The 133,310-nt window shown below is 39.8% G+C and overlaps 1 protein-coding gene across 2 annotated transcripts; it reads right to left on the bottom strand.

The window, feature by feature from the left end:
* Positions 1 to 13,981: 13,981 nt before the first annotated feature.
* Positions 13,982 to 132,023, bottom strand: TNFAIP8 (TNF alpha induced protein 8). 2 transcript variants are annotated; one of them, XM_081309029.1, is made up of 2 exons: positions 131,879 to 132,023; positions 13,982 to 15,705 (listed from the first exon to the last, which is right to left on the bottom strand). In XM_081309029.1, coding segments are annotated over exons 1-2 (567 nt in total). In that variant the 5' UTR covers positions 131,880 to 132,023; the 3' UTR covers positions 13,982 to 15,139. The 2 variants fall into 2 exon arrangements, with proteins under 2 accessions (XP_081165155.1, XP_081165154.1); XM_081309028.1 differs by lacking the exon at positions 131,879 to 132,023 and adding an exon at positions 60,562 to 60,765 and having other exon boundaries at positions 13,983 to 15,705.
* Positions 132,024 to 133,310: the final 1,287 nt, after the last annotated feature.

Raw genomic sequence — 133,310 nt, 5'->3', positions numbered from 1 at the left:
GATGGCACCAAAACTCACCTTTTTCCATTTCTTGGCTTTGCATTCCAGATTCATTGCTTTCTCTGGCTGGTTCTGTCCTCACGGAAGCACATGGCTGCCAGGCCTGTAGCTGCAGAGTTTCAAGTCTAGTGGAAGAGAGAACAGTTCTTGTCCTGAAGCTCAAGCAAAAGGACTAGAATGATCTACTGTCATTTTTTGCCCCTCGGATTCAACTCAAGGCCTCAAGCATGCTGGGCAAGCACGCTGCCACTGACTAAGCTTCATTGCATGACTGTACCATGTATTCATTCCTAAATCAATTGTTATAGGGAAGGGGATGTAATGCTCTGATGGGCCAGAGCTGGGTCATATGCCTGTTATCACATGGAGGGAGAGAGAGCTGGGAACAGGTGATACTTCTAAAGAAAAACTAGGTAACAGTTAACAATAGAACAAGAAATGGGTTTTTAACAACAAATGTCAACTATCACAAATATAAGTGACTATCACAAACATAAGGTCCTAATACCTTAGAAATCTAGGGACTCAATTACATATTGAAATTACATATTGAAAACATGCCTAGAGTTTAGTTAAGATATAACATTAGAAATCAGAACAAACCCCTCCAATCCAGGCCATATTACCACTGTCAAAGAGGAGAGGTCCTATGTGCCAGGAAAGAATGGATTTAATTAGTTAACATAAAGCATCTCTCACTCAACAGTTGGTAAGTCAGGGTCACTACCTGTGAATATCCGGAGTAAAGTAGTAAGTGTAAACCATTCCTCCTCCCCCACACTCACTTGGTCATGACCTTGGAAATTCCAGGATTTGAAACAGAGGAATTGTCATAGAAACCAAAGGAAGCAGAGGCAAGCAAACTAAGAAGTTTCAGCTTATCCTAAAGAGCTAACACAGGAGAAAGACTCTTCTCAGCTGGTGCCCATATGGATTACATATTGTGTACACGAATGTCTGTCAACTCTACGGCCAAGGGCAAAGGTGAGGCAAAGGGAACTGACCAATCACCTCTTTAGAGCAAGAATGCAGGGAGTACCTGATCTTAGTGAAGCACTGGGGAATGAGAGGGGTCATTGTTGGAGGGAGACCGCAAACTGTTAAGTTGGAATTTGGTTTTGGTTGGATGAAGATATTAGCACAGACCTGCTACTCTTGGTTGAACACGTCTCTATATTCTAAAAGTAAAAATAAAGAGATGTAAAATGATACCTAGTGAATATTTTCAAAATGGAGATTAACATTTCACTTTAACGCTGAATCTTTCTTAAGTATAAACCACTGCTTATTGAAATTTTGGATTCTGGAGCATTCAGATTTTGTATTTTCAAATTAGGCATGTTCAACCAGTAAAGTGTATGAAAATATTCCCAAATCCCCCAAAAACAAAACGATAAAACTCCAAAATTTAAAACATATCTGGTCTCAAGCCATTTTGGATAAGGGATACTCAACCTGTAATTTAAAATGCTCCAAGGGTTAAATAAGTTCCCTAAATATATTTTCTTTGCATCAGATTCCTTCTTCATAAAACAGCCTAGATCTATGGTAAGTGCCTTCAAACTGAAAATTCAACAACTAGAATTTTCTTAAGAAAGGCAGCTGCCAACTGCAGAGGTATCTCACCACAGAGATCTGGTTCACCATATTCACCTGCACACAGTCACCATCACTAAGTGGCTTCCTCATCCATGCTTAGCAGTCATCTGATTTGTGGACATAATAAATGGGATCAAAATTTTCTCACGTTGAGCAATGAGCTAGTTGTTAAGTATAATAATTTTCAGTATTCTAATTTGGATTTTCAAGAGCACATCTCATGTAGGTAAACCCATAACTAAGGGGATGGAAATAACTGTCTGGCAGCAACTTTTTTTTTTTCACCCATAGAACATTCTGCAATTGAACATCTGGAGCCAGCAAAAGAGAGTACTAAGTTTTCACCTCAGCCATCTGCCATTCTGGGAGTACCAGGTTGCTGCACAGAGAACAGCTCTCTCAGTGTTGGTCCCGGGGTTCAAGCCCTGGCTCTGTCCCTTGGCAACTGCATTACTGAGAAAAATGTGTTATCTTCTCAGAGCCAGAGACTCTTCTATGAAAGGGAAAGAGACCGCATAACTCGTGATGAGAGAAGATGATATAAAACATCTAGCAACTCATGTTGCACTCAATAAAGTGCAACATGATGATAGCATCATAGTCAGGGTGGGGAAGTCCGAATCCCAAGATAATCAATAGAAGATGTCTGCGAAAGAAACAGCATTTACAAAAAAAAAAAAAAAAAAAAAAAAACAGGAAAGGATCAAATTCAGAGATACTCATTTTATCTCTGTAAGAACTAATCTTGACTACCCCAAATGTGCCACTTCCTCTTTTCTGGAACAAAGAGTAATGTTATGATCTGTGAGAACACACACCAAAGTTTCCCTTGATCCACTCCCACATGTGCACAAGAGCCTCGAGATCATGACCAGTGGCAGCCCTTCTATAGGCAAGGAAAAGGGAAGGGAAGCCCAACAGACGGGTCAGGCAATTCGCCTCTACTCTGACCCAAATCATCTCTTTTCTGTCACTTCCTGAGGTACCAAAAAGCTGATGGTGGTGGTTCATCAAACCCCAGGAAATATCATGTAGCCATCCCTGCTCCAACTCACTAGCCTTCTTGGTAATTTGTTTCTTTAACATCAAAGCTATCCCTAAAAACAGATGTTACTTCCTTGAAAAGATGAACCAAGGGGAAGGTTGAAAAGGTAGGGGGTTGGCTCAGTAGTTTACATTTCAGAATATATTCAGGTTACTCCATCATCATCATAACCCCACAGTATTATTTGGCTGTTTGTGTTTATTAGGCCTCAGAACTAGTGTTGGTTTTATTCCTGACATTTGGCCCAAATGAGCATAAAGCCTAGAGTAGTTTTTACTCTTCTATTTAACTCCACAACATATCTTGGAGAAAATCCTCATGCCATTTGCTGTATTAAATTAGCAGTCAGACACTCTTAGAGGTAGTTCAAAAATATTTGATGCATCTCATAATTAAAAGAAACTAGATTTTTTTTTAAAGAGAGAGTAAGGAGAGAGAGAGAGAGAGAGAGAGAGAGAGAGAGAGAGAGAGAGAGAGAGAGAGAGAATTTTTAATATTTATTTTTTAGTTCTCAGCGGACACAACATCTTTGTTGGTATGTGGTGCTGAGGATCAAACCCGGGCCGCACGCATGCCAGGCAAAAAGCGTGCTACCACTTGAGCCACATCCCCAGCCCGAAACTAGATTTTTTTAAAAAGTATATACTGAGGGTTGGGGATGTGGCTCAAGCGGTAGCATGCTCGCCTGACATGCGCCGGGTGCTGGGTTCGATCCTCAGCACCACATAAAAATAAAATAAAGATTTTGTGTCCACTTAAAACTAAAAAATAAATATTAAAAAATTCTCTCTTTAAAAAAAATTTAAAAATAGTATATACAGAATGATTTCATTTATAGCAAATGCAAAAACAGAAAAAAAAATAATCTCTAGCGCTGCTAGATGTCAAAAAAGTGGTAATAGTGAGTGAGGGAATTTGGGGTAGCAGAAATGCTCAGCTGCTTAATGGGAGAGCTGGTAAATAGGTGTATTAACTTTGGGGAAAATTCTAGAATTGTGTGTTTATGCTTTTCTATATGTATGTTATACTTCAGTAAGTTTACTGAGAGGAGGAAGAAGATAAAGAGGAAAAAGAAGAAAAATATGAAGGAGAAGGAGGAAAATAAATAAAATAAAGAATGAAAACAAAATAAAAGAAAATGCATGAGAATTAAATGAATGAATGAATGAATGAATGAATAAAGCAAGCAGCTAGGTGGTGGTACACACCTGTAATCCCAGCAGCTTGGGAGGCTGAGGAAGGAGGATCCCAAATTCAAGGCCAGTCTGTGAAACTCATCTCAAAATAAAATAGAAAGAGCTTCAGAAGTAGTTTGGTGACTCTGTGTTCATCATTAGTGCTGGGGGGAAAAGGCAAAATAAAAACCACTTGGAAGGCTGTTTGACATTATAAAAAAAATCACAACAAAGTAACACTACAAATCTATTAAAGGAATAAATTACTGATATATGCAGCAACCTGGCTATATTTAAAGGGTATTATGATGAGTAAAAAATAGTATCAAAAGGTTTTATACTATATGATTCCAGAACAGTGAAACTAGTTAAGGTTTGTAGTCTAGTACCAACATACGAGTGTACACTAATTTCCAGTTTTGATATTATACTATATCTATACAACAGGCCATCATTGCAGAAAACTGAATGAAGGACTATTTTACAATCTTAATTTCCTTATGAGTACATGATAAAAATATGAAATGTTTAAAGAAAACAAAAGAGAAGAATTTTTTGATCCCAACCAATTTCAGTTAGCTACATACATGCTTGCAAATGGTGCTCCCCTCAGGAGAGGTGGTAACCCCAAAACTTCTCTATTTGCAGCTACAGAAAATACTTGCAAATGGTAAGGAAAAGGAGCAAACAAACTATACTTCTTAGACTCATAACTTCATCTCTCTTGTCCCCTGGGTTTATAATGATTTGCATAAAGGGTATCACATCAAATTACAAACTAAGCACTTTTCCTAAAACTGGAATCTCCATATATGTGTAGGAAGATTTTCTTGGACATTATGAAAACTAAACAGAGGGACTAAAGTTAAGCTATTTATGGGAAGCGTCTGTATTGAAATTAGCATGGGGGGGGGGGAGATTGAAAAGCTTAGTTTGTCTTAAATTCCAAACTCAATTCTTTCTTACAGCAACCAGGAAGTCAGAGCCACTTACTAAGATGGCAGCTTTCCCTTTCCTTAAGCCATAAGGAGTAGGGAGCCAATGTCCTGTCATTGAAATAGTTTCTTTAAAAGTCTTGGAAGGCAGAGTTGTGTCTCCTTCAGGCCAGATTAGAGAGGACATCTTTTTTCTCAGCTTGTTAATGAAAACCAAATTGATTCAGGACACAGGGTATGTTTTTAAGCAATCAACCACGTTTATATTATCATTCTTGGTTAAAATTTCATGGTTAAGAGATTTTTTAAAATATATGTATATTGAACTAAAATTTCACTGCCAAAAGTCCATCTTTTTTTAATCTGGAGAAATAAAAACTTTCATGAGTTAGAAAGTATCAGAAAGTGTTATTGTTATGACCTAGGAACTCCATCTCTCCAAAAGTAACCCAGTGAAAAGGGAAAGAACCCCATCTTGTCTAGAGCCACAAAGAAAGTCACTGGGAATGAATCACAGTCAGGGGTCTACAACCCACATGTGGGTTTTGTCCTGGGGGCTGTATTCCTGATCTCCAGGACTTTACCACCAAGAACACAGACATATTCAAGTTTTCCTCCAGGATATAGCGAGCCGAATATTCCAAGCAAGCAAATATAACCACATCAGTACTTGCTGAAACCTGGGTCAATGCATGGCTGGCCACAAATGCCAAAAAAGGAAGGACCATCCTCTCTGGACCAATTCAGCCATGTATTTCCAGGTCCTGGCCTGAGGGCTCAGGGGACACACATACGTCACTGAGCACAAGGATATGAAGCTAGAGTTTATCCAGCATCACAAACTGGAGAACAATCTAATTTCTAGATAAATTATTTTTTTAAAAAAAAAAGTTCTTTTGCTACTACTCAGATATTCTCAACTATTAAAATATTAATTAAATGTTGATTAAAACATTGTTTACCTTGTTTTTCACTAAGGAGATTTTTAAAAAATATTTATTTAGTTGTAGATGAACACACAGTATCTTTATTTATTTTTATGTGGTGCTGAGGATGGAACCCAGTGCCTCACACATACTAGGCAAGCACTTTACCACTGAGCTACAGCCTCAGCCCTACTCAGGAGATTTTATAAACTACATTTTTGTCACTGGCTTATTTACAACCATTTTTGTTTTCAATGAAAAGAATGCCCCATAAAATCATTTCTTTTACCTTTGCTGTCCTTCATATAACACACACACACACACGTAGACATAATTGCTATTGATTTTGAAAAGGAAATCTGCCACCAACTTTGACCTTACTGCTTTTAAGACATGAATTTAAAACTCAAAACACTGGTTGAAAATTTTCTTTTTTGTGGGGGGTACTGGGGATTGAATTCAGGGGTACTTGACCACTAAGCCACATTCCCAGGTCTATTTTGTATTTTATTTAGAGACAGGGTCTTACTGAGTTGCTTAGCACCTCGCTTTTGCTGAGGCTGCTTTGAACTCTCCATCCTCCTGCCTCAGCCTTCTGAGCTGCTGAGATTATAGGTGTGGGCCATTGTGCCCAGCTGGTTGACAATTTTAGCATCAGAAAGCTTATGTTAGGCTACCAAAGACTATCATGGACTCTCCAGCATCCTGAGAAGCCCAGTGTGGCAATAAATTACCTGTGCATTGTTAGTATCCATATCAGTCAGTAAACTCTTCAGAATAGGAAGTTGGTGCCACTGTAGAGTACCCAGGTCTACACTGGTTTGGGGCACATAGTAGGTGTTCAATCATCATTCTTGAATTGCATAGATTCACTTGTCAGGCATAGCTGGGACTCACATGTTCAAATAGACAAGTATGCAGTTATTAACAGGTTAGTTCAAACATTATTTTAGATATTTGTTTCCAGTTAAAAATAAGCAATTCCATGAAGAACTCCAGGTCCCCTAAGTACTCTGTTGTCTTTGCTAGAATCATGAGGGAAAATTAATGACTTGCCATCTAGTCTCAAAAGCTAGCATCAAACAGCAAAGTATCCCAGAATTTCTTTTGTAGTTTCTCCAGATTGGGCCTGTGTGAAATAAAGGGTTAAGTCCCCAAGCTCTGGATGTTCAAACCTTGCACATTCCAAAGATCATGGAAGGTAATTTGTAAGCCCTTGGAATATCCTGCTTTATAAGAGTGTCTTTGTATACCAAGGAGCATGAGCTATGCCAGATCATTTATGTTAACAATGTGATTTATGGTAAGGAATAATTTTTATTCACCTGGGATCCAGGGACATTTTGCATTAATTTGACCTCTACAAGGCCTGGAAACCAAGTAACTAAGGTCAGTCACATGCGTGTTCCCTGCCTCAGTAAAAATCCTGCACACCACGGGTCAGATGAGTTTTGACTCAAAATATTTTGTACATGTTGTAACACACTGTTGTTAAGAAAAATTAAGTGCTGTCTCTGAAATTCTACCTAAAGCAGACAACTGAAAACTTGCATTTGGTCTTTCCTGGACTCACATTTTTCCTTTGCTTACTGTATCCTTTCACTTTAATAAACTGTAACTGAGTATAATCATTTTTATGGAGCTCTGTGAATTCTTCTAAAGAATCATCAAAACTGAGAGTGCTTTTGAGGACTCCCAAGAGCTTTGACCAACGGAATGAGGCAGAAATTATGCTAGACCTGTTATAAGCATGAGCCTTAATAACACATGGAAATTTAGGCTTTTGCATTTGTGGATACCCTTCGTAAACTGGAGGCAGAAACTATGGAAAGAGGAGAGAACCAGTAATCCCAGAATCCCAGTCAATCTTTGGAAGATACCATTCCCAGCCTTATTTGACTGCAAGTGAGAGACCCCAATAAAAAGAACTGCTCAAGAGGATGGGAGCATAGCTCCATGATGGAGCATGTGCTTAGCATTCACAAAATCCTGGGTTCAGTCCCCAACACACACACACACACACACACACACACACACACACACACACACACTTGTTTTAAAAGAAAGCAATTGCCCCATTGAGCCCATTCAACCCACAGAATCATAAGAGAATAAAATGATGGTTGTTTCAAATCACTAAGATTTGGAGTGGTTTGTTATACATCAACAGATAACTAAAGCCAGAAGGAATGATCAAATAATGGAAGAGATTAGGGATTTAATTGTTTAAGAGAGCGTACATAAGTAACTGCCAGAAATCATAACTTTGATTAACTCAACTCCCCCACCCCGCCCAAATTTCCTAAATTGAAAGCAAAAGCCATTTTTTTAAGGGACCTGAGATTTGATAAAATTCTCTGTGTCTGCTGAAGTCTGTTGTTTAATTTCTTTAGGCTCAGGTTTATTTGTACTGCTTATTTGGAAAGAGCAAAGGTCACCAGTACTTCACACAGAAATAGCCATCAGGAAGCTTCAAAGCCCTCCAAATATTCTTTAATTTTATTCTTAAAATGAGAAAATGAAGTCGTTGATCTTATGTAATTTTTAGGGAGACTCCCTGTGAGGGAAGGAGTTGGACACAGGTTTTCTGACTGCTTCAGCACATGCCCCCTGAACTCTCCTAGGTTCTACCTGGTCACCCTCCACTGAGTTCCCGGGAGGAAGAGATGCCAAATTTCTGACACGCCGTGTTTGAAAACACCATGGAATGTTTCCACTCGTGGATTTCATTGCATGTTCTTCAGTAAATTTTTAGCAAGCTAAACATGTGACTCCTCAGTCAAGAGAACACAAAGTCCATATAATTAAGGAACAGTAATAATACTGGAACTTCTAATTGTCAGCAAGTCCTCTTCCAGGACATTAAATATCTTCTAAATTGTAAAGTATAACTTGCTAAGCAAGTATTTATTCTTTTGATAGCAAGTGGTCTCAAAGGAGAACAACAAATTGTGTAGAATGGATAAGTGATCATTCCTTTTGGGCTAATAAAAGTCAATTTCTGGGGAAATGGAACCTGGGCTTCTTATAGAAAATCATCCCAGATGATGGTGACAGGATAAGTTTTTACTTCTATGCCTTGTGTTTATACTCCACATTAGGCAGTTTTAAATGACTTAGCCCATCTGTAAGGTTTTAAATGGAAAAACCAAAGTACAAAGAAGCATATGGTCTTAGATCATTCTATGAATCAAAACACATACTTTTGAAAAGCAAGCTTTGTTTCCTTGTGTTAAGTGTTAAGAATAAACCCCCAAGTGCCTGATCAGTCACTTTATTTCTATGAGGCAGGAATGCAGTTAATACAGCTAGTGGGGAAGACACAATTTTCTCAGCCACCCAGGAAGAAAGATAAGGGGGCCAACTCATCAGAGCTGCCTGACCTTACAAAAGTCTCAGGGATATTCGGTGGACACCGAGCCCAGTTCTCTACACTTGAAGAATATTTTCCAAGCACAGATGTTTTTTAACTGTGAACGCTGGCTGACTTGTCTATATTCTTTTTCAGTGCTCCGAAAAGTACATTTTTAGAATGGCTTGTCTCTCTATAACTTGGGTCTGATACTCATTACTATGTGGAAAAGACACCTTTGGTTTGACAGAAATAAATCAATATTATGCAGAAATGTTTCCATTTTGGGAATTTTTTCCCCGAGAGAAAAATGTCTTCCTGGCTCTGGGCCATACGGAAGTGTCCATGAGGATACCTGACTGAAAGACACAACAAATTTGTGTTCAAGGTGATATGTGATTGTACGCACTTACAGATTTTCCTGTTGTATAGTTTTGGAAACAAACAGTTGGCTTATTTTTCTGGCTAGTTAGTGCTTCAGTATTTTCATTAGGGGGTTTCTCTAGTCTTTATCTGAATCACGGAAAATAAATTTATTTCAAAGCTAGGATAAAACTTGATCAATCACAAGCCTATCAATCAATCACATAAAACTTGATCAATAATTGAGTACTAAAACCTGGTCTGAGTTTAGAAGCTTCATGCCTGATATTAATGTATCAAGTAAAACACTGCAGTTTGGCTCATTTTGCAAGTGTCAAAAGGCAAAATTGGCAAAAAAATTTAAATATTATAATTCCTATGAACAGAATAATTGTTTATTTTATTAGAATATTTTCCTAGCACTTGAATACCATTTAACTTTTTACTACAAATATTTTAACATTATGAATAAACACATTTGTTTTTCATTTATTATTTGTTAGAGTTGGTAGGTTACATTATAATTTAGCTACATATTCTCATCAAATATTCCAAGGATAAATTAAAATTCTCAGTAAAAAAAAAATCCAAGCAATTTGATATGTACAAACTACAAAAAAGTACTCTTTTAAGCCTGGGTGGATAGCAGGAATCCATCAGAAAGTTTACGCTTTGTAAATTAAAAAAAAAAAAAAAGAGTATTTACATAGTGGGAGAGAAAGAGTTTTTTGGACAAGTGTGAATGAGATATTGTAATATAAGACCAAAAAAAAAAAAGAGCAATATTTCTGTACTATAAAGTTTCTAATACATGCTTTGATTTTTTTTTAGCGTAAAAATCCACTTTGGTTTATTTAAAAATCTATATCATTATGTATATGACATTTTGCATTGAATTCTTTGTATAAAGCAAATGTAAATATATTGTAATACATGCTTTTCTTTTTGACTAATTTTGAGTTGCTATGAAAGGTCTAATAATCAGAAAAATACAAGGCTATTTTTTAGCTTATCGATCAAATGTTTTCAGCTTCCAAACCTGAAAAATAATGTGGAAGCTTTGAATTGATGTCATACCTGCCCTGCAGAACACAATGGAGAGCTGTCTTGGAGAGAGCACAGAGGTCTTGGGCCTCTGCTAAAGGCTGCTGTGGAGGAGGGGGCATGCTGTACCTCAGGAGTCATGTTCAAAATCAACCTTAATTGTTAGCACCTTGAATTGAAGTTCCACAAGAGACAGAAATCTGAGCCACAAGACGCCTTCAAAATCAGAGCCATGTAGAAAACTTTGAAAAATGTCTTTGTATAAAATCAGACCCAGATCTTTAGAAAACAGGTTAAACCTGTAGGAATTTAAATTCTGCCTAAAATGTCACTATTTGAAAAGCCATTTCAGAAGTATAACGCATACCCTTCTTTGAGCCCAATGATGTTTGTGGAGTTGCCTTTAATCATACTATATTTGAATAAAAATAAGGTTTTATTGATATTCTGGCTGTCACTCTTATGTGACCTGATGCAAACTCCTTAATTTCTCTGGCCTCAGTCTCCTCATCTGTGAATTGATGAAGGTGGTGGCAGGGAGTAAACGAGTGAATGTACCTGGCACAAAATAACCAATTTGTGTTAGTTGTCAGTGTTTGTGTCATCATCTACTTGCCATACTACCTCCTAATATTTGCAGAAAAGACAACAGCATAAAATTAATAAAATTCAATTTCAACACAACTCCTTCTTTTCCCAAAGCTAAAAAGACATCATCTAAAAACTTTCCTAAGACACACAAATTACTATTACATTCTGAATTACCTACTGCAAGCCCATTCAAATCCTTTCTAGTTCTCTACCCTGCCCACTTTCACAGCTACTCTAATTTCATGGAAGTCCAATTGTATGAGAAATTAACCTGCCAATCCTGACTTTGTAACTGGCCTTTCTAAGTCATCCTTTCCAGACACAAGACTGATAATGGGTCCCCTCAAAAAGAAATGGTAGCAGCTGGGCAGGTATGGTGGCACAGGACTGCAATCCCAGCAACTTGGGAGGTTGAGGCAGGAGGATTCCAAGTTTCAGGTCATCCTCAGTAACTAAGAGAGACCCTAAGCAACTCAGTGAGATCCTGTCTCTAATATATATATATATATATATAATTAAGGGCTTGGGATATGGCTCAGTGGTTAAGCACACCTGGGTTCAATCCCTGGTACCAAAAAAAAAGAAAAAAAAAAGACTAGAGATGTTGGCCCAATGATTAAACATCTCTTGAGTTCAATCAACCAGTACCAAAAAGTTCAAAAAAAAATTTTAAAAATTAAAAAAAGAAATGGTAGCAAGTAGGATCCCTTCCTTCAGTAGTATACAGTTGGCCCTCCACATAGATTTAACCATGGATTAAAAATATATTTTAAACGTGTGCTCTGAACACATATAGTTCATGTACTTTTCTCTCCCTTTTTTCCTTCCTTCCTTTCTTTATGTCTACTAGGGAATGAACCCAGGGGCGCTTTACCACTGAGCTACATTCCCAGCCCTTGTTGGTTTTTTTTTTTAAGAGAGAGAGAGAGAGAGAGAGAGAGAGAGAGAGAGAGAGAGAGAGAGAATTTTTTAATATTTATTTTTTAGTTTTCAGTGGACACAACATCTTTTTATTTTATTTTTATGTGGTGCTGAGGATCGAACCCAGCGCCCCGCGCATGCCAGGCAAGTGCGCTACTGCTTGAGCTATATCCCCATCCCCCCTTGTTGGTTTTTAAATTGAGACAGGGTCTACTAAGTTGCCAAAGGCCTCCCTAAATTGCTGAGGCTGCCGTGGAACTTGTGATCCTCCTGCCTCTGAGTCACTGGGATTACAGGTGTGCATGGCTGTGTGCAGCAGATGTACTTTTTCTTGTCATTATTCCCTAAACAATATAGTGTAACAATTGTTTACATAGCACTTACATTGTGTTCTGTAAGTAATCTAGAGATGATTTAAATAATGTAAGAGGTTATGGTTATCACCTGATAAATAATGGCTATTATTTTGATTCATTAAAATAATCAGAATAAAGCTATTTCATAGTGTGGTAGGGAGGGGGAGCATGGGAGGAACAGACAAACTCTAGATAGGGCAAAGGGGTGGGAGGGGAAGAGAGGGGGCATGAGGTTAGAAAAGAAGGTAGAATGTGATGAACGTCATTATTCAGAGTACACATATGAAGACATGAATGGTGTAAATATACTTTGTATACAACCAGAGATATGAAAAATTGTTCTCTATATATGTAATATGAATTGTAATACATTCCATTGTCATATATAACAAATCAGAATAAAACAATAAAATAAATTTAAAATTTTTTTTAAAAAGAGGTTATAGTTAAGGCTATACGCAAATATTACATCATTTTATACAAGAGACTTACTTGAGCATCCATAGATTTTGGTGTCTGCAGGGATCCTGGGACCAATCCCCTATAGACACAGAGGGATGACTGTACTCCTCACTGCCTTTCCTCTGTGTGAGATCAAGGGTTGCTCCTGCTACTTCCATGCATATTTGATTGCTATCCTGCAGGGTCAACAATATGATCCAAATGTGCCCAGACATATCTAACTATGCCCCCCCCCCGCCCACCACCCAAGATCTTTTCTCTCTAGGTCTTGTCCCCAGCTAGAAATGAGCAAGAAGCTCATTCACCATCTCTCCAGGCACTCCATCATCCATAGTCCTACTATGAGGTCTGATAGAGAACAGAAGGCAACAAATCGGTAGCTCACACTCAGCTTTCCCATGTAAGAAAGAGAGAGCTGATTGAGTAATGCTGTTGAACTCCATTCCTGAGCCATTTAGCAGGTTATGAAGCTCAAGGACCAATTCTGTAGTCATCATGCTATTGTTATAACATCTAGTGATCACCTACTGGGTCCAGGAAGTGAGAATGTTACTTTCAGTTCAAACCTCAGTCTCAGGATTTAATATCAAGCAGGAAGATACTCTGCCTTTGCTACTTGTCTTACTTAGCCAAGCAAAAGATGGTCCCGGAGAAACTGACCATTCCCCTCTAGGTGGTGATGGGTTAAAACAGATCTCAACTTCTGAAATTTTCATCTGTGGGACCCTTCCTAGTGAACTGTTATTTTAATGTCATTATTCTGGGAGGAAGGCAAAGTCAAGGCCAAAGAGTACACTAAATCACAGACAGAATGGCAATGCAAATAAATATTTAGTGCTGGTGGTTGAGCCTGTTATTTCCCAGATGATACAGTCAGCTAGCAGGTTTCCATTTCTTTTTTTTTTAATATTTATTTTTTAGTTATTGGCAGACACAACATCTTTGTTTGTATGTGGTGCTGAGGATCGAACCCGGGCCGCACACATGCCAGGCGAGCGTGCTACCGCTTGAGCCACATCCCCAGCCCCTCCATTTCTTTTTTTAAAATACTCTCATTTGCTATACTACTTTATCATTCACATACTTAAAATTATATAGAAATGGGGCTGGGGTTTTGGCTCGTGGTAGAGCACTTGCCTAGCATATGTGAGGCACTGGGTTCAATCCTCAGCACCACATAAAAATAAATAAAGGTATTGTGTCCATCTACAACTTAAAAAAGTATTTTTAAAAAATTACATAGAAACCAAGACAAACTGCTTAGAATGCAAATATTCTTTAGTTTACTCATTTTTAAAATAGCCAGTAACAAAATACCAAAACCTCATAGGTAAATAAAAAAAAAGTGACATTGTTTATTTATCAAACCTTCTTAAACAACAAAACTCATTCATCTTTCTGCTCATGTTCTTTAGCAACATCCTTTCTTCCCTTTCTTCCCTTTTGTCCCACATGCTCCTAAACTATTTTGTTGGGTTCATCTCTAAAATGAATATTTTTTTACTTTATTAAAGTTATCCATTTTTTATTGCCTCAATATCAAAACCAATTGATAGATATATTTTCTCTTGGTCTCTAACACATGAAATGGAAGTTAATAATGGAGATTTTTATCAGCACACTTTCAAAGACAACATCAAACAGAAACTTGAAGCAAGCATTTCAAAGCAATAACATGCCATTACATTCTTGAGAATTTGAGTGTCATTGTTGGAACAAAAGAAGAAGTACTTTTTTTTCAGAAGCATATTCCATACATTGGACATAATTCATAATGTCTAATTAATTCACTACCACATTACTGATTTAATATATGGAGTTTTTTTGTTTTTCTGAGGGTTTAACATGACTGCCTCAGAATTAATTCTAGAATGTCAATTACATAATCTATTACACAAGAATCAAGAGTAGGCCTGAAAATAGAACTGATTCAAAAGGAGCAATGACAGCAAGAAAAAGTTCTTGGCTTCATAAAAGAGCATATACATAGTAAGGAATAAAAGTGAAACAAAATATGTAAATTTGTACATATCAGAAATATCCAATGTGCCACCAATAACTGCCCTAAAAACATCTTAAAGTTCGGAGCCGTACTTGTTTCTCTTTTATATAACTCTACATGTGCATTACCAGCCATACATTTTTCTCATGATCTCTCACCCATTAACAAGCTTTTAGCCAGAACTTTTGGCAAAGTTTTCTTCAAATAAAACCTCATGAAAGCACTACCATTAATGTCTGACAGTTGAATTGGGCAAAGTCTTTCTGAAATATGTATAACCTTTTAAAAAAATTATTTTGTTCCTTCATGAATCAGCAGTGCTCCAACTTCAAATAAATCACAATCAGTCACAATCTTAACTCACATACTCATATGTTCTCTTCATCCAACATTTTGTTGATTCCATCACAAAGTTTTTGTAAGTGAGGTTTAAAATTTCCAAAGGGATTATATAAGGCAGCCAAAAATTCACAATTTGAAAAATGATCAAAGACATTATTAACCCGTCCGTGTGATTTGGCAGTGAGGTGGCGCTGGATGATCTGGTGGAGCAGGTCTCTGCACTCGTTCAGCAGCCTGGATAACACGTTCCGGTCAAAGGTGTAATCCACCTGATGGAAACTGACCACCGTCATAGCAAGCTGGTGGACTTTCTTCTTGAACTTCTCCATCAGTGCCAGCTCGTCTTGATTAAACTGATTATTCCTGTAAAGGATGGCCAACTTGATAACTGTCTTGATGAGGTTTTTGATGATTTTCTCAGCCTCCTTCTTGTTCTGGGTGTATTCCTTGGTCACTCTGTAGAGCTCGTCCAGCACCTCGCTGCTTGTGTCATCGATCAATGTGGTGGCGATGGATTTGGACACCATTTTACCCAAGATCTTCTTTTGTGCCTGAACGGCCAGGTTTTTGGAGTTAAAGACATCTGTGGCCACTAAAGAAGAGAGAGGGAGAATAAAAGATCAGGAAATGTCAACAAAAGAATCAAATCAAAAACCAAATATTAGGGAGTATTTTTCCCTCATTTTCTGTAGATTTTATCAGTAGATGTACTTTGCCTCCCATCTACTGATAAAATCTCTGTCAAGAAAATCAGTTTAATTTTTTTCTACATTTCTGGCCATTAGATTCTCTTTTATGGAATTAACAGCATGGTGTGTAACTCAAATATTTTGTAACTTCTGCTATGTAGTCAATACTTTCTTTTATAAAGTTGGTGGCTTTCTTGAAAATAACTTTCTGATTTCAAAACAGTACATCTCATGAGGTAGTAAGTTTTTATGTAGTTTTTACCTGATTTAAAATATAAAGTCAACTCTACTTCTGTCCTCTGGGCAACAGCAACCCAGAGCAATTTAAAGAAATTAATTTAAATGAAAGGAGGATAAATGGCAAAGCCTTGAGATTGGGTAAAATGGGAAATTCTTAGAAGCAGATGAAAGGGAGGGCCCTGTTTTATAATACATTTGCAAAAAAGCCTACTTTCATAAGACACTGGCTGGCCATCTCTAGCTCAGCCATCCTGACCACCTTGAATTTCAACTCCCAGAAGTCAGGCTTTGGAAGGAAATACTCCTCAGAGAGCCCAATGTAATTTGCCATTTCTGATAAATGACTCATTGTTTCTTTTCCATATTTTTACATTTTGAAATAGCCATATTTCATGAGCTACCAGAACGTGCTACATGAAAAACATACTTTGAAAAAGGTGATGCTTAGAGTTTACTTGAAATGATCATAATTTTTAATTTGACGAATGTTTAAGGTACACAAAATAACAGTTGTATGTATAATGCTTCTAGCTTAGAGCAGGTCAGTTAAAATGCTCAAAAAATGTTTATTCCCCAAATCAAGATTTATTTTCCTTTACCACAATTTCCCTTGCTCTGTCCATGTTGCAATCTGAAAGCCACTTCTCTGTAACTATGCTTTATCCCTCGTCTCCTAAGGCTTCAGAACTTTTGTTCTAAGGGTGTATCCCCCATCTTTGGGTCCAGAGGTAGCTGCTCTCACTGCACATGCCAGTGTATGAACTTAGGCCAGCTGCTGGAAAGTTTGGTGATAAAAGATAAAAACCTTAAAAATACAGGCAGATAGGAATGAGTCAGGGCATCGATGATATAAAATTATTTCTCGTTTGCACAGGCTAGCATTATTAGGAAGCAAGAAGGCAACGCCTTCCAACCCAAGCCGGGAAGACTCAGAAGAAGGGTGACTCCCTCAATCTGGAACTGTCATGTTAGGTGTGAAATTGGGACAAAGAAGAGTCACATTCTATTGGCAACTTGGCCTCATGGTAGGTATACAGTACTATACAGGAAACTACAAAGTGGTTCCTAATGATCATTCATTAATACACAATCTTGTATATTTATAAAAAGAATCTCATGATTGAACTAGAAGTGCCGCCCTCACAAATGCTGATATTTAAACTTCTGAAACATGAACTGAAACTGCAGAAGAAGAACTAAAATTTATTTTGAGAAAGAAAAGGAAAGTGAAAAAGAATGAGAAACAGTAAATTTTATGGCGGTTTCCAAGCTTTTAAATGTTGTCAGTTAAGCAGTAGTCTATTTCTATTCCTATTTCTTCAGTGATTTACAAAAGAATGTTAATTCACAGTAAAGAATTTATATCAGAATGGCACCCACATAGTTAATATTACTATGTGAAGACCAAGGACCATCTCTTACCTTAAAACTCTCGATATGGACCTCAACAAATAAATAAATCTGACTTATGCAGGAATAGATACCCAAACATTTTCAGATACACAGCAAATAATTCTAGGATTTCAACAATGTATTCTGCCTAAAGTTGAAAAGTTATTCTGTTTTTAATCTTTTAGAACTTGGCACTATCCCATTTGGGGTTTTCTGCAATGTCTCTCAGATGGACACACTTTATGTGTTGTACCAGAGAGAGAGATATTCAAAAGATTCCTTTGTGCTACTCTTCATCCTAGGCTGGACTTGCAAGTTTGCATCTCTTCTCAGCTGCTTTTCTTATTGAATCTTAATGTTCCATTTATTTTCAAACACAAAAAGAAACAAAACCTTTGGGGCAGTACTTCAACCTCCTGCACAAGGATGTAAAGGCAAATCTAGTGCCTGCTAAGCAAGATTATTCCCCAGTTTACTGGCAACCAAGTCAGAACCAGAACAAGGAAGCTGATCTCTGAGGCTTTCATATTCATTCCAGAGGAACTTCAAACCCTGTTTGGAAACATAGCAACTACATCACGCTTTCATTTTATTCTTTGGCTTGTTCCAGCATAGTTGCCTTTTAAAATGAAGATGGAGCACTTTCTCCCCATCTACCAGGAAGACACGCATGCAGTGAATTTATTTTCCAGCATTAGAAGAGCTTTTTCTGAGCCAACTAGGTTTTGTGGCTGAGAGCTTCTGGCCAGCAATGTGTGGTCTGTGATCATAAAACATGACTTTTTTCTTCCTTGTAAATTAACTGCCACTAGCCACTCCTGCTCAGGCTCATTTGTCAGTTCCACATGCTCTCCCAGATCCCTTCCAGGCCTGGTGTATCTCACAGCTAGTCCTGGACCAAGTTTTTCTCCTTCAGTCTCTTCTCACCCCCGTGTGATCTCATCCACTCCCATGGCTTCAGATACCACCCATGTGCCATGACTCCCACAACTATAACTCAGCCTTGACCTCTTTTCCAGACTTGCTTTGCTAAAGTATTTACGATTTTTCTTTTCCTTTGTGATTTTGTAGGCATCACAAAACAAATACTAGACTGAATCTTTGATTCTTTCCTGTCCCCTAAAGAAGTCCTCCTCCATTTTTTAAAATTCCAATTTGTTATATATGACAGCAGAATGCACTTCAATTCGTATTACACATATAGAACACAATTTTTCATTTCTCTGGTTGTATACAAAGTGGAGTTACCATTCATGTCTTCATACATGATAAGATGTCCATCTCATTCCACCATCTTTCTTACCACCATCCCCCCTCCCTTCCCTCCATCCCCTTTGTCCTATCTCAAGTTCCTCCATTCCTCCCATGCCCCACCCCTAACCCCATTATAGATCATCATCCTCATATCAGAGAGAACATTCAGCATTTGGTTTTTTGGGATTGGCTTATTTCACTTAGCATAATATTCTCCAACTCTATCCATTTACCTGCACTCCTCCATTCTTTACTATCTCAATGAATAGTTTCTCTTCCAGCCATTTGCTTAAGTCAAAACCTGGGAAACTGTCCACCATATCATCCTCACCTTTACTCAGCCCATTACCAGGTTCTTTCCACTTTATCTTCTTCTCACCTCTCTAAATTCTATATATTTCCCTCCAACTTCATAGATACCATCCAGTAAAAGCCCCTTTTCAATCTCTTCACACAGCAACCAGATATTTTTAAAATGTAAATTAGAAAATGACACTCCATTTAAGTTCTTTTCAAACCACCACACCTCTTTGTTGCTGAAATCATCATTTGCCTAAATTTTTGTTGTCTGACTCTCCCTACTGCTATCCAAGTTGTCTAAGGACAGAGGCTCTATTACTGTACTTAAATACTTCCCAATGAAAATGTGCTGGCCTCCAACATGGGAGTTTTAAACACACAGGTGTTTTTGTTTTACAAGTTAGAGAAAGTTATTTAGTTTACATTTAGAATATGCATTTAGAAATGCACTTTAGAGTATGGCTGCTTTTCCCATCATCAATCAGCTTTTTGAAACAGAAAGCTTTGTTGTACACAAAGAGAAAACATCCCAAGACAACAACACAAATGTTTTGAGTAAGAGCACAGTGCAAGGCAGTAGAAGATCAAGCACAGTCTCCTCTAGCTTCTGGCTGGATTATGTTTAGACATTTGATGGAGGGACCAAAGGGTGTTTTGGGAAGAAACTAGGATGTACAGAGATGTTCCCCATGGGGCAAGTGGTGAAAGCACTGGTTCAATCTTTTACCTATTAAGATGAATCCACTTGCCTTTGGAAGTAGAGGTATAAATTGTTGACTAATGAAAACGAGGCCATATATAAAAAAAATACAAAGAATAATACTGTGTTAAAGCTGTTTAAGATCATTTTATAGGGCTGTGGTTTGGCTCAGTGGTAGAACGCTCGCCTAGTAAGTGTGAAGCCCTGGGTTTGATCCTCAGTACCACATAAAAATAAATAAATAAAATAAAGGTATTGTGTCAACTACAACTAAATAAATAAATAAGTAAACAAAATTTTAAAAAGATCGTTTTATAGACACCTGGTTACCTTACTGCCCTCTTTCTCTGACTTAATCAAATCGTCCATTTCAGCACTAACTCCCAAAAGAAAACTACTATTGGAAGTCCTGGTTTTAGTAGCAACGATTATCAAGTTAGAGATCAGTATTGATGATAAAAATGTACTGACCCATGGATACAAGAAAAAAATGTGCAAGGAAGGGAACAAAGGGGGGAAAGCCTTGTAATAATATTAACAAATGAAAAACTAGAGTTTTCTGAAAATCAACAAAATGTTTCATAACTATCCCCACTAAGCATCTGCCAATATTGTATGGTGAAGTATTCTAAGTAACTTTCTTTACAACTTCACCAGCAAGAACATATTTTTTTCACCCAACAGATTTGTTATACTTGGAACTTTTAGGTAACCACAGATGCACATGTCTTTGCAAATCCTTGCCTACTTAAAATTTGATTCAGCATGGCCAGTATTTGGAAGAATGGAAAAGAAAACAATTTGGAGAACGTGGCTGAATTAAGATTCTTTAAATAAATATGCAAAATCATAGTTCTCTTTATATCTGAATAACTCCAAACTTAAAAGGGACTTAGTAAAAAGGCAGCTTTGGTGATAAGTAAGTGGTGAAACTGAAGATAAGCACCTTCACAAGAACTCAGCAGGCTAAGAAGCAAACCTCCCTACACTGGGGTTAAAAGCAAGGAGCACTGGGAATGGCTGGCAATGCATCTGTGTTGGCAGCCTCCCTGCTGAAAAGCCTAAAGTAGGAAATCCAACAGGATGGAGAAGAACCAAACAAACAGGCAGGAAGGAAGAAGGGAGAAGGAAAAGAGAAGACAGAGGTGGGTAAGGGCCACAGCTAGTAGAGCAACAGAGATAGGAACTTTAAAGAGGGTTGGCTCTGGAAGGGTCAAAGCAACAACCATAGTTACAAGTAGGAAGCAATATTATCCTTCAGGGAAGATAAGTGGCAACCATCTTAATCCAAAAATTGTACTTAGGTCACACAGATGGTCATTGTCACACTAGAGGGTGGTCCTGGGAGAATCACTATATCATGGATTTTAAACCTGACACTGAATAAATCCCCAGCCCCTCCCCCTTTTCAGTAATGGAGATTGAACCCAGAGGTACCAGTGAGCTACATCTCCAGCCCTTTAATTTTGTATTTTGAGACTGGGTTTCTTTAAGTTCCCAAGTGTTGAGAGCCACAGCCAAAGGGGCCCCAGCAAACTTCCAGCTGCCAGCAAACTTCCAGCTGCCGGCTGATGATTGGCTCACAGCAGCCCCAGCAACATCTAGCTGATTGGCTCCTCTGCGGTGATGTTCATTGGGCTGTTTCCCTGCCCTTCAGACTGCCAGCTGATGATTGGCTCACAGAGGCCCCAGCAACATCTAGCTGATTGGCTCCTCCACGGAGCTGCTCATTGGGGGACTTCTTTGGCTCCGCCCACGCAACCCAGCCAATCGCCCTCAAGAACAGGAGGATTGTGGGAGGTGGTGAGGGTTGTGTGGGGGTGAGAGCCTTGTGGGAAGCCGGTGGTGGCAGTTGGGCTCTGAGGTTTTTTTTCCTGAGGAGCTGTTTTGTTTGGCATTTGTAGTTCTAAAAATAAAGTTAGTTTCTTTTGACAAGTGGCTCCTGAATTGTGCCCAGCCAGACTGCGGCACCCAAGGCTGGCCTTTAACTTGTGATCCTCTTTCTTCTTTCTCCCATGGCTGGGATTACAGGTGTGTGCCACCACACCTGGCTGAATGAACATTTTGATGTATATGCATTTTCCTGACCTCAATAAGGACTAGTATCAAGTATAGTGACAAGCTAAGTCATTTACTCCATGTCTCAGACCCACTCCAGAAAAATACACGCTGGTTTAAAAAGACAACATAGTAAAGAAGATACATCTCAGAGAAAATGGTGGCTTTGAAATGTCCCCTCTCACTGGGTCTTTTCTGTAAAGTATGAGGAATTGTCTAACAAACCCTTCCAGAATTCTCTTATTGTTTTTCCTTCAGCCATTTTATAATTCTCTGCATTGCAAAAAGCTGGTAGTATTACAAGTGGCTCTTTTCTGTAGAGATACAAATAAAATTTGTCTATTTAGCTGCAATCAACTCCTGATTTTCTTTGCCTATGCATTGCTCTTAAGATTCTTTTTTGAACCAACTGGAAGAGCTTACTATTTCCCTTACTAATGGACTTAAGAAAAATCTTTGATACAATTAATTTGTATGTATATGAGAGTCATGAGTTTTATCTTCTTAAAAAACATTCCCTTCACATATTGGAATTTTTTCCATCAAAAATATTTAAAGTAAGAGGAGTGAAGTATGAATCTTTAGTGTACTGGTATTCTTTTCCTATAGCAACTTATTCTCCCAGTGTTCTAGAAAAGTGGAGTGTCCTTATATAAGTCCAAATTCTCTGTAACTAATGGTTCTATGAACTACCATACTGCTCAGGGATATTATGGAGACTCGGTTTCCTCATCTATAATCTGAGAATAGTGATCCCCCTCTCTTGGAGTCGTTCCAAAGACCAATGAACAGGAGCCACATAAAAGTCTCAAATAATGCCTGTCCCAGAACAGCCTTCTCCACGGGTTTGTTTAAAAAACACAACAAATTAAACTTCAAATACATTCTGATGCTCCTTAGTACTGAATCACATTTGGTCAAATTAATTAACTCCTCCGGAAGTATTATGGAACCGAGATATGCAAAATACCAGATGGCTGTGTGAAAAGAGACCTCATGTACTTTAGCTAATAAGAAGTCATATTTCCTTTTCCACAGTGACATTTAAAAATATAATATATTAAAGTTCTTTAGAAGAAAAATTCTCTTTTTTTAAAGGTGTTGAATCTCTTGCTAGCAACAGATTTGACTGCAAAGGATTCTGCCAGGTAGCATAAAGATATTTTGCCTAGAGAAAATTGACCCATTGAGAACGGAATTAAAGCCTACCACAAAAAGATAAGAGGAAAAACAGTTTCCACATCCTTGCAAATCTGTGGGACAAGGGCAAGATGAAAACAAAATGGACCAAAAATAAAGCCAGAGTGAAAACCCACAGTTAAAGCCACAGCAGCTGACAAGCTCACTCAGGTAGCATTCTTATGTGGGGCTTCCAAAGTCTCCCAGAGATCAGAGACTCAGAAGGAAGCCAAGGAAGAACAGCATGGATGGGGGAAAATTGTGCCAAGTCACGAGTCCTGACTTATAAACTTGGGTGCAATTTTATTTCTTCAAAACTCAGTTTTCTCATCTGTTAAGTGGGAGTCATTTCAAGTTGGTGTGGCTTAAATGAGGTTGAATGAGTTACAAATGTGATAATGCCCAACAAGTGTGCTAGGCTCAAAGGAACTCTGAGAGGTGCTACCTGATTTAATATTACTTGACACAGAGGAGCAGAGATTAAAAATGTCATTTTTTCAAGGCCATATAGTCAGTTAAACGGTAGAGATGAACTTGAACTCAAGAGATATCTAGCTCCAAGCAATTCTCTGAACAACTATATTATAATGCACGAGCTTTAGAGAAGAGGCTTCCTCTTGAAGACACGGGAAGACCTAAGAAGGCCTGGGTGAGGGAAGTGAAATAAAATAAAAGAAAAAAGACTGGGTCTCCCTCAATGAGGAAATAAATCATAATTGCTCAACCCAGCTGGGCTTTAAGTGGTCTGTGTTTTCAGAGAACCTCAGGAGTTTTAAGACATGTTAGAATTTAATCTGGAAACACACACACACACACACACACACACACACACACACACACACACAAATTACTTAAACTGTTCCAAAGCCAGAACACAAAAGTCTCCTCAGCTTTGACACTCACTGCACAGCTCTGACCCAACCCTTGATTCCAAGAGGCAACAACTGTTTAGATTTTTGGCATCCTTTCAAGAGTCCCATAGCCCCCTGAATAGATAAGCAAATACATCAATAGATACTGAACAGTGCAAAGAAGACTTGGAAGCTTGCAATTCTTAAGTCCTGCAACTTTTTAAAAAATATTTTTTAGTTGTAATGGACACGATACCTTTATTTTATTTACTTATTTTTTTTATGTGGTGCTGAGGATTGAACCCAGTGCCTCATGTGTGCTAGGTGAGTGCACTTACACAGAGCCACAACCCCAGCCCAAGACCTGCAACTTTTGAGTGATGAGAGAATATATATAATATGTAGGTTTCCAAAATCCCATGCATAACTGACATAAAAAGGCAAGGTGCTGGAGGAATGCAGGATATTCACCTGTTACTACCCACACCATAGCAGTAAGACTCCTTCAGCGAATAGTGAGAAGGTAACAAGTATGTGATGTGGATCTTTTATTTCATGGGGGTGGGAGACTGTGGCAAGTAAGTACTGCGATTACAGTGATCATACAGTTTATTATCCAAATGGGAGGCTTTTTAAAAGGTGCTGTCATTATTTACTGTAAATACTGAAAGATCTGTGACTCTCTCAGGTAAATATGAGTAGTCACCCTATATTAATTAAGAAGGGATCAAAAGTAGGGATTTACCCAAATATTTATGATCTGAGAAATTTCTTGGGAATTCCACAAGGGCATTAGCCAGATTTTCTTCCAAACTATGTTAAACAGTAAACAAAAGGGCTGGGGCTGTAGCTCAGTGGTAGAGCGCTTGCCTCACATGGGTTTGCTCCTCAGCATCACATAAAAATAAACGAATACATAAAGATAGTGTGTCCCTGCACAACTAAAAAAATTTAAAAAGAAGGAAAAAAAAGAAGTTCTTAAAGTTAAGAGGAATCTCATGGGGTAATTTTTCTTTTAGTTCAGCATGTTTGAGAAAGAGCAATATACCAAGATCCCCTTTGGAGATGTACAAAAGACCTTTATATTAAATGTCTTTTTTTTTTTTTTTTTTGTATTAGGGATTGAACCCAAGTGCATTTAACCACTGAGCTACATCCCTAGCTCATTTTTGTATTTTATTTAGAGATAGGGTCTCACTGAGTTGCTAAGGGCCTTGCAAAATTGCTGAGGCTGGCCTCAAAATTGCTGAGGCTGGCCTCTCAAACTGCTGGGGTTACAGGCATGCACCACTGCTGGGCAAGGTCTTGATTTTTGCAATAAAGAAACATTGTAACTTTGCTTATCTAAAATTTCCAAACTGATTTCACATAGGAACCAGTAATGAATTTGTGGGATAAGGTCAGTGAAAATAAGTGGTTAACAGATTGACTAGGGGTCTTGCTATTTCTCTGGAATGGATTCATAATGATCTTGGGCAAATAGGGGAGTGCAAGACAGGCAGTGGGGCAATGCCAGGCAAAGTCAGGCAATGTGGTGATTATGAACACAGCTCTAGAGTCGGACTGTCTGGGTCAGCAGCTGGACTCAGCCACAGAGTGCCAGAGTCCCTGGTCCAAATTACCCACCCTCTCTACACCTCAGTTTTCTTATTGGTAAAAGGGGTTTAAGTAAAAATAATCCACTTAGAACAGCACTAGTTATGTAAACAACTATTATTGTCATTATTACTGCTGTTCTTATCATTAAGAAAGATAGTGTTAATCAAAATGCATTCTGCTGTCATATATACCTAATTAAAATAAATTAACTAATTAAATAGAAAGAAAAAAAATAGTGTTGAAGTTCTGCTGGGATGGGATGCCTGTGGAGTGAGGGGAAAACAGAGAACATCAGCATGTTTAAGAAAAAGTTCTGTAGAGTGTTTATAAAGTATCAGACACTGTGGTTTCAAAGATAAATAACAGGATCCCTTCCTTCCTGGCATGCAGATTCACACAGGAGGGAGGGAGCAGATGAGCCCAGCTAGGCAGAACACACCATGGCAAATTCTACAGTAGAAATGTGACAATGCACATAATATACAGGTAGCCAAGACGGGGAACATTAATATTCCTGGACAGGGAGATGGAGCAAGGCTAGGCATGAGGGAGGTTTCACAAAAGGAGATAAACCTCAAAAGAAAAGAAGCTTCTACTCTACTTAGACATAAATGTGTCTTTATTCCAGAGCTGACCTATAGATTTCCTATGGCTAGATAGGGATTAAAAATTCTGTTCATCAATTCATATTTCAAAAACAAAAGGATGTAGGGCTGGAGTTGTGGCTCAGCAGTAGAGCGCTCGTCTAGCACATACGAGGCCCTGGGTTCAATCCTCAAGCACCACATAAAAATAAAATAAAGGTATTGTGCCTAACTACAACTTAAAAAAAAAAGGTTGTGTGTGTCCTACAGATTTTTTTAAAAGTTTAAACAAGGGCTGGAGTTGTGGCTCAGTGGTAGAGTGCTTGCCTAGCAGGCACGAGGCACTGGGTTCAATCCTCAGCACCACATAAATGTAAAATAAAGATATTGTGTCCACCTAAAACTAAAAAACAAATATTTTTTTTTAAAAAAGCTTAAACAGTAACTATGTATAACTTATTGTCAAGGCCCTGGAAATGCTCACTACAAAGGTGCTCAGTTTGGGGCAGGGTTTTGGCAGGGAGAGAAAATGTATAGCAGGTGTCCAAGGCCTAATTCTGTGTCATTGGCCAACAGCATCAGAATGCCTTGAAGAGTCTAAGTAATTATTATACCTGCTTTTCAGAACCTCCAGGGGTAAAAAAGAAAAGAGAAAAAAAAAACTTCCAGCGGTATAGTCTAACAGTCTCCACTTATAAGAAACACCCCACATGATTCTGATTATGTAAAGCTGGGGACCCATGCTCTAAGATGTACTCCTAGAACACTGTACTTAAAATTTCAAATAGACATGCTATAGTCACAGGAGCATGGTGAAAGAAGACTTTGAGCAGATTTAATTCTATCTCAAAAATTTTTCATAAAATAGAGATGTCAGCTTGAACAAGGAATTCAGAGAAAATGTTTTCAGAATAGAGCTTCAAAACCTCAAGGAATTTTGATAACATACTCAGGAGAATAGAAAAGTTAGCCTCTTTTAGATGATACTTCAAACCAGAATTTGAACAGGGCCTAACTCTATCTCTAGGCTGCAGATGGTTTGAAATTGAATGAAAATATCCCACAATCTTTTATACAAAACTAACTTTAGGGAACTTTTTCTTTTCAAATTAAATGAATCCTTCTTTATTTACTATGTTGAATTAGGACACGCTAGTTTTTCTTAAAGATATTCCAATTAGGCTGGACTTATTTATATATTTTCTTAAGGATATAAAATCTTTCTACTGTTAATATGATCAATCTTTCAACCAGAAATGTGGAGAAAAATCCTTTAAACAGCTCCACGATTTTCTACACTTTTCCAACTCATGTTCTCCCACCCTGCCAGAGGCCCTGACTCCTAATATTTATATTCATTCACTCAGAAAACTAGTAACAGATCTTAGAATCTATCACACTAGAGTGAAGTTTAGTTACTGAACCAGCCCTCGAACTATCATCAATAGTCACAGAGCTTTCTGGTCTGATCAGATTACACATGACAAAGATAAGCAAATAACAAAATTACAGCTGACATGTGTGTAACATTCCATAGTTTGCAAAGTATTTTCATCATAACATTTTCATATGCATTTCTAGTTTGGTCCTGTAATTACTTAATCCTAAGGGGGAGCCAGATAAAAGAATCAAGGGTCAAAAGTCAAGGGATTTATCAGGGGTGCATAGTTATTGTTAGTGGAAAACTGAGACATATTACTTCCTACCATACCATACATGCTCTACAAGAAAAGCAAAATTAAATAATGTCCATTGCTTATGAATTTTCTATCAAATGCCACATGTTGCTGAGCTAGCTGCAGAATCCTACTTCTTAGAGCTTGTCTGTTCCCCAGGTCAGTGACTCCTTGAATCAAAAGTAAGAAGCACAGGTGTTACACATCAGAGACTAGAAAATAAGGAAAAGCTGTATGTCTATCCTTTGCCCTCTTCCTCTATCCCTGCCTGAAAAGTGCTTCTGGTCCTGTCAGCCTCAGTTTAAACACCATTTCTTCCAAGAAGTTTTTCCAAGTGTGATGGCCAGAATAAATTACTCCATCTAACCTGCTCTTCTACCTGGTGGGAGAGTTAAACTCCTATCTAACCTTAACCACTTATGATCCTTGACAAGTAAGGTACCACAACTATTCAATTCTGTACTCCTCCAAGTACTTAACACATGCCCTCCAGCTAGCAATGCTTTGATCTGCCTCCATGGAGCCCATCAATACCTTCTATTGCAATTCATGAAGTTAAGTCAGGAAATCAATTCAATTCAATTCCTTTTATCCAGAGCTTAACAAATGAATTTACTTGCACTGTCTGGCTAAAAACATATGGGATGTAAATGTGTGTGTGTGTGTGTGTGTGTGTGTGTGTGTGTGTGAAAGAGAGAGAGAGAGAGAGAGAGAGAGAGAGAGAGAGAGATGCTAACAGTCTCATGCATGCTGTGTATTTTCTTTTTTTAATCTGCTTTTCTTCCCTGCCCTTGACCAAAACATACTGAATAACTAGCTACTTTGTTTGGAGAACTGACCATATTTAGTTAATTCAATCCTTACAGCAAACGGTCTGAAATCTTCCATGCAAATGCCTCACACCCATTTGGGTATTTTAGGAGCAGCAACCTCTTGGCCTCGGCTTGGGCATCTCTCAAATATGCATCTTGGCACAACCTCTCAACATTCTTGACACAGTCTTTCCAGTAACTGTACTAAAATTTTAAGTTAGTCAAGCATTTTACAGCCATGCCTGTGCCTGATGGCTAAATTCCACTAAAGGTACATATATGATAAGATGGGATCTGCTGGGCCTAAAAGTAGACTATTTCATTTCAAATATCAAGACTACTAAGCTCTGAAATTCTAGGATAAAATCCTGAAAAAACCCAGAGGTTTACAGAAACAGTGTTGTTCACCATTGGGTACTTCCAGGGAAGCATGAGAGTTCTCTATGAAATGGCTTTTACCCTTCTTTCTTTTTCTCTCTCCTCTTAACACTCAGACATTCCCCTTTTTTGGGGGGGGCGGGGTGAGGGTCAGGATGAAGTGCAGAGGTTGTAACCTGTATACACCATTATTTGGACTGTACAGTGCTGTAGCGCTCTTAGGATTAGTGGTCCATGTTAAAAAATTGGGGAAATTAATCTCAAAATCTGTGTTTCTGATTTTATTTGAACATCATAAGATCTGACAAAAATGGATCCACATTCCCACATGAGAAAAATGGTCTTGAGTTAAACTGTGGCTGCCTCCTTCAGGAGACTCAACCTTCCAGTTTACCCCATGTCTTCCTGGCTCTCCACACCATTTTGGTTCACTTCCTGGGTGCTGTAGGCATCAGCATGGGTGACCTCTGGCTTACAGGCAGAAATATGATGGATTTCAGAGCCAATCTGTGGAACTCCTACTGGGGAATCATAAATGAAGCAGTCTGCCCAGCAGTGTACTTGTATATCAGAAACCAGAGCACACCTGCAGGTTCACACAATTGAGAAATAATTTCACCCAAAATTATGTGTAGTCAGTGAGTTCCTAAGGAGGATCTGCAGGGTGAAGTGGTGGGGAGATTAGGAGAGATAATGATTTGTTTTTATAACACTTGTTATTTAGTGGCAGACTTCAGGAAGCTACATTTGTTTTTTTTTTTTTATTGATTATTTATCGCATTACATAGTTCATGATATATCATCTTTCATACATTAGACTCAAATTGTGCTTTGAACTCCCATTTTCACCCCAAATACAGATTGCAGAATCACATCTGTTACATATTCGCATTTTTACATAATGCCATATTAGTGACTGTTGTATTCTGCTACCTTTCCTATCCCCTACTATCCCCCCTCCCCTCCCCTCCCCTCCCATCTTCCCTCTCTACCTCCCCTGCTGTTGTTCAATTCTCTCCCTTTTTTTTTTCCCTCCCCCTTGCCCCTCATAACCTCTTATAATTTTATGTATCCTTGAAGGTCTCCTACCATTTCCATATGCTTTCCCTTCTCTCTCCGTTTCTCTCCCCCCATTCGTCTTTGTTTACTGTAGTCTTTTCCTCATGCTCTTTCTTCCTGTTCTGTTCTTAGTTTTTCTCTTTATATCAAAGCAGACATTTGGCATTTGTTTTTTAGGGCTTGGCTAGCTTCGCTTAGCATAATCTGCTCTAATGCCATCCATTTCCCTGCAAATTCTATGATTTTGTCATTTCTTAGTGCTGCATAATACTCCATTGTGTATAGATGCCACATTTTTTTTATCCATTCATCAATTGAAGGGCATCTAGGTTGGTTCCACAGTCTAGCTATTGTGAATTGTGCCGCTATAATCATTGATGCAGCCGTATCCCTATAGTGCGCTCTTTTAAGGTCCTCAGGGAATAGTCCGAGAAGTGCGATAGCTGGGTCAAATGGTGGTTCCATTCCCAGCTTTCCCAGGAATCTCCATACTGCTTTCCAAATTGGCCTCACCATTTTGCAGTCCCACCAGCAGTGTACAAGTGTACCCTTTTCCCCACATCCCCGCCAACACTTGTTGTTGTTTGACTTCATAATGGCTGCCAATCTTACTGGAGTGAGATGGTATCTTAGGGTGGTTTTGATTTGCATTTCTCTGATTGCTAGAGATGGTGAGCATTTTTTCATGTACTTGTTGATTGATTGTATGTCCTCCTCTGAGAAGTGTCTGTTGAGGTCCTTGGCCCATTTGTTAATTGGGTTATTTGTTATCTTATTGTTTAATTTTTTGAGTTCTTTGTACATTCTGGATATTAGGGCTCTATCGGAGGTGTGGGGGGTAAAGATTTGTTCCCAGGATGTAGGCTCTCTATTTACCTCTTTTATTGTTTCTCTTGCTGAGAAAAAACTTTTTAGTTTAATTAAGTCCCATTTGTTTATTCTTGTTGTTAACTCTTGGGCTATGGGTGTCCTATTGAGGAATTTGGAGCCTGACCCCACAATTTGTAGATCGTAGCCAACTTTTTCTTCTATCAGACGCAGTGTCTCTGATTTGATACCTAGCTCCCTGATCCATTTTGAGTTAATTTTTGTGGATGGCGAGAGAAAGGGATTCAATTTCATTTTGTTGCATATGGATTTCCAATTTTCCCAGCACCATTTGTTGAAAATGCTATCCTTCCTCCATTGCATGCTTTTAGCCCCTTTATCAAATATAAGATAGTTGTAACTTTGTGGATTAGTCTCTGTGTCTTCTATTCTGTACCATTGGTCTACCCACCTGTTTTGGTACCAGTACCATGCTGTTTTTGTTACTATTGCTTTGTAGTACAGTTTGACCTCTGGTATCGCTATGCCTCCAGATTCACACTTCCTGCTTAGAATTGCTTTTGCTATTCTGGGTCTTTTGTTTTTCCATATGAATTTCATGATTGCTTTGTCTATTTCTACAAGAAATGCCATTGGGATTTTGATTGGCATCGCATTAAATCTGTAGAGAAGTTTGGGTAATATTGCCATTTTGACGATGTTATTTCTGCCTATCCATGAACAGGGTACATTTTTCCATCTTCTGAGATCTTCTTCTATCTCTCTCTTTATGGTTCTGTAGTTTTCATTGTATAAATCTTTCACCTCTTTTGTTAGGTTGATTCCCAAGTATCTTATTTTCTTTGAGGATATTGTGAATGGAGTGGTTTTCCTTATTTCCATTTCCGAGGTTTTGTTGCTGATATACAGGAATGCCTTTGATTTATGCGTGTTGATTTTATACCCTGCCACTTTGCTGAATTCATTTATTAACTCTAGCAGCTTCTTTGTAGACTCTTTTGGGTCTGTTAAGTATATTATCATGTCATCCGCAAATAGCGATAGTTTAATTTCTTCTTTTCCTATTTTTATGCCTTTAATTTCTTTTGTCTGTCTAATTGCTCTGGCTAGTACTTCGAGAACTAAATTGAATAGAAGTGGTGATAGAGGGCATCCCTGTCTTGTTCCAGATTTTAGAGGAAATGCCTTCAGTTTTTCTCCGTTTAGGATGATGCTAGCCTGAGGTTTAGCATATACAGCTTTTACAATGTTGAGGTAAGTTCCTGTTATCCCTAGTTTTTCTAGTGTTTTGAACATAAAGGGATGCTGTACTTTGTCAAATGCTTTTTCTGCATCCATCGAGATGATCATGTGGTTCTTGTCTTTAAGTCTATTGATGTGGTGAATAGCATTTATTGATTTCCGTATATTGAACCATCCTTGCATCCCAGGAATGAATCCTACTTGATCACGGTGCACAAGTTTTCTGATATGTTTTTGTATTCGATTCGCCAGAATTTTATTGAGAATTTTTGCATCCAAGTTCATTAGAGATATTGGTCTGTAGTTTTCTTTCTTTGAAGTATCTTTGTCTGGTTTTGGGATCAAAGTGATGTTGGCCTCATAGAACGAATTTGGAAGAGCTCCTTCTTTTTCTATTTCTTGAAATAGCTTGAAAAGTATTGGTATTAATTCTTCTTTGAAGGTTTTGTAGAACTCCGCTGTATAGCCATCTGGTCCAGGGCTTTTCTTAGTTGGTAGTCTTTTGATGGCTTCTTCTATTTCTTCTATTGTTATTGGTCTGTTTAAATTGTGTGTGTCTTCCTGTCTCAATCTGGGCAATTCATATGCCTTAAGAAATTTATCGATATCTTCACTATCTTCTATTTTATTGGAATATAGGGTTTCAAAATACTTTCTAATTATCTTCTGTATTTCTGTAGTGTCTGTTGTGATATTGCCTTTTTCATCCCGTATGTTAGTAATTTGAGTTCTCTCTCTTCTTCTTTTCGTTAGCATGGCTAAGGGCTTGTCTATCTTATTTATTTTTTCAAAGAACCAACTTTTAGTTTTATCTATCTTTTCAATGGTTTCTTTTGTTTCAATTTCGTTGATTTCTGCTCTAATTTTAATTATTTCTTGTCTTCTACTATATTTGCTGTTGTTTTGCTCTTCCTTTTCTAGGTTTTTGAGGTGTTGTGTGAGTTCATTTATCTGTTGGTTTTTTCTTTTTTTGAGGTAAGAACTCCAAGAAATGAATTTCCCTCTTAAAACTGCTTTCATTGTGTCCCATAGATTCTGGTATGTTGTGTCTGTGTTGTCATTTGACTCTAAGAATTTTTTCATCTCCTCCTTTATGTCTTCTACAACCCATTGATCCTTCAATAATATATTGTTCATTTTCCATGTGATGTAGGATTTTTCCTTCCTTCTTTTATCATTGATTTCCAATTTCATTCCATTATGGTCAGATATGGTGCATGGTATTATCTCCACACCCTTATAATTACTAAGAGTTGCCTTATGGCATAATATATGGTCTATCTTTGAGTAGGATCCATGTGCTGCTGAGAAGAACGTGTATCCACTTGATGATGGTTGATATATTCTATATATGTCGGTTAAGTCTAGGTTATTGATTGTGCTGTTGAGTTCTATAGTTTCTTTATTCAGCTTTTGTCTAGCGGATCTGTCTAATGGCGAGAGCGGTGTGTTGAAGTCACCCATAATTATTGTGTTGTGGTCTATTTGACTCTTGAACTTGAGGAGAGTTTGTTTTATGAACGTTGCAGCTCCATTGTTTGGTGCATACAAATTGATGATTGTTATGTCTTGTTGGTGGATGGTTCCTTTTAACAGTATATAGTGACCTTCTTTATCCTTCTTGATTAACTTAGGTTTGAAGTTGATTTTATTCGATATGAGTATGGCCACTCCTGCTTGCTTCCGAGGGCCATATGAGTGGTATGATTTTTCCCAACCTTTTACCTTCAGCCTGTGTATATCTTTTCCTATCATATGAGTCTCCTGAAGGCAGCATATTGTTGGATTTGTTTTTTTGATCCAGGTTACTAGCCTATGTCTCTTGATTGGTGAATTTAGGCCATTAACATTTAAGGTTACAATTGAGATATGATTTGTATTTCCAGTCATGCTTCTTTATTTATTTATTTTAGTTTGGCTAGTTTTGCTTTTTGGTTGTTTTCCTCCCCCTTTACTGAGATACCTCCTGCTGTTAGTTTTGGGCACTATTTATCCAATCCTCTTCTTGTAGTGTTTTGTTCAAAATGCTTTGCAGAGCTGGTTTTCTTGCTGCAAATTCTTTTAGCTTTTGTTTATCATGAAAGATTTTAATTTCATTGTCAAATTTGAAGCTCAATTTTGCTGGATATAGTATTCTTGGTTGGAATCCATTATTTTTCAGCGTTTGAAATACATTATTCCAGGATCTTCTCGCTTTCAAAGTTTGTGATGAGAAATCGGTCGTTAACCTAATTGGTTTACCCCTGAAAGTAATCTGCCTCTTTTCTCTCGTAGCTTTTAATATTCTCTCCTTGTTCTGTACGTTGGCTATCTTCATAATTATATGTCTTGGGGTTGGTCTATTATGGTTTTGAATGTTTGGGGTCCTGTAGGCTTCCAGGATTTGGCAATCCATTCCATCTTTCATCTCTGGGAAGTTTTCTAGAATTATTTCATTTAATATGTTGTCCATTCCTTTGGTTTGAAACTCTGTGCCTTCTTCTATCCCTATGACTCTCAGATTTGGTTTTTTTATGACATCCCATAACTCTTGAATAGATTGTTCGTGGGATTTAAGCATCTTTTCTGTGTTGACTATATTCTTTTCAAGTTGATAAACCTTGTCTTCATTATCTGATGTTCTGACTTCTACTTGATCAAGTCTATTTGTAATATTCTCGTTTGAGTTTTTAATTTGGCTTATAGTTTCCTGCAATTCTAGGATTATTGTTTGATTTTTTTTTAAGATCTCTATCTCCTGGTAGATCTCGTTCTTTGCCATTTGAATTTGTTTGTTTAATTCATTTTCAAAATAAACTTTTATTTCTTGGACTTGCTGTCTCATGTCTTCTCTAATATTCCTTTCCATTCGAGTTAGGTATCCCCTGAGTTCTTTCCATATCCCTGTTTCTGAAGTTTCTATGTCCTCTTGTAGAATTGAGTTGTCTTGCATTGTTTGAAATCCTTTTTTCCCTTGTTTTCTCATGTTGTCCACGTTACTTTCCAGTTCTTTCTGATTGTCGTGTTTCTGCTCTCTTCTATAGATTTGTTTTGTTTCTGTATTACTCTGATGTCTCTCCTTTGTGTTGTTGAACTATGCCTGTTAACGTGGATTCTGCTGGGAAGGAATTCCGACGTCCGAGCTCCAGTGACGACACTACTCTGCTATGCCGTGCCCCAGTCTCCTTGCCGGGGTGCCCTAATGGGGGGGTGTGAGTGGACTGTCTCTGTTTGGTTTCAGCACCCGGTCATGGCAGGCAGGCAGACTCCTGCCGCCCAGTATCTCAGGCCGTGGGCAGGTGATCCATCGCCAGCGGGAGGGCGTTCTCCTACCGCCCAGTTACCCTGGCAGTGGATGAACTGTCGCCGGCGGGCCTGCAGTTTACAGCTGCCCAGTCACGAGAGCCTTGCCTCTAGTCTCCTGTTCTCTCCTGCTAGGCTTGGGTTCTCCTGCTAGACCAGATTTCCCCTCAGTGATGGTTCTCGGCAGTTCAAGCTATACTCTGGGCCTGTTTTGTTGCAATCTGTGGGAGAGTGGCATTGGATACTTCAGCTCTCTAAGATGGTGGCCGCTGTTTGCCTTTGTTTTGTCCGCTGATGAGAGGGGGGGTTGAGGGTCAGGTGCCTCTAGCTCCCCTTTAGTCTTTATGCAGGCTCACTCTGATACTGCCTCCCCCTGAAAGTCTAGGAGAGATTTTATGCGAAATCCCCCTAAGTTTGGGGGCTGGGCTGGGTCACACACACCTGTTTTGTTGCTGCAATCTGTCGGAGAGTGGCGGTGGGTACTTCAGCCCTCTAAGATGGTGGCCGCTGTTTGCCTTAGCGGAGTGTCCCCTGTGGGGGGCCGGGCCTTACCGGCTTCCTTCCCCGACTGCAATCCCGAACTCAGCCCGGGGGTCAGTGCGGGCTTGGGCTTGGCTGGTGGGATACCACCGTGTCGCAGCCACTTAATTCCCTGCTGACTTGTTAACCCCTTCTCTGCGGCGCCACGCCTTCTGTAGCCTCGGGGCAGGCCGCGCGTATCAGACAGCCTGGATCTCCGGGGTCACACCGTTGGCTTTTGGGATCCCCGGCACTCTATGGTTTTGATTTTTTCTGCTTGCCCCTCCCCCAGCGCTGGCTAGGCAGCTTTTGTTTTGTCCACTGATGGGAGGGGGGGTTGAGCGTCAGGTGCCTCTAGCTCCCCTTTAGTCTTTATGCAGGCTCACTCTGATACTGCCTCCCCCTGAAAGTCTAGGAGAGATTTTATGCGAAATCCCCCTAAGTTTGGGGGCTGGGCTGGGTCACACACACCTGTTTTGTTGCTGCAATCTGTCGGAGAGTGGCGGTGGGTACTTCAGCCCTCTAAGATGGTGGCCACCAGGAAGCTACATTTGGGCAAGAAAATCTCCCCCTTATTTCTAAAGAATGTGTCAATGGGGTCACAGAGAGGTGACAAATTTGCCAAATCTATAAAAATCCTAGAGAAAAAAGGTCTCCATTCACTTATCAAATTCTTATAGAGCAATTATTGTATGCCAGGCAAAGCACCTGTCCTCAGGAAGCTCAGATTCTAGAAGGAGACCTGTAATACAGACAGACAAGCACATATATAAATGTCAAGACGCCAGAGAGGCTACAGGAAGAAGAAGGTTGTGGCAGGGAGGTCAGAGGAGGCCTTTCAGAAAATTTGACATTTGCACAGAGATGGGAAGGCAGCTCAGGCAACTGCCTTCAGTGGTGAAATCCCTGAGGTTCTCCCCAAATATCACTTCTTCCATGAAGACTTTGTCTACTCCAGTCAGAAATTCTCTATTCTGTCTTTAGCTTTGACTAGAAACTGCTTTATGTTATGTTTATTTGCTGTCATTGTCCCTAACAGTAAAGTCTTTGTGATTGGTTCCAATTTTTTACTTATTCCTTCCTACAACAAATGCACAGTTAATTTTTAATATGTATTTACTAGATTAAACAAATTCCCAGGTTGTTTGAGGGGAGTGGGCAGAAGGACAGAGGAGGTATAGAAGTGAATACTGTTTTTATAAAACACAACCTAAATAAGGCTGTAAATAAATCCTATTACTATTAATTATATGCCATATTTCAAATACTCTTACATAAGAAACTAGTATTTCAATGTAAACTTTGGGGGAAAGTTTATTGTAAATGAATAATTATATAATTAAAGATAAGCATTCAAAAATCGTCTACCGATAACATTTGCAACTGGTAGGACATACTAAATAATTCATACTCTACATAGATAATTCTGTTTTTAATTTAAATGTGTAGCCTTTTTAGGAATAATTCAGAAGAAACTGAAAATCTAAAAGGGCACAAACTCTACCTTTCTTTCTTTTTATTTTTGTTTTCTTAAGGAAGAAAAAGTCAAAGATTCTTCAGATAAAATTTTTTATTTCTATTGACACTGTTTAACTTAAAATTACTTAGAATTTAAAATAACAAAGTCCACAAAAGCTTGAAAGAAAAATAGTTTTGCTAAAATAATTATAATCCTCTTATGCCAATGACACATACTTGGTACATTAAAATCATTTTTCAGTTAAAGAAAATAACTAAGAGGACTATTATAACCATTCTCTTTTAAGAATTGAAAAACATTTTCCTAAATATATTAACTTGCTGTCTTGAAGATGGATTACTTCCCTAACAGCAGGTATCTGGGTAGAATAAACTTTGGCAAATATAACCAACCAATTTTATGACTAGTTGCCAAATAACAACAAAATAAATATCTTTTCTAAAATACCTTGGAGGTACCCACCTTTTGTAGTTTCATCTTTCACCCACCATTCACTGCTCTGGAAGCCAGCCCACTGTCCCACCTCTCACCATCTTAATCACCAACCCTGTTTCTAGAAACGGAAGAGGCCATGGAGACCAAAAGAGAAACAACAGAGGCCCAGAGGTCTACCCAGGGTCATAGTGTGACCCCCATTAACTCCTGAAAACTCCCTGCCTATGGAAAGTTACTTTATGTCAAAAGTAGCAAATAGTCAAGTGTAATCCCACACACAGCTCAGGAGCTGAGACAGGAGGATCACAAGTTCAAGGCCAGCCAGCCTGGGGATCATAGCAAGATGCTGCTTAGGGAAAAAAAAAAAAGGACTTTGCAATTCCTTCGTTTTAAACAAAGCTTAGCTGGGTATAATGCCAGATACCTGTAATCCCACCAATTGAGGATACTGACATATTAGTATTGCAAATTCAAGGCCAGCCTCAATCACTTAGGGAGACCCTGTCTCGATAAAATAAAGGGCAGAGGTTGGGATGTGGCTCAGGGGTACAGCACCCCTGGGTTCAGTCCCCAGCACCATAAAATCAAACAACAAAAAGCTTACAGACTTTTAACTGGCACTGTTTGATTGGGCCCATAGTTTTTCTTTGAGATAAAATTCATACAACATGAGGCTGGGATTGTGGCTCAGCAGTAGATTGCTCGCCTAACACCGGTGGGACCCAGGTTCGATCCTCAGTACCACATAAAAATAAAGGCATTGTATTGTGTCCATCTACACATAAAAAAATAAATATTTTTTAAAAATTCATACAACATAAAATTCACCATTATAACCTTTTAAAGTCAACAATTAGGGCTGGGGATATATCTCAGAGTATTTGTCTCACATGCACAAGGCCTTGGGTTCAATCCCCAGCCATCACACAAACACACACACACACAAAGTCAACAATTCAGTGATTTTAAATCACATTCACAATATTGTACAACCATTATCTCTATTTAATTCTAGAATGTTCATATCATCCCCAAAATGGGCCCCCGTAATGTTTTAATTTTTTTGTTAGGAGGAAAAAACATGCAAGAATTTGGAGCTTTCCTGTAAAAATTCACATTTCTGACTTCTCAGGAAATATCTGATCTTTTGGCAACACTGAGAGAAGAGGTTGGGCAACACAGGTCCTCTCTAATTTCTTATCTGGTCACTTGGGCAGTTGGGTAATTTCCTGGCCCCTACAGGCATATGAGTAGCCACCCCTGATTGAATGACCAAGGGCTCAAACCATTCTGAATCACTTTATGGACAGCCTTGGGAATGAGACTCTTGGTGACTCAAGAGCTGACATCCCTGGGCTCCTGGGGCTGGCAATCAAGCTGAGTGAGGTTTTATCGCTCTGACTCTCCTAAGAGATCCCAAGGTTTCTGCCAACTTCCTTACTCATCTCTTCTCAAATGTTATGCATTTTCTACCTCAGGATCTTTGTTAAAATCTCTCTTCTGAAAGGCATCCTCCATCTACCTGAGTCATGTCCTGAGCCCCAATCCCTTGAGTACCATCATCACAACTTGCCTTGTTTTCTACTATTTGTATTTAATTTTCCTATGGTTACTTAATATACTTTTATTAAAAATTAAATTACGTGGAAGGGTGTGGTGGCACATACCTGTAATTCCAGCTGCTCAAAGGACTGAGGCAAAAGTATCACATGTTTGAGGCTAGCTTGAGCAATTTAGTGAGATCCTGTCTCAAAATAAAATAAAAAGGGCTGGGGATATAGGTGAGTGGTAGAGTGCTTGCTCAGCGTGTGTGAGGTCCTGGTTCAATGCCCATAAGTGCAAAATATAAATAAATAAATAAATTAATTAATTAATTTACATAGAAAGGAAAACATTCTATGTACCTGGAAACAGGAACTCCTCCCTGAAATATATCATAATCATAAACATTATTAATTTTTTTCAAAAATCATGACAAATGAAGTCAATTTGGAAAAACACCCACATGATTAGTTGCTACCAGGTACTGTCACCAAAGGCCATGAGACCCATATCTACAAAAGTGTTACAAAAGAAGGTAAGTTAGTATAAGGCAGCAAAGGTCTCATAGCTCCACACATGGGCATTCTCTATGAAAGAGGCAAAGGATTCCAAGGTAACTGAAAAAGGACTAATCTCTCACGACATTGTGAAGATGATTCAATGCTATGTCTGGGTTTGCATAAAATCATTTCCTGTACAAGTGTCATGTACACCGTGCTTTGGGAAACAAAGCCCTCCTCCAGAGCTTCATGCCTTCTCAATAGCTTTGTCTCAACTCTCTCAGCTGCAGATAGTCCTTAAGGCTGTCTCACCAGAGGTGGCCTTCTGCTTGGGTGTACTTACCTATGAACACGCCTGATAATTTCTCCAGGCTGAAAACTCAAGGACAGCCACAGGTCTTTCACACACCCGATTCCTTCTCTTAATGCCTGGCCAGATTACTTATGCCTGGCCAGATTCCTGTCATATGCCTGCTTTGACATCCCTGGTGAGGAGAGTTTGGAAATGACTTTTAAAAATTCCAAACAGAATAAACAGAATAAGACCTAGTAGATAAAGTACCTCAAACAGTGAAAGGCCCAGGGATAAATGCCCATATTTCTCTGCGTTTTCTTACATTTAGGGTTTTACATTTAGAGTACTGACACAATTATTAAGGGTAACTCATTCTTTTTTAAATGTTTTATTTTTAGTTATAGTTGGACACAATACATTTATTATATTTATTTATTTTTATGTGGTGCTGAGGATTGAACCCAGTGCCTCGTACATGCTAGGCGAGGGCTCTACGGCTGAGCCACAAACCCTGTCCTGGGAACTCATTCTTGATAAGCTAAGAGCTACCCTATTTAGGGAAGTTTTTGTTTGAAAGTCAAGTAAGTGTGGGTGGTAAGCTGGGAAGCAGGAGTGGTTTCTAGGCTTTGTTTCTGGTATGGACAGAGAAACTTAACACCTTCTGTAGTGACTGCAGGTGTCACGCATGCCCAAGAAGACTCTGATCATATTATCAAGGTCAATATGGCAAAGACACAAGACAAAGATCTCCATAAAGAAAAGCTGTACTAATAAACTTTTTAAAAAGGTATTAAGATACAATTTGTGATGGTCAACTTCTATTTTTAAGGTATGTGAATTAATTTTCTAACAGAACAACCATAATAAAATCTGCGTAGAACTAACATCATCAAAATGGCGATATTACCAAAAGTTCTCTATAGGTTTAATGCAATGCCAATCAAAATCTCAACGGCATTTCTTGTAGAAATAGATAAAGCAATCATGAAATTCATATGGAAAAATAAAAGACCCAGAATAGCAAAAGCAATTCTAAACAGGAAGTGTGAATCAGGCGGTATAGCGATACCAGACTTCAAACTATACTACAGAGCAATAGTAACAAAAACAGCATGGTACTGGTACCAAAACAGGCGGGTGGACCAATGGTATAGAATAGAGGACACAGAAACCAATCCACAAAACTACAACTATCTTATATTTGATAAAGGGGCTAAAAGCATCTTCAACAAATGGTGTTGGGAAAACTGGAAATCCATATGCAACAAAATGAAACTGAATCCCTTTCTCTCGCCATGCACAAAAGTTAACTCAAAATGGATCAAGGAGCTTGATATCAAATCAGAGACTCTGCATTGGATAGAAGAAAAAGTTGGCTCCGATCTACATATTGTGGGGTCGGGCTCCAAATTCCTTAATAGGACACCCATAGCACAAGAGTTAATAACAAGAATCAACAAATGGGACTTACTTAAACTAAAAAATTTTTTCTCAGCAAGAGAAACAATAAGAGAGGTAAATAGGGAGCCTACATCCTGGGAACAAATTTTTACTCCTCACACTTCAGATAGAGCCCTAATATCCAGAGTATACAAAGAACTCAAAAAAATTAGACAATAAGATAACAAATAACCCAATCAACAAATGGGCCAAGGACCTGAACAGACACTTCTCAGAGGAGGATATACAATCAATCAACAAGTACATGAAAAAATGCTCACCATCTCTAGCAGTCAGAGAAATGCAAATCAAAACCACCCTAAGATACCATCTCACTCCAGTAAGATTGGCAGCCACTATGAAGTCAAACAACAACAAGTGCTGGCGAGGATGTGGAGAAAAGGGTACACTTGTACATTGTTGGTGGGACTGCAAATTGGTGCGGCCAATTTGGAAAGCAGTTTGGAGATTCCTGGGAAAGATGGGAATGGAACCACCATTTGACCCTGCTATTGCCCTTCTCGGACTATTCCCTGAAGACCTTAAAAGAGCATGCTACAGGGATACTGCCACATCGATGTTCATAGCAGCACAATTCACAATAGCTAGACTGTGGAACCAACCCAGATGCCCTTCAATAGATGAACTGAGTCAGTTTCTAAAACTGAAAAGTAAATCTATCCTACCTGAACCATTTCCCTGTGAGTTATCGTCCAGTTAATTTTCAGTTTGCACCATTCACTCAACCCATGCTTTGAGAAGGATGGTGAGGGGGTCGGTGATTTGCCAGATCAGAGGGGCTTTTCTGCTCACGTTTCGGCATCTGTCTTTAACGCCTTTTGTTGATCTTGGAATGAAGGAGACACATGCTACTGTTGGGCATGGAATGTGGTCTTGTACAGTATTTTTAAACTGTCAGCTGTACAGTTAGTCTTTATATAGGCAATGAACAAGTGCCTCTCTGTACCTTTATTTCCTTGAAATATACAAACACAAAAATGCCAGAACTGCACCCACATTCCATCGTAGGGCACATTCTACAGCCAACACACAAAATGAATTATGCCACATTATCCTTGTTAATCAATCAAAACAAAATCTTCTTTTCACTACCAAATAAAATAAAACCATATATCTTATTGCCTCTCCAAAATTTAGAAACCCATGTTTAAACAGATGTCTAGAGACTTTGGCTAATATCAAAAAATTTAATCCTTGAAGAGCAATTGTCTAGCATCTATGAAATAAACTACTTTTCTTCCATTAAGCTTACATTATCACAAAATAAAGCAATTTTAGATATAGGCAAAAAAGGAAGCTACAGAATCCTTAAACTAAAATTCTGGGTTCTAAGTTCAGGCTTTAATAATCTCCCCTTTCCTAAGTTTTAATGGCATCTAATAAAGCAAAAAAGGGTTGGGCTCCGGGTAGGCCTTTCTTGCTGATTTATAACTCACTGAATTCTGATGAATGGTAGAGAAGCTGTAACATTTTTATATTTTTTAAAAAAATCATTACGGGTAGCTGAGAAGATGCTTGGCTCTGTGACTGCAGGCTGGGGTTGGCTAGGTCAGTACAGGTCTTAGTGACAGCTATTCCTTTGTCTCTGAGCCCAAGCCTAGGGAGGGCCAGAGCTCTGGCAAGTTCTTCTTTCCAGGCACAATTCAGATCATATTAACCAGGAGCTTTTTATCTGACAGAACTTCAAGGTATGCATGTACATGGTTAGAAAGGGTGAGCCCTTTAATTTATTGGCAAAGTCTGATAAAGGCCACCTTTCATCTTCTGTATGCAAACTTGAAAGAAAAGCCAGGATTTTAGTTACTAAAAGTACTAAAATAGGGTTTGAAAACCTCTGGTACTTGGCTCAGAGTTTTATGACTAGATTCATGCATTGTTTCTGTGTCCCCCGTCAAGTAACACCTTGCTCTTATCCAATCTTTCTCCTAAAACTTACTTTTTATTTGAAATTAGACTTAACTAGTAATAAGCTTTTCTGGCCTAATTTAACACAGAAAAAACTTCGGAGTTATGCAATCCCAATAAATTGAAACAGAGAGATGCTAGCTATTGTGGCAAAACAAACAAAAAAAATATTTTTAAAAAAAGGCAGAAGAAGAGAAGGAGGAGGAGGAGGAGAGGGAAAGACAAGGTCCTGAGCAATTCAGTGAGACCCTAACTCAAAATTATACATATATGTGTGTGTGTGTGTGTATATATATATATATATATATATATATATATATATATATATGTGTGTGTGTGTGTGTGTGTAAAATACGATGTGGCTCAGTAGTTAAGCACCCTCGGTTCAATCCCTGGTACCAAAAAAAAAAAAAAAAAAAAAAAAAAGCAGAAACTTCCAACTAAAACACTCCTTTTTCCAGTGCTGCCACTAGATGTACTACAAGTTTTTCAATAAGAAGGTGTGTCTGACTCTAATATGAAAGGCAACTCATTTCACTTTTCACTTTCCACCACTTTTTAATGGAGTAAGAAGTTACTCAGTCACAGCCCTCCATCAGCCTAGACCACCAGGCCTGGTTAAGACCTGCTAAGGCCTGAACTCTACGACCCACCACCCAGACTAGCAGATGGAATGTCACTCAAAGGAAGTCAGGAAGAAGAGCTATATGCACAATGTATTCGGAATATCCATTGTAATTTCAACTTACCTCTGGCACAGTGGATGGTACAACTACCTATTGAGTACAATACCCTTCTGTAACTAAAAACCAGACAATAAGACCAGAGGCAAAATAAGTATCAGTGTTTGGATGATCCACGAATCACATGAAAACTGCAGAGGTTTGAATTCTGCAAAATATGTTACATTCTGGACCATATGCCTACCCTCACACTTCATCAGTTATCAAACATTTTTCTACCTACAATATGCCTTTCATCATAAGTTAGAAAAGTCTTGTCAGCCATTCAAGGTTCAAGAGTCTTGATCACTACACAACTAAAGGAAATGGATATTTCAGAGCAAGCAATCATTCTATTCAATGAAATTTTGGCTTGTGTAAATAATTCCCTTTTCCACTGAAAGGGTTCTATTCTTTTCAGGTTCCACCTATATTTTTTAAAGGCCAGCTTTTTAAAATACCTTTATTTTTATTTATTTACTTTTATGTGGTGCTCACTCATGCTAGGCAAGAGCTATACTGCTGAGCCACAATCCCAGCCCTTAGAAGCTGGCTTTTTAATGAAACTTTATCCAAAGCAAAGCAGGGCTACTCTATCCTGCCTCAGTCAAGAAAAAAGAAAAGTCAAAAGTAAGGGCTCAGAGATAAGCATTTCAATTCCAGCCATGTCCTGCCCTTTGCCTCATTCTTTATATACTTGAAATCTATTTCTAAATTTGGTAAATGAAGCCTAGTTGGGACCCTAAAAATGTCTCAAAGAATCATTACTGACTTCCCCCTAATCCAAAATAAAAACATTTGCATGTGTATTTTGTATTTCAAATAATCTTTCCCCAGGAATTTCTTATTTGAAAAGCAAATAGAAGCTCAGAGCCTAATACCTGCCCAAAGTTAAGAATTCAAAAAAGAGAAATACTTAAAGACAGCCTGTAGTAAATGCTGCATCTAATTAAGCATTTCCACAAGATGTGGAGTCAACACTTCTTATATCCTACAAAAAAAAAAAAAGCTTAGAAAACATATTAACAAGGACAGACTTTTTTTTTAAAATTGATGGAGGGAAAATTACATTATTGAGGGAGACAGCAATAAAAAAATAAAATATGAAGTTACTTTTAAAGTTTAGAAACAATAACTGAAGGTTACAAGGTGATAAAAAACAAAACAAAAAACCTTTTAGTTTCTGCCAAAATAGTATGATTTCTTCCTGAGCTGCTGCTACAGGGCTACCTAACAAGAGAAAATGTTTTAGGGAAAAAAATGCTACTGTGGGTGGGCCTTAGATTCAAAAAGACAAATCGCAGTATGTATACAGCTGCCCAGGTACATGCTCTCTTCTCTATATAAACTGCTCCATAAAGAAGTAAAGATTCTTTCTTTTTTTCTTTTTCTTTTTTGCTACTGGGGATTAAACCTAGGGGTGCTTAACTACTGCGCTACATCCCAGCCCTTTTTTATTTTTTATTTTGAGACAAGGCCTCATTAAGTTGCTTAAGGCTTTACTTAATTGCTGAGGCTGGTCTCTTACTTTCAATCCTTCTGCCTCAGCCTCCTGAGCTGCTGGGATCACAGGCATGTGCCATCATTCCCAGCAAGCTTATTGTTTTATTACCTACTTTAGGAGGTGATGACTTAAAAGGAGCTAAAAACAAAAGAGGAAACAAGGAGAGAATATTGACTCTAGTTAATTCTCACAACTCTTCAAATATCCTCTTATTTCATTTTAAAAGACCAGCCAAACACCAACACCATGAAATAAGTTTAAATCTGCATTAATACACAAAGTCTGGTGAAATGATGGCCTGGGAAATAAGAAAAAAGCAAGTGGTTGGCTGTGAACTTCAACACTCATCAGCTCTGTTAAAATGACTGACAAAGACCGATTCTATCCAGAAATCCCCCACTTTATTTTTAAGCCTGGAAACTGGTTAGTCATATCTATACTGAGCACTTCCTGTGCAAGGGCATGCTGATGGCAACCAGCTGCCAGTTTAGTAGCTGCCTACACTTGGTCAATTGACTCATTCATGGAATACAAAACAGCATCCAACACTTCAAAAAACCTGGCTAACTAAATGCTAGAAGATATATAGTGAAAATAGGTTTGATTGTTTCACAAAATAGGGATAGATGATACCATAAAAAAGAACAACGGAAGGAAGACAAAAGACAGTACTAGTCTAAAAGAGTGTGTGCTGGTAGGTTCTGTGATGTTCTAGCACCTCCACCAAACACAACAGTTCTCCCTCCGTCCCTCCTCCAAGATGAACTATAGTACAGCTGACGCAGTCAACATCTTCATTTACATAAACACCTAAGACGACAGAATGACTCTATGAAGTAAACAATGACAAAAAACAATTTAGTCCTTTATGAAAAAAAAATTCAGTGTGATTATGTTTTCAAGGAAAGTTTGCCTGAGAATTTTTAAGAAATAGGAACAAAGAATACACACAAATCAGGAATGTACAATGTATCATCCTATTGTTTTTTTTTCTTAGTTGTCAATGGACTTTATTTATTTATATTTAAGAGGTGCTGAGAATCGAATCCAGTGCCTCACACATGCTAGGCAAGTGCTCCACCACTGAGCCACAACTCCAACCCCTATTGGTCTTAATGCTATGTTAAGAACCCATCTTTGGGAAAGAGGGGAACACAATTAAAGATTGTAAGAGTGATTTTTTTTCGCAGCAGCCCTGAGAGCTGTCAGACTTCAGCTAGAATGCCTCTCCCAGCAGCAATTATAATTTGCCTAATTAACCCTTCCACATGTTGAAACAAGCCAGCTAAAATTCCACTGCTGAGAAACACAAGGAACCATTCTCTTCCCCCATATCTTTAACCGGATGTACAAAGGAGGCGACCCGAAAGCATGCTGGGATAGGTGGCAAGGGAAGGAATGTCCAGTAATTGCTTCTGTACTTCTAGGGTTATCAGCCTGATCATCAAGTCAGAGCTATGGTTAAGTGGTCAAATAATTTAAACCAGTTCTACCCATAAAAACCTTCAGTCTGAAATTCTTTAGGGAGTCTGCTTACCATCAAACTTGTTAATGAGGGAAACCCCCAGAAGTTAGGTATAGCGTCAGTGGAAAGGGGATTTGGCTCTCTATCCTTCCAAAAGCCATTCACTGCTTCCCTGGCCGAAAATGGATGGCATCGTGCAGTGGGCAGCTTTGAAATGATCCCCACAGGTGGGCACTGCTGCTTCTCTAATTCATTGTGTGCCATTTGCAAGCTTTGGACAAAATCACTTTTATAACCTAGTAAGAAAGTTACTAGACATCCCAGCCAACACAACACAACCCTGGCTTCTGACTGACCCCAATTTAGCAGCTGGAAGAGCAGCAACATTCCTCTATGTCATGGCCTTGTTTATGGGCCGCTGCATTAACCCCGCCTGAGAACTGGAGTGCTTCTCTGTCCTGCAAACACCACTTCATTGGCTCCAAGTCGGCACAGTACTTTGGAGACCACCACTCCATCCCACCTCCTGCTAAATCCAACAAAAATAAGCAACTGCCCAAACTTACCCCATTCACAATGGTTTCTTGCCTAGTGGTATTGCTGCTTACTTGTTGAATTTTGCAGCTATTTCTTTTCTTTTCTTTCTTTCTTTTTTTTTTAATCTCACAGTTATTTCCTTACCCCTCCCTTCCTCTCCCTTTGGAATACTACTCCTTCTTTGGAAGGCCTTCCATAGGGCCTGGATCCCACCCTCTCTACCTTCACACAACTTCCACTATTTCTCCCTCATTGTTCATTTGAAACTCTGAAATCTGCCAAATGGCCACTCTCTCTATTTGTTTTGCTATTCTGGTTTCTCAGTCATTTTTTTTCCCTTCCCCTTTAATCGGTATTACATGTCTCCAATCCCACCTCCTTGAAAACTCATCTGAGAGACTGCTGCTTTAATTATCACCCTTCTCGGAAGAATCTGAGTCCAATGTTTAGACTTGTGATATTCAGAAGGGGTGTATTTCATTAGAGCTATTTCATAATTAACTCAGTTCCCATTTTAACCCTTGAAAGGTGAAACAGTTTTAGAAGTGTTTTACAATAAGGAAAACAGTAAGTGCACTAATGTTTTACTTTTATCAAATAACTTTATAGAAGAAAAAGATTCCTTGGGGTGAGCCCATCGTTCCCTGCTTTTTATGGGATGTGAAGTGAGGACTTAATTGGGGGAACACCGTTTGCAGGTCTGGGCAGGATTCTGTCTTTGGGTGCCATCATAAGCCTCCTGATTTATATAGCACCTCCTGAGTGGAGCTGTCTGACCACTGAGCTTTACACAAACATCACCTCATTGGTTCTCACAAGGGACAAGCCAGGTAGCATATTTCTGTTGGTGTGACAGCCATTTTCTACATAATCACAGTAGAAAGTTGAAAATTCTCAGAATGGCTCAGTTTACTAGAGTGACCCAAATCCTACTTATCATGTATATAAAACTAGAGTCCTCAGAGATTCAGATCATATGCCACAGCTGGGGTAAGAACCATCAGTGGTCTGCACTCATGTCACAGGAAGAAAAACATGGGGAGAACAGTAAAAGTGAAAGGGATAAGGGGGAAATTCTCTAATTCATAGGGCAGCCAACATGTCTGTCTAGTAGGAAGAGCTGAGTGATACTGTGATATAATAAAGCATGTGACATCTGGTAAGAGATGGAGAATTGGTTGGCATTGAGAAACTCCCACTTGTGGTGTCAGAGATGTTGAAAGTGTGTGGAAAACAGTCATCTTTTTTTTTTTTTTGGTGGTGGTGGGGCGGGGTGTTTTACCTTTTTAAGCTGACTCAATTTCCTACCTATAGTCACTTGTTAGCCTCATGCTCAGGTGCTGATGCTGTGTGGTGCCACAGGAGAGGCCTGAAGGCATGCTCTTCCATACACCCATGGGAGGGGATTAGCTAGAGATAAGGGAAGCAATCTGGGGGCAAAGAGACCTGGAAAGTGCAAAAATGGAGATGACAGGCCATGTCCCTGGGAGACTGGGTGCTTGCTCACCACAGGTACAGTCACCTCCCTGGGTCCCAGTGCCTTCTTCATTCCTTCTTTCATTCATTAAATACTGACTGAATAAACATAATGTCTTCTGATCCCTTAGCAGATGAGCTCTGCAGGCTCCCTGCTCTACCTGAGCTCAGCCTCAACAGAGGCCCCCAAAGAAGGCAAAGAACTCTCTATAACAACTCTCTTCAGACTTGGCTGACACTTCCTCCATGGGGCTCTGTCCTTCTGCCTTCTAAGGCCCCATTCTCATTTTGCTCTTCTTCTACTTCTTGGGCTACTACAATTCTGTTTCCTTTATCATTTCCATGTATCTCTTTCTCCTGTAAAAATGACTGTTTTCATAAGTTAAACACATGACCCTACAGGTAATCACACAGATCACAGAAGGAAAGTCATCTCTCTCTTTCGGACTGGATATTCACATACTTTCCTAACATCCAGGCTCAGACTTGGCTTCCAGATCAAATCACAGCCCAGTTTGATATTCCTGACACATTAATTTGCATCCAACATCTTATGCACAATTCAAAACCCTCCAGTTCTTTAAAATGATTATTTTCCTCCCAGAAGGTATTTTGGACATGCTTTAGTCTAATTATTCAGATGAGGAAACTGAAGTTCAGAGAGATTAAGTAGTTGTTGAGCACTGTATATTACATCCAGAGACAAGGTCAAAAGCAGAACTAGTCTCCTGATTCCAGTGCCTTGCCTGGCTTTTAGTCTGGCTCCATGTACTGCTACAACATTTCTCTGTACCCTCCACACTTCTAGAAACTTACTTCCTGTTCCAGCAGACAGAAGGTACAGGTTTTTCTCTCCTCTCCACTTGCTTAAAGGACCCATACAAAGCACAAGTGATCCCTCTGTGAAGTCACTGCCACCCTTTATGACTTTTGGTACATACGACCTCTTCTGGATTCTCATAGGGTCTACTGTCTGATTTTCAGATCTCTAATCATTCTAAGCTCCCCATCATGTGTACTTTTGTCCTATGGATGTACATGTGTTGCATATGATACTGCCCAAACCAAAAATTGATTGAGGACAGGGCCATCTGCACACACAGTTCTACTCCTCAGGCCTTGCAGAGTTGGTATTGGCTCCATCAATATTTGTTGCTATGAGTAACTGAGGCTAGGGAAGGCAGCCCTGGGCCAGGGAGAGAGGCTGCACCCTGGAAGCAAGGGTCTACTGAACTCTCCATGGCAGGCAGAAGAATCTGTGCTTCTGGGGACACCTCAGGTCCCCAGATTCTCAACCAAACTGAATAGGCCACCTGAAAACTCAACATGCCAGGCCAGCCAGCATAAAGCACAGATGGCATGTGAAACTGGAAGAAAAAAATTCATGCATCATTTATTCTCTTCTTGACAACCTGACTGGGACAAATGAGATCTTAAGGCTTCAGGAGCCTAAAGCTGTCATCATCACTTAGGGCACAAGGCTTAGCCATCAGCCTCAGTGCTTCACCAACTCCTAGGAAGAAACTTTGCTCCTAGTCTCCTAGTTATTTATAAAATTAAATCTCATTTGTTGCTGCAAAGCTGCAGAATGATTTCCCACTTAAGTCCACAGATGACACTGTATATACAAACAACTCCCTAACACACATCTTCAAAACCATAAATACCATAAGGTACCAGCCTAATAACATGGGTTCTGCACCATCTTACTGATTCTCAGAGCAGCACTGTCTCAGCAATTTACTCCCCGCTCAGTAATTAGCAACAAGCAATTAGCCCTACCTCCAATTCTTCTCCAAGGTTGGTAAGCTCTTAGAACAAGATTTAAGCAATTACTCTCTCAGGTGTCTTGTGATATCTCCCAGAATGCACCTGACCTATAGTGTGCTCCAGGGAAAGCGAAGCTGTGGGATGCCCATCTGCTCTCACAACGGCATGGCATGTCCTGTGTTGGATGTCAGCTCTCCCCTCCCTCCCTCCCTCTCTCTCTCCTCTCTCTCTCTCTCTCTCTCTCTCTGTCTCTCTCTCTCTCTCTCTCTCTCTCTCTCACACACACACACACACACACACACACACACTCATACACACACAAAAACCTTCTCCCCTCCAAAAAGAGATTCCTACTCAATCAGCACTCTCAACAGTTAATTTGTCTTGATTGATATTCTCAGAGGAATGAAAACAAGTGAGTTCACTGTTAACTGCCTATTGCTTTTTTAAAAAATTTATTTTTTAGCTTTAGGTGGACACAATATCTTTTTTGTATTCTTATGTGGTGCTGAGGATCGAACCCAGTACCTCATGCATACTAGGCAAGCGTGCTACTACTTAAGCCATATCCCCAGCCCAACTGCCTATTGCTTTGTCTGTCACTTTCAAACCAGGGATCTAATAGGATCTACTTGCAGAGCGATATTTTATTTCAGTGCCTCATCTTTTATTCTTCTGAGTTATACAAAGAAGAGAAACAGGAAATCTCTACTTGTTCAAACATTCCATTTAAGTTTTGTAAGTCCCCCCCAAAAAGATTGTAAATGACACCTACAGACACAGATTTGGTTTGTCCTGCTTCAAGGAGATCTCATGCAAAAAATCCAGAATTTTAAAACTTAATATTTGCAAAAATCCTTCTTGCAACATAGGCAAGTGGGTAGAAAAAAACTGGTGATTACCTCTCTGGGCCTCAGTGTTCCATCTCTAAGATTTAAGAAGTTAGATAAAAGGCTCTGCAAAGTTGCTTTTAATTCCAAAATCATGATTCTATAGGTATTTGTTTAGGTACAACTTTAATTACGTAGACTGCAGACCTTTCTTAAACATTACTGATATGCATATGATTTCAGTCTGTTTTAATTCAGCTTACACTATATTTTTAAGAACAATCCCCTACAACCACACTTGTCTCCCTGATCTCCAAGTTCTTAGCATCATTCTCCTTGAGACAGAAATGTTGACAAATAAATGGTTGTGGAAATTTTAGTGACTGAATTATTCTGAGATGAAATCACTGCATCCTGAGATTTTGTGACACAACTGAATTCTCTTTCACTCACTCACTTTTTGGAACTTCCTGGATTACCAACATCCAGGAGTATAGAATTTAATCATCCTTGTTATCCTGACTGTTCCGTGGCATCAAAATTCAAAGGCAAAAAAAGGTATGACTCATGTTCAGGATGACAAAAATTTCAGAAGTGAGAAAATGCCCCAAGTATTTGTAAGTTTATAGATCTAGGGGGTGTCAGGCAATACGAAGTTATCAAGGGATGTCCACTGTAGAGGAGAATATGTATCATATCTCTAAATGGACTTTCCACTTTAAGTCCTTATCAGCATACTGCACTCCAAGGCTAATGACTACATAAAAGGAAGAAGATAACCATGTCAAAGCACAGTGTTTAACAGTTTCTGCTGAATATTTTACATTATATGACAACAAAGTCAGGCGAACCAACCATCAGAGCCGGATCACTGCCTAACCTTCTTGCTTAACCCTGAAAAGCAAGGGCTGGGAAAGGGAAGGCACAGAGGAGAAAACTGTAAAGTATTGCTTAGTGATTACCCAAGCTGCCACACCACACAAAGTTAAAACAGGGAGAAGAGCACAAGATGTGACAGCTTATACAATATCACTAGGATTCTGATGAATACTAGAAGAGGATATTAACAGAATACTAGAAGAGGATATTAACAAAGCACCATCATAAAACAAATGAACTTTTCTTCTCTATAACTACTTGACCAGCAAAATTTTGAAGCTACCAAAAGAAACTTCCAGAATAAAATATGGAGAAACAGTTCAGGTCACTGATTTGGGCAAAAAAAGGGGGGGGGAGAGTAGATTGGGGGGTAAGATCCCAAAAGCACAGGAAACAAATGCAAAAACAGACAAACGGTTTATATCAAAATAAAAAATTTCTGCACGGCAATGGAAACAATCAATTCAGACTTAACCTGAGTAGGAGAAAATATCTGCAAACTATTCATCAGACAAGGGATTAATATCCAGAATTTATAAGGAATTCAATTACAAACACAAAAGTAACCTACTTAAAAATTGGGGAAGTGATCTGAATAGATATCTCACAAAAGAAGACATACAAATAGTCAACAGGTATATGAAAGAATGCTCAACACTAGTCAGTATGGAAATGTTATTCAAAACTACAATGAAATAGCATCTCAAACCTGTTAGAATGTTATCAAAAAGACAAAGAAATTCTGACATTTATGTGGAAAAAGGGGAACTTATACATGATTGGTGGTAATGTAAATTAGTATTAGTATAGCTATTATGGAAAACAGAATAGAGGTTCCTCAAAAAACTAAAAAAATAATTATCATGATTCAGCAATCCCACTACTAGGTATATATCCAAAGGAAATAAAATCAGTATATCAAAGTGATAACTACACTCCCATGTTTACTGCAGCGCTATTAACCAAGTTTTGAAATTGACCTAGGTGTTAATTGATGGATGAATGGGTAAAGAAAATGTGATACAGAAAGGATAGCCAGGTAGTGATGCATGCCTGTAATCCCCCAGCAATTTAGGGAGCCTGAGAAAGGACAATCTCAAGTTCAAGGCCAAAGCTGGCAACTTAGTGAAACCCTATCTCAAAAAATTAAAAAGAAAAAAGGTCTGGAGATATACCTCAGTTGTAAAGCACCCGTGGATTCAATTGTCAGTACAGCAAAATACAGAATGGAATACTATTAATCCTTAAAAAAGAATTAAATCCTGTCATTTGCAGCAACATGGAAGAATTTGGAGGATTTTGTGTTAAGTGAAATAAGGCAGGCACAGATAAATAGCACATATATAGTTGTAGATGAACACAATACATTTATTTATTTATCTATCTCTCTATCTATTTATTTATTTAATGTGGTGCTGAGGATCAAACCCAGTGCCTCACGCATATAAGGCAAGCGTTCTACCACTGAGCCACAACCTCAATCCTAGCACATGTTCTTACTCATATGCAGAAGCTAAGTAAGCTCATCTCATAGCCATAGAGTAGATTAGTGGTTGCTCCAGGCTGGCAAGGGGAAGGGGAGGAGGAGATAGAAAGAGATTAGTGACTGAGTACAAAAATACAGTTAGGAGAGGTCAGTTCTAGTATTCTATGGCACAATAAGGTGACCACAGTTAATAGTGATTTATTGAATATTTCAAAATAGCTAGAAGAAAGGATTTTGAATGTTCCCTGAATCTGGGTCCTTCTCACTTCAGTAAGCTCCAGATATCTCCTTCCTGCCCAGGTATCTTCTAGATCTCCTGTATCAGAAGTTGAAAGGATGCATTTGAGAATCCCTGCCTGTGTTCTTGGCTGCCTAGAGACAGCAGAGAACATTAACACCTGGCCTCTTCTCTTTCTCCTCTAAGACACCTGGTCTGTCCACTCCTTGTTTCTCTGGGGTACCTGCAGACACAGGATCTGCAGAGCTTCTTCCTGAGTGCCAAGCCTATTTGAGGATAGTGAGGGCATTCCTGTAAGTACTGGGAATAAAGGTTGAAAGAACAGGCTCGATTATTGTTAGTCTGCCTCAGTTTAAATTCTGATCTGCCTTTTCTAGCTTTGTGGTTTTAGGTACAATTTTTAACTTCTCTGACACTCAGTTTTCTTAGCTATCAACTGTATCATTTATACACGTATTAAATGATATACATACAAAGATACACAGCACCATGTCTAGTATGTGAAACATCTCAATAAATTTTTTTTCAGCTCAATAAATTTTAGTTTCAATATTGTTTCTTTGGTCTTCAAGGAAATCTGAGATGCTGGCAAGCTACTTAGGGCCCTGACCCCAGTGATCAAAGACACATGCTTATTCGGCCTCTGCTATTAAGAGTATGTTAGTGGAAAATTTAAGAAACCCAAAATAGGTTTGTTGTCTAGGTTTAGAAGGCTCTATTCCAATTTCTACAAAGAAGCTAGACAATTTCTTAGCAATGCTCTAAAAGGTTACACCCTATCACCAAAGCTTATTTAAAATTAACTAATTACTTTAATAAAACTTTATTAGAATTTCCTACACATGAGGGCTTTGATCTGGTACTGGGAATGCTAGGGGATGGATGGGGGCACAAACGTTTCTGTCAAAAAGTTCATAGTGAAGTGAAGGCCAACAAAAATAAATAATCATAATACAGATGAAAACATGGTACACTGTAAGGAAGTACAAGGTACTAGGGCAAGACCCTGGAAGAGCATCTACCCAGGACTGGGTCTTGTTGGAGATATTCACCTCTGGAGGAAGGGTAAGAAAGTAAGCCCACCAAAGGAAGTCGCATTTGTTGGAAGAATGAGGAAGTAAATAAACAGGGCAACACTAGGAAGGGGTGTGGGAAATGTTTAGGCCAATTGTGTAGGGTGGTAGATTGTTGCTATTTTGCAGATACACATAAGAACTCTCTTCGTATTGTGCAGAAGACCTCACTTTGCAATTGGTTGTGGGACCAGAAGTGTCTGGAAGCAGAAGTCCTCTCTCCCACAGCAGCAAAAGGGCAGGCACATGGCCCAGCCTTGACCAGTCAGATGACCACTATCTCAGATTTTTAACATTGAGGATGGTGGAACACGTAGCCACATCTGAGTCCCAGGAATGGCAGAATTAAAAACAAAACAAAACAAGGCAGTGAAGGCAGTGATGATGTCCTAACCAGACGTTTCTCGGGAATGTCCCTGCCTGTACATCTTGCTGCATTTTCAGAGGCTAGTTTTACAGCTTTGCAGTGGATGCTATAGTTTAGATCTTAAATGTTTCCCAAAGGTCCAGTGTTGAAAGATTGGTCTCCAGAGTGGTGCAATTGGGAGATGGTGGAATCCTTGAGAGGTTCAACCAAGTGGGAGGTTTTCAGTCACTGGGGATGAGAGACCCTGGCCCCCTCCCTGCTCTCTTTTATTTCCTGGCCATGAAGTTAGAGGTTTTGCTCCACCACTTGTTCTCACCATGATGTGCTGCCTTCACCACAGGCACAAAGCAACAAGGCCAATGGACCATGGAATGAAACCTCCAAATGTGTGAGCCAAAATAAATCTCTTCTCTTATAAGTTAATCATCTCAAGTACTTTGTTATAGAGTTGGAAATTGACCAACACAGGAGACATGTAAACTTCCCAAAATCTTTCCAAAAGTTTTTCCTGCTTATGATAGTGGGAATCAGTTCCATTTCTTGAAACTAAAAACCTGATAACAGAAGCGATTATTGTAATAATTGAAGGTATAAATACTAAGGGTCTGAATCAAGTCAGGGACAGGAATAGGGGAGATAAAGGGAAGGAGATGCTTTTAACAGATAATGAGGGAGATAAAGCACCAGGTCTTGGTGACCAGCTGGAAGCAGAAGATAAAGAAGAGGGCAAAGTTAAGGACAACTTCCAGGTCTGTATTGAAAACAAGCAAACAAAAAAGGGTGGGGGGCAATGATATTCAGTGAAAATATAGAAGGAAGGTCATATTTGAGGGTAGCAAAAAAGGATGCGCTCAGTTTAGGCCTACTGGATTTAAGGTGCCTGCCTGACAGTCAAACATGATTTCTACCAGGAAGCTGATTGGACAGGTGGATCTTAGAATAGCTCAGGCAGGAGGACTAGGAGATTAGAATAAATAGCTAGAAAAATAAAGGAAGAAAGGAAAACCAGGAGATGGTACTGTCATAGGAAACAAGGATGTTTACCTCCTGGTGTCAAATGCAGTTAAAGAATTTTAAAAGTCATCAGGGCAAAAACATATGAATGCAGGGTAAGTGGTAACTTTAGCACCTGGGAAGTCACTGGTGATTTTTCTGGAGTGGAGAAGAAAAAGACAGACTTCAGTAGGATGAAGGATGACAAAAAAAGTGAGAAATGAGGAACTATGAAAAAAAAATTTTTAAGTTCATTTTAAAGGAGAAAAAAAAGCAGTGCCTAAAACAGGAAAAAGTGTTAAGAATTAACTCCCCACCTCCCAGGACTGGGGATTGAACCCAGGGGTTCTCTACCCTACCATAGTGCTATATCTCCAGCACTCCTCCCTCTTTTTGAGACAGGGTCTTGGTAAGCTGGCCTCAAACTTCTGATTCTTCTGCCTTGGCCTCCAGAGTAGCTGGGACTGCAGGCATATGCCACGGTACCCTGTGATGCTGAAAATTAACTTTCAATAGAGGTCATTCCTTCATTCCACAGTACTTAATACATACCTCTTGCTGTGTAGGTCCTGGGAATAAAACAGATAAAACAGACATGGTCTTCAAGAACTTGTGGACTAGAAGAGAAGGAATGCTAACCAGTCTGGTGAGTGCCAGCAAGGAAAGCAACAGGTGGCTCTGAGAGAAGGCAACAGAGGACCCTAGTTTTGGCTGAGGTTCAGAAAAAGCCTCTCCAAGGAGCTGGCCAAGAAAAGGGGGTTGGGTGAAGACAAGGATATTTTGGTCAGAAAGACCAGCCAAGTGCCAATGTCCTCAGGGGAGCTTGAGAAGGGAAGGAGTCAGGAAAGACCTGGAGCTGACTGGTGCAGCAGCCCAAGATGAAGGAGTGACATTCTGAAGTAGGAGCAACAACCACTCCACCGTCACTGGGTGGGAAGGTGTGGAAGAGGTGAGTCTGTCAGTCTGGAAGCAGGAAGTTGAGGGAGTTGTCTGATGGCTACTATTTTCTTTGTGAAATAGCAAGACTAATGAGGCACATGAGAACTGGGTAAGGTGGTAGCAAATGGGAATTTGGTCAATGGAAGAGCGAGCTCAGCTTGCTCACCGCTCAACCATTCTTCTTCTTCAAGTCCTTACAATGTGACCCCTCTTAGAAATGGCTTTCTCAATTTCTGGCACTAAAATTGATAACTAGGGCAAAGGATTCTTGGATTCCTTCATACTTAGGTCTAAAATGATCCTCAGAAATCTCAGCTACCATTCACTGTTACTACTTCATAATAACCTAATTTACTTAACAGGAAGCAACTGTAGCCAAATAAGTAGCCATCAGCTCATGAAATACCCATCCACTGGAAACTTGACATTCTCTTTTCAACAGCACTCCCCTTTTTAATAAAGTGGGTTTCTTCCTTCAATTCCCTTGCTTTCCTATTCATTTTATGTCTAGATATCTTAAACTCATTCAGCTTTTAATAAAGCAAGTCCTCCATTCTTTTTCTCAGTTTAATACTTAGGCACAATCATCTATTCATTTACAAGCAGGCAAAGTTAAACCATTTCTTTAGAAGGTGGCTATAGGCTGAGGCTGAAGGTTCAGCACCCCTGGAATGGAGTCAAATACATTCTAAGCCATGATGGCTTAACAATATCCCCAGTCATTTGTTTCTACATTCATGCACATACAGAAATATGTTGGCCTCCAAGGATTTCTGAATCTGACTTGATTTCTTTTCTTTCTTTTTTTTTTTTTTTTTGGAGTCCACTCCCAAGAAATTATATTAGTCTCTGACTGCAGCTCAGAATAATGACTTAAAAGTATCTCCCATTACAACAAATCAGGCATGAAGCATCCAAAGGCAATTTTCTTGCAGTGCAGACATTATGAAGAACTAGTAGTGATCTCACACTAAGTGGGATACATAAGTCTGCCAGCAGCTGGTAAAAAAAACCAAGTATCTATAAGGGGAATTAGGATTAGTGAGAACAGAGAAAATAACTGAGTTATTTCCAATTTAGCTTTGGTAGACATCGGAGTGATGGTAGCAGAGGGAAAGTTCTAGATCACAGTCAATAATCCCCCTTACAGGAAATACCCAGGACACTACATGAAAACCACACAGATACTCATCTTTTATTTCCTGGCAGAAGCTACAATGATTCTATCTGGTTAACAAAGTATTTGATCAATTTCCCTAAAGTCTTATTCAAAATTCTCACCCTAAGGGCCATTGATTTAAAATTCTAGCATCTCAGATTATTTTAAAAGAAACATTCTGAGTGATTGTTTGTAGCACATTTGCACAAAGTCCAGGACCGCAAGTAGAAGGCAGGTGAGAAGCAAGTTCAAGGGAGCTCACTAACACTCCAGTTTGCATGCTGCTTCCAAACACAACCAGAGAACTCAGCAAGGAGGCATGGATGTTGCTATAGGAATGTACAATATATTCTTCAGAAGACTGGTTTTCCACTTTCTCCTCACTCTTTTCCCAAAAGAGAGGGAAAAGAGGCCTGGGGGGGGGGGGGGGATGCCAATTTAAATGCTATGTAATTCATACAAAAATTCACCAATGGTTTTTTCAGCCCAATTCCTACTTGCTTTTGAGTTATAATAACAAGACATAAAAAAAGAAAAGCATCCATCAACACATGGCTCCATTAGAATAGAGGCCACTGCAAGGAAACATTAATCCCCCAAGTTCCACATCAAGCTCAAAAAAAAAAAAAAAAAAATGCTCCTGGCTGTCATTTTTCATTTAGGCCAGCCCTGTATTTCTAATAAACAAGGCTTTTTATTTTTTTATTGACCTTTTCCCTCTCAGAACATAATAAGACAAATGTCAGCCCACAGAGAGCTTTACTTTGGGAAAGGAATCAGGAAAAGGCAGGAGAGGACAAGTTTCAAGGGCTCTCTCTAACTGATGTCTACCAAATGGAGCCTTTGCCTGCTCCTCAGGCTGCCGGGGCTGCTGTGACTGACTTCAAATTTACCAGTTTCCTAAGAGCTACTTGAAAAGAAAAGGGAATTTCACAATCTTGAACACTCTCCCCTCTTACTTTCTACTTTTCCCCAACCACTCCCACTTACAAGGAGACTTTTATATATACAAAGTTTCAGAAACAAAGCATACAAACACTCACACACAAATAAACTCCCCCAAACTAACACCAGTGCATAATTGTGTTTTGGTTGGAGTTTTTCCAGCTCTGTCACCCGTTCTCTGTTAGAAGTAAATGAAACTCTTTGCTTTTGCAAAGTTAGAAACAAACTCTCCTCAGTTTCAAGCTGAACAAGGCCCCCCTCATATCTTTCAGACCCCAACAAAATGAACTCACTGCCGAAAAGCCAGTTTAAAAATTTTTTTTTTTTTTAAATACACCAACCTATTCCTCAAATAAAGATCTTTCACTTCTCCCCCTCATTCAGCTTCCCCTTTTTGCCGGAAATGCACGTCGTTTTCAATTTCTAAAACCTCTTTTCAAGGGACCCTGGGCCCTCTCCACTCCTAAGCTTGTCCCAGGGATTTGGCTTTGGGCTATCCTGATGCAGGCAGCCCTTTCTCAAGCACATTTTGCATTCTTGAAATCATAGTGGGGTTTCATTTCAAGAGAAGTCTCCACTTAGAAGGCAGTCTGAGCTAGGTCCGATTCTAGTTCCCCTCCCTCTCTGTCGGGTGAGAAGGGAGTCAGAGATGGGTACCCGGCTCCGCATATTCTGCTCCCACTGGGCTCAGAAAGTAGACAAAGTACCCAAGGCTCACGTAAAAACTCCCATTAGCGCAGACTACTGTCTTCCTCCACATTCCTCAGCAGAACTTAGCCAGCTCCCAGAGAAATCAAAATCATACCTTCCTTAGATTCTTCGGTTTCCGAGTGCATAGTGTCAGGGTAACCGGCTGCAGGCACGATCGCCGCTGACATGTACTCTGTCGAGCTGCAAGTTCGCTCAGCAGAAAGATCCGCACACAACGGAACATAAAAAGGAACGAAAACCACTAAAATCCAAACCTCCCCGGGGCGGGAGGGCTGGTTCTGGTGCAGGGATTTTCAGGGGGAAAGTTCTACAAGAGTGACGAATTGCGTCTCAGCTGGGCGGCAGGAGTCCGCCCCCGAGCGGCCGGCGAGCGCCCAGGCCGGCAGGCCAGGCTGTGGGGCGGCCCGCAGGCTCCCCGCAGGTGGGGCGGAGGACCAGGCGGAGGCAGGGTTAGGGGTGCCCAGGGCAAACTCACTCAAAAAAACTGGGAACATAAAATAAATGTGCAATAAAGGAAAAAGTCATCTCAGCGAGCGCTGCAGTTTTATATAAATAACAAATGCATATAAGCAAACCTACACTTAGAGTTACATTTTTCAACACCCACTTTACTTTCTATGTCTTGTGGTTTTTTTATGTCCAAAATTATGAATTATAAAGCTGCTGGGTTCTGTACAATTTTTTTTCAGGAAAAAAAAATACAGATACTGTCCATGTCGTCCTCAAGTATGAAATCACAAACCCCAGAGTAGGACCTCCTGAAGAAATTGGAGGTGGCCTTCACCACTTACTCATCTAGGCAAGGAGGTTCTTATTCAAAACCCAGAATGACTGGCTCACTAACTGCTTTTGCTCAGTTCTGACCCCAGGTCTGACCCACAGGTTCCTAAAGTTGGCAGAGTAAATTACCTTATCTCTACAGAGTCTTGCTTTTCCCTTATGAGAACTGGGGACATGAGCTGCCACCCATATACCTGTCTTACTGAGGTAGTTTACAGAGCACTTGTTTTATCACCAACTTTTGGCAAAAAAAAAAAAAAAAAAAAAAAAAAAAATCCTCAGAGAATAACATATCTGAAAGATCCATTTGGAAATTGTGAGAAAAATTATATTCTTTAATAAATTTACTTTCCAGCTGCTTTCCTTTACTTCATTTTCCATTTTATACAGGGGAAATAGAGGCACTGTGGTAAATTTAATGAAAAGAATATATAAAAGACCTGGATTTAAGAAGTCTAGTTTAAATTAATTCTGCTATTTATTTTTTGTATGACCTTAAGCAAATTATTTAACCTCTTGAAGCCTCCACTTCCTAATTTATTAAGTGAGTATAAAAATAGTATTTATGTCTAGTAATACATAGGTAATGATAGTAAAAAGTGATTTGAAAACCATAAGTACTACATATTGTAACTAATTAAAAGTAAATTTTTGTAAAACATACTCTTGGGTTTTATTTTAGTATTGGGTTCAAACAGAAAGAGTGTGTTATTCACAAGCAAGGAGGGAGACGTTGCTAAATATTAATATGAGGCTTAGGTGTTAAATTACTTCCTACTGCTAAATAATTTTAACATACCTAGGACCCTGGCAGAATTTTATCACAATCTCACTGAAAGGACAAGATGAAGAAAGAAAGACATAAAAGCCAGTTGGAGAGAAGAGAAGTGAAACACCTGGAAAATATCCGTTGTGGAGACTCAGAAACTGGCCTTACCCCCCAAAGGGTAAAAGGGCTGCACCATTCTGAAAGTTAGTTAACCTCATGGTCCCTTGTGCCACACATTCTGCATTAGAAGTTGCTGAAATATGTACCTTATACTCAGAACCCTAGACTTTTGGGAGAAACAACCTGAGATGAAGATAATTCCAAACCAAAGAAATGCTCCCTCAGCAATCACAAGTGGCCTTTTCTGTCCTGCCCAAGGAATCATTCAGTCCCCTCTCTCCTCCTATACCATCTGTCCTTTCCCCACTGCAGCCCAGATGTCCACAGATGTCCACCAGGGGTTCTGAAGACTCCCGCCAAGGCTACGTGCTACACAAATGAGAGAGTTTCCCCTGATCTATAATTGGGGTAAAGCAATACCTTTTCAAGGTGATGATTATGCAAATCCAGACAATTCAAATGCCAAGCTCAGTCTATCCCCAGCAGAATTACTTTCACTCTTCTTTTAGAAAGTGGTCACATAAGAAATATTAGGTAAATGTCATTTAACCACATTAGGTGTGTTAAAGCACATGTCCTTAATGTCCTGCTTGTTTTTTACATGGGTTCAGGAAAAGGTTTTCTGCCCAGCTCAGGTTAGCCAAGGAGAACAACTGCTGAACGAACAGTTCGGGCTTGCCAAGGCAGCCTTGTAATTCAATTTAGTCATGTTAACAGCTCTGCTGATCTCTGAACATTCACCAAGATCCTCGGAAACCTTGAGAGAAACTTCTTTTGTATTTAAAAAAATGCAGTGCAGAGACACCTTGGGGAAGAATGTCCTAATCTAGCTCAAGAACAATTAATGCTCAGCTTTTAAGACTGTATGTGATGCTAAGTGAAATAAGTCAGTCCCCCAAAACCAAAGGCCAAATGTTTTCTCAGACAAGCAGATGCTGATCCATAGTGGGGGAATAGGGTAGGAAAGAACCAAGGAAGTTTGGATTGTGCAGAGCGGGGAGTGAGGGAGGGGTGGGGTGGTGGGGATGGGAAGGACGGATGGTAGAATGAGACAGACATTATTACTCTATATACATGTATGATTACACTACTGGTATGACTCTGCACCATGTACAGCCAGAGGAATGAGAAGTTGTATTCCATTTGTGTACAATGTGTCAAAATGCATTCTACTGTCATGTGCAACTAATTAGAACAATAACAACAACAACAACAAAGATTGTATGTGAAAGGGACCTTCCTCTGTCACCTATATGACCTCAAAGCCATCTTCCCTGGGTAACTTACTGCTCCATGCCCATATCTTGCAAAATTGGTGACAAAGGACAGCAGACTCTCTAGGGATCCCCTGGTCTTCTGCTGCTTCCAAATATATACTAAGTACTCTTGATTTCCCCAGGCTTTTATTCAAAAGAGGATTAGAACTTTTTTAGCCTCAGTGACTAATACTCCAGTTCAGCATAATGATTTATTACCTCCTGTACATGGGACTTGTTTACTTTTGTATATATGTATAAGAAACACTCCAACATCCTTAGCTTGGAAATCTGGAAGTTCCATCAACAATCTATTACAGACAACCTGATAACTAAGTTAGCAACACTTCTCATTTAGTAACAAAGTGCATTTAAATATTATGGTGAATTCCAACACATGTCCAATAATGGATCTTTTATCTTCTCTGTCAACATAGAAGAATTAAAATCCTGGCTAAGATTATGATGGTATATCCTTCATTCATTCATTATCAAATATTTACATATGTCACCTATATATGGGTCCAACCTCCCTGAAACTTCCAAGTATAATTTTGCGCACAGATCAAATGAAGTCAAGCTTACAAGTCATTTTGGTTCTAAGAAAGTGGTCAACTGAACTTTTATCACAGAGCAACAGAAAAGTCTTCTCCTAAACCATACATATATAAAAAAAGAAAAGCTGTTTAAAAAAAAAAAAAAAGGTCAAGGCTTTGGGATTTTTTGCTTATAGCTGCCTAGATACCTCTTAAGAATAGAGGAGATCAGCAAGTTAAGAGAGGCAGAGATGAGAAAACTAGCAGAACTAGGTAGAGGGAGTAGAGATATTCAGGAGTATCATATACTTTGTTCACATGCAAAAGTATTCTAAGTATTCTCTGGAAATTATGTGCCTACAGCTTCTAAGTCATAAGAATTTCAGGTCATTTCATCAGTATTTTTCATTCTATCTTCCTGACACAATGCTGAATCTGAACATACAAAATTTTAGGTCACAAAATAGTTTATTTAATATAAAAAACAGCTTTCCTCTGTTCAACTTTGAGGCTTTCCTCAGTTTTTTTCTATCATTTATGCCTTTAAGGATTTCTATGATCTATATATAAAATTGAATTTCCCTTTTTCTCCTCATATGTGGGAAAGATCTTTGCTTTTGGTCTCACCTGGCTGGGGCTGCAGGTTTCACATACATGTTAACCTTCCAAAACAGGTAGGCAAGCAGAATGGCACATGCCTATAATCCAAGCAGCTCAAGAGGCTGAGGCAGGAGGATGGAAAGTTCAAAGCCAGCCTCAGCAATTTAGTGAGGCCCCTAAATGGATATCTCTCTCTACAGCCCCTACCTGATCCAGGTGATCTGGCTCTCCTTGCCTTAAGAACATTTTATCTACCAGAAATTGAGAAGAGGGTGCTCAAATGACAGAAGTCACTTATGTACCTTCTAGGGAGTCAAACTCTGTGCTCCTAGTGGCCTTAGTTTATATGCTGTTGAGAAATGGGGCAAGGCTGGGGAGTTGAAGTGAGATGGGGCAGAACTACCAGAATGAAGGAAGAAAACTGAGGAAGAATGTGGAGATGGGGAAGGGGAAAAGCTACTGGTGACCAGATTCTGGGAGTTTTCAGTTAAGGGAAAACTGTTTCCTCAGACTCCCATGACATTTTCAGGAAATTCCTTGTAAACAGTAACACTCTGAATGTGAGTGAATACTTCTGAGACAATGAGAAGAGTGCTGACCTCAGAGGGGAGCACACACAGGGAGACAGCAATTCACCTGGGGACATTTGTTTTCTAAGATTTATTGTTTGCTTTTATTTCTCTCCTAAGAAATAGTTCTCATTAAAGAACTTGTAAACACACACACACAACACACACATACAACACACACACACAAAACACACACACATACACACACATATAAATGCATCAGGTCTGAAACTCTCACTTGAAGAATTTATGACCCATGGTCCTTCTTTTATAATACTTAGCAATGACACCTTGCATTTTTTAAAGGTTTGGCTTCGTCTCCTAAATTAGCTTCCCTGGGTCATCATACCCATTTTAAAGACATGCAATTAAAGAAAAGATTATTTGCTCAAGATCACCAAATTAAATAATTATATTCTTAGGTCACAATGAAAGCAGGCTAGGCCTCCTGTCTTGTATATTCAAATGTTTTTCTCTACTCAAGTATTCATCTAAGATTCATGCTCTTTATTTTTCAGAGGAATGCCTCAAAGCTTGCTGTATTGTGAGCTTAGCTAAGAGTTTAAGGCTGGACATGATTCTAACACACACTGCTCAAACTGCTCTGTTAAAATGCTTAGATCGCAGCCTCAAACTAAGGTCATTCCATTCTTGATATTTAATGCTTTAAATAAGCTATAAATTTAGCCACTTCTATTTATTTAGTAACATGAGACTATATTATTTTAAATTAAAAATTCAGTCAGGACCCTAACTAAGCTTCCTTGGATATAAGGCTACCAGGAACACAAGTGGGGAGACTGGAGACAGAAAATCTGGGAGACCAGGGGCGCATGACTGACACTACCACATACACAGCCAGCCCAGATGGTGCCTCATTTGCAGGAGAAGAGTTCTCTCCTACTCATTCTTCAGTCCTTTGAACAACCAATAAAAAAAATAAAATAAAAAAAAATAAAATAAATTAACAAAAAAAAATGGGCAAGTCGTTAAACCTCTCTGAGTATCTGTTTGCAGTTTTGTAAAATGTGATGATGTCAGGCTTAATTTTTGTGAATAAGACCAGGCTGTTTTAGGTTGTTTAAGGGTGTCTATTCAGAGGGTTGGGTTATAGCTCAGTTGGTAGAGTGATTGCCTCACATGAATAAGGCCCTGGGTTCAATCCCCAGAACCACCAGAAGAAAAAAAAAAAAAAAAAAGAGTGTCTATTCAGAGGCCCTAAATGTTGATCCTCCAGATCCTCCTTATAGGTATGGCAAAATGATAGAAAGTGAAATTCTTTACCATGCTCAGGTTCATGGGGTCAACATGGGGATGGCACAAGAGGGGCCACAGAAAGAATTCAACAGAGAGATACATCAGTCACAACCAACCAACACATTCCGGGCTCTCCTTCACAAAAATGTTCAATGATCAATCACAGCCACAGGAACTCAGGCCTGGAAGCAAACTGAGTGGTTATCTCTAATCCTCTACTTGTCTGGTGAAGCAATCTCCTAGACACATCAACGTCAACATGCACTCTGTCTTCTGGAATCTCCTCTATTACCTACATAGCAGAGGCAACCTCCTATAAGAGACAGTCCCATTTCATTTCTGTTAGAAGTTTCCTCTTTACAGTGATCTGAAATTGAAGTCTAAGGGCAGTAATTGTCAAGTCATTTTCACTCTAACCACTGTCTTTACCCTTTAGAGTAAGGAAATAATTTTGTGATGAGATAAACAGGTTTTTAACTGGATTTTCTTTTTCAACAACGTAGTGGAGACACCATCACAATGACTGGCTGATGTAGCTGCATGCAATATGAGACAGTTATGCAACCTTCTAGTGTCAGCTACACATCTGCTATCGATTATTGTGAAACATTCGGAAGCAAGCAGCTCTGCTTAAGATAGCCAGTGATAATCTCTTCTTTCCTCAGTGTGCTCACTCTACGTGGTTAGAACAAAATGCCAAGGCAGGTTAAGTAATGAGTCCTACTTGATTGTATCTGAGCAGTGAAGAGCTTTCTCCAGGTTTCTGAACAAAATTCTGAAAATTGAAATCCACAAAGAAAACAAAGGTGGTACTCCATATGTGGAATTTGGATCACAGATTCTCGGTCCAAGATCTGTTTGGAAGTCTAACCTATTTCCGGTTGTCATGATTTGATTTTCACATTGAGTTTCTGACATGGACAGACTCTAGGAAGTTAACAGGGTGCCAAGTAGTCACAGTTTAAGAGACAGAAAAGGCTGGCAGGGAAGCTACAGGGCTGCAAGAGGCTTGCCAGGTGTGGGTGGCCAAGACTGACACTCAGCAGACAAACTCAGCAGGTGGTGAAATGTGCACTGAAGCAGAACTTACCCAAACAGGGTTCTGGGAAAGGGAGGTTATTATTATCATTTTTTTTCAGGTAGCACTGAAAGGCATGGATCAGAAGTTTTTCCACTTGAATAGGTCTGGTAACAAAACTTAGGTTTATTCAGCCTGTCCTTAAAAGAAGAGCTATAGAAATATGTATTAGTTAAGAGTCACAAAATTATAGATCTCACCAAATGAATGCATTTTCTAAGACACAGCTAATCTGAACACTGTGCTTGCCTACTAAAGACAAGGTAATGTATTGTCCATACATTTCCTAGTAGCAACAGAAGAAAGCTTCAAAAAATCACTTTCTCAATCTGAAATATATTTCCAAAGATATTTTTTTAACCTCGTCTGAATTCAGCAAAGTCCCATCACATGCCATTTAATTTTCTCCATTTCAGCCATGTACAGTCAGCCAGCCCAAGAAGAAAAAATAATGAAATGGAAAGTCAGCCACTATTGCACCATTCTAATTTTATGCAGCAAAGGAAGCATGACATGGAGCTGGCAATTTGCTGTTTCCCTCCTGGCTCTAGTCTCTGCATTGATGCATGCCCTCTCATACTGTGAGTGGCTCACACAGTGATGGTGAGTGAATACTGTGTCCAAGGCCATGTGTCTTTTTAAGAAACTGAAATAGTAATTGTACATCTTTTGGGGATGCCGTGTAATGCTTTGGAACATTTATACACTGTGTATTGATCAACCTGGGATATTTGCATCATCCATTGTCTCAAACATTAATCATTTCCTCATAATAAGTTCAAATAACTTTCCTATGTTCATATGTGAATACACAACCATTGTAACCCCACATCATGTACAACCACAAGAATGGGAAGTTATACTCCATGTACGTATAATATGTCAAAATACATTCTACTGTCATGTATAACTATAAAGAACAAATACAATGGAAAGTCAGCTACCACTGCACCATAAAAAAGAACTTTCAAAACTCTCTTTTCCAGCTTTTTTGAATTAGGTACCTTTTCATAGCAAAATGCCTATAAAGACAAGCCAACCATATCATTTGGTCCCAAGAAACAACAACCTGTTCCAGTGCTATAGGAAGCACATACAGAGTAAGTCTTATACTTACTGGTAGATGGAATATCAGTCTTTAAAACTTCTTAGCCTTCTAAGAGGTTTTCAAAAAATAATATTGAACCCCCATAATTTTTACTTTACATAATTCTGCTGTACTCTGAACTAAATTGGTACCTTAGAACTTCATAAGTTAGAGTGGCGTGGCCAAGAGTCGTGAAAAAAGACTCCTGATCTCAACTTTGGGATCTCCCAATTGTGTGCCAGTGTACCTCAGAGCACACAGCCAACACGAGGGTGTTACAGCATGATTTAAATTTTGAGGGAAACAGAGCAATATTCAACACCCCAGACACTGCATAAGCTACTCATTCCAGCTAGTTCACAGTTTAACATAAGCCTCTGCTATTTTCCTCTCAATGACATCATTTCTTTCCAAAGGTAGGCTGCTGTGATAAAAAGCAAGTATAAGTATTATGTAAAAAGTGATGTGGAACAGGAAATGAGGGTAGAAAGTTCCAGTCAGATCTGAAGTTTTCAGAAATCATGGAGTGGCTAGTGATAAATTTATTATCTCACATTCCACATTCAAATTCATTACCTGCCGTGAAAAAATTAAGAAGGGACCTTTATATATTTTTTCTTTTGCTGATTGGTATGATTCTGTTTCATCAGTGGAGGGCACGGCAGAGATTTTACAGGAAGAAGTTTACTTCCTGGTTCTGGTGCTTTCTTCTGCAAGCTCCTGTAAGCAAGTATGGCTTCTCCAGCACCCAGTTCCTGAGTGCGGATGCCTTCTTCAGCAGCTGGATCTTGCTGTGCACCATGGCAGCACCACACAGCCTCCAGTGGCTTCCCTGGCCTCTCTCTGAAGTGATTTGCAGCAGAATGCTTCCAGTGGAAACCTTCCTGTAAACAGCTTTCCTCAGAACCTTATTCCAGCAAGTTCTGTCAACACAGCACTACAGCAATTTCTCTACCACCCAGGGAGCCATGGTCAGTCATTCCCCTCCTATAAGATCTGGGGTGGAGGGAAGCCTGTGCCTCAGTGTTCACATATCCCAGGGTGGTAGCTGCTCCTGATACCTGCTACTTCTCTATTTTTTAGAGTTCTCTTTATTTCCTATTAGCCAACCCCCATTATTGTTCATATTTCTTTTTGTGATAGTATTATTATTAATTGTGGTAAAATATACATAACATAAAATTTACCATTTTAACCGTTTTTTAAGTGTATAGTTCAACAGCAATGAGTTTATTCACATTTTTGTACCACCATCCCCAACATCTATCTCCGCAACTTTTTCATCTTGCAAAACTGTTAACTGGGCTGTTCTGTCTTTAAGAATTTGACTGCTGCTCTAGGTAGCTCATCTAGGTGGAATTGCAAAGTATCTCTCTTTTGTGATTGGCTCATTTCACTTAGCATAGTGTCCTCAAGGGTCATATATGTTAGAATTTCCTCCCTTTTAAAGGCCCAATGATATTTCATTTCATCTGTACATCACATTTGGTTGATCCACTCTTCCACAGATGGACACTTGGGTTCCCTTCACCTTTTGGCTCTTGTGAATAATGCTAATATGAATGTGGATTCCCAAATATCTCTTCAAGATACTTTTTAATTATTTGGGGACTCTATCTAGAAGTAAAATTGTGACAGCATATGGCAATCCTATTTTTAATTTTTTTAAGAACTACCATAGTGGTTTCCTAGTTAACATTTCTTTATTTTAAACTTTCTTGTTCAAATTGCTGTGTGGTTTGTCTCCTGAATGAACCCTGACTGATACATGCAGTACCCAATAGGTGTACATGTGCATTACTAAATAAAGAAGAAAGTAAAATCCTTTTTATCTTTCAATTATTATTTCACAGGACTACACAGTTATTAAGTTATTTGGACCTTAGCACTTGATAAATGTTAACTACTAAGTACTTCTTTTGTCCTAGAAATGACATGAAAAAAATTACAGAGACACTCAGGGTGCCATGAGCCAGGATCACCTGAGAACCTCTGCTCCAGCCCACACATTTCCTACTGCCCTTAGGACCTGTATGCTTGGAGTTTCCTTAGAGTTACTATACCTAGAAACATCCTTATCCCTGAAGGCACAGACAGCCTCTCACTTCCACCCCCAACACAGCATCTTTATTTTTTTATACAAATTATTAAATTTCTTCCCATTTAAGCAATGGTGCCAAGAAACCTTATGATTATCATTACTTATATTCTTCTGTCTTTCCTTGTTTCTAATCTAAGTCCCACAATCAAAATATTTCCTGGATGGGTCTCCATTCCTACATCAATCAATAAGGCCATCATCTCTAGTTTGCATTACCTATGATTTTTAAGCTGTTTTCTCATCAACAAGACCATGGGTTGAAAATTCAAATGCCCACTCAAAGTAGAATACACTAATTCCTACCTGTCACAACTACAGGCTGCCTAAATCCCTGTACCCATGAAGGCACACTGATAAGGCAGGCTGTGGGGAAGACACTATTCCTCTCGCTCCCAAAGAAGCCAGTGCAATGCAAAGACAAAGCTGTGAATGTGCACCCACACACTTGTAGATCTGGGTGGTTTAAAGAGTAAGTAATCATTCAGAAACTTTTGATGCTCACTTTCATTAACTGGAAATGACCTAAAAGAAACCTTAGGATGAATCATGATACCCTGTGCAGCCACACCGTGGGAGCAGCTGCTGCCTGTCTAATTTTCCTGCTCTTACACCCTTCCAGTGCCCTTTTCAGGTCCCAACTCCTCTACATAGTCTACTGAAGCCCAAAGTGAACTTACACATCTACAGTAAACATCTATTATACTTAAAGTTGACCATCTTGATGTCAGTTGTCTTCTGAGGCAGATCTGTAAGCTTGGCTATTTAAAATACAAGATTATACCTTGTGTGTGTTTGCCTTTTCCCCTTTCTAGAAAGCACAGTGCATATTGGATACTTTGAAGGCTCTATACAACTAACGAAATAATAATTTTATCATTTCATAATACCGAGTTATAACAACATACGGGAATAAATTGAATTTCCCCATGCCCCAAAAGGACATTATGGGGAACTATGTACATATATATCTGTTACCTTCAAAAGAAAGAAAGGAAAGGACATACGCATTGCTTTGGAAAACTGAGGCTAACACTCTGTAGTCATCCATAAATCCAAAAAGTTTCCAAAAATTCTTTCAGAAAAGGAGCCAAGAAGAAAATAATTCTGACAGCTGCAAACCTTCTGTTTTACAACATGCACAGAATGGACACACTTCCTTTAACATCCTCATAACAGAGAGGGCTGAGCAGATGCAAGCCTCCCCAGTAGATGTCCACTGGACTCTAGATTTGAACTAATGGATTGTGCTTATCTTTATAGAAGCAACCTTACTAGCCACCTATCCAACCGACTGCATTTTACCATAGAGACCATTAATAAGATGGATTGGACAAAATTCCCATTTCAGTTAATGGAATTTCCAGGGCCAGCAAGATACCGGCAGCAGCTGCCCACTTTAAAAGAGCAGCAACTTCTCCATCCTCAGATTGGAAACTTTGTTTCCTTTAAGTTAAGAACTGACATCCGGCACTGGCCACCTGAATATATATGTATATACTAATAAATCCCAGATGGGAATTCCAGACACCTCTTTACTCAAGGCATGCATTTCTTTCTGGCAATAAACATTCTATTAAGCAAGTCTCCAAGGAACAAACTCTTTTTCAGAGACTGCTTCCATTCACAAGATGCTGTGCTTTATAAAGCCAATTTGGGATAATTGCACAACATGTAATTAATTTTGCCATCTCTTTTCTCAATGGATGAAATCAATCAGCAAATACAAAAAGGTTGCACCTTCAAAAGGTGGCTCTCAGTTTTTCTAGTGGAAGTGGACCTTCCACCAGAGGCTAAGAAGGAGAGAGGGAAGTGAGAGAGGAAGATTGGAAAAGACACTGAAATACAATTATGTGGAATAAGTTCTAATGTTCTATAGCACAGTTGGGTGACCATAGTTCACAATTTATTATATGTTTATGAAGAAATAGAAGAGAGGAATTCAAAGCTTTCCAACATACACACACACAAAAAAAATGTTTAAGGAGCTAGAAATGAAAACCATTCTGATTAGATCATCATACATTATACACATGTATCAAATTATCACACTATACCCAATAAATATATACAAATATTATGTGTCAATTAAAAATTTTTAGTTATTTTTTAAAAAAATGGTAAGACTTCATCCAAAAGATCTTATTTTTGGACTAGAGAAATAAAAAGTATGTCACTTGGCCATAGCCCCAAATACTGAATCAATAACCCAGTTTATAACAAAACAATTTATGTGTTAAATTAAGCTATGTTACCATCAGCAATAATAAGTATGATTTATCAAGCATCTACTACATGCTAGTGTTATACTAGACACATTATAGAACATATCTTTTCTCTTATGCATCTCAGTGTGGTGGTACTTTCTAGTCCATGAAATACTTTGGCGTACTTTGCCACTGATCCCCATAACAAGCATGTAAGGAAGGAATCTTGAGTATCACTGAGAACATTTGCTTCTGATGATACAGAACCTCAGAGATATTAAGTGGCTGGCCCATAGCCACTTAGCTGGGGCTGAGCGTAAGCTGAGACTAGAATGTTGGTCTTCTGACCTCATTGATTGCTATTTTTTCTCTACACTATGGTGTCTCTCTGATTGAGCAAAACACAAATTACAACACTAAAAGGCAAATCTGCCATATCACCAGGAGAAAAGAGGTATGGGGCAGTAAGGAAGGTCAAGGACAAAGCTGACTTGGAGGCTTAGAGCCTGGCTGACCTTAGGGAAAGGGAGCCAGACAATAATTTTTTTAAAAGTGGCTGGGCGTTGGTAGCCCAGAGGAGGAACAGGTGTGGCCATGAGGGACACAAGGAATTCCACTTCACACACTGAGTGAGTCTGATTGAGGTCTAAGTAGGGAAACTGACGTGGCATGTACTTGAGCCTCTTCTCTCAAACTGATTTCCCATATACTAGAGCTCTCTCCAGGAGTGGGGGGCTCCTATATAGCTCAGTCTTAAGTCAAATTATTTCTAGAACAGATTACATAAAATATTTAGTCTTTACTTATCAGAGGCTATAGAACAGTTTTTTTTTAAAGAAGTAGATTATCACTGTTAACCACACTGTTTTATAATGTAGATAGAAATCTACTTTGCTCACTAAGCCTTATAAAGTTATTTTTCATTGTATTTACACTCAGTCAACAATTTCTGCCCAATTTCAAGAGACAAGAATATGCAAGTGATTAGGATTTCACATTCTTCTTTTTAAATGCTCTAGAAAGCATGTTCCAATACACAGATTCTACAAAACCATGTAACTCCCTTAATATATTACAGTCATGCTTTCAGAGGAGAGGAGCGAGACTGGGTTCTAACATCCATAAAGTGAAATCACATATGGTTAAAATTACCTTGAAAATTCCTTAAATAGCCCAGAAATTTCAGTACCGTCTACATGATTTTGTGTATACATAATACTGTATCATAAATACAATAGCAGAAAAGCATGAGGTTCTGGGAAAATTCACAGAAGAACCTAAATCAGACCTGGGGCAGCGAATCATCAAGAGCAGCTTGCAAAAAATAAAAAAATAAAAATAATAGTAGCAGCAAAGGAAGAGGAGAAAAGAAGGAAGACAGCATGCAAAAAGATCCACAGGTGAAGGAATATCTAGTGGGAAAGGAAGGCTGAAGAAAAAAATCAATGGCTAGGATCATCAGGCAGCCACTGGGGATCCTTTGAGAAAGAGAATTTAGTAACCTGATTAGAGGTAGAAGCCAAATCGCAAGGGGCTGCAGAGTAAACCTGTATTAAGAAGGTAAAGAAAGCCTTGGTGGACCATCATTAAGAAAGTTTCCCTGAAGAGAGTACCCTCCAGAGAAAACACCATCAAAAGAACACAATTTGGGCACAAGTTTGAGCGGCTTCAAGAAAGAAATATTTAAGTATCCACAACTCTGCCACCGGTCAACACCAGCCACAGGGAAGTTGGGTGCCACCATCTCTTACAAAACTGCCTTTGCAAAAATTTGCATGGACTCTGACAGCAGTTTGAATAACGTAAATTAAAAAAAAAAAAAAAAACTCCAAATTCCCTCCAAGTTCCCTGTTGCAGGTGCTGGCCCAGTAGATCTGACCCAAAGGGGACAATACAAAGTGTCATCTCTGAGGCACCTGGAAAGGCTCCTGAACCCCCAAATTATAATCTTAGCATATAGGAAATACTCTCAAATACTCTCATTAGGGAGGCAATACTTTGGGTACCACCCTATTTTCTCTGTCATGTTCTCTGTTTCATCACTGGATTCTTTGAAAAAGACAAGTATCCATGGAAGAAAGGCCTGTGATAACATCTCAGAGTAAATGAATTCACTAGTTTCTTTATTCTTTCCTAGCAAGTGTGATGTGACTACTGGGCACTGTGGGTAGGAAGCAGAGATGCAAAAATTAAGAGTATGAGGAAGGTTGGGAAGAGAATGAATACGAGCATGTCCCACTCCCAGCTCTGCCCTGATCACTAACCCCATTGCTGTCAAATCCCAAGTAAAAACAAAGAGGAATGACTATGCTAGTAAGCAATTTACAAAGCAGGAATGTGAATTTCAAAAACTTGGAGGCTCCTTATTTTTTGTGATGCAAATTTTTTAAATGCTGTAAAAGACTCAGAACTATTTTGATTGAGATTTCCATCTCCGCTTCTCTAAACTGATGCAGGCTCCAAAGGCTAAAAATGACTTTCACTGGAATGATTTCTTTTGAGGTATTTCCAATTGTGGGTGAAAATTGTCATGGCTGTCTTTTCCAAAGACAGCCAGTTTTCTAATCCAAGGTGGAAGTTGAAATCAGGATATAGCTCAATCGATACAGTGCTTGCATCACATGCGCAAGGCCCTGGGTTCAATCCCTAGCACCACACTCGCAAAAGAAAGGAATCACATAAAAGGGTTAAAAAATCTGGTATCTCTGACACTGAGAAAACAGCCATGACAGCTGAAGTCACTTGGCTTATAGCCCAAGAATCACAAACTGATAGCCTTAGGGCTAATCCAGTTCAAGGTAGACTTTTCTTTGGCCAGGTAAGTTTTATTTTTCATCCAAACTTCAACACCATTAAAGACGATCTGTTCTAAATTTGCCTCAAGCTGCAAGACCCCCATTTCACACAGAGGACTATGAACACCTTTGTAGTACTGGCTTGGTTCTTATAGGCATTTGATTTAAGGGGACCACTGGTTGATACAGACTAACATTAAAACAAACACCCTCTCTCCTACAGAGGTGGAGCTCCAGCAGTGAGTGTTTTAGCACAGGTGAGTCACTGAGCAACAGAATCACTAACAGTAAGTCACAGCATGCAACAGTACTATAATAAGACTCTCAACAAAACAGCAATGCAAAACAACAGCAAGGCTCACCAGTCTCTGGATGAATGTGACTGTGGCTTTGCAACCACTTTTTAACAGAAGCACCTGCTGTGATTCACCACCTGATCTGGACTCAGGTACTCAGGGACTTTGGCTCTACTCCTGACAACTGGATGTCCAAGAACACAAGCCTGGCAGCCAGAACCCCATTCTGGCATAGAAAGGAAATAACCCTTCCATTCAGTGAACTGTAGCCATAAAGGCACTATCTGTGATCTCCAACGAACAACATTCAACTTGGAGCAATTCATGCCTGGCACACAGCCAGTTGAGCCACTTACTTGGTAGCTATTTGAGACATCTGTAGCACACAATGTAGAAATGGTGTTGTCATCTGTCTGTTTGTATATCCTGACATGGAGAACATCCCCATTCCTCCCCTGATCTTTGTTCCTTGTGATACCTACAACCACAGGCAGCATAGAACCCAAGAATCAGAGAGCTGATGCTCAAAAGAAGGTTTTGAGGTCATCTGATTCAATTTCCTCATTCTTCAAACATGGTTACAAATGAGAAAACAGGCCCAGCAAGTTGATGCAACATTTCCAAAGGCTCATCATACAAGTGTCTTAACAGGAACTAGAACTAAATTGACTGTGGCTTCAGGAGCTCAGCACTCCTCCTGATTTAGCCTCCTGAGGGCTCAGCAAGCCTTCTACACCCTTGGTTCCCTGAAGTCCTGCCCAGTGCTCCTGCATTTGATTTCTAGGAGTCACATGGATGGCCTATCTCACCCCAGTTCCTCATTAATGTTTGGATCAAAGCCCCCTGATAAAAGGTTTTTGTTCTAGTTGGCCCTCTGTGCATGCTGGCTAGCTGGGAACAAGGCTCTGAAGTTTGGAATTCTAGACAGCAGCCATAGATGTATATAAAAGATACACTGACACCTCTCCTGCTCCAACTGACTCACCGCAAAAATGTTTTCCTGTATCACTCTGCCCTTCCCTCCTTCATAGCCCTCCGAATGTTGCCTCTGCCTCAGACAGAATGTTGCCCCGCAGGAACCATCTAGAGCAAATTAAATGAAATCCTCCAGGACTGATTGCCTTGCTTTATTTCTTCATGTGCAGAGCCCATTTATTGAAATTTAAATAAATAAAACAATTAGTCAAATAGTGATTAAGGTCTTATCTTTAAGGTGTAAGGCCGAAGGAATATACAGCTGCCTTACACAGCTTTTAAAGAAAAATTCTGTGGGACTTTGGTGTTCTATGGTGACATGTAATTACCATAGGTTGAAGAGTTATCAGCAACTTTCTCTACTTCTTATTCTAATTGTTTGATGCCTACCTGACCAGATCTGTGGTAACCTGGAGATGCTTTATTGACCTTTGAGAATTTCCCTTTGTGATCTGCAGTACTACCATGGTTCATGAAACTCGTGTCCTTGCTCACCCTAAGAGCAACCGACATTTGCCATCAGGAACTAGTAATCCCATATGCAAGGTTCCATCCCCTATATCATACCATACCATAGCCAGTCACCAAATAAGAAGCAACTCAGTGAAGAAACACCATGAGAGGACACCTGTGTAGCAGATTCAATGTCACCTCCATTACTCCCTCTCTGAGCAGCCTGACCATTTTAATTCCATTGTAGCAATCCCATACCCCTCTGCTATAGAGCAACTGGTAGGCAATCCAAGCCCAAGCCAATCACCACAGTAGATGCTGTCACCAACGAACTGGCCACTGAGATGTCAGAAATTTGCATGGGGCTTCTGGAAAAGGTTGCTCACTACTCTGACTGCCACCAGGAGCCAGTTCCCTGTCTCCTCCTGGCTGGTGTGTTGTGACGTGAAGTCTAGAATTCCTGCAGAGTCTTATTACTGTGAGAGAAGCCAGTTCAGGATGAAGCTCAACCACCAAAGATAGACTGAAGAGGACATGAGTTCCTGACATCACTGGGTCCCTAGTGTTTCTCCTCCATGCACAGGCTGGTGTGCCCACTAACCCTAAGGGGCTTCCTGATGGACTCTGCATGGGAATATCCTTGTCATATTGGGGTGGCTGACTCCCTAATGGGACAAAAAGGGCAAGACTTATAAGATGAGAGAAGGTGCTAGGAAGGTATGTATGTGTGAAAGCTCCATATTCTTCCAATCTGAAGTAAAGCACCAGGAGCGAGGTCAGGTCTGCCTGGGATTTCTCCCAGGAGCTGAGATATAGTGAGAACCTCAGGGGCACATATGGCAAAGAACAGAAACACCATTAAGTAGTTAGCAGAAGAGGCAAATCAACAGTGGAAAGCACTGATCTGTTCAAGTCAGGCCAGATTTTCGCCTTAGAAAGTATTCAAAGTCCACTTGGTGCTGCTTTTAACAGGGCACATTGCACACAGCTAGTTATATTTTGGCACTTTCACTCTATGGTCTTGCAGCTGAAACACTGAATCCCAAAAGCGGAAAATTATCTAGGGTTTTCATTAGACTGTCTTTGATGACCTTGAACTAAGCCCTTTCATTCTCCATCTCCCACACACAAAAAATATTTGCAATGTTCCTGCTTAGATGAGAAGATGGAATTGCAGAAATTTTTCTTCTCAGACTTTCTTATTTCTATTGCTCACAGCAGCCCCCACATAAATACCTGGATTTCTACTGTGCTTTGCTGTCCTTTTGGCCCTGAGTTTTGATCATGGGATTTCCTCAGCAAGCGCTCATTCTTTCCTTCTTACCAAGTCCAGTTCAGAGAGCTCTCCCTGGAAGCATCACTCTCCTAAAAACAAATAAACCAAAAGACCACAGAATTCTGTGTCCTCAGGCTCCACTGGTGGCCAAAAAACTTTACTGAAAGAATTGATTCCAAAGGATGCAAACCAATGCTCAACTTAATGGTTCAAGTTGGTGGGATTTCAGAGGTCGTTTATAGACAACATGAATGAACATATGAAATCACCTTGGTTGGCAAAAAAAAAAATGATTGTGTAAATGGTGATTGTGTAAATCTCACATTATAGTGAGAGCTCTACTTTAAGAGAAAGGGACTGAACAATGCAAGAGAGCTTAGAATGTGCAAATTTCTCATGTCACTTCATCTACTGGATACAGGGCAGAGGATGATTAAACAAGAGGAGACAATGCAGGTGACAGCTCAAAGTCATTCTCTTCTATTCTTAGCACTGGTCTGACCTTCATCAGAGAATGATATTAGAGGATTTGGCCCGTGTCCAGAAGAAAATAGTCATAAAATATACAGGAGATAGAAGAAGACGAAAAAAGGCTTGAGCTGGTTCAAAGCACAGTGTTATGGTTTGGATATGAGGCGTCCCCCAAAAGAGACAATGCAAGATGGTTTGGAGGAGAAATGACTAGGTTATAAGAGTCTTAACCCAATCAGTGAATTAATCCTCTGACAGGACTGAGTGGTAACTGAAGGTGGGTAGGGTGTGGCTGGAGGAGGTGTTAATGGGGGGGGCATGCCTTTGGGGTATATATTTTGTGTCCGGTGAGTAGAGTCTCTCTGCTTCCTGCTCACCACGTGAACTGCTTCCCTTTGCTACACTCTTCCACCATGGCGTTCTGCCTCACCTCAAGCCCCAAGGAATGGAGACTGCTGTCTGCAGACTGAATCTCTAAAACCAGGAGCCCCAAATAAACTTTTCCTCCTCTAAAATTGTTCTTGTCAGGTCTTTAGTCATAGCAGTGAAGAAGGATGACTCAGATGCACAGCAAAGAAGACAACAGAGTAATGGACACAAACTGTCCCCGTTAAGCTGTACTTGGAGACAATGAGTTCACACTCCCTCCTCAACTAGTAATTCTGTTTTCAAATTAATTTTCAATAGTGTTTAATGCTCAACCTCACTTTGATGAGGAGGGTGTCATACAGGGAACTATGACTGAACCCTTTAGGATTGTGGAAATCTTGTCACATATTAACTATACCCAAATAACTTAAACATGAATGCAGATAAGGAATAGGGTAGTCATCATCAGACTGTAGGTGCTTGAACTCACCAGTTGATTGGGAGAGAACTACGGGGGGGGGGCGGGGGGAACCCAAAGAATTTATCTCCGTGTCAAAATTGAGGAAAGCAGTATCTGGCATAATATTCCTGTGGGGGAAAAGGTCTCACCTGTGCTCAGGTTTGCTCTGGAGCCTCTATAGGTAGTAAAGGACACACTGAGGGAATGACCAAGAAGAACCACACAGAAACACAGCTGCTAGAGGAGCCCACAGAACTCTGCTTCCTCTCAGACCACTGCACCTGGACGTCTGAGCCAGTGTGTAGTCACACATCCCCAGCTGGGCAGGCAGGCTGGAGGGAAGAATGCTGGAGTAGAGAGGCAGGTTTCTATCCCAGTTCTGACACTACAAAGCTGGATGACAACGGACACCTGACTTGGTTTCTTTGGCCTAAGTTTCATTTATAAAAGAAGATTAGTCTAGATCAAATGTCTTCTCATCTCATGCCCAATACAAATCAAATTCATTACAACTGTCAAGAAAGCCCCCTCTAATCTGGCCTCCACCAGCTCTCAGACTCATATCTCCTCCCATCAGCTGTTTCTGAAATACTTTAGGCCATCCGGGCCTCAGGGCCTTTGCAGCTGTTGTCCTCTGCCTGTAATGTTCTGCCCCAGGATATCCCTGTCTGGCTTCCTCATACCTTTCAGGTGTGTCTAATATTACACTCTCAGTGAGGATTTTTTCCCAATTGCAATCACTGCCATCCCATCACCACCACCCCCCCACACACACACACCATTTCTCTATTCAACTTCATTTTTTTCTCATTAGTATGTAGTATCCTACTTACTATTTATTTTACCATTTACTTTGTTAATTGTCAGTATCCCTCAAATAGAATGCCAGCTCTCCAAGAGTTGCAATTTTTTCACTGGTGTTTCCCCAGTGCCTGGAAGAGTGCCTAGAACGTAACAGAAATTCAGCAAGCATTTGCAGAATGGATACTCACATGGATCGGTGAGAGGGAGGGCAGAAGGAGTACCGACCTCCATGGTGTCTTTGGCTCTGAGATCTGTGGACTGTGGTGCCTACGGAAAGAGTGCTTTCTGCCACCAGGATGAACTCTAACCACATGAAAAAAAAAAACAAGCTGACCCAAGTGAAAACCCCAAGGGCCCAGGGCCAGCTGTGGTATGCTTCTCTCTGCTACAGAACTGCTTAAATGCATGCCCTGGCTGCGGAGCCATGTACACCCAGCACTCTCATGAAACTTTTGTCTATGAGAAATTCTTGGTTGACATCTGGTTCCATATTTTTAGAGTCTAAATGAATATCATTTGGGGGGGACATAACTACATCCATTTTATCTCTCTATTCTTCACTTAAAACCCCTGGAGAAAAGAGAAACGTTTCTTTACTGCCAAAATATCACACAATTTATCCTGAAATGAGAAAAGGTGGTGGCGCTCCCATGTACATTTCAGCCAGCTCCACTAGATGGCGACATGGGCAGGACGTGCTGCCCACAGGGGAAATTCACAGCAGCAGTAGAGAGAGTCCCACCCACCTCCCTGCCCCTCTGGCTCTCTGCTTGGCTCTCACCTGCTTGTTCCCTCTTCACTTTGGTCTATTTCAACCACTGATTTACAATCTGCTCTCAAGCAGTTCATGCTTACCCATGAACACATATGACTTAATCACTCTAGCCTTGGACATTTTATGTATATTTCTTTCTGCCAAAGTTCACTACTAACCCACACTCTGGAACTCTACCCCAAACTCACTTCTTCCATAAAACCTTCCCAAGCAAACCGGGCTCTATGTCCTGACTGTATATACACCATGATGTACAGTCACAGACACATAACTATGTTTATATATTAGGTAGAAAACACACACACATACACACACTAGACAGACATGCACAATTCTGGGTGTCTGGTAGACAAATGTTTATTTTATATAAATGATGTGCAGGTGACCACATTCCATCCAAGAGAAGTAGTCATGACTCCACAAAATAGTACCAGCTGCCAAGGGTTTAATTAATGAGCAGAGAGACTAGATATTCCAACACCCACCTATGTCTTCCAGTTTGTAGATTTTTCCTAGTATTCAATTTAAGCTCCAGAAAGCCTTTTGAGCAGAAAAAAAGTTTAGATAAACCTAAGCAAATACTATGCCTTCACTTGAACAAAAGTGTGTAAATGCCAATATAATTTTAAATGCTGTTTAAAAACTCTATTTTGATTCTTGGTAAGGTTTCCTGTTTTCTTTGAAAGTAAAATTAAGTCTACTTGTAGAAGCAATAGTATGACTAAAACCAAGTCCAAGATGTTATTTTAAAAGTACGAAAGGCTTTATATATGAGGTGAAATTGCTCTCTGACTATGAGAGAAAATGGCAACAGTAATATTCTGACAATGGGCCCAGGGGGAAAACAGAAATAAACTCCCTCGTGTTTATAGTACACCCACAGTATTACCACTGCAGCCAGACCACTGAGGACCAGAGGTGTCCTACAGTTAAGACATGAGTGGAAATGTAATGCAGAAACTTTAGGTAAAACAAATCTATTCAATGTTTTTCAGAGTTCCATTTCTGAAACATTTCAACCGTTCGTTTTGTTTAAAAATGAAATGGAGGGGAGGGGAGGGGGGATAGTAGAGGATAGGAAAGGCAGCAGAATACAACAGACACTAGAATGGCAATGTGTAGATCAATGGAAGTGTAAATGATGTGATTCAGCAATCTGTATACGGGATAAAAATGGGAGTTCATAACCCACTTGAATCAAACTGTGAAATATGATATATCAAGAACTATGTAATGTTTTGAACGACCAACAAAAAAAAAATAATGATAAGTTATTGATTTAAGAGGATGAAAGTTACCTCTGTAATCCAGATTTTTCTTAATATAGATTGAATTCTAGCATTCTACCAAAAAAAAAGGAAAAAGCAGCTTTACATGTATGAAGACATGAACTGGTGTGAGTATATTTTATATACAAACAGAGATATGAAAAATTGTGTTCTATATGTGTAATAAGAATTGTGATGCATTCTGCTGTCGTGTATTTAAAAAATAAAAGCAATTTAAAAAAAATGAAATGGTATGCAAACTTCAAATGCCATTTTCTTCACCCACAATACTCATATTCCCCTCAGCTTACCACTGGCTCTCCACATCCAGAGCCACAGCAGAAGAAAAGCAAGGATGTGTTGAACACGACCCTTCTAAAGCCATGACAAACATCATTTCCCGGTACACAGCGACACCATGTCACTTAGTCATCTGAACTTTCTGCCAGATTCCGACAAAGACATCACACCCAAGATCATCAGAGAGCAGTTTTCACTCACCTAGCTTCAGCATTCTCTCCCTGGGCTCAAGCAGAAGGACAACTTCAACGTTCTTAACAGAGTCACACTGACTGGAGGAACATGGCAGTCACCTGCTGGTGTGTATGCTAGGGCATCTGCTTTGCCATCAGGAAGAGTCACTCTTCCTTGAGAATAATTCAGAAGAATTCATACTAGCCTCTTGAAAAATCCACCAGAAGCTTACCAAACCAATGCACAGGAGACACTGGTCAACAAGAGTCACTTTAAAAAGTTGTCTTGCTTGTTATTCTGGGCGCTGGATTTCGTCACTTGTAGTGGAATGCATTATGTAGCCTTTAATTGTGAGTCCAGAGAGGTCTCCGTGTTCACAATGGGGCGAACTGGTGGCTGTCTGAACTTGCTACCTGTAAACTACAGCTACACAGAAATGCTATTACCTATGATAGGTGAACGGGAAATGCTTTCAAAATCAAGCAGAACAGGAAGTCTAATGTTTAAACATGCTAGAAAACACATACTTGAAGAAGAAAAAAGAAAAAAAAAAGGAGTAGCTCCATTCACAGATGCCTGGAAAAATAAAATTTAAAAACAACAACCTCATTCCTACCTGGCCAGTATAAACACGAATATCTATTAATAGTAAATGTTGTTTAGAGGTGTTCTTGTTCTCAGGAGAACTAGGGAACATAGTTTGGACAATTTTGCTACTTAGAATAATTAGTCTTTTATATTTGAAGAGAATTATAAAGCATGTTAAGTGTGAGGTATTCAGATGCTCACAATATACAGATGTGCACAACACACATACCCACATAGGCAATCTAAGAGTCTCTTTAGGAGCTCATTTATTTACCTGGGCATTTGGCAGTCATCAACACCCACAAATCTTTCCCTTATCCACCCCACCACCCCAGGTCAGATTCTGCCCACCCTATAAGACCACTTCAAGAGCACCACCTCTATGAAGCCTTTTCCTGATGATCCCAATTAAGTATACACAATCTCAGGCTCTTCTTTCAATCCCCACAACACCTCATTTGAACTTTATCGGTAACATTTTTGGTACTCAACACAGTTGTCTCTATATAATCCTTGGTTATATATCTATCTTGTTACCCACAAAATTGGATGCTTGTTTTTATTTTTACCATCTGCAGCAATAACACTCTTCCTGAGCCTATAAGGCAACCCAACAAAAAAAGATACCAAGTGGAATATACAGACAGGTTCTCTGAATTCTGAAAGACCTGATTCAAATTCTATTTATGATGCTTCTCAGTTTTGTAGACTTGAAAGTTATTTAACCTTCTGAGCAATTTTTGCACTTCTATAAAATGAGAATAAGACCATCTACATCATAGAATTATTATCGAGACTGAAACTAAATCATGCAAATAATGTATTGGTTTATGCACTGTGAGTTTTTAACTAGTAATGACCATTATTATTGGCCTGAATTTAAATCAAAAGCCTACTATTGGGGCTGTGGTTGTGGCTCAGTGGTAGAGTGCTTGCCTAGCAGGTGTGAGGCACTGGGTTCAGTCTTCAGCACCACATATAAATACATAAATAAAGGTATTGAATTGTATCCATTTAAAGCCAATTTTTTTAAAAAAAAAAAGCTAAAAGAGATACCAAATCAATATCAACTTACAAACAAACATATCTATACATTTCTTATTTTCTTTAGCCTACATTATCAGGTGACAAACTCATCCATTTATGAGGAGGCTTGAAATTTATACCTTAGAAACCATCTGGGCTGGATGTAGCTTTGTGGTAGATGCTTGCCTAGCATGCACAAGGCCCTGTGTTCCATTGCTAGTACCACAAACCAAGCAACCAACCATTTTGTTGTGCTTTCACAAAAGTGTTATCTCCCCAAATTCTGGCTAGCCTTTATGAAAACTTCATCAGGGACTATGCGTCAAAGAAGATGTCCAGAGAAATCTCTTTCTGGAAGTGTAGGATTTTAAAACTAAGGATTTCCCAAATTTTTATTCATTGGTTATTTCAAGGGTAATTTACCATGGGCAAAAATGCTCCATCTCGCATTTCCTAAAATGTGATGTAGGTGGAGCTGCCTAGCTAGGTAGTTACCAACAACTGCTCTGTCCACTGTCGCTGGGGGAAGACTGAGCAGCACAGTAAGGCTGTAGGAAGGGGAGGCTGAAGGAAGAATCCTGCAGCCCCACATCAAAACACCTGACAGCATATTGGCAGATGCCTCATACATGCTCCAGGCCCACACAGGGAGGCCCTAGGAAGGCCTGCAGCAGGTAGGGTAGAAAAGGCTGCAAACATTGTGGCCTCAGGTATCAAGGGCGCCTTCCCGCCCAGCAGCACATTCCTGACTCCAGAAAGAGATCTCCAACAGCAGGAGGATAAAAAGCAAGGTATCCGGATGGGCATTCTCTTAAGACACACCTCTTTTCTCACTTGAGATCAGAATGCACAGGTCCTTCAGGCTCAGATCAAATTAGTTGATTGTATAGAGCAGCCCCTGCATTTGGAATTATATTCTGCTCATCCCATTTCATTTGCGAAGAGTCACAGAGTCTAAGCAGGGAGACTATCTGTGGAGTAGTCAAACCTTACAGAACAGTGTTATATTAAAAAAAAAAAAAATCTAACTTCTTTAGTTGCCTTTGTTGATAGGAATACAGAACTTCCAAGCTTCCCTAGGACTTGCAAATTAAGACACCCTGGATAGGCTCAAGGATCAACAACTGTGATAGCCATCCAGTGCAGATATACCAGCCCTGCTCTGTGGCAAGAAGAGAGCAGGTAGCTGGGACCTCTAGCCCTAAAACTTCTGCCAGATAGGTTAGTGGCCAAAGAATCTGTCCAGACTTGGCTTTGTTAAGGTAATCTGCGCTGGGGAACACAGGTGAGTCTTGGTCCTTTTCTTGGTGAGCACAGCTCTGCAGTGGGAACACAGAGCTGCTTGTCACTCCAGCCCAGGGAGGGCAAATGGCACCGCCAGTAGTAGAGGTACTCCAGAGCTTCACAGTGACACTAGGTAAGTATTGTTAGGGAAGTTCAGAGGTTTCTTATCAGGTGTTTCTTCTCCATCTATCTGCAATCACAGGGCAGTGGCCATTAGAAAACCAGATACTCGTCTGTGTGCATGTACACCCTGCTATCTAACATCTCAGAGCAAGGCATTTAAATCACGGCATTCTCCCCACACCCAGGGAAAGTGGGTGGCAATTCCAATTTCCAAAGAGTGTCATAACAAGAGCTTAAGCAGCACATTCTAAAGGACCCTGCAAGATGGGGCAGGGCTAAGGAGAGAAGCCATGAGGCCTAACCCGTACCCTCCCAGGACAATCTCCAGCCACACACTCTTTTGCTGGCCTCATTTCACTGACTGCTTATTACACACCCTAAGAAAAGTATTTCCTCTATAGCCACCCACATCCTTATCAGCAGTACATTCAACAAAATTACCACAGGAGTGATTAAATTTGTGCCTGCATGAAAAAGATATCTTCATTTACTTCACCTGATTTTGTAGCCCAATAGAGAACTGGAAACTTCCACAAAACACCTTGACCTTTGGTATGGCATTCCCAAGAAGCTCTCTAATCCCTAATTCACAGTACTATGACTTCCAAGATTAATTTCCTTTTCTGTCCTTCTGCTCAACCCTCCTCTCTTCCTATCAGTCCTCTCTGGATCCTCTCCTCTTATGCTTAGGTCTCTCCTCTTATGCAACTCTATCAATGGCCTCCTAAAAACCATGGCCACAATCAGAGCCCTTTCCTCTATTCAACTTGCTCCTCTTGTCTCTCCTCTTTTTCAAGGGGAAAGGAGTCCTTGGTGAAGTGGGGAGGAAGGCAGGCTGAGAGGGAATTATTCCAGGAGACTGCCTGAGATTAGCATCATGCCCATAAGTGTTTTCCAGATGTTCTACCAGAGATAGCAGATGGTCAGACTCTTCCTCTCCCCTAAGGGAGGCCCAGGCAAGGCCTCCCTTAGGGGAAAGGAGTGTGTAGTCTGTGCCTACAGGAGCTATCACAGTGCACACAGTGCTTTCCCAGTGGTTTACTCAGTCCTGATGGAAACCCTGAAAGGTATGCATAATTATCCCCAGGTTACAGATGAGTCACCTGGGGTCCATAAAATTATCATATCTGTTCAGTTGGAATGCTGGGATATGAACCTAGGTCTATCTCACTCCAAATCTATTGTTTTTGTTTTCTCTTTATATCATACCCTGAAAGTGTCCTTGGTCCCCCAAACAGAAAACAAACAAATAAACAAAAAAGGAGAACTGACTTTAAACAACTAAAAAAGAACACTCAGCAACCCACCCTCCACAGCCAGGTAGAGCGGCCTGAATCAGTGTAAATGGGTGCTGCTGGTGGTCAGTGCAAGCATGACAGACCCGGCTGCAGCAGAGAGTTCTTAGTTCCCAAGTCTGTCATCATGGCCGCTGCCATTCAGGGCCTTCCACCCAAAGAGCTGCAGAAAAAAATAACTATGGGAAGGTGAGCCTTTCTGTTGTGTAGTATGCATTTCCATGGCTCAAGTATAAGTTCAATAAAACTGTCTTCTAGTTTCTCTCTGAGAATTAGGTAATTTTAGTATTGGCAAGACCTCTGATATCATCTAACCTCATTTCATAAGTGAAAAAAATGGGGCACACAAGGAAGCTGAAAATCACATCTCTGGTCGCAGGGCTCCACAGATTCTTGTGATTCATGCTCAAGCCTCTCTTCACACTTGCACCACAGCGAAAGCACTGCCTCAGCATTCAGAAAGCAAAGCAACACTGAGTGCTGGCTGCAAGAAGTACGCTGGCACTTGAATGTGGTTTATTCTCCACTGAACTGAATATAAACAGAGCCCTGATGTTTTACAGCATTCTTCCACTGCAAACCTTCGTGTAAAACTGAATATGAGCTCCAGTAATAAAATACTAAACTTAGTCAACTCTCAATTTGCCAAGAAAAACTATCCAGTTGTAGACCAGGTGGCCACTTTCAAATGTAAATTTCTAGAATTTCTGGTTAATGAGGTACCACAAGATATTTCCCAAACTAAAATCCATCCATTTCCAAACTCCCTCTATCACAAACATATAATATTCGTATTCCTGTTATCACAGTACTAGAGATTGAACCTAGAGCCTTGCACATGCTAAGGTTTTTTTTGTTTTTGTTTTTGTTTTTTGAGAGAGAATCTCACTAAGTTGCTAAGGCTGGCCTCCAACCTGTGATCCTCTTGCCTCAGCCTTGTAAATATTGGGGCTTGCAGGAATGTATCCCCTTAACCAGGTTAACCTGCTTTTTTTTTTTTTTTTTTTTTTTTTGGTCTTGTTTCAACTTCTCTGGGTACCAGCACCATCTTCTCACTCACTCCAATTCCCCTATCTGTTTGGGTGGTTCCAGTGTCTTCTCACCCATTTTCATTTCCATTCAAATTCTGTTAAACATTTTGCTTTTAAGATGGCAGAAGGTTATTTCTTGAAAAGACAACCTCAGAGAGAGCAGTTCTTGATTCCCTTGCTAGATGTCTGAGAGCTCTGTAATTGTGTGGCTTTAACCATGTGGCCATTTCCAAATGTAAATTTTAAAAAAATAATAATTTTCAGAAACTTCTCAATGTAGACAGTGATCAGAAATTCCGACATGTCCTGAATTAAGGTTCTCTTTGAATTTCCTCCCCATGAAAACTACATCATTCTTGAACATTTGTAGGGGAAGAATGATGTGTCACCCAGTTCCGGTCCTAACCCCTTTTGTACCCAGAGCCTCCACCCCCACCCTCCTTCACCTAACAGCACAAACAAATTTACCTATCAACAGACTCAAACATAGTGTTTCCCGTGGGATCTGGGAGCAGACATTTCCAGCAAACTCCACCCCATCCCCTGGAAAATGCTAGGAGCCCCATTTCCCCTTCTGCAAATACAGTCCTACTCTTACAGATGAGGAAGGGGCCATGGGTGCTCTGAGTCCCCTGTCCAGCAGTATATACTTCTACGTCCTCACCTCTACTTTCTTATCACCCAAGGCCCTCAGGAAAAGGAGGGTTCAAAGGATAGTTAAATCTGGAAAATATTCATTCACACAGTAAAGGCACGAGCTAAAAACGAGGCTCACGATCTTCCTTGCCTTAAAACAGCTTCTCTTCTGAAGCTTTGCATCTCATCTTCCTATCCATCATTCAGATCTGAAATCTCCCCTCTCCCTGACTGCTACCAAGTTCTGATGCCTCTCACCTCCAAAGTGTCCCTTCTGTCTTCCCCTTTGTTTCCAGTGCCACTGCCCCATCCTACTATCAGCTCATTCTATGGCTGTTGCCCTTATGGTGCATCTTCTCAAAGCACAGCTATTTCACCACAATCTCACGAACAGTGCCTAGAACTGAGTTTAAAAAATGCTTCCCCCTCTTCACTTAATCACACCACTCTCTGATAAGGAACAGGCAATGCTTCCCTCCTGCTCAGGATGCAAGTCAGCATAGGACTTAGTGCGGTTCCCAACCCTGCCCCAGCTAGGCTAAGCCTGCTGTGTCTCTGGGCCTCTGCTAATCTGTTCCAGTCTCTCAGATCCTTTCCACCATCATCAGCTGCAAAATGCAGCCAGTCCAAGGCTCAGCTCAGACAAGGCCTTTCATGACCCCTGTGGCCAGTCATCAACCTACTCCTATTTCCCTGCACCACCTCAAAATTGCTTACAGCATTTACTATGTGCTGTTCCAATTGATAGCCCTCACTATACACATCTCATCAGCCCTATTACACTACACATTCCTGGACTACAGGACAGTCCTTCATTCACTCACCAAGATCCACTTGCATTTACCCAACACCTACTGATTGCTAGGCTCTGCCTAGGTACTGGGGACCTGGTAGAAAATGAAATACAAGAGGTCACCTATCTTACAAAACTACCATTCATGGGGCGGTAGGGGTGGCAGATAAGGAAACAAATAAATAAAGGACTGACTGTGAGAGGTACTAGGATAGACATGAGTGAGGAGTTTGGCTGGAGACTCTAAAAGGGCAGAGGCATTGTAGGTGGGCTCTAAATAGCAGTGTGGGCAGCAGGAAGAACTGGGCTATAGCCTAAGACAGGACAAGGATAACACACTCTAGGGGACAAGAGAGGGTGCTGGCATGGCTACAGTGTCAGAAACAAGAGTGTGAGAAGCAGTTGAGAGTTAGGCACAGGCCAGAATCTGCAGGCCATATAGGATATGGTAAGGAGTTTACATCAGATGATGGGAATGTAAAACAGGACAAATGTCTGGAAGGCAAAGTGGCAATAAAGATCAAAAAACCCTAAACTCCACAGGCCCTTTCAACCACTTCCAGGAATACATCCAATGAAACAGAGACAAGTGTGGGCAGCTGTAGTGCAAGGAAATTGTGTAGGATTATGACATCGGTGAGAACTGAGAAGAGACCAGCTATCCAAGTGAAGACTAGTTAAGTGCATTTGGGCACATCGATATAATGGCACGTAATGCAGTCTTTAAAAATAACCTTATAATTAATAACATGAGAACTCTTTACAAAGGCTACAAAGCAATATATAAAAGGAAATAAATTATATTAAGCAAAACTACGGGCATGAAGAAAAAAGACGAGAGAGAGACAATGATTACAATATGTTTTTTCTAGCTAGTAAAAATAAGGAGTACTTTTTTTTGGTCAAACTATAGTTAATAAGTGTGATATGTTTGTAATAAGAAAAAAAATATTCAAAAAAACTTGTGAGTTAAGAAGAAAGTATAGAAGGAAGAATATCCTAGGATATCATAAAAAATAATCAGAGGCTGCTGTTCAAGAGACAGTCTGGGCAATCTTCTCTCCTTTCAGGGAATCTTCAAAGCAAAACAGAAAAACAAACCATAAAAACTCCCCAGAACTTAGGGAGGGCAGGAAGTGTGTCATTCCCTACTCTGATCCCTCTGACTCAGCACTGATGGTGGGGCCTCTGATCCTAGTTGTGAAGTTAGAGATAGAAGTTCTGAGAGGACTGAGACTTGGAACCTCACCCAGAAGCTCACAGCCCTGAGGGCGAAGCTTGAAATGTCAGACCTGGATCCTTTCAAGGAAAAAAAATCTTGCCTACCCCTGTTCTTTTTAGATTCATCACAACAGAGACCAGCATTCTCACCTTCATTGTTACAAGTAAAACATGATTAAGTTCTTGTTTATTTCTTAGAAATGAGATTTACTGCACAAGACTCAAACACTTTGGTTTCAAGCCTTCTTCCCAAACAGGTTTGAAAATTCAGTAAACAGTTCAGACAAGTCATGGCAAGTTCTAGGTATTCTGATCCTGGCTTAGACAAGCGCAAGTTGAAAAATCTTCCCAGAGGCCCATTCAGCCAAGTTATCTCTGGCTCTCCACTGGGAAACACAGGTGATTTGATTCCTAAATGCCATTTTCCCCAGCAGCTTCCTAAACTCAATCTCTGATGGCCAAAGGACACACATTGAAAATGATTTGCTGACAGAATCCCATGAACTTCCTTTAGTTCCATTTTGAATAACCCTCTGGAAAATACAGAGCCAAGGGAAACATATACACAGAGCTATAAAACCAAATACAAAGTTTTAACTCTGGATCCTTCTGCATTTTAAGGCAAATTAAATTAGAATTTGAGGACACTGATAACGACAATCCAGGGCCACTCACTGCCTTCCCACATTCATTCAACCAATATTTACTAAGGCTTTGGCGTGACCTGTGCTAGACTTTAGGATAAATGATCAACAAGAGAGCCAGAGACGGTACATGTATACACTAGGAGTGGGTTAAGAGAAGCAAATAGTTCTAAGAAACTCCAAGTTGCATAGACAATTTGAGAAAAAGTGATTCGAGATCTTATAAGGCCTATCAAAAGGGTTGGGACTTAATTAAAACCCCAAAAGAGGCATCATAAACAGGGCCATGACACAATCAGATGAACATTTATGAAAACCAAGCAGCATTAGGAAGTCAGGCTGCAGACTACGGGCTCTCTCGTGAAATAGCTATAGAACCAGCACACTGCTTGCCATAACCACTGCCACTGGTGAAGACCAGCCACAGCCCTGGTCCCTTATCTAGAGCAGGTAACTATGATAGCAAGTAGTTACCTGCTCTAGATAAGGGCTGTGGCTGGTCTTCACCAGCATCAGTGGTTGTGGCAAGCAGCGTGCTCGTTCTACAGCTATTTCACCTGCCTTCCAGGTTTCCAAATAGTCATCTGGATCACTTGCTGAGGGGAAAACTAGAAGAGAAGGTGAGTTCAATTTTCTTACATGGAATTTCAGTTGCCCCTGAAGCGGTGGTTAACACCTTCTGGAAACATGAATTTAAACTCAGATAAGAGCCTGGACTTGAAATATACATGCAGGAGGAAGTCAGTGGCATTTAGAGAATGTGAAATTTTAGATACAAACAGGATTACAAGGGACAGAGTGGAATAGGAAAGTAGAAAACCCAGACAGAGCCTAAGAAGTCACACTGTTTAAGGGAAAGACAAGACAGAGGAAGAAGTCCATAGGGATCCCCAACCAAGGAAGAGCTGAGAGAGGGAGGAGGGAAATCAGGAGAGCGGATGATCCAGGATGAGTCTGTGTGTCCTACACAGGAGGAAGGTGGGCTTGCCCTGAGCAGTCAGGAAGAGAAAAACTGAGGGGTGTCCACTGATCACTAAAATGCTGGACATTGCCCGGTTTCTTTCCCTGGCTGTACATTTCCAGAGCAGTTAGGGGGCCAAATGGGAGGCAGCAGGAAGAGGGTAGGTTCTGAATGAACTTGGAAGTAAATGCTGGCTACAGCCAATGCCATCTTCTTAGGGGCTGGAACAGGGGCCAAGAAGAAGGACGGGGCTGGAAAACGATCACAGGTGTAACCCCAGATTCATAAAGGCTGTTGTAGAGCATGGAAGGCACCACTGGAAATCTCTTTGTAAAGGAACAAATTGAAAAAATAGTAACTGGCAATCAATCACCTTCGTAAGATCAATTAATTTAGAGCAACTTCAAGAGCTATGACCATTTACTTTTATCAGTTTTAGGGAACAGTTTTGAGTTTAATTAATATATGCTGTCAACTAAATTTACCACCTTGATTAAACATTCTAACCTTGACAACTTACAAGAAAACTTACATCTGGTAAAGCTCTTTTATGTGTGCATACTCTGAAAAATTGGGTGTGTCCAGAGGAGATGAAGGTCTTAATATCGATTATATGATGTGATAAATATAGGTTACAATTAACTTGTTATGGGGCTGTGGATAGAGCCAGTAGTAGAGCTCTTGCTTAACACGCACGAGGCACTGGGTTTGATCCTCAGCAACACAAAAAAGAAAAGGAGGACAAGGAGGAGGAGGAGAAGAATAATTATTATTAGCTTGCTATGAAAGTATTCCTCAATGTCACACTTCACATTAAAAGAAAACTGACTGTGATGAAATTAAGAGAATGAATTCTATAGCACATAAAATCAGATTTTCCTTTCTCTCTCTTTGTGCAGTATTGGAGATTGAACCCATGGCCGCACACATATTGGCAAGTGCTGTCACTGAGCTATATCCTCAGACCTTTTTAATTTTATTTTGAAACAAGGTCTCACCAAATTACTCAGGCTGGCCTTGAACTTGTGATCCTCCTGTCTCAGCCTCCAAGCAGCTGGGATTACAGGCATGTGCCACCACCCCTGGCTAAAATCATATTTCTTATAGGTCACATATAATCACTCTCGAACAGTTCACTCTCTAATTTTAGAAAGCTTTCTATCAGGCCAACTAATTCAAAAGTTAATTTAAAAATTATTTTTCTTGGCTAATTTCTATGGGTTTAGTTGCCTTAACTTTGGTCTTCTTCCAAGTCATTCAATTCAATAAACTTATAGAACCACAAAAGAGATCCTGTTCAAGGAATCTGAACTAGGAGGTATACCATCCACAAAGACAGGCCATCGATGGCAAGGACAGAAGCAAAGTCACTTCCTTTTTATTATCTTGCTGAAGCTGAGAAGACAAAAATGGAAATTTCTACACCATGATATTTTTCACAGCAAGCATGTACATTATTCTGGCATTTCTTAAACCTGATTTTTCTAGGGCATGTCTCTGAACCTTTGGTTGTATTGATATTCTGGGTCATGTAACTGTTTTTCCCAAGGAGATGTCCTGCATATTGTAGGAAGCTTTGTACCATCTCTGTCTTCCACCCACTAGATACCAGTATCATGCCTTCCCCCTGTGGTGACAGCCAAAACTGTCATCAGATATTGTCAAATGTCCCCTGAGAGGAAAACACCACCCCCACTTGAGAGCCATGTTCAAGAGCCCTGGCTTTTAAACTTGACTAGAGACATTGGAAGCACCTGAGGAGTTTTTAAAACTGCTAATATCTGGGTCTGACTTACCCTTACTTGATTGAACTCGTTTGGAGTAGGCCCTACACATCTGGATTTTTGAAAGCTACACATTCTAATGTGCAGCGAAGTGTAAAAACCTCTGCTCCAAAGTATATCAGTGACATAATCAATTTAATACAATGGTGCATTACATCCTTCCAAATGAGGGTCTTCCTTAGCTTGATATCAGAATCAACATGACTAGAGTAAATAGGAAAAGAGTAGAGGAATTGGAAAAGGGTCAACCATAGCTCTGGTCTGTAAACTTATTTTACCTTTCAGTTGGACAAGTGAATAAAGATCTATTTGGATTTTAATGCTGCATCCCAAAACACTCCAACATGGTTGGGGAGATTTAAAAACCAAGTCTCACAGGGAGGAGAAACAGCTCTATTTCTTCCCAGGGTGAAACTGCCACCTGTACAATGAAGACAGCTTTCGGCTTCCATCTCTTTTATGGGCACCACTAAATCAGCCTTAGAGGAATGCCCAGTTCACAAAAATAATAAACAACCTGTGGGCTGGGAAGACATCCAGTGACATACACAAGAACCACAATCAAGACTTCAGCTGGAGGGTTCATCCTCTGGTAGATGACACTATCAGGGACCTGTCTGGAGCCTACAGTGAAGCTTGACTCCTGGATGAAAGCTCTATGGCCACAAACAGCCCACAAGCCTCCCTCCTCCCAGGCACACTCTGCATCCTCTGCCAGGGTCTAATTTTTGCACAGAATGGTGTGGCTTGGCTCTGGGGGCAGTGTTCCCCCCAGAGCTAGGCTGTGGTGATGTTCTTGTCCATTATGTGCCAGCCTAATCTGCTAAAACAGATTGTCTGTTGTTTCATTAATAAAAAAGCAAGCACCCACATACCTGGATACACACAATAGGGAATCTTGTCCCACTTTAGAAACAATAATAATCTGTAACCTGTATTGAGTGCTTCCAATGCATACAGGACTCTGCCAAGCACCACATATGAGTTATCCTACTGACTCCTGACTGCAAAGGAGCACTGTAGAGTAGGTGCCCTTGATGTCCCCAATTCACAGACAAAGTAACTGAAGCTTTAAAAAACGTATCCAAGGCAAAGCCAAGACTTGGTCCTATGTCTCCCTGGTTCCAAAGCCCATGCTTTTAATCATCATGCCATACCGCCTCTCTGGTTCTCAAACAAATAAATTTAAAAGAAAAAAATAAAATAAAATAAAATCAGTGATGCAAGCCCTCTCACCCGTTGAATGTTTCCATCTCACCGTTGGGTTGGACTAGGTTTGGAGAAGATTTCCTACTCATGGAGAGGATGTATGATGTCCAGAATTTGCTCTAGACTCCACTGGTGAGACCACAGAGCACTGTCATTATACTCATCTCTTCATGTGTGTGCATGGGATTTTGTGTGTGTGAAAAAGAGAAAGGAAAACACAGAACACATCTGGAAAACCTGGTATTACCACTAGATTATGGGTTCCAAAAGGCCACAGACTATTCTAATCAGCATTTATTCAGACTACCAATAAAGAGTGGTTACTATTGGCCAGATCCTGTCCCATGTGCTGGGCATTCATGAATGAACAACAGACCATTCAGGTCATTTTAAACACTACATTCAGCAGCCTCTACTACATTTTATGCTAGCGGTGTTTTGAACAATTACTCTCACTGGTGTGGAAAACTTAGTTTTGTTTATTCCTTTAACCCCAAAATGTAATACATGAATGCCTAGTGCATAGTAAGTACTTTAATATTTGCTAAATAAATGAATCAGTGACTTAAACACTGAATTTACAAGCTAGGCTAGATGCATGAAAAATGTTTCATGCACTTGAGCCTCCCATCTCCAACTAGAGTTTAACTCCTGAAGCATAAGGATCACCCTCTGTTTACTACACACGCCAACTAAAACCACTCCTTCTTAAGGCTGCTTCGTAATACACCTATCTCAGAATTTAAAAGAAGCATACATCATCCGTATTATTTAAAAGTTATTAAAGGGGGCTGGGGATGTGGCTCAAGCGGTAGCGCGCTCGCCTGGCATGCGTGCAGCCCGGGTTCGATCCTCAGCACCACATACCAACAAAGATGTTGTGTCCGCCGAGAACTAAAAAAAAAATAAATAAATATTAAAAATTCTCTCTCTCTCTCTCTCTCTCTCTCTCTCTCTCTCTCTCTCTCTCCTCTCTGTTTCTTTAAAAAAAAAATAAAAAAAATAAAAGTTATTAAAGGTGCAGAGAAATCTATTAACATCACATGTTAATAAAATGGCTGTTCTATAAAATTCTAAACTTTAATATTATACCCTTCCCTGTTTTGGCCACCTTTAGAATAAAAGAAACTGTTGAAACCTATGCTTATTACTGTGAGACCCTTAGGGACAGCATCAGAATTAGGGCTTTGGGGTTTGGCAGCTCTGGCCACCATGGTCTCCAGGCAGTGGGAGCAAACCTCCCACTTTCCCTCTCTCCCTCCACCCCTGCCCTGGCCAGGTAAAGCCAGCACTCCAAGCCATGTTTCATTTATGAGCTGAGTGCTCTCAGACTCCCAGTTAAAGACTTCTGTAAAACTCCTTTAAATACGTGATTGATTTTAAAAAGTGGGCTTTTCAAACAAGCAGAAAAAATAATTTTGTTTGTAACTTTTAATGAGTCCTGCAATCAGGTATTAATTCTCAGCATTGAACTAATCATCTGTAAGAAAAATGACAAAGTCAAACGTCTCCATGTGTACCCAGTTATTCTTATATAATATCTGCTCAATGTAAATTTTCCCCATCTTCATTGAGGTTCTTTAACTATGATTTAACCTCTCTTAAGATTGAAGCCAATATAAGGAGTACAGAAATCAGAATAAGTATTTGTCCTGGTTTTTATTAGATAGCCTTTTTCCATGGACAGATTGTCCTCAATTCCTTTTCTCTCTTAAAGATCTGATCCCTATTCAGTGTCTACATAATTTCTAATAGCCACATGGCCTTCTCTGCATGATCTTTGATATTCTTTCACTTGTCTTCATATTCTTATTTCCCAAACTTTATAAGTTCACACACTTCCCTATAAACAAATACACCCACTCTGGCAGTGGCATTTTAGTTCCTGAGGATGTCACTAAGCTTCTTGACCTAAACCATAAATTCCCACTGAAACAGGTTTCCTTTCTCTTTTTTTCTAATAAAGAGTAAGACATGTTCTATATGAAAATTCAAACACACTGAGTACTTAGTATTTATTCTGTGCTGAATCAAGTATTTTATATGTATTTTTTTCTCATTTGAATCCTCACGACATGGGGTCAGTGCTATAATATATGGAGGTCACTCAGTGTTCTCCATCTTGCTAACCCTAGCTTCAAACACAGAACTCCACCCCCCCAGGCTGATGCTACTTCCTCTGCTGCTATTCATTCATTGTAGCCTTGGGAGTGGTCCTGTGAACACATTGAAACAACTGTGGAGAGGCCATCCCTTTCAGAGAACATGCTGCCCTTAGCTACCAAGCCTCACGGCCATTCAAGCTTTCACTGGATTTCCAAAAGGGTTGAAATACAATGCAGAGCACCTCTATAAAGTTTTTTCTCCTTTAAAAAATAAAAACAAAAATAGCTTCTGAAACTTCCACTAAGTGTCTGACAAAGGTCTCCATTCAGAGCTAGCAAAGCACCCAGATAAGCTCTCAAACGACCACACTTCATCTTGGTCCCGTGAGACTGCTTCTTGCCACTCGGGGAGAGAGTAGAATACTGAGGCATACGATCTGCACTTAATACAGAGGAAGGAAGCTGTGGTTTGAGTAGAGGAAACTTGCAGAAAAGATCTTTGATCTTGGTATTTCACAAAAAACAACTGAAAATGTAAATAACTGTCTCCTTCAATACCAGTTGACAGTTAATAAGGAACAGTTTAACAACTTTATCAAACACGTGCACAAACTGAGTTTGCCTTTTTACAAGGCGTGTGATAGATACCAGGAGAGAATGAGTCAAATGGGGCAATGAGGAGCACCAGCCCTGAAACTCTTGCAGTGCAATATCAGAAGTCTTAAGAAAGACTGAGTTTATGCAGCCAAGAACACTTCATAAGTGCCAGCTGTTTAAGACCTCCTCCAAAGCCATCCCCAATGCTATAGAAGTCCCTCCCCACCAAGAGTTGGATAAGTATGGCCACATCATGCACTGTACGCACTGCTGGGAAATCAAAAATGGAGAGGGAGTGGAGGAGAGAAGAGTACAGATTTCAAACCTAATTAAACAGAAAAGCAGAACAGATTTGAGGGGCCAGACTTGCCAATGCCAGACTCTATGGGAGTTCACAGGTGGAAGACTGCTGGAATGTCCGCAGCCAAGGTGGGAACACCATAGCTATCATTTCATGACTCAAGTGTGCCTACTGCCTTGCAAAGTTCAGTGAACAATATTATTTAATGTTAATAATCAGTTATTAACATCATTGGGCAAGATGCATAAGACACCACGTATTGAGCCATAAGAAATGGGCTCATCTCTAAGTAACAAGGGGTTAGAATCAACTTCTAAATTCTATAACTCTAAGTAACATGACATTAGTGTTTCCCAAGGTGCTATCTTGGACTTGATTTTTCCTTAAAATGGGACTCTTTAGTAAATGCAAGTTTCCTTTTTTGCTTTTTATAGTGCTGGGGATTGAACCCAGGACCTTGCACGTGTTAGACACACAATCCACCACTGTACTGCATCCCCATACTGAAAGTATACTTTTTTTTTCAAGTTGTAGATGGACACAATACTTTTATTTATCTCCGTATTTTTATGTGGTGCTGAGGATGGAACCCAGTGCCTCGCATGTGCTAGGCTAGCACTCTACCACTGAATCACAACCTTAGACCTGAAAGTACACTTTTAAATCACATGTGCTGACTCCAAAAGAAAGTAGTAGCTGCTGATAAACATGGGGTGTTCTCAAAACTCTGGCTTATTTCCAAGATTGCTTCAAGGAAAAATAATTAAAACTATACTTTCATCATTAAATTAATTTTCAAAGAAAGCTTGAAAGGCATATTTATACATACTAAATACACTGCATTTCCTCATTTCCAAAATGCCATTAATTATAAGATGCACAATTCCATAACAAGTTATTTTGGGAAAGAACAATGACATTTTCTATACACATCCATTCTACAATGTATCCGCAATTGAGAGTTGTTAAAAAATAGAGAAATATGCATTTTAGAATTGAAAGACTATGAGTAGATGGCTATAATACAGATGATTAATTGGATGTGTCCACACATCTTTCCAGAAAATTTTCTCTACAATGTTCCCTGGCAGAAGCTATCATCTGTGCATCTCTTGGTTTGGATTCTTTCTGACACTGAAAAATACAAAAGCTAGTAATTTTATATGTGTGTGCTGGGGCAATCAAACCCAGGACCTTGTACACACTAGACTAGCACTTTAGCAAAAAATTTTTATAAATATTGTACCAGAAAAAAAAGTATTGTGTCCTCACCATTTGACCTAGCTATTCTACTTTCACAAAGGTACTTTATAAATATAATTACTTATATAAAATGACATGGGGACATGAATGTTTATTGCAGCATTATTTGTAATATAAGAACTATTAGACAACAAGAACATTCAACAATAAAGGAATTCTTAAACAAATAGATGGATTCATAGATTTGAAATATAGAATGTGTAGTTGAATATGGATTTGGAATATGCGATACCATGAAGTAAAAAGAATAAAGCAAATCTTCTTCTTAATAATGAACCGATTCAAGAGTTTTTTGGGTTTTGTTGGAGTTTGTTTGTTTGTTTGTTTGTTTGGTACCAGGCATTTAACCCAAGGGCACTTTACCACTGAGCCACATCCCCAACCTTTTCTGTTTTTCATTCCGAGACAGTGTCTCACTAACTTGCTTAGGGCCTAAATTGCTAAGGCTGGACTTGAACTTGCAATCCTTTTTGTAATCCCAAACAGCTGGGATTACAGGCGCACACTACAGCCCCCAGCTGATTCAAGGTATTTAATATGGAAAAAAAGCGAGTACCAGAAGAATAATTCTTCTATACATCATCAAATGAACATTTCCTCATCTTAAAACATTTGAAATTGGGGTGCATCATCATAAGAGTTCATGAAATACAGGAGTATGAGTAGTATTTGTAAATACATGTATAAAATATGCATGCCTGAATGTGCATAGCAAATTTCCAGAAAGCTATTTCTAACTGCAGAGAAAGAGAAAGATGTCTTTTTTGTTTTATTTTACTTTTCCCTATATCCTTTCTTAAGGTTTGAGGTGTTTCTGTGAAATATGTACTTCCATAACAAACCAAGTATAAGTGGTTCCCGGCTCCTAAAAAAAAGAGTGGCTTGAACAACCTCTGGGCCAGGCTATTCTTTTGGGGAAAATCGCTCCCAAGTGGGTTTTTTTGTTTTTTTCGATTTTTTTTAATCCATTAAAAAAAATTATTTCATAGAAATGAAAAGCAAGGATCAAAGAATGGGAAAAATTTGCTGAGAGATTCCAAGTAGCTAGCCAGTTTAGCTTCCTGTTTCCTGGTTATTCAGGCAACTTTTTCCAAAGGTTAGATAGAGCCTGGCCTCAGGCTGGGGGTAGAAGGGGTTGAGAATTCTAAGGAAATCCAGTCCTCTGGGAGGAGGGAGCAGCAAAACAGAGCAAGGTATTCTCCTTCTCTCAAGGAGGGGGGTGGGGGAAGGTGAAGGAAGATAGTCCTGCTGCCAAGACTGACCATGACCAGCACCAGAGGGAGACCAGAGCTACGAGGAGTCGGGTCCTAAGCACAGGTAAGCTGGAGCCCTGACAAGGCTTTAGGTTACCCTGTAGTCCTCCACCAAAAGGTCCTTGTTAAAATGGAGATTCCTCGAGCCTCTCTTGGCTAAAGGCAAAGTAATTTCCACAAATATTTCATAGTGGTCTAAGTTATGATATGATTTCAGTACTTATAATTTGTTACTTATAAGGTAAGCCTAGAATTGGGGGAATCTTTATAATACATAAAAAGTAGATTTGAGGCCACTGGATTTAACACATTTTGTTCCAAATGACTTTTAAAGTTAAAACTGAAACTACTATTCAATCAGGAAGGATTCAGATCTTCTGAGAATTCAGAGGGAAAATTCTGAGAATTCTGAGATCTAAATCCTTTATATTTTTAATATTGATTAGATACTGAGACAAACACTTAGAAATTCCACGTCCTCCTTGAGACTAGAAAATATGTACCTTCCCCAACATATTCAATTTAGAAAATGGCCATTTGAAATTTCATTTCATTTTTGAAGGGAGAAACCCTTAAAATGGCTATGAAAGAGATTTTTAAAGATAACTACATATTTTCTGAAACCTATTTTCATTTGTCAATCACCTTATTTTGATTCTGCTCTGTGACTGGGAGCTCACAGAACTAGAGCTTATGATTCAAATGGCTCTTTCTCTGTTGCTTCAGCTTGGAGTTTACAGATTTAAGTTTGCCTCCCTCCTCCCTCCTCCCTCCAAGCCATGTGGCATTATTTTTTTCCTTATATCATAACACTGGTTGTATTGACTCACTTATAACGATTTAATTATATGTCATTTTTCAAAGATAATTTCACCTCATCATTCCCTGGGGAATTTTCTGTTTTGATACGGTGCTGCCTCAAATGCATAGTTAGAATTTAGGAAATTTTATAACTTAAATCAATGTGTATCAAGCAGAGATACACTGATGCGTTGATTTGCTTCCTGATGCATCCAAAGGGGAAACCTGTGCTACAATAATTGCATAGACGATACCTGTAAGTAATTTCTAAAAGGATTCTACCAAGTTTCATTGACAGGAAATTATCCCCTTTAAAAAAAAAAAAAAAAAAAACAGAGACAATTATGCTCTTATCTGACAGAAGTGAGTGAGTTCAGTAATCATGGTCTCAGCTTGCACAAAATCCTAACAAGACAGGAACCATGAGGATGATGCATCATATTCAGATAAGAATTCTGTTTAATCACCTTCCCTTCTGTATAGTAAAGAAAGGGCTCAGGGTGTGGGTCACTGAGAGTCCACAAAGCCATCTCCACCATCTTCAGGAGTCTTCTTGCCCTTCACTGCTCCTTCCCCAGGCAATTCACTCTGCTTAAACATGACAATAGAAATGTTCTTACTCATCAAGAAGAGATTAGCCAAGATTATATTAAAAACTGACAACTAACAATGAGGAAGCCTGGTGAAACTGAACAAGAAGACTGTTAAAGGCCACTCTGGTATGTACCTTGTTTTTGGAACAACTGGCCTCAGGAAGCTCATGTGCCTCATCACCGTTCTCAACCACTCATTCATTCTCTGAAACCCACTGTGCCCACTGTGAGCCCAAACTAGGGTCCCAGTCCCTGCCAATAAGGCAGTGTGTGTTGGGTTAAGGCTGTGGATCAAATCCTACTTCTACCTACTGGTAACAGCAAGATCTGTACAATTGGCCCATGACTCAGTATACTCATCTTTAAAATCGAGACAATAATAGCATTTACTATAAAAAGTTGCTGTAAGGATTAAATAAGATAATACAAATAAAAACCCTTAGAAAAGAGCCTGGCATTTAGTAAATGATCAATGCACACAAGCTATTATGATGTGTGAAGCAAGCAGCTCAATAGTGTGAAAGTTTACACCACAGTACAACCTGTTAGAGGCCTGACTGGGGGTGCGGGGATTCAGGAGGGCAGCATCTAACTGATATGAGGGCACTCGAGATTGATAGGAGGAAGTCAAGCTTGGGAGCATCTCAAAGAGGAATTAGTCAGATGAAGCAGGTGAGGAGCTCTAAGCAGAAGGAACAATTTGTACAAAAATCAGGAGTTAGAAAGCAGTTCAGGATGGCTGATACACTGTCCCTTTAGAAGAGGGGGAGGAAATGAATCTGGAAACTTGGACAGAAACCAACCTAATATGTTAGTTAAAGAGGTTTGAAATTGATCTTGAAAGTGGGAGAGCCCTTTTGAGATGTTCAAGCAGAAGAACAACAGGATTTGTCTCTTAGAAAGATAACTGGAGCTGGAGGGAGGAAGACACAGAGGGAGGTGGTATCTCCATAATATTCAGAAGAGGGGAGAGGGAGATTGTAAAAATTTCCATTCAAACTGGTCCAACAGCTGGCACCTGGAACCCACTTACCTGGTAAATTTACTTAGGTGAAATATTCCACCCCCTAACAATAGTGGGAAACTCTTGCACAAGGTTCAAGAAACTAAAGGTGGCTGCTTTGTGTTTACTTCATACTATCAGGTACACTCAAACAGTGTGGACTTGCGGGGAAGAGTCCCCCCCTTTTTTTTCTCCCTTATTATTCTCTTGCTGCCAGTAGTTATCTCAAGGAATGTCTACTTGACTGCAATCTGCTTTTCTTTTCTGTTCTACTGGTCTGAAGCAAGAATTCACCTTTACTGATTTCTATACCTTATATGTTTCTTTGAATTTACTCCACCCACTTCCACCCATGTGATAGAGGACAGAAAGCCCTGTCCCCAGTTTTAGAAGGCTCTGAGAGGCAAATCAAGATATGTAAATGTATTTACTCATCTGAGCCCGTCCCAGAGCACACAGCATGGCCCCCACTTCAGGCACAGGACAGAGGAGGCAAATGTCTTGTGCATAATATGTTGTCATTAACTGCCTCTGGCTTCCAAACTGCTCATTTTCCACCAGACAACACACATTTGAAACAAAACACAATGCTCATTAAAATGAGTATATTCCTCATGACCTCACTGGCGTGGGTAATGGAAAATCAAGAAGTTATCTCTAACTGAATTGGAATGTTTACACTGGCTGCATAGCTGCTCCCCTAAAGGAATCCATGGGGAAACCAGGCTCTAGTTTCCTAATTTGCCAATGTGTGGCTTTTGCTCTGGTGGGCACTAGGGCACAAGACAGGAGACTTTCTAAGAGGGAAGAAGAGCTAAGGACAGAATGGCACACAAGACAGGTGGGTCTTTCCAAACAAAATTATAAAACATAATAAAATCAAATGAATGAAGGCAGAAATTACATTTGCATTGGCTTAAAGTAGAACAATTCAAAATACCAAGTGTCCACCCAGGAGTGGGAATTCCCAAAGAGGAAGCATTCCTCCTTCAATATTGATGCAAAAATCAGGGCAGAAAAAATGCTAAGAGTATTTTAAAACCTTTTCCCTATCTCCTCAGCATATAGCAAGTGGCATATCATGAATTGCTTTGCTTTGCTATTTTGGGGGTTTGTTTGCTTTTGCAGGTGAATCATCTTAGATCATAAGCTTTAAGTGTTAATTAAGAATGGAAATTAATGTACTAATCCAGCTAACCCTGATGAAAAGATGGTCAAGTGAGCAACACCCTTCAAATGAGCTCATCAAATGTCCACAAAAAGACTACCGTGGGGGTGGGGTAGACCAGGCGAAGACTATAGAAAACCACATGCTGTCTCACACGTTATAGGCAAATAATTTGACGGTTCAGCAGAACCAACACTCAAGAAAAAAATAAGTCACTTTCAACCTAGACTATTCAGAGGACAGTTTTTACTTTCAGCATTTACCCAGTGACTAGCAAGAAACACACTAAAAAGCACAGGAGAGGAAAAAAAAATAGGGGTGGGGGGACTATTCAGTGTTCTCTGGAAATTATCTTCTCTAATAAAAGCATGCCCAGATTTCTGAATTATCTCCCTTGGAATGTAAGTATTTTCTAGGTGATTACCTAAGAGCACAGGGATTCTCCAATTCTCACTCATATTCATTGTAAAATATGAGTGAGCAGCTGCAGGAAAGCTATGCCTTAGAACCTAATGACTTGCCCACAACAGGTGGTCTGTAGGTCAAGTTCAATGCACTGGCCAGCCTGACCCCAAATAGGCCAACTAAATTTGGTTCTATGATTCAAAATATCTGGTCAGCCAGGAACAGTGGTACATGCCTATAATCCCAGCAACTCGGGAGGCTGAGGCAGGGGGACCATGGGGTTCAAAGCCAGCCTCGGTAACAGTGAGATGCTAAGCAATTCAGTAAGGTCCTGTCTCTAAATAAAATACAAAATAGGGCTGCAATACTAATGGTCAAAAAGAAACTCATACACTTTTAGGAATGTAAATTAGTACATCTGTCATGGAAAACAGTATGGAAGTTCCTCAAAAAAAAAAACTAAAAATAAGTCTACCATATAATTCAGCCATCCCACTTTCAGGTGTAGATCCACAATAAATTGGATAGCTGCAACAGGATTATTTGCAGCACTATTACAATAGCTAAGATATGGAATCAACCAACCTAGGTGCCCATCAACAGGTGAATGAATAAAAAATGTAGCAAATGTGGCATATGTTTAGAACTTTTGTTCTAAAAAAAAATTTTTTTTCATTCAGTCATAAAAAAGAATAAAATCCTGCCTTTGGTAGCAAAATGGATGGAACTGGAGGACATCCTGTTAGGTGAAGACAGACAGACACAGAAAGACAAGCACTACATGTTCTCTCTCATGAGTGGAAGCTACAGGTCATGAAATGGTGATAACTAGAGGTTGGGAAGGGTGTGGTGGGGGAAGGTGGATAAAGAGAGGCTATATTTGGTCAATGCATGCTGTATACATGTGTTGAAATATCACACCCAAACTATTAATATGTACTAAAAAATAATAATCCTGCCAATAAATGAGGATCTGAATTCTCCTCTCCTAACAACTGTCTCTATTACCTTTAAATCAAAGCTCGGGTCCCACCTGAAATGTTTTCAGCATGAGGCAGCCCAAAAACTGTGCCTCAGAGATGGTCACTGCCTTGACTAGTATCTACACCTGTGATTTCCCCACTCCCCGTCCTAGGAACATGTCCTAGGAACTCTTTCTCACCTACCCCATATGGATTCCATGAAGGGATCATATCATATAGGTTAAACTGAAGTTTGTGAGAAAAAGGCCTTCGATGGGAAATATGCTCCTAGGCATCCAGAAAAGTAGAATGGAAACAGCGCAGAGTCGGGCAGGCCCCACATTCACAGTTAACTAGCTGCTAAACCTTGAGTGAGTTATTCAGCCTTTCTGTGCCTCGACTCTCTTCACTGTAAAATAGGACCAAAAAACTACCTTCTTTAGAATGTTAATTACAAGGTTTGAAAATAGATCCTTAGATAAGTGCATAGAAAATAAGAAAAAAATGGTAACTATCACTCTTATACTCACTTCGACAATAGCCAGAATCTGGAATGGAATACTACTTCCAAGTTTCAAGAACAAAAAAAAAAAATCAGTTTTTCAGAGTGACTCCAAATGGCATTGTTTTGGATGGTTTACTTTTCTAAGATCAAGGGTTCCCCTATAAAGCTTATGTTAATTTTATCCTTTCTAACATATAAAGAATAATATAAACAAAATTTAACCTTCTTTCTGATAATATGACCACCATGACTTTCTAAAGTTCCTGCTCAGGCATCAGGAAGAGCTGACACATTAAAAGTGATTCCATTTATTATGAACAAGGTTTCAACGGAGACTGAATTATGTCCAAGAGTATCTAGAACATCTATCACTGTAAAATATAGAACTTACATTGCAAGTGATATCTGACATCTACACAATCATCATCATCATCATCATCATCATCATCATAGGCTGTGAATACCTATGAAAATTTTTTGTCATGCAAATTTTCAAGTATACATGAAAGTAGAAAGAAGAGTATGATAAACTCTCATCTGACACCCACCTTTAACAATAATCAATGCATTACCAGTTTTGTTTTATTTACACTTCTCTATCTCCATCCTTGTTTGTTACCTTTTCTACTCACAACTTTGTTGAGCTATAATTTACCACTATAAGTGTAATTGTAGATGGACACAATGCCTTTATTTTTTAAATTTTTATATGGTGCTGAGGATTGAATCCTGTACCTCAAACATGCCAGTGCAGCGCTGTACCACTGAGCCACAGCCACAGCCCAACCGAATGATTTTTGGTAAATTAAGGGAGTTGTGCAACCAACACCACAATCTAAGTTTTAAAATGTTTCATTATCCCAAATGAATAAAGAAAATATGGTTTACGTCCACAGTTGAATATTATTCAGCCATTAAAAAAAAATCCTTTCATTTGTAATGACACAGATGAACCTGGAGAGTTTTGAATTAAGTGAAATAAGCCAGGCACAGAAAGATAAATACTGAATGATCTCACTTATTACTGTAGTGTTAAAAAGTTGAACTCATAGACACAGAGTAAAATAATGGTTACCAGAGTCTGGGGGATAAGGGAGTTGGAAAGATGTTGGCCAAAGGATACAAAATTGCAGCTACACAGGAGGAATAAGTTCAAGACATCTATTATACATCATGGTGGCAACATTTAGTAACAATGTATTGTATATTTAAAAATTGCTAAGATAGTAAATCTTAAGTGTTCTCACCACACACAAAAAAAGATAAGTATGAAGATAATACAAATGTTAAATATCTTGATTTAGCTATTCCACCATCAGTGTGTGTATATAAATATATGTATATGCCTATAAGTATAAGAGTATACATATATAAGCCTCATGTTATACACCATGAATACACACAATGCTTATTTGTCAATTAAAATAAAATTAAAAAGAAGGAAATTCTGCCATTTCTAACAACAGGGATGAACCTGTAGGATGCTAAGTGAAATAAGTTAGAGAAAGACATAGTGTTAGGAGGAAAAAAAAAGATCATTTCAACATTTCATCACCCCCCAAAGTGCCCATGTGCCCCACTCTCACTACCCCAGGCAGCCAGTAATCTATTTGCTGACTTCACAGATTCACCTTTTCTATCATACCACACCTTTTCTAAAAGACCACATGTGGTCTTTTCCATCTGTTTTTTTTTTTCATTTAGCATAATGTTTTTGAAATCCATCGTGTTGTATTACACAAAGTACTTTGTTCTTTTTTATTGTTGAATAGCACTCCACAGCATAAACATATCACCTTTTGCTATGTTCACTAACTGTAGGTAGTGGTGCTGTTTCCAGCTTTTGGAACTTATGGATAGTGCTTCTGTGAACACTTGCATATAAGTACTAGTGTGGACACATGCTTTCATGGCTCTTAGGTAAATAGCTAGAAGTAGAATTGCTGGGTTTCTGATTGCCTTTTACCCAACAGAATCATAAAGCACAAGAATTTGCACAGATTTTAAACATCATATGACCCATCCAACATTTCATTTAACAAATACAGAAACTAAAATCAAAACACATTAATTGATTGGCCCAAATTCACAGTTCATTGGTCAGAGACAGAATTCAAACCCCAGGACTTCCCATTTTCCTTTTCTCTTCTTTTAAAATCTATTTTGTTTTTTTTTTTCTTCCAGAAATCCTGCCAGAAGAGGGGTCCACTCTTCCCTCAGCCTCATCCTGGACTGGCTGCTCCTGGGTCATGGCTGCAAAGGGTAACTTCCCTCCCTCGTCATCCTGGGAGGCTCTTCACCTCTTGCAGGCTTTCATTCTTCACTCCCAGGACAAAGCCATCTGCCTCACCTCTGCCTCCATGGAACCTGGGAACTCTCATTCAGAGCTTTCCTGAGATTCTGTGAGCAAATCAATCATTTCTGGTTTTCTCCCCTTGTCCCCTCCCCCTGGCCCACAGGCATTTCATTTTTGACCCTTCCCCATCTCTCAACTCATTTGTCTTCCTTTATCTGCTCTCTACCTTTAAGTCCTATGTAGTAGTTCAGAGATTCAGATGTCCTTGAGGTTTATGAGGATACGGTTTGCATTCCTGATTCTTACTAATCAAGTTTGAGGGAAATTTTCGAGAGAAGAAAGCAAAAATGTCTTTGCTAACTTGAGACCACAAGTGCCCAACTTTTTTGAAACAATCTCTTGAGTGAAATATGTAGTTCATGAAAATACATGGTCAATGATCATTTCATTCAAAACAAAAGGAAAGAGGGGGTCACAATCCTGCCCCAGTTCCTAAACAGGAGTCTTATTTCAGAAATGAAAGAAGCTGCCCTTTACTATACAGGATGAAAGCAGCTCTTATTTCATACTGTGGCTGGTTATTCCTATATTAGACTAATTTAAGCAAAATAAGAAGTTTCTCTGGAGCTGAAAATAATATACTTGAGTTTTTAAAATAAAAATTACCATTTTAAGTTTCCTGTAAATATTTTGGCAAATGCCAAGCACAGAATTTGATTCTGAACATTTTTTTTCTACTTCCATAAATCAAATCTACTGCAATTTCCCTTTCTTTAAAAAAAAATTAACTGTGAATTATGCACCACAGGCTGGAAACGGTGGCTGTACACACATACAGTAACAGGGTGCTATTATCTAACCAGTTAGCAAGTGTTCATTGGATACCCAGTGTGCTAGGCACAGCAGAGGAAATAGAAACAGATAAAGAAATGGTCCTGTGACCCTTGTAATCTACCTGTGATAAGAAGACAAATACATGAAAAGTTAAACAGTATAAGGAAGTTTGTGGTCAAGGGATACAAGTGTTTTACAGTTTTAGAAATTAGGGATCTGACTCCCTAGATAATACTGGGAACAAAAAAGAAGGCACCCAATCTCTAAAGTTCAGGTACCAATAAAACTAAAGTATGCCAATATTTATATCACTGGCCAGCTCCAAAGCCTTCAATGACTGGTGACTAACAATCAAGGAAAGTCCAAAATCCCTTGCTTGGCCTTCAGACCTCACTGGTCCTGGCCCCTTTCTACTTTGCCAGATTTTATTCATAGCAAACTCCTCCATTAATGGCCCCTGAACACACTGACTCCTGTTGATATCCACCACCCCTTTGCCATTGATGTCCTATCTTACTCAATACCTTTCCCTTCAACCTCAGCTACTGAAAAGCCTTCCCTTATATATTCTATTCCTTCTTTTGTGGCATCTCAACACTCTTTTGTTCATTACTATGCAGATCTTGAAATAGCTGGTCTCTCAGATGCCCCAGTGATTCTCACCTTTTAGTATTCATTCTCTGTGTAACCACTCCCACATGACCCATGTCACTAAAAGGATCTAAAGGAAGGGATGGTGTGTGACTTCCAAAGCTCGAGACAAAAGATGTTTGAGGCTTCCACTTCATGCTCTTCTTAGATCACCCACTCTGGAGAAAGCCATCCACCATGTCATGATTTAGGCAGTAAACCTGGGGAGAGGTCTGCAGAGTGAGGAACTGAGGCCTCCAGCCTAGACTCTGGTATATAAATGAACCATGTTGGAAATGGATCCTCCAGCTCTAGAAAAACCTTCTCATGTCTGCAGACCTGGCCCACTCCCTGACTTCAACTTCATGGGAAACCTCAAGTCAGAACTGCCCAGTTCTACTCCCAAATCCCTGACCCACCGAAATTGTGTATAGTAATAAAGGTTTATTATTTTTTTAACCTCAGTTTTTGTAGGTGCTTTTTATTTAGCAATGGGTAACTAAGTCATCCCTCCTATGCACTGTGCATAGTATTCTAATTATTTCCATCCTAACCTTATCCTTAGAATTAAATGAACATTTCCCAGAGGAGAGGAACTTTCTCTTTTAATTTTTCAATTCTCTGCATACATTATTAACACATTTAATAATCATTAGCTGACTGAATGATAAAAACTAAATGAAATAATTGGTAAAGTGATACCTTGGGCTGACCATCATATGGGTTTGGGATGATTCTATCAATTTTTTTAAAACTTTAACATCTTAGCAGTGTGGAAATAGTAACAGCTAGAAGTTTGGGTTCTGATCCTAGACCTGGTTTTTTAAGGAAATACACCAAGGATACAGAAGGACCTTACCTCATGTCTACCTCAAGACTTGTCTCCCACCTGACATTCCTATCTTATACAAGGGCAAGAGCAGCTTTAAAATGTCACAGATAGTAACCGAGCACTAGGGCAGGGCAAGAATTAGTGATGAGGATGGTCAGCAGAGACTGGCAATAATGAACAGCAACCACTTTGAGTTTTGTGTCAGTAAAGTCCAAATATGAAACTGGCAGAATCCCGATTTCAGGCACCCTGGCCCCAATCCCAGGAACTGAAGGCATTTCAAAGATATCTACTTGAGAAGATTTCTTCTAAATCCTAGAATATATTTTAACTGAGTCCAGTGCAATGCAGATCCTCTCTTAAACTTGGGGCTAAATTACAGTTTAACAGAGTCCTTCTCATGGATCTTCTTGGGACCCAGTGAAGCTGGTTTGGGTGACTAGTAAGACTGAATACCTTATTAAGTCCTTAAAAAAAAAAAGGACCCATATTTTGTGTGTCTTTTCATAAATAAAACCACAGATGTCACCTGGGCAAAGACACAGTCATCCCCATTGAGAAACACAGTGAAATCTGACAATCATTCCTTCATGAAATTATAGATTAGACATGATAAACATGGTAAGGTGAGAGCATTATAAAATTATACTAATTCCTAACAGGTAAGTAGCCCAAAAGGCAAATTTACCTTGAATCAATATTTGCATTAATGACTCTGGGAGATGAAAGAAGTGCAAAATAAGTGAGAATCTCCATAAAGGAACACTACAAAATCATGTCAGAAGACAGTGGGTTCTCCTGGTAAGAAGGAGCAATTGTGGCTTTAAGTCAAGAAATGGAGCATAAATCTAGTCAACTTAGCCTCAGGCCAAAACAAGATTAGTTCCAAGAATGAGTATTTAGTGCTTGTTAAAATTCTCTGCAATTCCATTTTGAATGCCCCTCTCTTTCTCTTTGGAGCCTTTATCCACAGACCTCAAAGAGATTCTGGTATTTAACCTAATTCTTTCCATATGTTAAACACACCTTATTGCCTGTAGGCACCAGCCAGATTAGTTTCTTCTGACAAAGGAAGCTAGATTCTTCTATGTAAATTATTCCATCCTATTAGTGTTAGAGACCTGAAATTTATTAGCAAACAACTAGAGGCTAGTAATAGAAACCTGCTGATAAGGAAAAGCTGCTGTCCAGCTGCTTTTAACTGCCTTTGTAAATAAAAAGCCATTGCTTGAGCAAAAACTCTAATCTCTTAAAGATGAGTATTTAATTAAAGAAAAACTTTTAAAAGCACTTCAAGATCTTAATCTCACTGATTTTGCTGCAAGCTTCAAATCATTTGTTAATATTTTAGCTCCAGTACCCCTCAGCAATCTGAATAAGATCATGTCTTTTTAAAATACGTGCTGTGTACCAGGCTGCATCTTTGTACCACCCTCCAGGTCTCTATTTCTTTCTCAAGAAAGGCAATAATCAACTGAACTCAGATAGTTTCGTTTAGAAACAGAGTAAAATGTCCATAAAAACATGGAAAACTCTGTAGGAAACAATCTCAAAAAAAAAAAAAAAACCAGAACATTCAACTGTGTATATTTTATGGTCACAATTATATATAACGACAGAAAGAAATATGAGAAATGAAACAAGATATTTTCACACACATCCACAACTTTACTGTTTTTCTTTCTCAATTTCTCTTGCTTTTGTTGGGAGCTGTCTCAACAGTGGGTGCAGCATGTTTGCTTTTTCACATTATCAGAATGAGATCTCACCTTATCTCTTAGGAACTAATGAGACCATCATTCATGCACAGAATGACCACCCCAGACAGAAACCTGCCTGGTCTCCTAAAAATTCTTCAGGGTTAGCAATTCCATAATGGTCAAGATTAGTCTCTGTAAGAGAAAGGAAACTACCTAATCTGCTGATCAGAGCAGATTCTAAGGAAAGTTCTCACTTTTATTAGTGTCAAACTAAAATAATCCCTTAAATTAAAGTAAAAACGAAATTTAAGCAATCATAAAAATGAAGTCACTAATGCATATTTACTGAGAACATGAGTAAAAAGATGCATTCTAAAGAAAACCAAAACTTCATTATTTACTTCACAGAATCAAACCAGTGGTTTGTTGCCAGGACTTGGTTGGAGGGTGTGGGGAATGGGCAGAGATTGGTTAGAGGGCAGAAACCTTCAGGTATAAGATGAAAAGTTCTGAGGATTTTATGTACAGCTGGGGTGAATATAGTTAATAATACTGTATTATTGACTTCAAATTTAAAGGACAGCAGATCTTAAGTGTTCTCACCACATTACACAAATGGTAACTATCTGTGGTGAAGGGTGTGTACTTAATTTGAACATGGCAAACACCACCCAATGTATACATATACCAAATCATCACGTTTACACCTGTATGCAATTCTTATTTGCCAATGATACCTCAATAAAGCTGGAAAAACAAAAACAACCTTAGTTACTGCCCACAGGAAGTTATTCAGGTATGACACAGTGCAACTAAGGCAGAAAGTTACGGGGGTCAAGACAGGGAGCTGGAAGGAGTTCTTCAAAACTCTGAAGAGCAAGAGAGCACATCTGGGCTCAGAAGGGTTTAATGAGGAGGCAGCATCTGAACCAGCTCTGGAAGGATAGGCTGAGGTTGTCCAGCACAAGGAAGCGAGAGAGACGTCTCACCTGAGGTGCATATACCCAGGCAGAGAAGAGTGGGTGTGTCCTGGCTGGTTTGATGGGTTTAGCAATGGGAACCAAAGGAAACAAGCAGAGGAAGAGGGATGGGATCAGACCTAGCTCTGGACATGGACAGAAGGCTGAGGGCAAGTGAGCAAATATTGTCCTTTGGGCCTCTCCAAGGAGCCTTGTGTTTGTTGTTCTATTTGATCCTGACAGGTTGCTCTACCAGTGAGAAGACTGAGACTTGGAGAGTCAAATGCAGTTTCTGATAGATGCACAGTACACCTCTGCATCCTTACACCAGCACTGTACCCGGTGCATGGCAGACTTCCATGACCACTATGCAGAATAACAAGCCAATAGGACATACCACACTCTCTGTCCACCCTGCCATACTGCTCCTCAAGGCTTTAGTGCTGGGGATCGAACCCAGGGCCTTACACTACATAGGCAAGCACTCTACACTGAACTACATCCCCAGCTGTCCTCGGGGCTTTTTAAATAGACATTGGGGATTGATCCACTGACTATTCTGGGTTAGAAGAATGTACTCATCAAAGAGCTGTGTTCTGTAAAGAGGGCACTATAAAGCCCAGGAGTGTGAAGTGGGGAGTTCTAATATTGGCAGCCTGCAGTGTTTATATATGCTTTGCTTTTTCTCAGCATGCTATTTTTATACAGATTTTTCCAAGGAAGTATTAGAATGTCTCAAAACCTCAACTGAAATCTAAATTCCCTCCTTTGCCAAATATATTTTTATTATGAAATTTAGGAACTGCAGATAATATAATACAAAATAAAAATATAAACTCCTTTCCCCTTTTCCAACTCATAGTATCACTACTAACAGTGTATTGCTCATTCTTCAAAAAAAATGCTTATGCACTCATCAAAATATAATATGCCTTTTCTGATGTAATGAGATCATTATTTAGTTTTTCAACTTAATCTCTCTTGGAGATCATTCCATATCAGTGTATAGAGACCAACTTTGTTCTAAAGTTGCATAGTGTTTCACTTCAAGGAAGCACCATTCTACACATAAGCATAATTGTGTGTGTGTGTGTGTATATATATATATATATATATATATATATATATATATATATATATGCAGTTGGTGTATATTTTAAGTCATTTAGAGGTTTTGTTCCTTCTTTTTTTGTTTTTTATCCTTCAGCCCTTCAAACTCAGGGCCTCATATATACATGGCAAGTGCTATACTACTGAAATATACCTCCAGCCATTGCTCATCCTGAAAAATGAATTCACTTGTGGTCACTTGTATCTGCTTCTTGCATATTGTCACAGATGGCTAAGACATAATTTAGCAAGATTCCCTCATATGTAAGTATAGCTAACCATCATTTAGCAATGAAGGGGAACACAAAGATAGTTCTAAAAATAAATCACTCAACAGGAGTATCTCAGGACATTTTGTAGTCCCGGGGCCTCCTGGGGAGACTCAGGACCAGAGTTCTGGCTTCCCACACCAACCCCTTGTGCAGAATTCCTCAGTCACACTGAGGTAGAATAGCTTTCCTTCCAAGGGGAACCGGGGCACTACTCTCTGGTTCTGCCAGTGACTTTAGCCTCCCATGGTTTCTATGCTTAAAACAATAATGAAAAGTACAGGTTATAAATATCAGAACCATTGAATTCAGAGCTGGAAAGGATTAGAGATTATCTAGTTCATATCTCATATTTCTTAGATGTAGAAATTCTGGCCCAGAGGGGCTGAACATCTCAGCAAGATTACCCAGCTTGTCACTGGACAGCCATCTTGTACACAACTGTCCATGGCCTTTCTAATTACAGAGTACCAAAAGAAGCAAAAAAAGAAAAAAAAAAAGAAAGGAAAAAACTCTGAGAACATATGTAGAAATAGTATAGATAGTAAGAAATTCAAAACCCTTATTTTTAGATACTTTGAAATTCTACCAAATTAGAATGCCTAACAAGTTTTATAATTGGCACATTTGTTTCACGCCACTTTTCCTGTCCTTTTGTTGAGGTGATAACAAGCAAGTATGGGTAACATTGCTGACTTGTTATCAGCAAGATTTGCCACTCTTAAGTTGTCTGCAGCCCTGCCAATGAGTTTGCAAGCCTGGGGCTACTGAGGCTGTGAGATTTCCCAGCTCCATCTGTATTACTCCCCCTCCCTGTCCATTCATGCTGCAGGGTCTAAATCAGGGATTTTGTGCAGCTCTGAGGAAAGTCTGTTCAAGAGCTAAATCTCACAGAGGAAGTCAGCTTTGCCTCTAACCCCTGGAACTCATCTGTTTCATACCTATAGAAAGCACCTGCCCATTGGCTGGATAAAGTTAGAGATAGTTTCTGCAAGAAGAAGTACAACACTATGGTGAAAAACCAATAGATTTGAATTTCAGATTTGCCTCTGACCTTAGGTAACAACTAAGGCTCTTAGGGTCTGTTTCCTCATCTTTAAAATGGGAATAGCAATGCTAAAATCTATTTAAACTGTTATTGACGAGTTTGGCAATGTGTATAGAGGCCTTAGTACAGTGCCTGGCACATATTAGTGCATAATAAATACTGAGTCACTATGAACACATGTCGTTCTTGCACAGGCAAAGCAGAGGCAAAAGGTAAAAATCTGGGCAGCTGATAACAGGAAAAAAAGAAAAAATCTTCAGTATGACTTCTGCAGAATTAATAAAAACAGAATTTAAAAAAGAAAGAAAAAACGATTACAGTTTGTTTAGATTGAGGTCTGAATCAGATCTGGGGGAAAAACTAGCCTGGGTGGGTCAGGCTCCTGAGCTGCCTCCCACAGTCCTAGCCACCAGCCACGGGCGCACAGAGCCCCACTCCACAGCTCCCTCCTCAGTGCACTAACCAGGAACAGGAAAGTGGGGCATCAGAGCAAGGTCTCAAGTCACAGTGGCTTTTCCACATCTCCACCTCCCTGTTATAAGTGAGATCTCCCTGGTGCAAGTAAGATTATGAGGTTCCCTTTTCTTGATTCTTGAAATAAGGGATCACTTCAGCATTCACATCCATCAGGTAAGATCCATGATTCCATCACTTCTTGATTATTCTCATTGTTACTTCTGTAGGTTGAATGTTTTTAAAAGCTACTTATCACTAGACTGGTTTTTGTTTCCTGTTATTACATGTGATGGGTACTCAAACGGAAGAAAGAAAAAGGTCTACATGGCCCACAGGCCAGGACCTAACAGGCAGAACCAGGTCAACAACACTCACTGAACTAGTGCAAGTCAGGCGTGCAACCTGGCAGCCCAAGGTCGCACCCGCGAGGCAAATGCTTTGAGAAGAATGAGATACAGACATTCAGAGGCCACCAACTCATCAGTCCAAAGAATCAGAGTAGGTAAATGAAGTTTGCCACTGACCAGGGCAATACAAGAGGGGGAAACAGAGACTTTGGCCAAATTGGCACAGGTCCTACTGACATTTAAATTTTAAAAGCTAAACACAGTGTGTAAGTGGAACAAAATGCATCTGGGCCAAAGGTCCCCATTTTGTAATACTTGCCATAGGTTCTGACAGCCAAGCAACAAGCAAAAAGATCAGCCACGAAAGGAGAGGACAGGGGCAACGAGGGTCTGTCTGAGAAGGCATCCAATGACACAGTAGTGTTCAGAAAAGAAAGGTCACACAAAGACCAAGTTCTGGGCCCTAAAACCCAGGAAGGTAAGAGGCAAAAGTACGGACAAAGGGACAGCAAATAGGCACAGGCACCCCACTGGTATTCACCATGGTATGGAATGTTCTGGAGGAGTGATGGGTTCCCCATGTGCAAGTCCTGAAAATACACTAAAAATTCTGGCAAGCTGACAGAGAGTCCACAGGACAACCCAGGACCCATGGGTGCTGCACCCACACACCTGCTCGGGGAAGAGATGGCCTCAGTGAGCACAGCTGTGTCTGAGGCAAAAGCCTTGCCCAGTGGAAGAAGAGTGAAAAGGGATGGGGCAGTTCCTGGCAGGCTAATGAGGAAAGGAAAAAAGCCCTCATCCTCCCACAACACTCAAAAATAAGCATATATTTAGTGCTATGTACACTTTACAAGGTTCAGCTGTGTTTACAAAGATAAAAAAAAAAAAAAAAAAAAGCTAGTTACTGAGAGTACGTGGCTCATTCCGGGTTAACAGGAAGAAGAGATCATTTAGTACCAGGACTGACCATCATAAACTCAGAATTGGTAACATAGTCACTTGCTAATTCAAGTATTGGAAGGCTAGGTATACAGCAGATTGAATATAACAGATATAGAGTCAATACTCTCAAAAGTGCTGAGTAGATCATATAGATGGAAATGAAATGAGATAGTCATCATCAGACCTTTTGACAACAATACTTTATGTCAAAAGAAAATGGAGGGACTGGGGTTGTAGCTCAGTGGTAGAGCACTTGCCTAGCATGTATGAAGCACTGGGTTTGAGCCCCAGCACCACATAAAAATAAATAAATAAAACAAAGGTATTATGTCCATCTACAAATAAAAAAAAATAAAAAATTCTCAAGGAAAGAAACGTGAGCCAAAGGTTTTTATATCTAAAAAAAAAAAATCCTGGCTTTAATTATAAAGGTCACAAATATAATCAAGAAATTAGGGGGGCCGGAGTTGTGGCTCAGTGGTAGAGCACTTGCCTGGCATGCATGAGGCACTGGGTTCCATCCATGGAACCACATAAAAATAAAAGCAAATAAAATAAAGATATTGTGTCCATCTACAACTAATACATACATATATACGTACACGCATGCGCGCGCACACACACACACACACACACACACACACTCACACACACACACTGTATAAAGAAATTAGGGAACATTATTTCCATGACTCCGACTTACTAGTTATACTAGAGAAAGGGCTTTAATTGAAATCTCTAGAGTCACTGACATGAAGACTGGTGATAAGTGTGATGCATACAGCTATTTGTAGAAATAAAACTAAGTGAATATTAAAGGGTAGATACTTCAGTAAGTAATGGCTGTCTGATCTGACAATGTAGATAGGATCAACCATAAAAAAAAAAACTGGGGAAGAATGAGTATGGCATATGCCAAAACAATTACTTGTACTGTTTTTCAGTAATCACAGCTAGTAATTATAGTATTTATGTTGTTATTCAGAAACTGTTGTATGTGTAATATGGGACAACCAAATGGGTAATTATATGACTGCCATTTTCTCTCTTCTATGACTTAAAAACCCAGGATTCTAAGCATGGGAGAAAGGAAATGGAAAAGTATATATAAGAGATTAAATAAAAACTCTGTATTCTTGAAATTGAATAGGATATATCAATATGAACTCAAGAAGTACTGTATCTTTACAAGAGTGTATGTGTTTGTATGTAAATGTGTCTATTTTTCCCAGCTGTGACCAGTGATAAGGACTGCAAAGAATAGCCATTGCAGTGAATGAGCATCCCTAGTGCCTGGATTATGGTACTGACATATCATTTCTCACTAAAGAAACAAGAGGTTCTTGGAGAAATGGCTAGTTCCAAAACCAAATAGCAGGAAGTTCTCAAGATTACTAAGGTCATGTCCCAAGACCTCAGGAACCAAGTGGAAGAGGCTCCCACAGGTCCATCAGCCAAGGATGGAATAATTTGAATCTTAATAAAAATCAAAATTTCCATGGGTTGCAACCCATCAAAAATATTCAATTCCATAAACTCATAATGATTTAAAAAAAAAAAGCAAAGAAAAACAACTCTAATGATCAACCTTCTGAGAATGACAGGAAATCAATTTTTGTAAGCTAGGTAAAACAAAGGAAATAAATGTTTATATTGCTTTTCCTGTGTGAACTGTACCACATGACCTCTATGAGTCCACAGGACAACCTGGGACCCGTTGGTGCTGCACCCACACACCTGCTCAGGGGACGAGCCTGCCCCAGTGAGCAGAACTGTGACTGAAGCAAAAATCTCAACCTCATAGGAGAAGAGTCAAAAGGGGTCGGGCAATTCCTAACAGGCTAATAAGGGAAAAAAAGTCCACATCAAATAACAGATAAAAGGAGAGTCTAGCCTTGTAAAATTATTCCAGCTAACCAATAAAATTAAAATGACAGAATTTGAATATCACCATTCTGCAATCCTGGATGAATTAATAGACCTAGACACCAAAGATGAACAGCTTGCTTACCTCAAAAAAAGAGCAGAAAAACCAGGCCTCATACCTTCCAGCGAAAAAACATACCAGTACCTATAATCTTGCCAAAGGGATAGAACCTGAGTCTGATCAACCTCTAGATCCAGATACAGGAGACAAAGAGCAAAGGAACAGGTGGAGCTTTGCCAAGAGCATGCCTCTTATCATCAAGACTGTGGGAAAGTCTACAGATTACAGTCCAGGTCATTCCACAAATAATCTGCATTGTTTCTTTCTTTCTGTCTGTCTTTTTTAAGAAAAGAAGGTGGTAAGGGAATATGTGGAGTAAAAGACACATTATGTTTTTGTTTTATTTTTAAAAATGAACAAGACTAAACTATAGTGGGTTAGGTTATACACTTGGGGCATAAAAATCATAAACAGATGCAAGGAGTGATTACTATAAAAGTCGGATGGTGTTCAGTTTTGTGAGGACAGAGGGAAATTTGATTGGAAGGAGTCAAGGGGCTTGGGGCGGGGGGGCAAGTAAAGTTCTATCTCCTGACCTCAGTGCTGCTGTTGTGAGTTTTGCCTTATAATAATTCACATTTATTTCGTGTGGATTTTTTATATTTGTGTTTTACTTTATAATAAAAAGGTTTTAAAAAGGTGTTAAAATCTAGGCTTGTCAGCACAACAATAGGCAATGGATAAAAAGAACTGCCATATATTGGATAGAGTAGCTTCAGGATCCAGCAGAATCCGCTAGGAGCCAGCATCATCTGGATTCTGTTTCAATGTCCTTCTTGTGTTGAAGGGAAATGATTTCATATGCAGTTTGGGCTAAAACTTAACACAACATTTCAACATATTTTCAGAGGCATTTAACAAACAATATCCATAATATCTCAAGGGTAATCTCAATTCAAAATGACCCACCTCTTGGACATCTACTAGAATTGCAGAAGCTTTCAGGTGTTGGGTGCTCTCACACATGAGATTACATATCTCACACTCAGTGAGATGTGGGGTGACCAGTTCCACACAGCATGTGGTTCATCCTTCTACTGTTGAAATCAACAAATTGTCAAGATTGAAACATGGAGGCAACCTATGGAGTACAACTGGATTGGCTGGAGAAGTAACAGCCTTTGGGAATCCAGAAAATGAGGTGGTCTGTGGCAGCATTACTGAGGGGCAAGACCTGGTAGCTATTCACAGCCCAAGTATGGGAGGCGGCTGAGCTGCCGGGGTAGGAATCTCAGGCTGACCAGGCACTCGCAGCAGGATGTTTAATCTCCTCCACTTCAATTCCTCATCTGTAAATGAGGTTTGACAATAGTGCTTTTCTCATAGATCCATTCTGAAGATGAAAATTATGTGTACAAAGCACTTAGCACGGTGCCTGACCCATCATAAGTACTGGATAAGTGCCTTGATCCTGGGGTGATAAACATTTCCAGAAACAAAAGGAACTCTATTTTATAGACATTTTCTGGGTTTGAACGCAGGATACTTTTTCCAAAGTAAGTAGTACTATTTTTATAAACCCATGATCTTGAACATAAAATTCACTGCCAGTAGTAATTAAGTATATGTGACTTTCAACACCTCCAAACCATTGGTTTTTTGTTTTTTTTTTTTTTTGCCTCCCAATTACTATCATGGGTGTTTAGTTTTAATTCCCATAAAACCTGGAATTATTATAATCAGGAATAGTGTGGCCTTAGCAGGCAGCCTCTAGGCATGGAATCCTGGGACTAAAGCAGATGCTAGTTATCCACCCAATAACCACATCCCTCTCCCTTCATGTTAGAGGCACAGCCAGGAGAGGTTCCCACAATAGGGTTCTCCCTCAAGGCCCGCTCCCACTTTCATAGCTTCCCCTAAAGCTGTGACTTGGTGCTAACCAATGAGGTCCACAAAGGTTTCAGGAAAGAATGATCCTCTGATGAAAGGAGATAAATGCAAGAAAACCAAATTATCACTGCCACCTTCTGTGTTCCGCCCTCCACATACATACACACACTTCCTGCCTTTGAATGAGGTTGGTGGGTGCTACCCGTTGCTGAGGAAGCCATTTCCTGCCCGTGGGGTGGCAGTTCTACAGATAAAAGGTAACGTGCTATGAATGGGAAGGCAACAGGATAGAAAGAACCTGATCCCAGAGGACACAGTTCAAGCCACTGACCCACCCCCAGATTACCCTTCATATAAGATAATTAAGTTGTTATTTGGGCATTCTCTTACCTGCATCTAAAGCATCCTGACAGTCATGGAATAAAATGATTCTTCCCAGCTATGGTCTGAATGTATATATCCCTCCAAAATTCCTATGTTAGAATTCAAATCCCACAAAGCTGGGATCTTTGGAGAAGTGATTGAGTCACAAGACTCCGCCTCTGGATTCCTGTCCTATAGATAATGCTGAAAGGAGTACCATGCCCTCCCATCTTCCATCTCTTCTGCTATGTGAGAACACATTGTTCATTCCTTTTTGTCCCTTTCTGCCATGTGAGGACATAAAAAAGTATATTGGAAGCAAAGAATAGCTCTCATCAGACACTGATAGGGCACCTTGATCCTGGATTTTCTAGCCTCCAGAACTGTGACAAATAAATTTTATTTTCTTGATAAATTACCCAGTGTCAGGTATTTTGTTATAGCAGCATGAATAGACTAAGCCACTCCCCAAAATTCATATGTTGAAGCCTTACCCTCAGTATCTCAGAATGTAGATGCATTTGAAAACAGGAAATTTAAAGATATGATTCAGTTAAAATGAGGCCATTGCAGTGGGCCCTATTCCAGTATGTCTGGTGACCTTATAAGAAGAGGAAATTAAGACATGCAGAGACAACAGAGAAGATAATCTGATCTGATCTATAAGAGATATTAAAGGAAGTTCATGCTGAATGACAAAATAATACCAGATGTAAACCTTGGGTCTACATTAAAAATGATGATGAACATGTAGACAAGTTTTATATTGAAGAACATGAGGTGAAGGGGAAAGATGAGCCCCAAATTTAGTTAATAAGTAGGCAAATATAAAAAACTTTTTAACTCCTGTTTTAATTTTCTTCAAAAGGTAATTATTTAAGGCAAAAAACAATAACTGTGATCTGTGGTGGCTACACGTGTAGAATTAACACCAAAAAAACCCACAAATAACCCTATTAATAAATGGGCAGATGAATTAAACAGGTGCTTCTCAAAAGAAAAAATAGAAATGGCCAACAAATATATTAAAATGTTCTGCATCATTAACACGTAGGGAAATGCAAAACAAAACTACACTGGGATTTCATCTCACACTACTCAGATGGCAGTCATTAAGAATACAAATAATAATAAAAGCTGGAGAGGATGTAGACAAAAAGATACACTTTTACACTGTTGGTGAAGCTGTAAATTAGTACAACCACTATGCAAATAAGTATGGAGGCTCCTCAAAAGACTAGGCATGAAACCACCATAGGACCCAACTCTACCACTTCTTAGTATTTGTCATACTACCATGATATATGAATATCCACGTTTATAGCAGCACAATTCACAATAGCTAAACTACGGAACTAGTCTAGGTGTCCATCAATGGATGAATGGATAAGAAAATGTGGTGTAGATACACAATGGAGTTTTATTTAGCCATGAAGAAAACTGAAATGTCGTTTGCAGGAAAATGGATGGAATCAGAAACTATTCTGTTAAGTGAAATAATCCAAACTCAGAAGTTTAAGGGTCATATTTTCTCTCATATATGGAAGCTAGAGAGGGGAGAAAAAAAACACAGCAGATCTGGTTTCTCTGTGGGAAGTAGTGTCTTCTGAAAATTAAAGGGAAATCAGTAGAGGAAAGTGACCAGGGGTGAGAAGCAAGAGGAAGCGGGAAAGTGCTTGGGGTGATACTGATCAAATTATATCATTATATTGTGACATGCACAAATAAATAACAAATCTCATCATTATGTACAATTATAATATTCAATTAAAACATTGTATAAAAAAAAGAAAAGATATAAACCATAAGACAATCATAATACAAAGGGTATTTTAAATACCCTTTACAAAAGGGACTGTTAAGGACTAAATTGTGTCCCGTCTAGACTCACATATGAAAGTTTCAGCCCCTAGTGCAACTGTGTTTGGAAATTGGCCTTTAATAAAGAGATAATTAAGGTTAAGTGAGGTCACAAGGGTGAGACCCTAATCCAATACGACTGATGCCTAAGAAGAGGGAAAGGCATCAGGGAAGTTCAGACACCGAAAAAAAATTCCATTGGAGAACACAGAGGGAAAGTGGCCATCTGCAAGCCACTGAGAAACCAGACCTGCTGACATCCTGATCTTGAACTTCCAGCCTCCAAAACTAAGAACAAGTTCTGTGTTGAAGTCACAGAATCTGTGATACTTCTTTTATAACACTCCTGACAAACTAAGATACTGATAGACTATTACCATGACTGTACAAATACTAATGGCAACCATAAGAGAGAATCAAACTTTAAAAAAGACTAGTAAAATGGTAAAACTAGGAGTGGATATACTCGCAGGGTACTCAGAATCAAGGCCTGCACCAGCAAGAGTGAGGTGGTTAAATCTCTGGCCCTGCCCTCTGTCTCAACCTCCGCCCTCTGCCTCAATTCCAAAGGGTGACAATGGAAGGCCTGATGTATCGGACTCTGGGGCAGCAAACCCAGAAGATGGCTGGCTACAGAGGAAGGTTGAAGCAAAGACACAAATTTGTCTGTTTTCATATTTCTTGGTCCCTGATCAAATATTTAAGCCTACAGGGGGAGACGCAATAGTTCTACTAAAATTGGCACCATATATCATCGGTAGCAGACCTTTATTATTCATAATTTCCACGACTCCTGTTAGAATGATAAATTGAAAACCGACCAAAATTTCAGTAGCAGGAAGAAATTCTCAAGAACTGGCACAACCTCTCCTTCCCCACCCCACCCCTGCAAAAAGAAGAAGATGAAGAAGGAGGAAGTTACAGCAAGAAGGAAAAAAAAATGTGTTTTCCATTTTCCTGTTGTCTACCATTACGAAATGAGAGGGGCACTCTCAGAAGGAGTCAGATTACTCTTGGAGTTTCCAGGACCTCAGGAGAACAGAGCAGCACTGGAGTAGGGAAAAAAGGCCCCTCGGCAACGTCAAGTCTTGGGCTAAGCCTGGGTTCTTCCCAACCTGTGCCATGCTTGAGAAAAGGGTGCCATTCCAGATCAGTAATCAATCCATAGAGCAACCTGAGGTGTCCTCAAGCCAACTGGCACCCTAGCTTTATAATGTCAGCACTGCCCGTGACTGAAATCTAGATTCTCAACTAAGATTCTTCAATGTTTCCATTTCATGGGCTTTCGATTCCTGGATCTATTTGTGGGATATCACTATTAGTTTCAGTAGTCATTTTTTTTGTTGTTGTTGTTCTTGACCTGATTGTTTGTCAACATTTTTCAATGCACTGAAGACCCAGAAAAACCATTCGTTATGTCCCAAATGGGTTCATTGGAGTGCATTTTATGAGTATGTCTGTACTTTCAAAAGATTTGCTCTTTCTGCTGAAAAAAAAATTAAAGAAAAAGAAAAAAAATCCCTACAGTTATCCACTGCCTGAATAAAACTTCTTTATATCACAAGACATGAAAATCTCTCTCAGGCTACAGATTCTAAATTTCTGTGCATTGATCACTTATGGGGTGAGGTTGGGTGTAGAAATACAGATTCCCAGGCCAGGCCTTTGGTGATACTGCAGTAAGTGAGAGCCCAAGAATCTGCACATTTCAAATCAAGCTCCCCAGGTGAATAAATTGTAGTCAGGCTGGAACTTTGCAGCCCCAGATGATCCCTAAAAGACAGCACACTGGACAAATTCGAAGTGTATCACCTTTGTGGCTGCCCAGGTAATCATGTTCTCAAACTGCCCCACCTGGGCAGAGCCTTCCTTCTGGGGAGGCAATAAGAATTACAAGTACACAAGGCAGGGAATTCCCTACTTCCTTAGAAGATCCCCATTTATACCGGGTCTCTTACTTTGGCAAATAATAACAGCCATTCCTTCAGATACTACCAGTCATTCCTGGCCATACAACCAAAGGAGCAAATGGTCAATGTATGTGCAAACAGAGGTCATCACCGGAAGCTGGGGAGGCTTAAGCTCATTCACCTCTCCCAGGTACACTCCATGAGTCACTGGGGGACCTATCTCTTCACTAAAAAGATAAAAGCAGTATTTAACCAAACACTAGCCATCTCACAAAAAAAAAAAAAAATCTCTCATTTCCTTAAAGAAAGAAGGAAAAATAAAGCAGTCATTTCCTGATTGCAGAATGATGTCATCAGGTACTGGGCTTACCTCTTTAAGATCTGAGTCATCAAAACTTGTCCTGAACTTTGAAATCTGTTGCCAGAACTGTACCTGCATTTCCCCCTAGGGCCATGCCTGGTATGTTGGCATCTGTGTGGGTCTGAACACAGTCAAATGAAAAGCCCAACACAGAACAGCATGAGAGCCATCAGGTCTCCACAGCACACACTACAGCCTCTGTATCCAGCACCCCCACCTTTTTTTTTCTGACAGGTGTGTTATAAGAATCTCATTTCTTTTTTTAGTTAGTTTAAATAAGATTGGGAGTGAAAAAGCTTGAGCTAAATGAACTTGTTTTAAAGCAGTAAGAGCCAGGCTGGGCCAGCTGGGCTGCTCTCCTCTTCTTTGGCTCCTTTCAAACATTCAAGAATTACTATGTGCCTTGCTGAGTACCATGTCTCCAGAAGAGCCGGCTACGGACAACCCTATGGATGCATCCCCACCCCTACCTCCCAGAACACACAACCTCTGGTGAGACTTGCCAGCCCAAGTCTCTTTGTGACACCAAAGGCAGCTGCATGTCTTGGATAATCTGGTTTCATCCATTACCTGTTTTAAACATGGGAACTATGAAGAGTCAACCAACTATTCACAGCTTAATTGGAATAGGTCTTTCAAAACTTCCCTCATGTACAGGGAGGCTTACTGGGTACCACAGCTCTTCTCTGTGTTCAGACACTTAAAACCCAAATGCCCTGTTCTGGATCATTTATCTCTAGGAGTAGTGGCAGCAGCATTTCCCTTATATAATCATGTGATCCTGCAGCTGGGAATCATTAAAACTGTGTTATATTCAACCTAGTCTCTGGGCTCCTCTGGCATCATTAGAGAAAAAAAAAAAAGTTCATACTAAAAGCACATATGGTACAAGTTACCACTCTCCCTCTGCTCCACTATACCCAGTGCTAACACCACCTTCTTGTAATGAGACCTATTTGGCCAAATCAGCAAAGTCCACCACTGGCTAGGCACTTTCCACCCACTGACAACAGGAGAGGAATGTTTTGGTTTCATCCACACAGCAATCCTATAATGTAAATAATCTCCTCAAACTTGAATAAACAGTATCAAAGAGCTGAAGTAGACTGTTCAAAGTCACAGCCAGCCAGTGGTAGCTGAGACATGAGCAGCTGATTTCAGTAAAGTCATCTGAACCCACCTCTTCTTGATCAAAGTCATCTTTATTCTCAATGTTAAGAAAACTTACATGTGAAAATCTGAAATGAATACCATTCTCTATTAAAGAAACCTAACCTAAATTTGTTCACAAGCTAGCTTGGGGTGAGACCCATTCTTGTGACCTCCTCACACTTCTATTTTTCTTTTTAGTAGAGAAGAGCTATTTGTCTAGTCAGTCTCCAGTCCCTCTACAGAAATACTATCAGACTGGTCTATAACCCTCCTTATTCTGTATTAAAAAGGACAATATTGGGCATGGTGGCACACTCCTGTAATCCCAGCTACTCAGAAAGCTGAGGCAGGAGAATCCCAAGTTTGAGACCAACCTGGGGATGTATCTGGGGATGTAGGTCAGTGGTAGAGTGCTTGCCTAGCATATGTGAACTCTGGGTTCAATCTCCCATATGAGAAACAAAGCAGGGACATCCATCTAGTTTTGCAGCTAGTTCTGAACTTTAGCTACTCTGCTTCTGTACCATAAATGTGCTTCTAGAGAAAAAGCAACTGTTCTCTGAAAGGATGGGATAAGTATTATTTGATTGCTCTGGACAATGATATGTGTAATAAATTTCTCAGGTAGCTTCCATGTCTGATGTGAAAGTTCAAGAAAACAAAATCCTATGGAATCAAGTTTATTGCTGCTATACCACTGATAATTTTAACAGATACCAAAAGAAATATGCTTATTTCAGTTTCTAATTAATGGAAAATAAAAATACTTTGAAAATGGTTCTACCATCCTAAGTAAGCACCTTTCCTTTGTGAAACACAAGGAAATTCCAAATGCATTTTTGCCATTATAAGCTTTTTTGCCAAATGCATTTTTGCCATTAGAAGCTTACCTTCAAGGGACCCTTTCATACCATCATTCTTCTTTGCATAAATAACTTGCCCCCTCAGATTCCAAGCCTTCATGTAAATATGAAAAAGTTGTGCAATGCCAGGGACATGGTAGGTGACAAATAAATACCCACTGCAGGAAGGAATAGTGCTCTCTTCCTGAAAGTTGGATTGGGGAACTGGATGCCTCCAAACTTAAATGACCCCAAATGTAATGGTCTAAGACCATGGGCCAGATTGTTTCTTTAGTGCCTCTTGCCCATGACAGTCTACTATTATCCACCCTTCACTTTTAACTCATTTCCTCCTTGTCAGGTCAGAAGATAACTAAAAAGCAACTGACTTCCTGATTTACATTTTGGACCTGATTTATATTTTGCAACAAGTTTCTCTAATTTTTTTTTTTTGATCCTCCACAAATCACTCATTTTTAGCTGTTGGGCAGCACCACTGAAAGACAAAAGTCAAGAAACTGCAGTCATTGCAGACTCCAAGCCACAGTCATCAAAACCAGAGATGGTAAGAGCAGGAAGTGAACTCCCAGCTAGAGAGAAACATAAAAGGTGGGGCCTTCAGAGCACCTTTTTGGTATTGGTTGAATTCTTACTGTGTGCATTTGGTATTAAGTGCAGGATGTGGCAGTATGAGGATGGGTGAGGCAATAAAAGTTAATCTAGCATCATGCAGTGCCTTCCCTTCACGGCCTCATTGCCCAAATCAGTGCCCCTGGTACTGGGGTTCCACTAACACCCCTGTCCACCTCCCTTTCCCTTCCATAAGGAAACAGGTGGCACTTTCTGGTCACTGTTATTTCTCCCCTACCTCCTGGAAATTACCATATGTTCAATCCCTTCAACTGTACCAAGCAAAAATGAGGAGGGTAGGGAATGGACTACATGCTACATGGTGAGGAGCAAAGCTGGATTCTGAGTACTAATGAAATCTCCAAGAAGAAAGAAGTGTTATTTTCAACTAGGGCTACTTCCAGCAGAAGTAAATTAACTGGATCCATTAACTCTGAGACTGCTGCAGTGCCTGGCACTGGGGTGACTCAACTCCAAAGATTAACTATTTGAAGTTCTCCAAGTCATAAACCATGTAGAAATTTGCTCCTCCCCCAACTTGGCATTTCCTAATGAGTACTGTTTGGATGTAATCGCTTCTCACCACACACCCTTTCCTCCAATTTCAACAGAATGAAAATTGCAAAAAATGAGGCATCACAAAATACTCACTTCTTGGCCCATGCAGGGTGTCTACCCTGGTATCTGCCATTCTGCTTAGGATCCAGAACAGCCTGTCCTCATGACATCTCTATACCCAGCTGGAGACTAAGTCTAGCAATGTAATCAGAAATGGAATATTAAGACAATGAAGGTGAGAAGCATCCCGAATCACACAATACTTCTCACTAAATTTAAACTCATCAGAACAAAAGGCATCATAGAGTAAAAATCTCTTAAAGAAAATGTTTAAAATGCCCATTTGTGCATGATTATTATACTTTTGGTGGAACCATCTTATATTCGATGACTTATTATTTTTAGATCCTCAGGTAATCCAGAAGAATTTAATAGCTTGTAAAGCTTACATTTGTCAATGCAAAGAGCTTAATGCAAAACACTGAATATCTAAGGTTTTACAGAGAAATAAGAGGTAGTGCATTTCCCTAAACTTTCCTTATTGAAATTAGAAGTTAAAACTCAAAATGTGGGCCATGATTAATGTATATGGAGGAAAATATGCATCCTAAAAATCTACAAAAAAGATAATTATGTTACTAGCTAGAATATTAACAATAAATTGCTGACTTAATTCCCCATGACAGATCTAATTAGAAGGTGGCAATAAATGTTTCCAGGTGTTTAATTAAGTGTGATAATTATTCTTTCTTAAAGAGAGATGGAGTCATATGTTTACATTGCAAAGTATAATGTTTCCTTAGTTAAAACAGTGTGGAAACACTTTTGTGTAACACAGGATTCAAACCAGATAAAAATATCTTCTAAGATAAGCAGCACTTAAAGTGATTTATCAGCTCTTAACTTTTCATATGCCAATGCACAATAGCTTCTTAAAGACTACCCTGTCTTGGTGATTTCCTTTAGCCACATAGTTTTGTTATACTGGTACCTCAGGGAACACTTTCTACTCAAAAATGTCATTTCCCTAGCAGCATCTCTTAAACAAATTCTTGTCAAGAAAGTGGGGAAAATGTTATGGGTATTCTATTTTCATGACAAGAACACAGCAAGAATAAACTGAGATGTGGAAGAACTCAAAGACTATTACAACTAGAACTTAGATGGGACCTGAGAAACCAGGCAATCCTTTTATAGATGAAGAGACTAATTTGTAGATTGATTGAAGTACAATACTGTTATGATAGCAAAGCTATCAATTTTTAAAATATAGAAAAATGCCCCCTGCCCAATAAAATTAATCTATGGAGAGTGGAATGATCAGTTTTAAGCAATTTAAACATTTTTGTTTCAACACTGGAAACTGAACTACTGTTCCTTAGTGCTAGGTGTCAGTTGATCTAGAAACATGATGTTGCTGAATCCTTGAACATCTTTTAGGCGCTCAAGGCAGATTGGTCTTAAATATCAGCAGCCCCGGGGCCCAGAGGGCCTGGGAACTCATCAGGTGTTCTTGCAGCAGGTGCTGAGGGCTGGAATGACACAAGTACGCTCTTGTACACAAACAGACACGTGCACACAACTTGATTCTCCAAAGGAAATCTCCACTGAAAAATCTCAAAGCAAAACTCTGGTCCTTGCCCGTTTTACAATGCAGAATCGGACTACAATCTCAGACCAGCAACTCAGTCTGCAATCTGGGGCATCCTGATAACCCTTGCAATCCGATCTATCCCAGCATGTGCGGTTGGTTACCAAGAGGACGTGACACTTAGCGGGAGCCATTCCACAGAAGGAAGGAAGGAATGGCGAGTGGGGCTCAGCGCTGAAGGTGGAAGTTAAGAAGCTGGCCCAATCTGTAAGGGTTCCTAGTCCGGGATCTAGAATTCTCATTACAACGCAGAAACAGGGTGAAACTCGGGGAAGTTGCGAGGCTGTGCGCTCCTACACACACTCTTATGCACACCTACTTACACACACTCGCTCCTACGCATCCACTCTCTCCCACTCTCACTCCGGAAACTCTCAGTGGACTGGAAGCGCGACCCCAGGAACACTTTTAAAGTCCCTAAATGCTGACTGCTTTATTTCTTTATTTATTTTAACCCCATCGATCGGGAGAGCCCAGGAAGGGGCACGCGGGATGGGCACGCCCGGGAGGCACTTACTCAGAGGAAGGGGCGCGGCGGCGCCGGACGCTGAGATGCGAGCTGGGCGGTCTGGCGATGGGGACTCCCCTAGTCGCAGCACTGCTCGCGCGCGCCTGCGGACCTTAACAACCAAACGCGGGCCACAGCGGGCGGGAGAAGAGGAGCCAGGGGCCGGGGGCGGGGCGAGGAGGAGGAGACCAGGGGCGTGGCGGGCCGGGCCGGGGAGGAGCTCGAGAGCTGGGGGCGGAGCGCGATCCGCAGGGGCGGAGGGGCGGAGCGGGTCGGGAGGGTGGGACGGGCAGGAGGGGCCGAGGGCCGCCGCGGGGCGGGGCCATAGACGGCGGGAAGTGGTCCCTCGGGGGAGAGCGCACGGGTCAGCCGCCTGGACCCTCCCTGTACCGGATCAGGGAGGCACAGACTTCTGGGCGCTAGGGGTCAGGACTTGTGGGAAGATAAGACCGGAAAGTTGCTATCCCTTAGGCCTCTCGGATTCCGCGTCAGTTGTAAAAGAGAGATAGCAACCAAGTGGCGATGAAATGGTTAAGTGGGACTCAATTTACTTGCATCTTTCCTGGGAAATAACAGTGTACCTGAAGGTTAGCGTCTGCTGCCATTGTTGTTATTATGATGAAGATCCGAGAAGGTCCCTAAATGCTGCCTGCTTTTATATATTTGTTTGTTTCGGCCTCTAATGGCCTGAAGTCTACCAGAGATAGCCAAAGCGCTCCGGATTCATGGATTCCATTAGGGAAGGATGCCGGGCTTCCTCATGCAGCCAAAGGCTCATTCATGGGTTCTTGGAAAGCCAGCAGATGTCAACCACCCTGCGAACTTCATTGTGACGGTCCTTACCTAAGGAACCAGGGTTCTCCAGATCCAGAGAGACCACAAGGATGAGACAGAATCTGGGCTTCCTTCCGTTCAAGAGCCCTTACCCTAGCACCTATTTACAAGAGCGACAGAACTTTGTGGGAGTTAAGTTAAATCCATCGTACTAAAAACATTAATTACACACCTGCTATGTGGTATTTGTATGCAGGAGTCTGAGAAAATGGCAGAACCTGTCTGGGAGACAGAAAAGTTAGCCCTAGATCGGTGGAATAGACAAAGGCACAACACATCTAGGTTTAATACCGAAGATAGGACCATACACAAAGTACGAGATATTTAAAAGATGACAATGTCCTGTGATTATAGATATAGGGAGAAGGTGCCAGGGAGATTCTCCTGGAGAGAGTGAATTTGGAAGAAGGATTGGGAGCTTACAAACAGCTACAGGTAGAGAAAAGTCATAGTAAACATTTCCCAGCACTAAGAAGGATTGGAGAAGTGGAGTGCTTGTTGGAAGGAAGCTTAAACAGTAGAACAGAACCAAACCCAAGGGCTTTCTTCTTATAGGAGCTAAGGACATCAATTTGATCTTTGGTTGAGAGGAAAACAGAAGGCTTAT

This window comes from Spermophilus citellus (assembly GCF_964194105.1).
Source record: "Spermophilus citellus genome assembly, chromosome: 1".
Taxonomy (NCBI): Eukaryota; Metazoa; Chordata; class Mammalia; order Rodentia; family Sciuridae; genus Spermophilus; species Spermophilus citellus.
Note: the sequence above shows the minus strand (reverse complement) of the source record. Positions and strands in the feature narration are given on the sequence as shown.

What these genes read in the sequence shown, in the direction of transcription:
- TNFAIP8 (XM_081309028.1), bottom strand. Translation starts at nt 60,634, where the DNA reads ATGTCAGCGGCGATCGTGCCTGCAGCCGGTTACCCTGACACTATGCAC. An exon ending in AACCGAAGAATCTAAGGAAG is followed by an intron (nt 15,706 to 60,561) that starts GTATGATTTTGA and finishes TCTCTTCTTTAG; the next exon opens with TGGCCACAGATGTCTTTAAC.